Genomic DNA, 116,145 nt, shown 5'->3' with positions numbered 1-116,145 from the left:
CCGCCCACCCCCGGGAACCCCGCCCTCCTGTCCCCTTTGCGCCGTCCCCGCGGCTCCTGGAATCCTACGGGTCTGCCCTTGTGGGTTCCTGCGGTGCCCCCACTTCTCGAGGCTCCCCGTGGCCAGCTCGGAAGGTGGCTGGCGCGTCCCCAAGTCAGCGCCCGGCGGTTTGACGGGATTGCTGCTGGTGACCGCCATAGCGCCACGTGGTCACTTGTTTGACAAAGGAAACTTTTTTCTGTAATGTGCCTAAAGCAACCGGGCGTCCCAGGACCGAGTAGCCGGCCGCCTTATTCCTCTCCGGTCCCTATCCTTGATGAGCCATTTCGCTTTCTTTGAGCTGTCTCACCACACTGGGCCCAGGTCCTGGCGCCGTGAGCAGGGAGCAGCGAGGAGGCCGAAGGGGTGACCTGTGGGGACTGGACTGGGGTGTTACAAGGAAATTAGTGCCCTCTCCTCCTAAAGAGACAGGAGTAAAATGAAGCACGGGGGAGCTCAAAATGCCGTCCGGCACACCTGTACTGTGTTTTGCCACTGCCCGCGAAGAGGTTGTCCCCAAGTCGCCACGAGGCCTTTGCTTTCTCTGATACCACAAATGAAAAGACAAGATTTATTTTGGAATCTCAGCAATCAGGAGAACTCTCAGCCGCTAGGAAGTTTGTAAACTGAAGACAGGCGCAAGTTTCAGACACAAAAGCCAAATCCCAACCATGGGGTCCAGGGTGGTCATTTTGAAGTGTGCTCCAGAACACTAAAATTATACGGAGCCCCTATCCGCTTTACCATCTGGCTGATTTGAACAAGATTGTGACAGGTCTCAGATGAGAATAAGTGTTTGTTCTTAAAAAAACAACTGCATTTCAGCTGTTACTTTGCCTGTCTTGGCATCCAAGCAACACTTGGAGAATCCTGAACACAATAGTAGAACTAACTCACAAAGTTCTGTTTGACATGTGAAATGGCCTTATCTTCCTGCCCAGAGAGCCTAAGAAAATATTTTTGGAATGTCATGAATGTGACAAGCTCCGCAGTAAAACATATTGCTATCACAACAATGTGATCAGCCTGGTATCCTGGAGCAGTGGGAAAAGCTACCCGAGTAGCCTGGATTACCGTATGTAAAGGACTATGCTTGAGCCACTAGGTTGAGAGGAGTTTGGGGTATGATTATTCTCTATTTAAGTTGCTAGGTAGGCCCAGTACACTAACCTGAGTCCTACTGACTTCGACCCCCCAATCCTTGTTAGTTACGTGGGTGATATTTAACATGTATTCTTGAAACCTAACTAACATCTTCAAGCTAGCTTCAAAATTCACATAGGAGAGGTTCTGTGCTATTAGAAACTTGTTCCCATGTGGTTTTCAAAGCAGGTGCCAAAAACAAGTGTTGCTTTCAAAAAATCACATCCTGATTGTTTCAGATCAAATATCATTTATTGCCAGAGGAGTCAGTGTGTAAATATGGTATGAAATAACTCAGGGACAGCAGCCAAGTATGTAAATGCCATGATCTGGATAAGGGGTAACTAAGAGAAAACGACCTCCAGATTATAAGAAGAAACTCAGGAATTAAATGTCTCTGACAAATGACTTGGCTGAAATTGGGGGTGGGGGAGGGGAGATTTGTATATTCACGCTCTCCTGGGAACAAATAAAAATAGACAAGTTTGAAATATGTAATAAGGTAAATAGTGGGATGGTTCTTGTGCTAAGCATTGTAAACAATATAAATGGAGCCACTTTAAAACCCAGTTGGAGTTCACATCCCAGATGAACTGCCTGTACATCTTACTCCTCCAACCTTTGGGATGTTAAAACTGGACAGCATAACCTTTGGACTGGGCCCGAAGAAGCACTGTACCCCAAACAACTGTTTGCAAGGGTAACAAGAAAGCAGATATGACAACTGCACTGGAAAGCAAGAACATTCTTTAGAATTAGCATCACTGTGTTGGCTCATCTGCACCAATAGAAATGCTTTCCTTCTGTGGATGTCACTGTCCCCCTCCCCTTCTCATAAACACCTCTTGCCTTCACTTAATTGGAACACTATTTGAGGTTCTGCCGGAATCAGTACTTCCTGAACAGATATTCTTTTAGATCTCAAATAAATGCTTGTTACCTCTCAAGGTGGCCTTTTATTTTTAGGTTAACAGCATCGTCCTAAGCAAGAATTTGGATGGAGGCAGCCAAATTCTTGGATTTAGCCAGTGAACTCTGTTCACAAAATGAAGAGACTAACTAGCACGTGATCCCTGACTCTGAAATGTTTCAAAACCTTGCAGTGGTCCAAGAAGCCTTCCCTTATTCACCAACATTTCACTGAGGTCTTTGCTACCATGAAGAGAAGAGAAAAGGGTGTGAGACAGAATACAGGGTTGTTCTTACTCCACCTGTTGGTGCTGGGCGATTGGTGTTCCATGAAAGGTCAGCTCTCCGGGACCTGAAAGTGGCATTCATTCCTGAAAAGCTTTTCTGAGAAGTTAAGGAGACACAGCAACAAGTGCTTTAAGTAAGGATGAAAGTGTCCCTGGTGTCTGGAAGTGGGGCATTCTGCCTTTGCAAGTGCCATTTCCATTATTTTTCTCAGACGTGTCCTCGAGTTCCCAGCAGAATGCAAACTCCACAATAGGGAGAACCTTATCTGTCTTGTCTACTCTTGGGAACAAGAATGACTGATTCAGAGTAAGGGTTCAATGACTATTTTTCTAATGAATTATGAATGAATAAATGAATGATATTATAGAGTTTGCATTATTATCGCCTCTTTACAATAAGGAAACTGAGGCATCACAGGAAAAAACTCACTTGCGATTATCCCCCACTGCCTCTAATAGCCTGAGATGGAATCGAGATTCACAAAACAGGTTTCTTCACCTTTTGTTAAATCTCTCCCATTAATTTTTGTGTCTAACGTTAATTACTGGTATTAATAAGAAACTGAGTTTATGGCTATAATTTATTAAAGCTCCCAAGTTACTCTTTGGTGAAACAGTGCTTATTTTTTCCATATAATATTTAACGACCCAAGACAATGACCCAGACGTCCCTTACACTTCTGCTGCCCTGGAACCCCTCTCTCTGGGTCAGCCCCATTTTTGAAAACCTACTGAGAGAGACACAAACAGCAAGGCCATCCCCATGGTTGAAGGGTGCCCTGGACACTTCTGGAGACCTGTATTTGTTGTTTACCTACATGCAAAGTCTCTTGGTGTTTATGAATGGCTATTTCAGGACTCCTCTTAATTGAAGACAGGGCAGGGCTCTTTCCTGTCTCCTGCTGCCCATCCCAAAGTGCCTACGACACAGCTGAATGTCAAATAGACTTAGTACAAATGTCTGCTGAATGCACTTGTTGTCCCAGTTGGTGAGCCCCCTCCCCATGGAGATACCTTTGAGGTGATGGAAAACCTAGGACAGGCATTCCAGTCCGCTTCTCAGAGCCGGTAACCAGCTCAAACACTTTGCAAGCTGGTTGCTGGAAGTTCTGGGGAAATTCCAGGCACTGTGGCAAACGGATGACAGTTTCGGGAAGGCAGTTGTTTGGTGACATGGCAGGGCAGTCTGCTGGTGGATAAGCCTGCCTTGGCCGCTCTGCTAGGAGGTAGGCGGCCCCAAAGACCATGACTCATCTCCAGGTCTATTACTGGTTATTCCAGGTGCTGCCTTGACCGGTGTCTGCTCTGCCCCCAACACCACACCCAGACAGGACGTGTGATGGAAGGCAGCTGGTCCACGGTGAGATTGGAGGGCAGTGTTCACTGACCAAGGCAAACACAAGGTGATTTTACAAATCTACTGTTGGCAGAAAATGTACTTTGAATATTTTGAGAGGTTGGGTCACTTTTCCAATTGTAGGGAGAGCTTTGCTTGAGACAACCATGGTCTGTCACCAAGTCCGGGCAGGTGTGGGGCACTCCCTGTGCCCACAGGTACAGAATCACCTTCTCTGCACAAAGCCACGTGACCCACCTGAGGCTCAAAACTGGGCCCTTCTCTCCACTGACCTCATACTTTATGGAGCAAAGATAACCAGCTTAGCCGCTCTGTGAAAAATGCTAAAAGGCCTCTTGGAAACAACAAAAATCGTCTAGCTGCCTGAAGTTTTACATTTAGAAAAGCCTCAGATTTTTAGTCCTCTGTAAAAATATGAACAACTCCAGAAGCGGTTGTTCATTTCCCCCCTCACCTGAAATTCCTACCCACTGTAGAAACCCCACCCGGTGAGGAGAAGTCCTCAAAGTCACATGTACCTGAAAGGAGGTAGGTAGGTCGGCCCAAACGGGACAGACCGCCTCCTTTTCAGCTTGATCTCAGACTCTGGTGGCCTGGGAAGACAGTGCCAGCGTTTGGGGCATTCTTCATGTGTGTTACGGATGCCACATTGTGTCCCCCCAAATCCATGTGGTGAAGCCCTACTCCCCAGTGTGACAGACTATGGGAGGTGATGGATCATAAAGGTGGAGCCCCCATGATGGAGTAGAACCCTGATGAAAAGACAGGAGACAGCCTCTGTGAGGACACCGGAGAAGGTGGCCGCCTGCAAACCAGGAAGTGGCCTTCTTCAGACGTGGATCTATCAGCACCTCCATCTTGGACTTTCCAGTTTCCAAACAAACAACAATGTTTGTTGTTTCAGCCCCAGTCTGTGGTATTATTGTTATAGCAACCTAAACAGTACAGAAATGGCTTCAGATTCATATAAAATCTATGGTTTAATAAGAGTGTATAAATGTATTTAGAGAGAGAATGAGGGATGTAAAAATGTCCAGTGGGGCAGAGGGCATGAAAGTATGCGGCAATGATTTACTGATTGAGATATAAGGGAATTCTCGCATCTAAACTGTCTGTTCTCGACTTCTAAACGCTCCCAGATGTGGAATGCGGCCTCTTCCCTCTTCTCTTCTCTGCAGGCTACTCAGACGTTTGTTACACGGGCTCCTGGCTTGTGAATGTCACCCCATGAGATCTGTGGTGGTCACCCGGCTCCCTCGGGGCGTTTAGGGGGTACACTGGAATCTGTTCCTTCACCTCTGTCATTCTCCAAGCTCAGGACGCGGGTAAACCATGAAGCTCTAAAGCCTGACTTTCGGGAGTCACAATATTTTTCACTCTACTGTTACTGCTTGGATTTAATCTATGTTCTTGAATGGTTTTAACCTGAAATACCATCAAAATACCAATATGCTAAGAAGGATGCCAACAAGTATGCAAAAATGAAAACAGTCGTCTGTCAAGTGTCTGGAATTGAGTTTTACTTTTCAATTTCCTTGAAAATATCGTTTGTGTAATAGATACATTAAAATTATCTAGTGCTGTGAGCCATTCACATTTCCCAACAGAGAGTGAGAAGCTCCCAAACACTGCAAATATGCCACGTGTGTGCTGGTGTCAGTGACCTTGACACCTGTCGACCTCAAGCCAGTCCTTCCAAACTGCCCTGCACACCCCTGCCAGCCTCCTCTTCCTCCACAAGCCCTCCATGCTTGTGTCTCCCGTTCTGTTACCACGTTAGGCCTCAGCTCTCTCTGGCCTTCTCTGGCTTTCCACCCTCCCTCCCAGTCCGTCCCCAAAGCCTGGGACAGGCATGAGCTGTATGTCCTTCTGTCGGTTTGGTTAGAAGGGCTTTCGCCCTTCTTCCTCACGTCCACCTATCCAAATTCCACTGATTCTTATAAGTTGGGTTTAAATGCCGTCCTGCTGACCTTCACTGCATCCCCTCTCCTTTAAACTGTGGTGGCTGCAGCAGAAACCACACTGCTGCATAAGGACAATAGTCAAGGGGGGTCCAAACACAGCTGAGCAACTGCAAGGCGGCCACACTGCTTACACAGCGGCTGCACGCCCACCTGCGGGCAGAGAGTCACCAAGGGAGAGAGTGTCCCCACCTGCCTTGCTCTGTCCCTTCTCCCTGCTGGTGTAGCACCCACAGGCTGTCACCCTCCACAAAGCCAGTGTGGACTCCCTATGGCGCCTTTCTTGGGCTAAAACCCCATACATGGACAGCTGATTAAGCTGTTTTGAAAACATCATACAATGGAGACCCGCGGGGTCAAGAAAGCTACATTTCAGAAATATTAGTTCTGTTCCTATATCCACAGCCAATAGCTAGGTGGAACCAACTATACTGAGCAATCTCTACCCTCTCCTGTAAACCAGAGTCAGAAAAAGCAGCAGCCAAGCCGTCTGTGTCCGTGTTCATAATTGGAAAGATGCTCGTGGACCGGAAGCATTAATGTTAAAATGTCCTCACTGCTCCAGGCAACATACAGATTCCATGCAACACCTATTAAAATACCAACGGCATTCTTTTCAGAAGCAGAACAACGAATTCTAAACTTTATATGGAACCACAAGAGACCCAGATAGCCAAAGAAATCTTGAGAAAGAACAAAGTGGACAGGATCACACTCCCTGATGTCACAGGCCCTCCGTGGCTTATCTGGGGGCACATCTGAGGTCTCGGGGGGCCGAGCCCAGGGTGACAGATGCTTGCTGTGGTCGTGGGAGCCTGATGTGGGGAAGGCTGAGGAGGGGTGTAAGGATTATTCTAGGAGAGCCAGGCATTTGCAACTTGTGAGGGACCAAAGGTACCCCTCTGTCTCCAGGTAACAAAGCTTCTTTGCTTGACCAAACTTTAGTCAGGCTCCTAAAAGTTCTCACAGGCCCATCTGTGTACTTCCTTGTAAAATCCAATTTTAGCAAGAACCCTGCTAAGTCATTTTAACCAGAACCCCCTACCCTCAATATCTGATCACCTTGATATCTGACTGGGTTCCTCAGTCCCCACCATCCCCCAGGTGACATTTCACCACTCAGGCCTGTCTTCAGCAAGAATTCTGTTCAATCTGCTTAGCCAGACCCTCCCTTATCCTGATGTTTTCTCTTAGTAATTTTCCATCTGCTGTCCCCCACCCTGTCCTTGCCTGTAAATTCCCACTGCCCAGGCTGTGTTCAGAACTGAGCCCTTTGCTATACTGAGGTGTCTCCCCCCACTCCACTGCAATAGTCTTAAATAAAATCTGTTTTCACCACTTTCCTGCCCAGCTCTGTTTTTTCTTGGACACAGCTCAGGACCCTTCTAGGCATCCCGAAAAGCCCAGGCGCTGCGTGGGCACTGTGGTCCTTTATCATTCAAATGTGTGTGGACCATGTCCTACCTGTTACCTCTGGTCTCTTACAAATGGACTGAATTCCTCTCCATTCCATTATTTGCTTCGCTCCATTTTCTCACCACTTCCAGATTCTTGTCACCCTGTCCCGCCCTCTGCCCCTACAAGCCAAGGCCTCCCTCCACACCACTGGCTGTTACACTCTTAAGGGCTGAGCCTCGGGGCTCCCTCTGGGCCTCGCCCTCCCATGTCCTCTGCTGATTGAGAGACAGAAGTACCCTGAGGGAAAGGCCTGCTGTCCTGGGTCTTGTCCTGCTCTGCTCCCCATTCCTTCTCTGTCTTCTCCCCCGAGGCCAAGCCCGGTCTTCTCTCACCTTCCCTGCTTCGGCATCACCTACAGCACCCACTGCCCCCCACGGCTGGCATCGCCCAATGTGTCCCTGAGGGCTCCGAGGAATATCATGCTGTCATGAGAGTCTGCATGGCCCCCAAGCTTCCAGGTGATAGTGACACAGAGCACCGGGGAACCACATTTTAGTGGCAAAGGTCTAAAGAGCAGAGCACCAGGCAGACACCGAGATTCTCTCCCAAATAAAGTAAGGAGCATCTGGGCTTTCCTTGCAGAGTGAGAGGGTCTAGAAGAGGGAGACAGGGGACCCTAGAAGATGCGGGGGGGGGGGAGGTGGTGAGAGTAGCCACGAGGATTCCCAACCTCAATTTGAAGATATTTGTGCTGTGCGGTTGTGTGGTTGTGTGCTTTCCCTCCAGTTCAAGAAAACATGTTACATATACAGCCAGCTACCCTAACACTCGTGGGGCCAGAGCAGGAGCGCTGGTAGAGGGTCATATGCCATATGATTATACAGATAAAAGTTATAAATTAGAGTCACAAACTCTTAAAAAATTATATACCACAGCTTCCCAACTTGAAAAATGCACCTGCACAAAGACCTAGAAGACCAGGTTTGAATGTAAAACTTTCAGAATCCGTGGAGTTCCACCTGAATTGGTGGCTCAGGGTGGTGAAGCCCAGGTACCTTCTCTGCCCACCCAGCTCTGGTTGGCACTGCAAGGGCCTCGTGTGCAGGCACGTGGACACCCCAGCCCATCCACCTGGGCCACGTCAGCAAAATCTGTGTTTAATTATAGATTAATTAATTGAATTATAGATACTTAGCAAAAAATGTTTAAAAAACTTAAAGCGGAGAGGCAGTGTGGGTGATATTATACAAGGTCGGACAAGTTAGTTTGCGAACTCATCTTAGAAAAAGTGCCACATACCTCATTGCTGAATATCACTATGGTCACCTTCAAAGTCCTCCCCTTGGGAAGCTATGCACTGAAGTCAGCACCTAGTCCACCCTTCAAAGCAATTTTGGAACTCTTTTTCTGGAATGGCCATCAGAGCCGTCCTCGTATTACCCTTGATGTCCTGAATGTCATCAAAATGTCTTCCTTTCAATATTTCCTTTATCTTTGGGTGAAAAAAGAGGTCATTGGGGGCCAGATCAGGTGAATCAGGAGGGTGTTCCAATATAATTATTTGTCTACTGGCTAAAAACTCCCTCACAGACAGTGCCGTGTGAGCTGGTACATTGTCGTGATGCAAGAGCCATGAATTGTTGGTGAAAAGTTCAGGTTGTCTGTTTCACAAAGCCTTTTTAGAACTTCCAAATAGTAAATTTGGTTAACTGTCCAGTTGGTACAAATTCATAATGAATAATCCCTCTGATATCAAAAAAGATTAGCAACAGCATTGCAACAAGTTCTCGAACTTAATTGTCAGACCTCATACGCCATCTTTTCTATAAGCACATGTCTGGACAAGCAGGAAAGAGGAAGAGATGAATCTGCTGTGCTATCCGTTAGACTTGAAGAGTGGAAGATTATGCCACCCCAAAATATGCATAAGGATTATTTTCAGCTGAAGGCAATTGAGAAGAAACAGATATAAGAAAAATTCCCTGCCATCCTCCTCTATTTGCCTAAAAGCAGGACATAAATTTACAAACGTGTTCCTCCTCCCCTCCCTGCCAAGGAAGACAAAGGCTAATCTCCTGGGACAACTCTAGACCCTATCAAGGAGAAGACAGCAACTTAAATCTGTACAACAATCTTACTCTTGTTTACTGAGCTTTTCCTGGTGACCACCCAGGACTCTCCTCCCCCACACCTTTCTTTCTTTTGTCTTTAGCTGAAGGTGATATTCAAGCCAGAGTTCTAAGCCACCTCAGAGAATTACTCACTTTTCCCTGGGTATCTCTCAATATACATGAGGTATATATGTTAATAAACTTCTGTTTGTTTTTCTCCTGTTAATCTTTTATTGCAGTGAGTGGGTCTCAGCCAAGAACTCAGAAGGGTAGAGGAAAAATTAGTTTTCCTCCCCTATGGTTCTAATTCTTTCTTGTTTGCCTTTCATGGATGAAGTATTTAAAAATACATTCCCCCCACCCCCCACACCTCCACAAGTGGCTTCTAAATGCAAGCTAACTACATTACATATAGTGCTGGGCAGGAGAAAGAACAATGTATTCCCATACTGGAAGAAAAAAATATGTTTTGTTATTGGATTTTTGTAGGGATCGTTTGTCAAACTTCAGTATAGTGTCTTCCTAAGGGACTTAAAAAAAATTGAGGTGTAAGGGACTTTTAAGGGTAATCTGGACTATGCTCAATATTTACCTTGTATGTAGCCCTTTAGAATTGGCAGATTTTTAGAAACTATACCTGAATAAGATAATGCAGAAGAGTGACCGGACACTTGGAAGACCAGTTAGGAAGCTGTTGTTCCTATAACAGGATGGGGGTGGAGGGATAAGTAGGATGGTTGCAATAGGACTGGGAAGGCACAGCTTTCAGAAATCACAAAGAAATACTTGATAGAATTGGAAATGGGCTCAACATGAAGGACAAAGAAAAGGAAGAGGTAACAGTCAGTAAGTTTTAAGCTTGTGTAACTTGGAGAATGACGAGACAAAGGGCAGAAATGAGGGCTCAGGGGCAAGAACTAGTGGATGGGGAAGGATTTTGAAGAGTTTGGTTGCACACAAGTTGAGCTTAGGAGCTCACGCAGGTACGAAGTGTTGGTCGGCAACTGGAAATGCATGGCTAGAGTTGGCAGGGAGGTCAGGGCTAGAAGTTGAATAGAAATTGAATTGAATAGAAGTTGAATAGAAATTGAATTGAACCATAAGAAGAGACATGGTCAGTGAAGAGCAGTAGGGACAAGACAAGGCCTAGGGCAGAACTGTAGAACGCACTCCCTGTGAAGGATTCAGCTGAGGCCTGCAAGGGCGGGGGCTGCAGAGAGTGAGTCAGGGACGCGGAGGACGACCTGCCCTCTTCCAGCCATGATCTTTCTAAACCAATTTAATCAAGTCGTCCCCATGCTTTAAAACCTACCTTCAGAGAATGAAGTCCCAATTTCTTAGTACAACTGTAGGACTCGACGCCTTCAGCTCCACATGACCTTTCCAGCCTCACCTATAGCCACCCCGAGCCATGCACTTTCACGTCTCTGATTATTTTCCCCCCGTTTGGCCTCTGCTGAGAAGGTTTTCTGTCCTACTTGGTGAGTTCCTGTTTGTCCTCCACGGTCCAGCACACTCATCACCTCCTCTGAGTAGCCATCTCCCAGAGATCCGCTTCAGGCAGAAATAATTAGGTCCTTTTGGTTTTCCCACAGCACTTTTTACGCTGTTCTTTCATCGTCATTTTGTATTGTTCTTTATGTCTTCTTTCTGAATCATGCCCGAGATCAAGCAACCCAGACTCGGGAAGCAAGGGAAGACACGCAGCTAGAAAGCCGATGCCAGGGCAATGCTGTGGTTGTGGGCAGAGTGAGGAGCTGTCACACCGGAAGCTGAGGTAGAACGGAGGGGCCAACTGACGGTGGTGCCGGGAGACAGTCTAGAGCCGGTAGACCTGGGATCAAGTGATGGAAGTTGGGCTCTGAGTCACAGGGATGTAGCTGGGGGGAAAGGCTACTTAGAGCCCTCCCGGACCTTCCAGAGGCTCTCCCTCATGGTGTCGGTGACTCACTGGTCTCTCCTCAGATTTGATGACATTCTTTTCTAACTCATCTTGATGCATTTCCTGACTTTCCCAGATTTGATCACATCTCCAAGACTCCTAGTAAAACCTGTATGCAAACCCCTTACAGAATGTTCCCATCAATGGTTCTATTCTCTTTTTGAACATTCAGGTGCTAGTTAAGTAAAGGGAGAAAGTGCTCTACCCCGACCTTTCCATCAGTGCTTCTCAACCGAGAAATTCCCTCTGGATGTTACTCTCTCCTCCGCTAACTCACTTCATTATAAAGAAAAACCAGTTGCTTATGTGGAATGATGTGACTGTCATTGTCCCTCAAGTATCTTTCTGACTTGTCTACATTTTTCTAGTAATCACACTTATTACTAGAATAGTTATTCCTAAATTGCATGAAATGTTTAAATTATGCACTGAATACTAAAGAGTTCAGACCAGGACCTTTAAAAGAAGCATTTAAATAGAACATTACAAAATTTTAGAGCAGTTATTTTCCCAAACTATTTCCAAAAAGAGCCACTTAATTCTTTTTAGGTAAACTTTATTGCATTTATTTATTATTTTAGAAATTATAAAATATCTGACTCAGAATATATGAGGTTCTTATTTTCCATCTCAGGTAATTTTATTAAATTGTCAATTAATTTTAAAAATTAACTTTGATCATAAAAGTAATAAATGTCCACATAAAAATATTTAGAAAAATAGAGAAAACACACCCACACAATATAACTATGTGAACATTCATTTTATACACTGGTCTTCTCTCTATGCATATGTATACATACTAAAAATAATAGTAAAATAATTTCATTATATAATAAAATTATTATTATACAATAAAAAAATAAATGTTACTTTGTAACTTGTCCCTTTCACTCAACAATATTATGAACATTTTTCTAATTTTGTTAAATATTCTAAACATGATTTTAACGGTCATACAGTATTCCAAAATAAGGGAATACATAATTAGTTCAAGTAAACCTACGTGTTGGGACTTTTATAAATGGCAGAAGAAAGGTCCTTAGGAAAACTCACTTTTCTTGGAACCATACCTCCCTCTCCCCCAGTGGGTATGCTGGGTCTGGGACCTGTGACTCCGTCTCCCTGACAACAGGGCAGCGCCAATCAGTGAGCTCCACTCAGGACCCTGAAGCTGGGAGGAGCCGCAGGGCAGACAATCTCTGGGCAGCAGCAATTGAAAGGAGAGAGAAAATCCTAGTCTTTCAAAATGTGATTGTGAGGGAGAGAACCCAAACCTCCTGGTTTCTCTATGACCACCCCCTCACTTCTGGTTCTTTCCTGAGGCCTGGCTACAGGAAGCAAGAGGACGGGCCTGTGCCTTTGTCGGAAAATGTCTCCTTTTGCCTGTTAGCTGGAATAGGTTTCTGGTTCTTGCCACCCAAGACTTCTACATAATGATAAAAGAGTAACCGTTTTTAAGGAATTCAATTCACATTACAAGGCTTTCCTCCAGAAAAGTCACACCTACGTGGTAAGTCCCTTGAATTTTGGTACAGAGGCTCTTTACCGGATATAGATCTTTCCAGGAAGCCAGTTTGCATTTAATATTAAGAGCTATCGAAGGAAATGAGGCACATCCATTTGCAAGGCATCAACGGAACCTTACTTGCGTTTATAGGGGACACGCTGTAATCAGGGCCCGCGCGCGTAGGCAGAGGACTCAGAGTACAAGTGGAATTTTCCTCTTGAGAAGCTGAGGCTAGGAAAATTTTTCCGACTAATTTAAAACAGAGAACTAACTGTTCCTGTAAATTGCAGTAACCCAAGCCCATTTGCCAAGAGGCAGAAAACTCGGGGGTCTGTTGCTGTTCCCTAAGCTCATTTCAGCACTAAATGTTAAACCCTCACTTTCTGGTACGGGTCTCTCCAGACAAGCACCGCACACAATGAAGCTGAGGTGAATGTCTCACCCACAGTATGGACGACAGATGTTATTACTCCACTGTTCCCCACTCCTCAGGCTCAGACCTTCCATGACTTGCTCATTTGTTAACTTGCCCTGTGGCTTCTCATGATTTCTAACTGGCTGTTGGTTTAGTAGCTGGACACTCTGACTTTACGCCCAGGCAAAGAAAAGAAAGATGAGGGCAGAACCTCTTGTGCCTAATATGGGTCTGACTGGGCCACAAAACTCAGGCTGCTTTCCTCACATTCTTTTAAAAGGAGAAGTTCCTTTTTTTTCCCCCTAATTTTTCAATTATAGACAACATTCAACATCATTAGTTAGCACAGTGGTCAGACATTTTTATGACCCATGCAGTGGTCCCCCCATAAGTCCAGCGTTCACTTCTACTTTTAGATGTTTAATACCAAGTATTCTGTATTTTACTTGCATAATTTTCGTTGCTCATTCCTATTTCCCTTTGATACTTGCTCATTTCTTCCAGAATATCTCTTTAAATGAATATTTACTTTAAAATTAAACAGATTCTGGTTCCGGTTAAGATGACACAGTAGGTAAACGCTGTGCTTATCTTCTCTCACAACCACATCAAAATTACAACTAAACTACAAAACAACCATCACCAAGAATCACCTAAAATCTTGCTGAACTGAAGCCCTATACCTAAGAATGCAGAAGAAGCCACCTCGAGACTGGTAGGAGGGCACAGACACAGAATGGGCTAGTCCCACACCCACGTGTGACCATTAAAAATCGGGAGGGATATCTTGGCTTTGGAGGAGTGAGAGGTCTGGCCCCTCCCCAGCCCAGGGTTCTTGTGCCGGGGAGAGAAGCCCCCATAATTTCTGGTTGTGAAAACCAGCAGAGATTGTGACTGAATGAGATGGAGAACGGCTGGAGTCTCAAGTGCTCCTCTTAAAAGGATCATCCAAGGAGTTACCCACCAACAGCATCACTAGCTCTCAGCTCCAGCACTGGGGAAGCAGCTGGAGAGGCAGCAGGAACATACAGGGGGTAACTTAGTTGTCAGGATGAGGGCTAGAGGGGCAGCTTTCTCCTAAACAGAGGAGCTGGTGGAAGCCGTTGCTTCTTTGCTGAGCCCTCCCTCTTCCCCGTGTGCAGATGCAGGCTGCAGACATACCTGAGTCCCTATCCAGCAGACTAATGCCAATCATTCCCCACACCCTGGTGATTCGAGACTACACCCTGCCCAACTTTCGGTCACACCCAAGTCATTTCCAGTGGCTTTTTCATACAAACCACCTGCCTTTGCTCATGCTGCAGACTTTCCTAGGGTCTCTCAAAGGTTCACGGAACCCAGACAAGGAGCACCTGGCTTGAGCGTGTCCTCTACCTCTGGCTGAGCAGTCCTAAGCCCGGCATTAGTGGCAACTGCCTTGGTTCGCAGCTTGGCTTCCCAAGGCACTTCCAAACATGGCATAGGAGGCTGCCATCTGTGAATTTCTTTGTGGCTCCTGCTGGGTGGCCCCAGGTGGGGCACAGGCTTCATCCGAACTTGACCTGCAGTGGATCCCCTTCAAGGTGGTCCTGGGACTGGCGCCCCCAGTGGCCAGCTTTGAAATGAGCTGGAGCATCACCCAGCCACCTCCAAGAATGACACACCCAAAGGGCAGATTGGGCAGGCACCAGAGTCCTGCTGAGGCAGATCCTGCTCTGTAGAGTCAGCTCCTGCACCACAGCTCCTCTACTATAGTCACAGGTAGTCCTCATACCCAATGAGACCAAGGTCAATCCCTTCCAATGATGTGCAAATAGCAACCAAGGCTCAAGTACAAGAGGAGGGCACATACAACCCACACAAGGGACACACCTGGAGTGCATGGCTCAAGTGACCAAGAAAACTGCACCACTGGACCCCACATCACACCTACTACATAAGGTTACCCTACCAAGAGCAGAAGACATAACAGCCCTAACAAATATATAGAACAAATACAGAGAGGCAGCCAAAATGGGGAGACAAAGAAACATGTCCCAAATAAAAGAACAGAACAAAGCTCCAGAAAAAGAACTAAACAAAATGCAGACAAGCAATCTACCAGGGGCAGAGTTCCAAACACTGGTTATAAGGATGCGCGATGGTCTCAGGGAGAACTTCAACAAAGAGCTAGGAAACATAAAAATGGAGATAGAAAACATAAAACAGAACCAGTCAGAAATAAAGAATACAATAACAGAAATTCAGACTACATTAGAGGGAATAAACAGTAGATTAGATGAAGCAGAGGATCAAACCACCAATGTAGAAGATAAGGTAGCAGAAAACACCCAGTCAGAACAGCAAAAAGAAAAAAGAATCAAAAAAATTAACAGAGCTTAAAGGACCTCTGGGACAACTTCAAATGTACCATCATTCGCATTATAGGGGTACCAGAAGAAGAAAGAGAGCAAGAAATTGAAAACCTGTCTGAAGAAATAATGACAGAATAATTCCCTAACCTGGCAAAGGAAATAGACATATAAGCCCAGGAAGTGCAGAGTACCAAACAAGATGAACCCAAAGAGGTCAATACCAAGACATAATTAAAATGCCAAAGGTTAAAGACAAAGAGAGAATCTTAAATGTAGCAAGAGAAAAGCAGTTAGTTACCTACAAGGGAGCCCCCATAAGACTATCAGCTGATTTCTCAACAGAAACTTTGCAGGCCAGAAGGGATTGGCACAAAATATTCATCGTGATTAAAAGCCAGGACCTACAACCAAGATTACTCTACCCAGCAAAGCTATCATTTAGAATCGAAGGAAAGATAAAGAGCTTCCCAGACAAGAAATAGCTAAAGGAGTTCATCCCACCAAACCAGTTCTACAAGGAATCTTTAAGGGACTTCTTTAAGACCAAAACAAAAAAATATCAAAAATGTAAATAATAAAATGGCAATAACTACATACCTATCAACAATTACTATTAGTGTGAATGGATTAAATGCTCCAATCAAAAGATAGGGGGGCTCAACGGATAAGATAACAAGACTCTTACATACGCTGCCTACAAGAGGCGTTCAGATGGAAAGACACACAGACTGAAAGGAAAGGGATAGAAAAAGATATTTCATGAAAATGGAAACAAACAAGCAAACAAAAAGCTGGAGAAGCAATACTTACATCAGACAAAATAGGCTTTAAAACAAAGACTATAACAAGACAAAGAGTAATCCCACTTCTGGGTATTTATCTGAACAGACCCAAAATGCTACTTCAAGGGGATTTGTGCACCCATATATTCATTGCAGCATTGTTTACACAAGCCAAGATGTGGAGGCAACCTTGTTGTCCCTGAATGGATGAATGGATAAAGAGGAGGTGGTATATATATATACAATGAATATTACTCAGCTGTAAACAAGAAGGTAATCTTGCCATCTCTGACAACATGGATGGACCTAGAGGGTATTGTGCTGTGTAGTAAGTCAGACAGCAAAAGGCAAATGTCATATGATTTCACTTATAAGGGGAATCTAAAGAACAAAATAAACAAACAAATGAAACAGAAACAAACTCATAGAACATTTTGATGGTCGCCAGATGGAAGGGAGGTTGGGGAGGTGAAAAAGAGAAGGGATTAAGAAGTACAAATTTGTTGGTACAACAGCACCTTGAGCTGAGCTGCCATTGAGCTCCCGGATGGCTCAGTTGGGTGGAGCGTGGGCTCTCAACCACAACGTTGCCAGTTCCACTCCTTAACTCCCGCAAGGGATGGTGGGCTGCACACCCTGCAACTAACAACAGCAACTGGACCTGGAGCTGAACTGCACCCTCCACAGCTAGGATTGAAACGGACAACAAGTTGACTTGTCCAATAAAGTCCTGTTCCCCTCCCCCAATAAGCTCTTGGGGGGAAAAATTGCTGTTACACAGCAGTCATGGGGATGTAGAGTATAGCATAAGGAATATAGTCAGTAATGTTGTAATTACTATGTATGGTGTCAGATGGGTACTAGATCTATCGGGGTAATAAATGGGAGGGGTGTTGGTGGCAGTGTGAAAAAGGTGAAGGGATTAAGAAATACAAATTGGTAGTAACAAAATAGTCATGGAGATGTAAAGTATAGGGAATATAATCAATAACATGGTAATAACTGTGTATAGTGCCAGGTGCTATTAGTCGGGGGATCACTTCCTATATTATGTAAATGTCTAACATCTATGCTATACACTTGAAACTAATATAAATGATATTGAATGTCAACTGTAATTGAAAATTTTAAAAAGGGGGAAAAGATCAATAAGACCTGTGATAACGTGCGACGGTGTCAGATGGTTACTGGACTCACCATGGTGATCACTCGTTAGCATAGGGAACATAACCAGTAATGTGGTAATAACGCTGAATAGTGCCAGGTGGGTCCTGTTGAATACCTATGATGTACACCTGAAACTAATTATAATATTGTATGTTAGCTATATTTTAATAAAAATCCTTTAAAAAAGCAAAAACGATTAATTAAACAAATTATTTACAGAAAAATAAAGTTCCTCTGCAGCTCATTAGCCCCTCAGGTATCTGCCAACTGACACCTGGCAAGAAACCACCCCCATTTTACAAACAGGGAAGCTCTCTGTCGTCCAAAATTAGCAAGTTGGTGGGTGCCTTTTCCCCAGGCCTTAAAACTAGCTTATTTATAATGGTCCACCATCAAATTAATGAAAGCAAATAAATTGATGCTAGAAGTTTCCATCAGGGCGTGGCCAGCATCGTTTGTCTGAACTGGAGAGAAGAGGCATCTCGGTGAACCTCAGTGCCAAGCCTTTTCCCAGGAAGCACTTCAGATGTCAGTGGCACCTCTCAGCCCCTCACAGCTCTCCTCTCACTTCATCCTAATTATTGACTTCTTCCGGAGACAGCTGTCAAAGCTGGTGAGATATCGCGTCTGGAACAGACTGTCTAGGTTCACCTCCCAGCTTCCCCCACTGCTGGCTGTGTGACCTTAGAGAAGTTCCTTATGTTTTCTCCTCCTCCATTTTCCTGTAGGTGCTATTTTATTTCCCACTTGACGTGTCTCACCCAAGAACGGAACGAGATAATACAAGTAAGTGCTTGGCACAGTACTTGGCAAATAGCAACTGCTCACGGCTCCTCTATTATCATTATTATTCACTTGTCTACATCCTGAACTAGCCTATGAGTGGGCAGACTGTCTTTCCTGTTTTTGTTTCCCAGCATTTACTAGCTCAGAGCCTGGCACTTATGATGGGTTCTCCATAAACAAATGTTGGTTGAATGGATGGCACTTGACATTCTGGTGTTCCTGTGTGACACAGGCACGTCCCACTCTCTTCCCTTGGCTACATACACCTGAGACACCGACTCCAGAACTGACCTTGGGAATGAGGTGGCCAATTTCATTGTCAGAAAGCCATCCTGGGTGTTTCTCCCACGTCAGCAATCATCTGTGTGATGATGAATTTCTCAGTTGGATTCTGTAGTTAATAAAAGTAAGGGGTACATTTTAATATGCCAAAGTCAGCAGTTCTCAGGTTCATGGCACTGAATCCCACATGGGTGTTCATCATCCAGGGGTCTTCCTCAGTTTCCCCAGGCAGAGCCACCCGTGCCCCCTTCCCCATTCCCATCTATAACAGCCTGTATTATGATGGCCTAACTGGTGTTCTCTCCTTCAGGACAGGGTTACTGTCTTATTCCGCTGTGTCTCCCGAACACTGCTTGGCCTCTAGGAGTTGCTGGTATCAAAAGATGGCTGGCTATATATATATATATATTATTGAGCATAATTTCTAGAGGTAAACTTTCCCGCCTAGGTTACAAGAAGGATGGCCATATACCCGGGTTTGCTCAGGAAAGTCTCAATTTATGCCTGCTGTCTCCCTGTAATTATTAAAAGTGCCCCTTTTCATTCAGAGATGTTTTGGTTTAGATGACAGTTCACATGGTGCTCCTGATTATAAGTGGCCTTTTGTTTGGTGAGTGTGAAAATTAATTGATATTCCTGTTTGGCCCACGTGGCATTGTCACTGCAGACCCAGCCAGCCATCTTTTGATACCAGCAACTATATATATATATATTCTATTCTATATATATATTCTATATTCTATATATATATATTCTATGTTCTATATATATATTCTATATTCTATATATATTCTATGTTCTATATATATTCTATATATATATTCTATATATATTATATATTCTATATATTCTATATATTATATATTCTATATATATATTCTATATATATATTCTAAATAAACATATGAATTGAAACCACTAAGAAGAGATTTGCTGAACAAAACAACCACAGTCTATGAAAATGTATTAGCCAAGTTGGGGATCCATCATTAGCCCAGAATTGCCCATCCCCTTTTCATTGTTGCTGCAAGGTTATCACGTGAGGACTGGTGGGTCTAAGTGGTCACCTGACCTAAGCTGGCCCAATCAGAGTCCTTTCCCAGAGGTCCTGGGACTAAACCTGAGAGTGGCGGCCTGTCTTTGGGTGTCAGATGCAGAACTTAGTGCTGTGCTAATCTTGTACCCATCAAGTTGGGAGCGCGGGCATGCAGACAGCAAGAAGAGCAGAAGTGAGAGCCAGAGATGCCCCTTCCAGCCCAGCCCTAATCCCAGGGCCAGGAGCAAGAGTACAAAAGGATGCCCACATATCATACTCGGATGTCCAAATATTCAGAAGTTACGAATCTGTTGTCGAGCAGAATATATTCTATCCTATCTTAATACTGTTCAACACAAAAAGTGGATAAATGTGGGTCAGGCTACAGGTTTTATACACTCCATAGTTGGCAACACACCAATGGTAACTGAATGTAATCATCGTCACACACGTCTGGTCTTCCCATAGGCTCTGAAGTCTGCCTGAATAGTAAAAACATACAGGACTCAATTTTATGGAACTAATGATAATTCCATAAAACTATCCTTCTTGCCTTCATTTCAGCAAAATCACTAATGTTATATTCAGGATTCTCACTTAATTTGTGCTCTAGTAATGATCCAAAGGATTGAAAAATAAGATGCAATTGCAGTCAACATATGCAAACTTTGAATTATATTTTCACAAAATATAAAGTAAATGTAAAAATGTTCTAAATTACTTGCTTTTAAAAATTTTTTTCTTCTAAAATACTCAACATTGTCTAATAAAATCAAAGGCAATATACAAATTATAATTTATAAATATTTAAAATCAGTTGTTGGAAGTATCACTGTGTGAGGTGTGTAAATGTCTCATCATGATGTTGTTTTGTACACATCAAACTAATAAAAAGTTCAAAAATAATTTACAATCAAACTTCTTTAAGCTGAATTTTTCAGTTTTAAAATATAATTAAATTTTAAATATAAAAACTATTTGCAACTCCAGCATTCAATGTCCACCGAGTTGCCAGTGTAAAGAACTGTTGTCCTGCTCCACACAGGTTGTGCCTGGATCTCTCTTCAGAGTTACCAGATGCAGCTGTTCCTACGCCACTCCAGTTCATGGAACCTCTGGACTAGGACACAACGCACGTAAAAGAACACCTGGCACCACCGGGCAAAGACACCTCCCTATGTAAGAATCCATTGCACTCATACTATGTGAAGGTGAGAATTTGACAAGATACTTTTTCTCTGGTGTCTTTTTAATTTCTCTGTTATCATTTGGATTGCTCAAATTTTCTTTTAGGAGAAATGAGCTGTAATCTCACTCCTTCCTGGTCTCACGATGTGTCACAGGATGTTAGGAAGCTTGGGACAACTCGGGAAGAACCGGTCTGAGCTCCCCAGGTGAGCTGGGGCTGTGCGACCCTGCACACGTGTTCCATATGTTAGGGTGTTGGATACACTGACCCAAGGGCAGAACAGGAGGGAGATACAGAAGGGAACTCAGAGCGGTCAAGCAGCACCGGGATAGATGAAGACTGTTTTCATGAAAATGTTTCTGATACCGAATGAATTACAAAAGTCATGATTTTTTACTCATAAGTGAAGGCACTTACGATACAGGTGTTCATAGACAGTACATTTTTAAAATTACGAACATAATATCATTAAGATAGAAGAATTTTTGAAAAAAAAGTGTTTAGAGGTATAAAGTCTAGAATAAGCCTGAGATAATATATCGTATCTCTTATTGGATTAATCCAAATCAGAAATCACTTATTGCTGACACAAAACTAAAGGAGTAGATAGTATATTGGATAATAACCAGACTTTGTAATATAATGGAAAAAAAAGAGAAAAACAGTTCTAAGAAAGAATGGACCAATATTAACAAATGATGCTTGATGGAGATAAAAAGGTCAAGGGTAAAGTTTTATCAGACCTCGTCACAGCTACGGAAGACTTAGGGTACAGGGTTTTAGTTGACTTCGGTCTTAAAGAACTACTGTAGTCTTTGTTATAGTGACATAAAGTTTGATACATATTTATGTATACATATATACATATATTTCTACAAACTTCTGGGTGCTGGTAATGTTCTCTCATCATCTAGATGCTGGTTATAAAGGTGCTTTGGCTTGAGACAATTTATCAACGTGTACATTTGTATGTTTTTTGTATGTATGTTCATTAAAGCAATTTTTAAAGAGGATAGTTCCTTTACACTCTGCACCGGCCAGATCACATCTGGACTATGATTTTTATGCATGAATGTTTCATTTCAAGAAGAATGACGAGGAGGGGGCTATTAGGCCTGAACAAAGGACGGCCTGCGGGGGCAGTTGTCAGGAGTTTGTGTGCGCTAGGATCAATGACGGCCCTCCTTACTGAGGCCATCACAGTCCTGTCAGCCCACCTGTGTGACCTTGGGAATCGACTCATCTCTTTAGGTCCCGGTTTCTTCTATTACACATTGTAGGAGCTCGCCTGGATGATGTAAGAAGACTTTATGTTCTAAAGTGCTATAAGCATTGAAAGTCATGTATATAAAACATGCTCAAGTGTACATTTTAATAGCAGTAACTGGTGCCCCCACTCACATTATTCTCTGGTGTTGTGTGTAGTTTTACTTTAAACCTTCATGAAAAGGGATGGATAGTTAACACATGTATTTACACACAGCAGAAGTTGCTATATTCACCTCAGAAATTATTTCTACACCAAAGTGGTAATTTTAGGAGTTTGCATGTAAAATTTTGTCTAGACCCACTCATTCAATGATTTATTGATTCTGAATCTATCTGGACAGAGACGTAATTTTTAAAATTCTGATCCTAATACGTGACAATTCTTAGTTGAGGTTATAAGTTTTGACAAATTTGTTCGTTCTTAAGTCATCTCTCGAGTTGCGTTAAGTAAGAAGCCCATGTTTTACAGTCCCTGACAGGCGAGTGCCGGGACCCTCCAGTGCCATGGCCACGTTTCTGCCTGGCACACGGCCGGAGCGGTCAGTCTGCTTTCCCACGGGGTCCGTGTGTGCAGCTGACCTAGCAGCGAGGCAGTGGGAGCCACTTACGCGTAGAGGCCCCGGGCACTGGCGCCCGTGTCCGGCCGCCCAACAGCGCGCTCCGCACCGAGAGCTTCCTTCTGCCTGGGCAGCACCAGGGTGGCGCTGGGAGCTGTGCCCGGAGGGGGAGTCTCCTCTCCGTCCGGGTTACCCAGAGGTATCACGAGTGCTTACCTCCGGGGCTCCTGACAGCATTAAACGAGCGGAGAGTGGACACCACTTGGGAAAACGCCAGCCCTAAGTCCTCAGAAGGAATGCGCTCCACAGGGGCCCCTCCCCCCGGCCCCTCCCCCCCGGGCCCCTCCCCCCCCCAGGGCCGCCTCCGGTTACGGTCCCGGGAAAGGTGCAGCACGACTCGCAGACAAGGCCCAGGCGCAGCCTCCGCGGTGACCGGCCAGCGGCCTGGGAAGAGGCGACAGAACGGGCGGTGTCTGACTTGTGTCCGCCGCCGCCGGCTCCAGCCGAAGGAGAAGGGGGGTAAGTACGGAGGTCTCGTACCGTGGCTCGTGCAAACAGACTGCCCGCCAACCTACCGCTGTGAAGCCCCCAGGAAGCAACTGCCCCCAGAGCCGCTCGCAGGCGTGCGCCCTCTCCCGGAGGGGTGAAGCCACCTCCTCGTCACACGCCCGGTACCCGGCACTCCGTGAATTGGACGTTACCAGCAGGCCACTGACTTCTGATTCGCAAACTTCCCTCCCAGCGTCTGGTGCGAGAAGTTGCTCAGGACTTCACAACAGACCTGCGCTGTCCGAGTGCAGCTGTTGGTGCTTTGCAGGAGGCAAGTGAGGCCTATCTGGTTGGCCTGTTTGAAGATACCAACCTGTGTGCTCTCCATGCCCAACGTGTAACAACTATGCCAAAAGACATCCAGCTAGCACGCCGCACACGTGGAGAACGTGCTCAGGAATCCACTACGATGGGAAACATTTCATTCTTTAAAAAAAAAAAATTTCTCTTCTTCCTGGTATTGGTAGTTCTGAATGTTAGTTATTTTTTTTCCCATGGGTCAAAAGGTACCTAAGTATATGATTACAAGTGGAAAAATAGGGGACAGAAATCAGGTATTGGCAATTTTTCCATTTTCATTTGTGTGTGAATTTTTAATATAAATGCGGGGACAAAGCATGAATGCAAGTCAAAAGTTTCAGTGAACAAGTTTCAGCAGTTCAACTTTATAACAATTATAAATAAAAACCTGTTAAATTTTTCTGGACAATGCCAGCATTTGGATTTTTTTAAAACAAGTAAATTTCTTATTGATGGCAACTAAATGGTGTTTGTAGCATTTTTATCATACAGTAGGTTCCATCCACTTGCTATACCTTTCTGACTTGTCCTACATGCAAGTACATGTTTTTAATGTTGTCTGTCTTCTGTGCTATTCCTGTAAGTTTGCTATTAAAATACATTAAACTTAAAAAGAAAAAGAAGAAGAACAGGTGGTGTCTCGCTGTTGCCCCGCGTCCCCACCAGGCTGACCCTCAGGAGGGCCGACCAGCGTGGCTCAGGGAATCGGGCTGTGTCCCCTGGGAGGCAAAGGGGGCCTGTCTGAAACTTGGAAATGTCCGAATCACCTGGAACTGGCACAGGTGAAATGATCTATTACCAGTAGAAATTGGAGCTTGTGAACTAAACTGTATTCAGAGAAATATTATTAGTTTCATATATGTTCGCATACCCAACTTTTGTGGACTGTTAGAACTGACCAAATTTGGACTTGCAAACTGTAGAACTAAAGTGATTTTTATATTCATGGGAACACAGGTTGAAGGAAAAAGGACTACCCCAGTTCTAATCAAAACTAAAATGTTATTCAGGGATGTCCTTGGTTTCACGTCAGGGGGAAAACCCGCAGGGCAGCGAGGTAGATTTTCATGATATCCTAGTTTGATGTTTCGCAGGTGTGGTTCCTAGACTACCTGTGTGTGAATCACCTGGGTACTGGTGAAAATGTGGACCCCAGGTCTAGCCCCAGAGCCCTGCAATCTGTAATAGGGGGAAACTTCTCAAGCTGCTCCTGGAGATTTTCCTTTCTCTCCCATTTGTCTCCCTGTGCTGCCACCAAACTGTGATTTTTACGCGAAACCCCTCAAAACCTAGCCTCTTACTTTAAAAGCACAGGCTCCCACTCTAATTTCTGTCGGACACTGAAGCATGGAGGGGACTGTCTCTGTCTACAGGGCAGACACAGAGCATTTCCATCATGGCAGAAAGTACTATTCTCCACTTCTCCTTCAGATGAGATGAGAGCCCGAGCCACATCTGGGTAGCTGTTTTGGAGCCCGTGTCAGGGCCCAGAATGGCATATGTCCAAAGGGCAAATCCCACCTGATCGAACTACCACCAAGCCTTGCAGATAATCAGTAAGGTCCATCGTTATTACACCCCCACCAGCAGACACCTTGAGGTGTGCTGCGCTACTCATACAAGACACAGACAAGAACTAAGAGAGAGCGGTAAACAGTTTTACCTCTTTAACAAGAATCAAAGAAAAATGAAACCGATTTGTAAATGGCAATAGTTTAATGAACCAATTTTACTCACGGACATTTACCCTGTCTGAAAAAAAAAATCAGTAATTTTCTGAATGTTCTTATACCTGAAAGTGAATAATTCACAAAATAAAAACATACATAATCCAGTGTCAAAAACTGGTGATTTAGAGAAATCACCGTTTATTTGTTCCAACAAAAAGAAAAAAAACAACCTCGGTTTGACAATTCAGCCAATACTGTCTGTGTCATTCAGCAGTGTCCCTGGCTGTGGGCTCTGTGGCACGCTGATGGCTCATGAGTCTTTCATAGTTCAAATAAAGTGGACAACCACACACGAAGACAAGACATTCTCTCACAATGTGCATAAAAATAAAGTCTTTGAAAATACACAGATCTTTAAAGGAATGAAAACACTCCTGTTTTGTTGTTGGTTTTGTTCCTTTTAATTACTAATTTTTGGTTTTTTAAGTAAACTTTTTTTGCGTAAGGAGCTGTATGATGTTGTAAGTGGAAACCAACAGGCCATTGGCAAAAACATACACTTTCTCTCCCTGACATTATAGCTTGTTTTCCCCTAAAACCCTCTTTCATGATTTCTGTTATGGTTCAGAAAGTAAAGAAAATGATTTCAAGTATTCAATTCCTATCAAAAATTGGTATCAAAAGTAATAAAGGACCTAATTTCTTTGTAATTCCATGTTTTAAAAAATAACTTAAGAAGCAAGAGGTCCGGCCCTTTACTTGTGTAAATACCACAGCGTAACTAGAGTTTCTTAAGACAGCGTGGAGAGGACTCAGTGTTTAGCACCTCGATCATCGATCTTAACGTCGGGAACGTCTCGGATACTGACGGAAGCGTTTTATAAGAAGGTGAAATACTGAAAAGGAAAACACAAAGAAGGCATGTGAATAGCAGCACAATTTTATAAAACAAGGGCAAAACTTATATTGTATTTATTCCTATTATAATGCTCACTTTGGAATAGCCTGTATAGATACCTAACGTCAGACAATTATAAAAGCAAGGAGGAGGTGGGAACAGAACAGATCCTTCTAAGCAATGGACTGGGGTATCAGCAGGCTCATCTGATGTGCTGTTTAGAAGTAAAACCAGAGTCTTTGGGGGAAAAAATTAAACTCTGATTTACACATGACTGTTAGGCGTCCATGTCCCACTGGTGTGCATGCCAGTCTTGGAATCAGAAGACGCAGGTTTTGGGTCCTGCCTCACTCTTTAGTAGCTTCAGTCACCTCTCTAGGCTCCACTCATCTTGTCTGTAGCAACTGACGGCGTCACCATGCGTGTGGAATGGGGTAACACACGTCAAAGTATGCTGTGAAACGGTGACGGCACAAGGTCCGGTGTTGTTATTCTTTCCTTAGAGGACTGTTGAAAGATTAACACTCTAAAATCATGTTAAAAAACAGAAGCAAGATCTCTGACCTTATGTTTGTGTTACTAAAACGTGTGTAAAGTAGTAAACCTAAAAGAGGAATACACTGGACAAAGTTTCCACTATAAAGCTAATGGTATAGTTACAGATTGAATAAGAGTCTACTACAGACATGAATTTCTCCAATTTTAAACACAGTACAAATTACCCAGCAATTCTGGGAGCTGTTGCTATGTCAAATAGATGTGAAAGGCAAAACTGGTGGTTATAATATAAAAAATAACATGGAGAAGAAACAAGAATTAATAAAGCCAAATAGTGAAATGTGCTTACTCTTTATTAACTATAAAAGTTAATAATGTCTGTGAGCTTAGTTTCATCCCAAATTTACACATTCCTCTGAAGTGCTTCTGGAAACAAGAGCCAGGAAAGACCAGAGTCTGCCAGACTCCTCACCCAGGATCCGTCAGGGGTCATTTCATTTAATGTTTACGGACTCACATGTATTCTCCACCTAAATAAGGACCCAGCACCACTTTCTCAGAACCTAGAGTGTAGTAAAATGCAGCTGAACAAAGTGCTACCACACACAGTAAGTCTGAAATGGGTTTGGCTCCCTCACAGTTTTCTAGTTTACTCCTGCATATTGAACCTAAGAGCTTGGGATAAAGGGCAAATTAGCCAAGAGAAATGACTATCTGATTATATAAATATTAGGTTGGTGTGAAAGTAATCGTGGGTTTTGCAATTATTTTTAACCTTTTAAACTGCAATTACTTTTTCATCAAGCTATATGACATATGCAACTTCCACAAACTAGCTTCTTATTTTTTATTTATTATTCATTTCTATACATACACTCACCCTGTAAAGCATCTTACACAACAATTTTAACTTTGAAAATTTTGATTAAATTTATTGTACAATAGTAACTCAAAGAAATGAGTACACTTCCAGTTTCAAATAGCTCCAAAATTAACAGGAAGTCTCTTTTCTCCCTCTTTAATTGTAATATCCTTGTTGACCCCCATCAAATAGTTACCTTTTCAAGTTCATCCAGCTTTTAGCTATTTTGCTAAAGGCCTCTGAACCAGGGGCTGTCATAGCTTCAAAGTCAACTAACTGTAAAATAAAGAAATTTAGAAATGTGATTAAATAAGAAGGAGAAAAAATCACTCTGAAATCTATTTAACTCATGGATCTTAACCAAAAAACCCCTGATTGGAATTTAAAGAAAACCAACTGTTTTCCCTTTCAGTTCCAACGTACCTTCCCTTTGGGAATTTTTCCTGCTACTTCTTTTCCACTTGCCATCAACGCTCCCAAGATCACCGAGTAAGCTATCACACTATTTAAATAAAGAACAATTACATATTAGTCCATCTACAAACAGTTACCATGTTAGAGCTAACCACGGATTTCCCACCATATAAGGTGAAATTTTATTTCTTTTATGCATTCTTTCCGCATTAAACATAAGAATATTTTCTTTTGCTTTAAAAAGTATTTACTAATTTACTACTAATAAAAATATTTACTGATTTCTAAAAAAAAAAGTGACTAAGAATATTCTTTTTCTCAGGAAAAAAACCGCTTCTTTTAATTAGGACATTTCTTTCCACTTGGTTTTTTGATTCTTGTGAAATGAATTAGGAAATGTTTCTGCTTATGTGTTTCACAACTTCATGAGGCTTGGCGTTAAAATGTATATACAACATACTTTGTAAATACAAACATATTAATCTTATCGCTGACGCACGAAAAACTTTGGCCCCCCAAAAAAAGCAGAACACATGCCCAGAATGCACTAACAGACTGGTCTGAAACCCGATATGTTGTATCAGTTTCCTTCCTGGCACAGAACAGACTCACTCTGGATTCTGACACCTGCATCACACATGTGCGCCCCCATGCACGGTGTCCCAGGACCAAGATAACGAAGACGAGGCCCTGGCCTCTGAGAGGGAGCAGCCTGGTTGGGGAGATGACAGCACACGCTGGCAGACGCCAAAGAGAGTGAGTCATTCTTGGGGTGGCCTGGCAGGGAAGACCTCACAGAGGCCGAGTGCTGTGTCACAGGAAGCACAGGAGGCTGGGAAATGTGCTGGATGGAGGGAAGCACGTGTGGGACACGAAGGTGTGAGGAGAGGGCCCACGGGGGGACCCTCAGAAGTTCCGCAGGGTACAGGTAGGGCTGATAAAGGAGGGAGGTGCCAATCCCATGGTAAACCAGGGCAGGGTAGGGACTGGCACAGTGCATGATGCCGCCGAGCCTGCACTTAGGCCAAGATGCCTACAGAACTGGAGCACAAAGAGGGGAGGGAGGAAAGCCTGGAAACAGGGCCACCAGTTAGAAAGCTTGTGTCAGGAGGTGACTAGGGTCTGAACTAGGCAGTAGCTATGAGTATAAGGAAGACAGAAAAGGGTTTGGAGGCAGAATCAACAGGATTTAGGGACTGAAGAGAAGTAGGGACCAAGGGCCTGAGTCGGAGAGGACTGCAGGTGGACCTTCCATCGCACGTCACACAGGAGCCACCGAGCTGTGAGGATGAGCTGGGGGCCTGCACAGGCCCGCGGAAGGGCTGCACAAAAGGCGGTGTGTGCCGGTCTGGGGCTCACCACAGACTCGGTGCACACAACTAACAGGAATTATGCTGGGATTCCAATATTCATGCTCCTATTTTGTTTCTATGCCTTTTAAATATTATAACAATATTTGCTACCACATTTAGGAGAGTTTTACTTTTAAAGTATTAATCAAAGATGACATTCAAGTACATTATTTTAGCCAAAAAATCTTAAATTCAAATATGTGTTAGACACAGCATATTATCATCAATGGGATTTACTGCACACAATACCGGGTAAAAGGGAATAGAAAGAAAATTCTACAGACACCACCCTTGTTTTAATGACATCTAAAAAACTGATGGTGCATAAGAAGAAAGAATTTTTTTTACAATAATAAAAATAGTATGGAAGGATTGACGATTCAGAAGTATAAAACATTAGGGCTGAAGGTCAATAAATGGCCAGAAATTGGAGAAACAGGGAGAAGAGGGCAGGGTAACAGTCTGGGTGAACATGAAAATTAAAATACAGGGAGCATGATGCCTGCGCACAGTAGGCCTTCAATACATCTTTGTTGGATGAATGACCCCCAAGCCTGTAATAGGCCAGTACACTACATTAGAAATATCTTTCTTAATTCCTCTGATGATGTGCTAGATTAAGGACAGAATTTCTCGGGGGACTTTGAAAAACCAAAACATGGCTTCCTGTCATTGCTTGGGTTACTTTTGTACCCACATCCACAACAGGAAGTATAAGCAAAAAACATGCTTTTCAGTGGAAACACTTTTGAATTATAAGGTATCACTCACCTGGATCCTCGAGAGAGTGGCATTAAATTATAAAAGTAATAAACTAAGGATAAGATTAAGTTACAAACAGCATCAGCCTCCTGGAAAAAAAGAAAGCACGTGCTCATGAACTTCAATCCTAGATTACAAACTACGTTTGTATTAGGTGACAAGACAAATATGAATCATATACATCAGGAAAAGGATTATTTCATTCCTCTCCTACAAGAACCTACTTCTCACATTCTTGAATGTTTTATACGCTTTTCCATCGTGTTTTCTAATGAAAGGGGATGTACACAGTCCAGTTTAGAGGAATATTTTCCCAGCGGTTTTTAAAAGTGCCAACTTTTCTAATAAATATAAAAATCTCAGTCTCCTTTAATGTTACCTGTAATGTCAAAATATATATTGAGATTAAAATAAAACAAAGCACTCATTCATATCGCATATGCTTTCTACAAGCCTCTCTCCCCTGAAAGATTCTGGTAAGCCCTGCTCTGCACTGAGATTTAGGTGAGGAATATGCTCAGATATATGTAAAAGCTAATGTTTACAAATATGTAAGAACTGATTAAATGCAAGAGAAATGAGTTGACTTCCGGGCCACAGGCATCTATTCCAGAATGCAGGAGTGCCCACCACACTCGTGTCTTAGTGGCAGCTGCAGCCACCAAGGTGACATGTTAGATCCTGCCTCCAAGGAGGCCCCTTGAGTCGGGTGCGCAATGGAGGGCAAGGGTCACGGACCGGGGAAGGCTGCAAAGTGCAGCACAGGCCATTTTCAATTCAGACCAAATTTTCCATTTAAATCACGACAAAGCCCAAACTTAGGATAATACTGGGCTGCCAGAAAAACGTATAAACATTTTATGAGATGTTATCCATGTGTTACTTTTCGAAGCTGAATTGAATTACAATGTGTAGTATGATGTCTGCTCAAAAGATGGCGTTAATCAAATGAACGCTAGTGTCACCAGGCGACAGGCAGGATAGTAAAAGAAAATGGCGGAAAAGCAGTCGTCATTCGAGGGGAGCAAGACCATTTTGAACTGGTGTGTGAAATTTGAGAACGTTGTAGAAGTACAACAATGGAGGTGTGAGTGTACAGCACATCCTCCAGCCTAACAACTGCACACATTCGTGACTGGCAGCACTTCGGGAAGAAATTGAAATGGCACGCGCAGTGATATAAGTGGACACTGGTCAACGTTGCGCAACAGTAGTTCACCATAATCAGAAGTGTCTGGATGATGATGGGAATCACTTTGAGCATCTCTTGTAATTGCAGAAGTCAAATGTGACTTGCATTCATCTTTTGTTATCGGTATATATTGAGTATTACAATTAAAAAAATTATTTTTATACATTTTCAGATTTCTACCCATTTTTTAAAAATTTTATTGGGGAATATTGGGGGACCGTGTGTTTCTCTAGGACCCATCACCTCCAAGTCGTTGCCCTTCAATCTAGTGGTGGAGGGCGCAGCTCAGCTCCAAGTCCAGTTGCTGTTTTCAATCTTTAGTTGGAGGGGTCACAGCCCACTATCCCCTGTGGGAATTGAACTGGCAACCTTGTTGTTGAGAGCTGGTGCTCTAACCACCTGAGCCATCCGGCTGCCCCTCTGAAGTTCAGCAGCAGCTCGTTGTCTTCAATTTCATTGTGGAAGGCGCAGTTCACTGGCCAATGTGGGAATCAAACCAGCAACTCTGTCGTTCAGAGCTCACGCTCTAACCAACTGAGCCATTAGGCCGCCTCGAATGTTACAATTTTAATACAGTTTTATCCTTCCTTAAAATGTGTATACATTTTTTTGGCACCCTCTGTATATCGTAAATAATAAATTTATCATTTCCCCTCCTCCATGACTGTAGTTACTAAATATAGAAATTGTTTCTATAAGAGTATTAAAAAAAGAAATATTTACAGGTCACTTAAAGCTGATTTAAGCATAAAGGGTATAATTTCAATGAAAGGGCAAAGGCTTTGCAAGTTTACAAAGGAAACACAGAAAGCACGGATAAGATGGAAACAAAAAAAGCTTACCCCAAATTCCGATGACAGGATGAGGATTTTCCCTTTCGCTGTTAGATCTTTGTACAGTGCGTCTATTTCAGCGTGATATAACTGCGTTCTTTCTTCTGTGGTTTGAGTTTCCACAGAAAATAATATGTTGCCAATCCTAAAATTACAAGAATGTGCGTCAAAGGCATGTGTTATACAATTCAAAGAGCCAAACACAGAAAGGGAAAAGTGAAGCAAAGAGCTGCTGATGGGGCAGAGGACATGCCTGAGGACAGATGCCACGTTTCTGACCACAGACAGACGAAGCGTGGCTCACAAGGATGCAATTTCTTCACAAAATAGGACATTTGCTTAGTCTAAGGACATGTACTCATTATGTGAGCTTAAGTGAAGACAGGCGGAAACCACACATAGAAAAGAATGCATTTAAATGGCCGGTCAGTATCTGATCAGACAGCCACACTGTTGTGATCGGAGATCAGGAGAGAACTAAATGCAGAAAGAAAGTTCAGGAACTCTGTTTTTGTTTTACGCGTTTGCTGCCTGCTGAGCTCCATGCGAGGCTCTGTGGAGGATATAAATTCGAGCTAACAGGTATTGTACAGTGCCAGCAGCCAAAATGCTGAGCAGTCTTAGGCCCTGTAAAGAACACAGCACAGCTGCTTTATTGAGGAAGGAGGTGGAAACGAGGCCACAAATAGCTGAGACTATCTCAGGGCCGGAACACAGTTCATCGTGGTTCACAAGGAGGTCAGCTCTAAGTTGGAAGACATGGAAAAAAACAAGAAAAGCTGGAAGAAAGGGTCTGAACTTGGGTTGTGGACATCAGGATGGAATGACAGGCTCAGAGATAGGAGGTGGGAGGTAAGCTCAGGGAACAAGCAGGCCATGCTCCGAGAGCAAACGTTCAGCGAGAGCAGGCACCATTGTTCAAGCCCACATTCTGGAAGGCCTCGAGTGCTTGGCAGGGGCGCTGGTTTTGGTATCCACAGGCAATGGCAGGTGTGGACTGGAGTGATTTTTGGAGCCAGGGGAGTGCCCAGTGGAGTGAGCCCGGGGAGGGCACCAGAAGACGGGCAGCGGACACCCAGCCTGAGTCTACATGAGGGGTTAGAGGCCCAGACAAGAGGGCAAGGCATGGGGTAAAACAGACAGCGGAGGAAAAGCCTTCCCCACAACGAACTCCAAGAACTCTGAAGATGATTTTCCACAAACCACATTAGACCTTACACTTCATGTCCAGAAAGGTGCTCAATTTAGTACCGCCAGAATAGGTATCTATGGTGTAATACTCCAAATGACACGCCGAAAACAGTAACGGGCAAAGCTACACACGGGGCCATCATCATTTTCACTCCCAGACCTAGTGACAGCCCGGGTGGCGGACCCCCGGCAGCAGCGCAGGCACGGACCCCAGCCCGCCCGGGTCTGCAGCCGCACGCAGGAAGCTTACGTACTTGTCTCCTGTGATCGTGATCGTGAACCCGTCATATTCCTTCCCTTGATCTTTGAGGCTCGGGACTTTGGTATTCACAGTGAACCCATCCTTCGTTTTAGTATTAAACTGCTTTCAGGGAAAAAGAAAATTCACGTTACCGGTGTGTAAGTCACCGTGAACCCCCAAAGGCTACTCTGAGTGCTGACTCCAAATTCCATGCCTTTAGGAAGGGTCACATTAGTCCCTAATGAAGACACCGACAATTAGTGACAGAGGACACCGCTGCCTGCCATTACACTCCGCGTGGCGCCTAAGGGAGGCTAGCAGAGAGCCTGGGCACGTGGCTCACAAGCTCCCTTCACCAGCCAGGGGCACTGCTGGCCTCCATGAGCTCTCTCCAGGGTTCTTCTGCTGTTATCTCATGGGCAGCAACCGGGGTTCTTAGCAAAAGAGTTGTCCCCAATACCCTATAACTCAGAAAAGCACCTTGTATTCATGCGTGCTCCTTCAAAGCGGAGTCCGATTTTTCTAAAAAGTACTCAGAATTATACAACTACTGGAGAATTTCACACACACATGCACACACGCGTGCATGTACTCTCCAACTCTGCAGAACACAGAGAAGGAGGCTACGGGAATTACAGAGCCAAGAATGACCCTCAGAGGTGACGAGCATGAAGGCAGTTTCGGATGTCAGCTTTCTGTTTAAAACATTTTTGACAAAACCAAAATGCCAATAAACAGGTTTTGCCACTACTCCAGGGAAAGCTCCCCCAGATTCAGTTATGCAGTGTTGCCAACTCTTTTTAGGATTGACAGACTCGAATGAGAGAAGCAACCACCAAACAAGGCGGTCGTGCTTCCCACGAGATGCTGGGGTCGTCTGAGCCCAGCAGGTGCCCACTGAGGTCCGGGGGGCGATGGGGTGACTGCACCGGCACTGGACAGCACAGGCGGACAGAGCCAGCAGTGGGAACTGGAAGGGAGGTAGCTTCCAGGAAGAAAGGACTTCTAGAGGAAGCAGTGTGTGAACTTACTTCAGCCAATTATCGGTTAACGCTCATGGTCAACCTCACAGAGGAAACCCGCCTGGCGAGGTCCGGACAGTTAGCGAGAGGACAGAGTAGGGATACAAGGCCAGGCCTTCCTGAGCTCCAGTCCACACTGTTTGCTAATAAGCTGACTCAAGGGGAGCTGAGGGAGATTTTAACTTGGTTTTTCACTAGAAGTATATTGTATATTTCGGTGGACGCTGTCATGGCACCATGTTTCACTGAGCACTTTAAACACAAGGTTCTTTTTTATATACTTCTATGTGTGCCTTCAAAAATACTAATTTATTCCTAATTGTGGGGACAGTGAGGCGTACAGTGCTGCAGTGGGGGTCACTTGCAGACAGCACAGCCAGGCAGCGACTCCACACAGGGAGGCGGGCAGCGGGCGGGCAATGCTCCCGCTCAGCTGCACCGAATGACTGTGGTCCATTATGCTTTTCTTTTTAAACAAAGACATACATATAATATTAAAATCTCCCTACGCTGATTTTGTATCCTGCTCAATACAGTAAATTCAAATGCCTAAAATACCCACAGGAAAGCTACAGATTAAACACTAGACAGCAGCTCTCCCTGGTGCCACTGTGCCCCCTGCGGGGCATCTGGGGAATTTATGGGAGAGTCTGGTGGCCGCAGGGATTAGGAAGGTGGGGGCCAAGACTCCTGGACACTGCACAGTGTAGGGCAGTCACACATTATGCGTGACTTCCCATGCCACTGGGCTTTCATGCAGGCGAAGAATCTGTTTATAACTTAATAATTGCCTGGAACCAGATTTTTACACTTATACAGTAAATATTTGTTACATAGTTTTAATGTACACTGAACTTTCCGGGAATGCAAAAAGCATGTACATTGAGGAAAGTGTGTTATACACTGTTTGGAACTTTACTAAGCGTGGTTTACCATTCCAGAAAGCCACGTCACCAATGACATAGTGGTCCATCATACCCATGACACCAGGTAACACAGGGCCGGGCTGCACTTGCAGCTGTCACATTGACCATGATTTCAACAAGGTGCAAGCACTGGCTGGCTCTCAGGGCGCCTCACAGAGATGAGACTGAATGGTGACCAATGCTGCTATTAACAACAAAGTACGTTGTAGAACTCCTTTCACGGCACTGTGTTGACTTCTTAAAGTTTTCTGAGTAGGTGGGATATATTCTCTAGGAATTTCTTAGTGCAGTAAAGGGAGCATCGGAACACGTTTACTGAGTTACTATGGTGAGCTTGAGGAGACTGAGAGCCATTTGTCAGTTCACCAGACCCTCGCAATGACCCCCCGGAAGTGGGTCTGCAGAATCACTCAGCAGACGGGAGCCGGGGCCACAGCCCCCGAGGCAGGTGTGGACCCTGGTGTTCACAACATTCCTGCTTATTCCTCAGAAAGGGGTAAGCACTGGGCAGTCAGACAAGTTTCTTAAATTTTATTTGCTATAAATCAATCTTATCTACTATAGCTACAAGAACTACATATTCAGGTTTTATATCAAAGTTCAAACTGTTAATTGAAAAAATCAAATCTACCTGCTATTGGCATATTTTTGGGTAGTTATATATTCCTAGGTAGAAAAAAGCCTCATCAAATTATAAATTCTTAATGGATTATACTTTTAAACAATGTAATTCTGTCCCGAAGTGTCTATTTCCTTAAAGCCAAACGTTTCTGACATTAACATTGCCACACTCACTTTTCCTTTCACCACCATTTGCCTGGTACACTTTCCCCTGCAACTTCTTAAATGCCATTCTGTTAGGTCTCCTGTAAGCAGAATACAGCTGGACTTTGAAAGACAACATGAGAGCCTCGGTCTTTCAATAAGGGGATCGATTATTACTGTCATACTGAGACTTGTTATTGCCATTAATACATTTCCTACGGACGTTATTTTTACCCCTCCTCTTTTTGTAAGTGCTTATTTGAACTTTGTTTTCTTTATTCCATTTTCCTACCTTCTTGGGGTTTAGCAGATTATACATCCCATCTCTATTCTTTAATTTTTAACATAGATATTTAAACTTGTATTTTTCTGTCAATATCGGGGGGGGGGTCAGTCAGTGATTACATTCGCTCACTGAAAAAAAAAACCAATACCTTAGTAACGTTTTTACTTCTGTTCTCTACTTTCATCAACATCTGATATTGACATTATCTGATATTTTAATTTCAGACAACATTTATATATTTTTTTAACATTATAGATTAACAGTTCATTTCCTTGGCTTATTTGTTCACCACTATTTCTAATATCTTGTGTTTTCTTTTCTGGGTTCATTTTATGAAAGTATTTATGTCCTTGAATCATTCTGACAAAGAGGATCTAGGCTTGATGAAATGTCTGAATAATTGTGTGTTTAAAACAGTTTTCATTTCACCCTCACACCTGAACATTGGTACGGTTGGTGAAAATGAATTTCCCTTCACTGTCTTCTAGAATCCACTGTTGCCGGGTGGAAGTCAAGCATCAGTAAGATTCTCCTTTCTCAGGATTTAACTTTTTTTTCCTTTTCTGGAAGCTTTAAGATGTTCTCTTTATATTCTCTCTCTCTCTCTCTACTAAAATACACACAACATAAAGTTTTCCATTTTCTCTCTCTCTCTACTAAAATACACACAACATAAAGTTTTCCATTTTAACCACTATAACATTAAGTACATTTGTATTATTGTGCAACCATCACCACCATCCATCCACAGAACTTTTTCGTCATACCAGATAGAGACTCCATACCCATTCTCCCCTTTCCGAGCCCCTGGCACCTACCCTTCTACTTTCTGTCTCTATGAATTTGACTACACTAGGTACCTCATGTAAGTGGAATTATACAGTATTTGTCCTTTTGTGAGTGGCCTTTGTGACTGGCTTATTTCACTTAGCATGTCTTCAACGTTCATCCATGTTGTAGCCTATGTCAGAATTTCTTAACGTTTTAAGGCTGAATGATATTCCAATGCACAGATGGGCCACATTTTGCCTATTTATTCTTCCATCAATGGACATCTAGGTCGCCTCCGTCTCTTGGCTACTGTGATTAATACTGCTGTGAACATGGGTGTACAAACATGTCCCGAGTCCCTGCTTTCAATCCTTTTGGATATATACCTAGAAGAGGAATTACTGGATCATGGGGCAATTCTATGCGTAATTTTCTTTTTTTTAAAAAAAAACTCTCTTTAACCTCAAAGTCCCCAAATTTTATCAGAATGTGTCTAGGTATCAGTATTTGAACATTCATCCTGCTAAACATTCAGTAGGCCCTCCACTCATCTTTCCATCTCTCTATAGCCTTGCCTTCTATTTTTTGTTTTGTCAGTGAATTCCTCTTCTTTATCTTCTTCCTAAACTTCTATCAGGCAGGTCCATTCTTCATCTTCTCTTGTAGTTTATATTTCTTTGTCCTTTTATACTCCATTCTGGGAGAATTCATTAGTTTGAACTTCCAGCTCATATATTTAATATTCAGCTGTCTTCAATCTGCTAGTCCAGCTGAGATTTCTTTTTTTTAATTATGAGAGTTCTGATTATTTCTTTTCTATTGCTTCTATCTATCTATGTTATACTGGCTCAAATTTCTCAGGAAATTAAATTCTGTACTTTTTTAAGTACACATAAGTAACATTTATTTAGGGCAAATGAATAACATTTACTGAGAACTTTTTTATGGCTATTTTATTCTACTTGACTTTTTAATGGCTTTCTGGTGACAACTGAGTTTTCTTTTTTAAGATCTGAGGAAGCTTTTGTGTTGTTTGTTTTTAAATTATGTACTTTTTATTGAAGTAAATTTATATGTGATGAACTGCACAGGTGGAGTTGATGTGTATACGCCCATGTGTCCACCAAGATAGTGTGTATATACATCATTCTGGAACACTCCCCCTGCCCCTTTCAGGTAAAGCCCACTCCTCATGAGTGGTCACTGCTCCGACATCCTGTGGATGTCAAGGCCCCTTATAAATAGAATCACACTCTGTTGTGTCTGGCCTCCTTTGCTCAGCATAATGTCTCTGGGGTTCACCCCTGTTGCTGTGGGAGGCAGTCTTCCTCTTCCTTTCTATGACTGAGTAGAGCTCCATTGCTGGCCTCCCCTAGAAACAATGACAGACCTTTGTGAAAGCCCCTGATCTGGAAGACAGCCTCTGGACTGTGAGGTGACTTCTCTGTGAGTGTGGGCACCTACTCTGACTCCATCTCACCATGCAAAGAAAGGGGCAGGGTGCTAGAAAGCCCCATCTGGGTCCTTCCTGGGCCTCATGATGACACTGAGGATGCTGCACAGGCTTGTTCTCTGCCCAACATCCTTCTACGTAAGCCTATTGTTAGGTTAAAGACAACGTGTCTTGTGAGTTGATTACTAATCTGAATGTGAGACCTGTGACTTCAGTCATAGAATTTTTTTATTCTTTTTATAGTTTCCCTATCTCTGCTGAGATTCTCCATCATTGTGTTCATGCTTTCTTCCAAGTTCTCGAACATGTTTATGAAGCAGAAAAGCTTTAGAAGAGCTAATTCCAACTTCTGGATCATCTCAGCATCTGTTTCTGTTAACTGCTTTTGTTTTTCTTGGTTATGAGTCACATTTTCCTGCTTCTTCACTTATCTAATAATTAAGGAATCTAGATTACATTGCCTTCCTTTAAAGGGTATTGAACTTTGTTTTAGCAGGCAGTCAAATCACTAGCAGAGCCATTTAATCCTTTTAGGCTTGGTTTTATTTCTTGGTAGGGTGACCTATTTAGAAATTGCTCTAGGATATGGACCTTACTCTGGTGTGCTCTTACACCTCCAGTGTGCCCTTTCTGGGGTCTTAACTAAATGCCCAAAGGGCTCACAGGATGCCTCCATCCTGGCGAGGCCAGAACTCCAGCGTCAATCCGTGCTGTGAAACCTCTGACAGCTCTCGTCAGCTCATCCCCACAGCAGACACTGCTTGGGGAGCCTCAGTCTCACTGCATGTGCACAGCCAGCTCTCAGTCATGAGTGGCCTCTGGGCACTGCCCACTCCGATTCCAGACAAACACACACTCCTGAGCTCAGCAATACTCTGCATGGCTCCACATACCTCTTCAGAGCTCTAGTAAATAATCCCAGGCAGAAAGCCGGCGTAAGCGTGGCTCGCCTCATGTTTCCCTTCTCTCGAGAACGTCTCAAGTCTTGTCCAAACCCTGAAAATAGCTGCCTTATATTTTGTCCGGTTTTATTACTGTCATGAGGCGGAAGGGCAGTCAAGTACCAGACACTCTGTTTGGCCAGAAACACGTTTCAACTGTATGCATTTTTAAGTTTTCTTGTTTCCTATATCCACTGCGTCGTTATAGATTTGCTTTTATGTTTGAATCTGATGCCTGTCTTATTTTACTTTGGCTATTACTCAGTGAGTGTATGTTATTGTTTTCAGGTAGCATGCTTTATAAATTTTTAAACATTTATAGCATAATATTAATAAGCATGGCATTTAATAACTAAAACAGTGCTGTAGTTTTATTTATTTCCTAAAAACATGTAGTGCGATTTTGATGATAAATTTACCTTCATAATTGGAAGAAGGTCTTCTACTTTGTGTACCTTTTCCAGAGCTTCTCTAACTTCCAACAATCCTTTAGGATTATTAGCTCTGAGAAAGAGAGAGAAGGAAAGAGAGAGAGAGAGAGAGAGAGAGAGAGAGAGAGAGAGAGAGAGAGAGAGAGAGAGAGAGACTGAAATCAATACAGAAATGTAATAATTATGCCATTTCCTCTAACTTAATTGTCCTTAATTAAGAATATCTCAATATTCAAAATGGTGGGCCACAACTTAAGTTTCTAAATAATGGGATGGTTTAATCCTAATGAGTTTTGGGCTACAGATGAGAATTAGGGAAACAGACAGCAGCCCACCCAGAAGGTCGGTAAGGAAGAGCAGAGCAGGTGGACAGCCAGTGTCTGTGTATAGATGTACGGACCTGGGTTTGGTCCTCAAACCTGACTCTCCTATTTCAACTCTGGAATCAGAAGGAAACGGTGTTTCTTCCTAAATTTGCTCAAACGGAAGGACCCTGCTAGGATTTTATACCAGTTTTACATTTCCTTGATAATAACCATTCAGAATTCATTTTGCTCCAGTGTTCTGTTCACTGTTACCTACACCACGCTGCCTTTCAGGTGAGGGAGGATGGATATTAAAGCTGAAATCCCTCATAAAGAAATTCAAAGACACATCCTGCCTTTTAGAAGAAACAGAATAGAAGAGTCATAATATTGTGTGTAAGACAAAACACACCCACTGAGGCCCATGGATTTTGTGAAGCTGTTAACAAGAAGACTGATAAGTGATTATGAAAAGCTTTATGATTAAAACACAATGTGAAAATTTGATATACTTTGTTTAGCCTGTCAATAAGCTTGGTTTCAAGTTTTATAACTATAACTGACGTGTAAGAGGTGAAATCTATCCATGACTATGGACGGTTAAAGGCTTACCCATGATAAACAAGAATTCTGTCTTTAATAAAATGAAGAATTTTCTCAAAATATTCCAGGTACCTCATGTTAATGACTTGACCCCTGCAAGAAAACAGAAATTAAGAGTCTTCACAAAGGAGCACATTCCGAACAACACCTGATCTCCGAGTTAACTCAAAGGAACAGTAGGAGAACTGAGAATAACAGAGCAAGAAAGTTTGGGAAATTCACTTGTTTGCAACCAATGAATAGAGAACTGTTGTAGCCAGAGTGCTCATTCGGCCCTGGCGCTTATCTGGTGGGAAAGGACCACTCAGCCCCAGAGATGCCACATGGGGACAAAAGGCCTCACACGAGGCACAGCGTTGATGCCACTTTCCTCCTCTGCATGGACCCCTTGGCTTTTTCGGCAGCTACAAGGCCCCTCTCCCGTGGTTCTCCCGACAGCACTCTCTGCTAATCCTCCTTCCTGCTGTCCAGATGACCAGCAGTTTGCATCTCCACTACCCACCCTACACATCATTTTCCTCACGTTCCTAGGCCCACTGTCCCAGCAGGTCACATACAGCCAACACGCTGATGCACACGGACAGCTACTCCCTGGACTACCCCCAACCTCAAGTTCATAACTGTCACACAGGAAACCAGTCCTGCGCACTCGCCCAGCTCCACCCCCAAACACATCCGCCTACTTTTTGTCCCATTGCTACATGGCTTATTGCGACACCCATGAGTGGAGACAGGACAGTTCCCTGTGGCCCCACGCTCTCTCGTGTCTAACCCACCAGCACTCCTCATCTTACCTTCTCAATACCCATCTCGTCCCTCCCTCCAACTCACGCTCACACACCTTTCCAGACCTCGCTATGTATTCACCTCAGTTAGAACACCACTTTCTAACTGCTTCCTTTGCCATCAAGGTCACTGCCCTCTCTAACCGGTTCTGCCACCTGCAGCCAAAGTGGTTATCTGGTCGCGCAAATGTGCTCATGTCACTTCTCTCCTTAGAATCTCTGAGTAGCTCACCAGCATCTTCAGGGAAAAAATGCTTTACCATGGAATAGAAAGTTAGTCATCTTTGGGAACAAAAATGTTATTTGCATTTTGGTCTCTGCCTACCTTTCGAGTCTTGGTTGCTGGTACACCTTAACTGCAAACTAGTCACCAGTCACCAAGAATTAGTTGTCCCTTCCTGACCAAGCCCGACTCCCATGTGGCCATGCCTCACACCTCTCTGCTTTCCACCTTCCCTGACAGCTCAGGCAGCTCCTTTTCCGTGTCCCCCCGGCATGCTGCACACACGGCCACCATAGCCTAACACCACCGAGTCATTCACTGGGCCGTCTTCTGCTCCCCGCTGACAGCTTTCTGAGGCCGGCACTTACTGACTCTTCTTTATCACCACCATGCAGCACACTGACCCTGGCCTTCAACTCCAGCTACTTGAGTCTATCTATAAATGCCACAAATTACTCCAGAAGAAACAGAAATGTACAAGTCACAGGGGAATTTATTTTCTAGAAATTAAAAAAAATAAGTATATAAATGACATTTCCATTAAACTTGAACATCAAAGGTGTATAGAATAATACTGCCTTGATTCAGGTTTCTGGAACTAGAAGCATATTGGATGTGATGTAGCTAACACATTTACAAATCTTATCTAAAATTAAATTCAGTGGGTCCGCTTGAAGCTGATATTCTTTCATATTTGTTCATCATTTATTTAGAGGGTACGTGATGGGAGGGGTACAGAGCAGAGCGCTTCACCCACGTCCCCAACTTGTGGAGCCTCTGGACAAAAGAAAAGTCCTCCAGTCAACCTAGCTCCCACACCCCCGACTCCTTGCCCGCCGCAGGCAGCTTAGGGACCAGACGGTGATGCTGACCCAAACCCCTGGTGTGCTGGGGGGTTGGATGGGGAGCTTTTCTGCCACCACACAGATGTGTCAATTCCTTAGCCAAGCAATGTCATCAGGATATCATGGCAAATGCAACGTTCTCCATCTAATTACTTTCTGTGATGCATCAGGGCCCATGACAGACTGACGTGGCAGGCAGTCCCCCCTCACTTGAGCCTGGAGAAGGAGCAAGGTGGGTGTGTACTTCTCTCTCCTACTGGACCAAGCAGGGCGCTGCAGGTCCAGAGCTAACCCATGTAGGCCTTCGCAGAAAGTCACCAGGGAAGAAGCACTGTGTGGCTCACGCCTCCATGACCTGTCTGTTTAGAATAAACGCCGATGAGAACAGGAAAGACGCACGGAAGGTTCATACCTGATTAAGTTGATGTGGTTGTTAAAACCTCGGCTAAGGCTCCGTGCTGGCATCTGATCTAACCAAAGCACTGGCTGGTCTGGGTCAGCAATCCTATAAAACAGGGCGCATTAAAGATGAACGTCTTACACAACCTAGAAATGTCCAAAGCATTACAAACAAAACCTGTAGGAGTCTTGGCAAAGATGGGAAGAAAGCAACTGCTCAGACCATTACATCTGCAAACAGGAAACATAAACCCACACATTCCACAGATGTCCCAACAGGGTCGAGGAAAAAGTCAGTGCAGGTTTACTAGCAGAGCAGTTTTTTCACGAAAATGAATCAACGCTTCCCCCTCTAAACTGTGGCTGGTCGGCCAGACATATACTTCAACTATAAAGGGACGTACACTGACGTTCACGCATGCTCTTCCAATGAGACTGCTCTTTCTAAAACTTCATGAAAAATGTGTGTGGAAGCATAACCATTAATTCCTTTTTCAAAAGTATTGGTTGGTTGTATTTTAAAGAGTAATGATACCAGATATTCCTGACAAACTTTAAAGAAGAAAACAACTTCTAAGGCCTACTGGTAGTAAATAAAACAGGATGAAAACCCGTGAACTGGAGGCGACTTGCGTTACTTTACAATGACTGGACCTGCAGTTTACTCTCCCTTAAACACAGTTACCGTCTCCACTTCACTGCGAGGTCAAACATGTCCCTCCATTGCATCAGCCGCGTCTTCCCATTCATGCGGACCTTGGCGTTGGTCCACGTACGCTGGACAGCTTGCATGACTTCCAGTGCTGCCAGGCCCATGGCTAGAAGGAGGAAGGATTGAGACACAGAGTCTGTTAGTGCACCTGACACGGGCTGATTTTCACCCAGTTCAGTGATAACGCCACAGTCATTATAGTTGACCCTGAACAATGCGGGGTTAGGGGTGCTGACCCCCGTGCAGTCAGAACTCCAAGTATAAGTTTTGAGTCCCCCCAAAATGAACCACTACTGTGTTTCCCTGATTGACCTAGCTGGACAATCAGCTCTAATGCATCTTTTGGAGCAAAAATTAATATAGACCCGGTCTTATTTTACTATAAGACCCAGTCTTATATAATGTAATGTAATGTAATGTAATAATATAGTATAATATAATATAATGTAATATAATATATATAACATAATATAATATAATAGCGGGTCTTACATTAATTTTTGCTCCAAAAGACGCATTAGAGCTGACTGTCTGGCTAAGTCTTGTTTTCGGGGAAACAGGGTAACAGCCTACTGTTGACCAAAGATCTTACCAGTAACATGAAATCGATTAACACATAGCTTATATGTTATATGTATTATATGCTGTACTCGTACAATAAAGTAAGCTGGGGAAAAGAAAGTATTATTAAGGAAATCATCAGGAAGAGAAAATACATTTACAGTACTGTGTGTATCTATCAACATAGTACATTTGTCATCTGTTTACAAGACAAATCGTCTGTCAGCACCTACATAAATATTGTCGTGTAGACGTTATACGTACTACTAACACTACTGGTAGAAATAAAAAACGAGAAGCTAATGAAAATAAGAAATTCGTATTTATCTACAAGTACAAGGATTCATGTGCTGGTAACGAAGAAGCGACAATGTGGTTGCTTTATGGCAGCCTAGTGTAATCAATATGATTGTGTCACAGTACTAAGAAATCTCCAGAAAATTTCCCAATATATGTATTGAAAAGAGCCCATGTATAAGTGGACCCGCACAGTTCAAACCTGTGTTGTTTAAGGGTCAGCTGCATAAAGAAAGAATACAAGTATTGGTAATTTAACAAGACGGGGGACACATTACAGTCACGATGGCCCCACTGAAATTATAATCTCCCAGAGGAGACACCCCCAAAGTCGTCCCCTCCCAGCTCTGCTGCCTACTGAAGCACCTGGAGGTCCAAACTCTTCTTCCCGCCTCAGCAGGGAGATGGCTCCTTGGGTGAGCCGTCTGGCGTGTGGTAATGACCTCAGACCTACATTCTACATCGACAGCATGACAACAGCACACAAGCAAAGGCTGGAAGCTGTCTTCCCTGCACTTTCAGATGAATGAAGCGATGCATTTGCTATGACCACACCAAGATTCTAAGTAAGCACAATACATGATTTTTTTATAAAAGCACACGGTTTAGCGATCCTTGCCCTTTTGTCAGAAATATTTCCAAAATACCTCTGTGTATTCTCTTGTTTGGCAGGAAACCAGGTGTTTCATATTGCATCAGTGATCCCAATCGATCAGCTACACAAATCAGGTCTTGTACCTCAGGCTTATAACTCTCAAAATTCTGATGTAGCACATCTCTGGAAGAAACACATGGACGTGATAAGGATTTTTGCAACAGACATCAGGTCATCCAGTCTCACCTGAAGCAGTCACTTCCTCCACTGGAAAGCTACTCAAGAAACCTATGGCCACACAATTTTTACTCCAGTGCTTTGCACCCAACCATACACAAATTAAAAGGGTCTTTACGAGAGTGTGTACACAACGACTATCACATGCTTGTTGGTAATACCGACAACTAGTTTGCAGTTCAGAAGGCACGCCGACCATGGCTTGTAAACTCCAGAATACATAACCTGCATGGGTTGCCTTTTTCAACAGCAACCAAACAGATTTTGCACATCTTTTGTAAGATATACTCCTAAGTACTTATTTCTGTTATAATCAGTATTTTTGTTCGTTGCTGGTATATACAAATACAAATGATTCTTGCATATTGGCTATAATCAACCACCTTGATAAACCCAGCATTTCTTGTAATTTGTAGATCTTCTCGTTTTTTGGGGGGTGGGAGATCATGGGATCTGCAAATAATGATAGATGTCTGTCTTCCTTCCTAATCTATGTAACTTTGATTTCTTTGTCCCCCTCTGTGCATTTTCTAGGACTTCTAGTGCACTGCTGAAGAGAAGCAACGATTTTAGGCTCTTTTTGTCTTGCTCATGATTTTAATGTGAATGTATCTAACACTTCATTAGTTAAAAGGATGTTTGCTATAGGTTTCTAATGGTTACCATTTATCAGGCTAAGAAAATACTTTTGTTTTTCTAGTTTGCTAAGTTTTTATCTTTTGTAAAGCATAAATTGTTTTTTTCTAGTTGTTTGTATCTATTGACATAATTATGTGTTTTTTATTCTTTAATCTGTTAACTGGCAATTATACATTTTCTAAAGTTAGATCACCTTTCTATTCCTAGAAACAATCTAATTTGCTTTGACGTTATCTTTCTTCTACAGAGATGACTTGGGTTTACCAATATTTTGTTTAGGATTCTTACATCCACACTTATAAGTGAGAATGGCCTCTAATTTTCTTTTCATGTATAATGCTTGTCTGGTTTTGGTATCATTTTATATTGGCCTCACAAAATGTTTTGGGAATATTACCTACTGTTCTTTTGAAAGTCTGATATGGTACTCCTGTAATATCATTTGGGCTTGGTGATTTTGGTGTGGTGTATTCAGGCTTTTTATTTCTTCTCAAATCGGTTTGGTAAACTGTGATTTTCTAGATATTAGTCCATTTATTCTTTGTTTAAATATGTTTGCATACAAGTTTTTATAGCATTCTTTCCTTAGCATTTTTTTCTTTCCCCCTCCCCTTCTTCCACACCGCCATTCCGGTTCAAGCCGTTGTTTCTCAGTCCAGTTGTGTAGGACACAGCTCCCTGGCAGATGCAGGTATTATAAGCCTTGCGCTCCCCCTGGCCGAGGCAGTTGGTTGCCAGTCATAGGTTGGCCGCTCACAGCAGCTCACAGCAGCTCACAGCAGCTCTCACCGGCTGCCAGCTGCTCACGGCGGCACATGGTAGCCCATGGCAGCACTCAGCAGCCCCTGGCATCTCATGGCAGTCATGGCAGCTCACGCCAACCTCCAGCTGCTCACAGCAGCCCAGCTCCAGGGAGAGCTGTTGTTCACAATCTTAGCTGTAGAAGGCGCAGCTCACTGGCCCATGTGGGAATCGAAGCAGCGACCTCAGTGTTAGGAGCACCGCTCCAACCACTTGAGCCTCTGGCTGTCCCTCCTTAGCATTTTAATACCTGCTGATCTGTGGTAATATCTCTTTATTATTTGTAATAGTTTGAGTTTTTCAGGTTTCTGCATTAAAAAAAAATCAACCTCACCAGAAATTTGTTAGTAAAAAAAACAAAACTTTGATTTTGATAAAACTCTCTGTTGTATAGTTTTCATTAATTTCTCTCTTTAGCTTTATTTCTCCTGCTTTCTTTGTTGTTTTACCTACTTCTTAATTTTTATACTTAACTATTAATTTGCTTTTTTCCCCTAGTAAAACATTTAAGGATATTAATGTTTTTCACAATATTGGTTTCACAGCATTCCACAAGTGTTGGTATGTGGCATTTTTATATTTGTTCATTTTTAAGGTATAGTCAAATATCCATTGTGATTTCATCTTTAATCTGTATTTCAATAAGTATGCTTTTAAATTTCCAAATAATGGGGATTTTTTCCTATATATATTTTTATTCATAATTGGTCAGATATGATACCAGTTATTTGAAATATGCATCATAAGTGGTCAATCTTTATAAATGATCTGAGTATATTTGAAAAGAATATGTATTTTTAAATTATTGGGTACACAACTCTATAGCAGACTGGTAAGTCAAGTTTGTTAATTATATTGTTCAAATAATCTAAGTCTTGACTGGTTTTTTGGTGTTTGATCTATCAAAAATTAGAACCTCTCAGTATGATACTGAATTGGTTGATTTCTCTGTGTATTTCTGTCAATTTTTGAAGTTATTTTATTAGGAATATATAAGTTTAGATTTATATCTTCCTAGTGATTTAAACATTTGGCATTATGTAGTAATAATCTTTATTCCTAGCAATGCTTTTTAACTTTAAATCCACTAAAATTAACACAGCCACAGCAGGACTCTTTGCAGTTAGTGTTTCCCTAGTGTCACTTTTTCCACTCCTTTACTTTCAATCCTTCTGTGTCCTTACACATTTGTCCTTATAATATTGTCCTTATACGTTTAGGTGCCTCTTGTAAAAAGCATATAACTGGATTTGTAAAAAATTCCAATCCGATTGTGTCTGTCTTTTAACTGGCATTTAGTCCTTTATATTTATTGACATTATTGATATATCTGGATTCATTTCAAACTATTCTTATTTTTTTCCTGTTGGTCCCAAATTTTTATGCCTCCCTCCACCCTGTTTTCTGGTTGATTTTGGATTTAATTTTTTGTAGGTTTTTTTTTCCATTTTATTTTTTACTTCTCTAATATGGAAGTTGTACACTCTGTTTCTAACTATTAGTACTTACCCTAGACTTTTTAAATATCTATAAGTAACAATGCCCTAACACAGTATTTAACCCACAGTCACTTACAATACTTTCTTATTATCCCTCAATTTACTTGCTATTTTTGTCCAGTATTTCATTTTATAAGGTCCCAAATGAGATGTTATTTTACATAAACAATGCTTATTTAGATTCACTAATTTACCATGCTTACCAACTTTTTTTTCCTCATTATTACTTCTTGTATCTCAATTCTTACTCCTTGGGTCAACTCTCTTGTTCCTTAACTACATTTAGAAATTCCTTTAGTGAAAGCCAGTTGGTGGTTAATTCAGTTTTTGAATTTCTAAATGCACATTTATTTGATCTTTAATCTTAAAAGACAGTTTTTCTGGGTATAGAATTCTAGGTTGAAAGTTATTTTCTTTCAGCACTTTGAAGATATTACTCCATTATCTTCAAGCTGTCCTTGTTGATGTTGAGAGGTTTATAGTCAGTCCAGTTATTGACCCTAAGTAGGTGACATAACTTTCCTGTTTTTAAGATTTTCCTCCCTATCTTCAGTGTTCTCCAGTTACTTCCAATATGTCTGGATATGCATTTCTTTTCATTTACCCTGATTTTTTAAATATCTGTGGATTTATGTGTTTCCTCACTTCTGGAAAATTCTTAGTCATTATTTCTTCAAAAACTGCCTCCTCCCCATTCTCTCCTGCTGAGATTTCAATTAGACATATGTTAGACCTTCTTACATCTTTCACATCTTCTATCTGTCTTTCATGTTTTCTACTTAACTCCTTGACTCTCTGTGCTACACTCTGGATAATTCCTAATGCTCTCTTTTCCAATTCTGCAATTTTCTCTCAGCTACACCTGTTTAATCTGCTGTTCATTTCAATGATTATATTTTCTATTCCTAAAGCTTCCAATTATTTTTATAATCTGTCTGGTCATTTTTCATAATCTCCTTGTCCATGTTTGTGATTTCTTCATAATTTCTTTAAATGTTTCATTTGGAGTTATTTTAGAATCTATATCCAACAATTCCAATATCTGAAGTCCTTGAGGGTCTAAATCTGTTGTTTGTTGCTTCTGTTGATTCTCACACATGCTTTTTTTTCACATATAGTTTTGATAATCTTGATTTTTTATTCTTATACTAACAATCTTAGTCTGTAGACCTACTTGGGAACCAAAGTGGCACTAGTTTCTTCCTAGAAAGGATCTGCATTTGCTTCTGTTGAGATCCTGGGAATGCCTCCAATATAGGATCCCTTTACCCTTTAAAGTTCAGGAAACTCGTCTTGTGTATGGCGCAAGGCATTCTATTGCAGTAGCTGTTAGATGCACTTACCCCCAGGAAATTTTCTCCCTTTTAAATGTGCTTACCATTCGTCACTCTAATTTGAATCTCCCTTCTTCTTTCTATTTAGAGGAGTGGGGGGTTGCTTTACAGATTTTTCTTAATATTTAAGGCACTACTAGATTCCCAGGAATTAATATCTATTCTAGATCTAACTGGTAATGGGATAGTCTTTTAGCATGCCCATTTTACCATGTTGCAGCAGTAGTTGGTCGGTAATTTAAAACCTCCAAGATGAAATAATTTTTTTTAAAAGTTAACATGGCACAAGAATAATGCATATCAAAGACTGCCAATAAGTACATCAGAAGTTTGAAGGTTGCCCAAAATTAGCAGGAAGATCAGGCTGGAAGGAAAGATGATATCCTCTGATAAGTTTCAAGGTACTTTATAAACTAAAAGAAGTATTTGCAGACATGTCAAATCCAAAAATAAATCCATCAGAAATGTGGATAGAAAGCTTTTTATCAATTAAGAGATATTATGAAGAACTTCATAGTTCAGGCTTGAAAAAGAAAGAAAACCGCAAACCCTCCTTTGAAGCACTTACTTTATGTGGGGCTGCAGCCCCGGCTGCTCTTCATAGTGCTCTATGAGGAAAGGCAGACTTTTGGCCCAGTGGTCCTTAAAGTTTCCAGGTAGGTCCACATCAACGTTATATTCCATCAGGGGAGTGTCAAGGTGTGCATGAAGATACCGAGAATACTCTGCAGACAGAAAGTGACACCTGACACACCCAAATACTGCTAAAGAACCATTTTTTGTAGCTAGCTGCCATACAAATACTTTGTTACAAACTATTATTTATTACAAGAATTCTAAATGGAGATTCCAAATTTCAGTAAGTCACTATTATTATATGACAATTTTACTGACTTGAGTTACCAGGGTGAAACACAAGCCAGTCAATCTGGTCCACCTAGGCTAAATTTTAACCACCTTTCCGTGAACAACACCACCAAATTCTCACTTTTCAATTCCAGAGTACGAGAGTCCAAGTTCTGTGCCAGATTGAGTCTGGCTCTCTCATAGATCCAGAGTCTGGTTATCTGAAAGATCAACTGGCTACATATACAACTTCATCAACTGACTGACCAACTGCTGCTTATCTCTATAAAGCTGTGTAGAAAAATCCCTCAAGATGGAACGTGCCTTCCAAGTCCTCCTAAAGCGAGAAAAAAGGGGAATTGTAATTTAGAGTAAAGAGCTGTGCTGTCCAATAAGTAGCCTTTAACCACCTGGCTTTTGAGGACTTAAACTGTGGCTAGGCTGCCTGAGAAACTGAATTTAAATTTCTTATTTGATTTGAATTAATTGAAACTTAAAAACTGATATTTGATTCAATTATTAGAAAACTTCACTATGTTGGGAACAACTTGCACATATGAATCTACTTTTTCAACTTTAAATTTTATAACATCTAAATTTAGATCAAATATTTCCAATGAAAATTCAGTATCCAAATTGAGATATATTGTAATATACACCAGATTTCAAAGACTTAGTACAAAAAAAGTAAAATATTTAATGAATAGCGCTTTCATATTAGTTATGTATTGAACTAGTATTGTGAATATATGTTGAATTAAATAAAATGTATTATTAAAATTAATTCCACCTGTTTGTTTTTACTTTTTTACCATGGCTACTAGAAATTTAGAATCACTTACGTGGCTTGCAATTTTTTTTCAGTTGGCTAATGACAACAAAAGAAAGAGAAGAAACTGAAGTAAAGACTTGGGCTTTATATGAAAAAAAATATGTTTATGTGCAGCTGTGAAAAGGTGAGTAAGACTATGACCATATTGTAATAAAAGGATAATCAGTACTGTGCTTTCCTTCTTATCCCAATTTAATTTCTCCAAACTAGGTGAGAATTGTGATAGAAGGGAATGACAGAGCAAAGAAACCATGTTTCCATTTAGCAGTGAAAACCTAATAAAAGGTTACCTCCCTGTCATTCTGAATCTCTGGATGGGATACAATAAGACATGAATACCCACATTTAGTTCAAACTACATTTTCTTATTTAAGTAAAATTTTTTTAACTTTAGAAAGAAAATATGTACTTTGTTTCCCCAAAAATAAGACCTGGCCGGACCATCAGCTCTAATGCGTCTTTTGGAGCAAAAATTAATATAAGATTCGGTCTTATTTTAATATAAGACTGGGTCTATAATATAATAATATAATATATATAATATAATATATTCTGGATCTTATATTAATTTTTGCTCCATAGATGCATTAGAGCTGAAGGTCTGGGTGCGTCTTATTTTCAGGGAAACACAGTAGGAAGAGGAGAGAAGCACTGCCCAGGTATTTAGCAGACATGAACTCCACCTAGACCAGATGCCACCACCAGCAAGGGGTGGCTGTGCGCAAGTCACTGAGCTTCTGTGACATAGGGACATAGGAGAGACAAGTAACAGGATTTGTATAGCTTCGAGCATTAAATTTCAATGAGTCTGCAGTTTTCTGACTTACCTCGGAGATATTTCACTTTTAGATACTCTGGGCTGGCCTTCTGGCCTGGGAGAGGATCGTTCAGCATAACTTTAGTTTGTGCTTTTATCCCTTCATAAAACTGTCCCATTGCAACATGGCTGAGTCCTTTCATATACTGGCACACTTCGTTATATGGCTCTAGCTGCAGACACCGCTGAGGCATTGAAGGAGAAAATGCCGTATTAGCATCAACACAGTTCAAGAAAATGTTCAAGTGCTTTATTCCTCAGTCCGGGACTAGAGAGGTTTTCCTCCAGGTTAAATCCCACCCGACACATGCTCTGTGACTTAGTCTGCAGGACAAGGCAGTGGTGCTTCTTTCTTTCGGATGCCACCCCGCCCCATTCATTGCACTGACTTGGCTGAAGAATCACCCGAGAAGTGACTCACCTTGAAGTTCTTCAGGGCTTCCTGTAAGCTGCCGTGGTGATAGAGCATCATCCCGCGCAGCTGGAGCGTCTGCACGTGGTTCTGGTTGAGCAGCAGGGCCTTCTGAAAGCTCTCGGTGGCTGCCTCAAAATTGCCCAGTTCCCTAGGGAATTTAACAACGGTCTGAACATGGCTCAGGCACGTCAGCAAACACACAGCAGGTTACCCTTCGAATTAAGGTCTGGTCTGCAACAAGCCGCCTCGATGTGGGCGGGCCCTTGTTAATGTTACCACTTTACAGCTCTGTGGCCTTGGACACATCACATCTCGTGGACTTTTTCTAAATCTTACCTGACTATAGGATAACCACGGAGTTCTGGAAATTCTTTGGGGAAAATTAATTTATCGCTTATTCAAATCCCTTTCCCTAATTCATGATGAGCTCCAACCCCTAAAACACTGTGTATACATTTTAGTATTTGGATAGAAACATATGTTTCTCCTATGGAGAAAAAGGTATGTAGGTTATAATCAGAGAGAGAGTTAGCAATTCTGAATCAAATTTATAGGCTTAAAATTGTATATTTTTCTGTCACTGAAGTTACTTGAAGTCTAGTATATTGTTATATCATTTAAAATTCTGAATAAAGAAGAGTATTTTAGAAATGTGATCTCTTCAGAGTGGAAATGGTTATTACTGACCAACCTTCTTTAATATATTAAAATTTTTACAAATAATAGAAGTACCTTCCAAATATCCCATACATCCATTTTCTATAAATAATGAATACTTTAAAAAAATGTAACACCTGCTTACATTTACACAGCACTTCATTACTTACTGGGCGCTTTCAAATCTGTTTTTTAACTTATGTCCCCAACAACTCTGTGGGGCACGAAGGATAAATATCATCCCTTAAACCTCAAACGACTCCAAACACACTTGCTCCGGGTCAGGATAAGAGAGCTTCTACAAGTAGCACAGCACATAAGTAAGTTCTTGAATTTAATCTTTCCTGAATGAGGTACCTAACAGAATTTTGAAGGGGATTTCCATTAGCGTCTTTCTGTTCTAACTTTTATGGTACTTTTGCATAAGTAAGAGTGTATAATGTTTTTCAGAGCCAAAGTCAGAATCGCTCTCCTGGTCATGGCAGTGCGTGGAGCCAGAAGCCAGGGCCCAGCACACGTTTCATTCCTGACAGATGCATCGTGACTGCAACGTCTCCAAGCCTCTGTTATTCTAGGAATCCTCAAACAGATCACAGTGATGTGGGTACCAGCTTTAGTTGTGGCCTAAAACACAGCAGCATCTAGGTTAACGCAATAGCTTTAATGCCACTGTTCAAAACGATAGCCCATGAAGAACTAACGTTTTCTAGACCGATACATACACCCCAGAGTGGTTTTAAGATATAATAACATGCATCATGCTACCCTCTGACACATGGTTCCTTCTACATTCCAGAGAAGAGCTCAACAAGTGTGTAAAATGCCTGTGCAATTCAGAATGACAGTTTCTCCTGGTTAAAAAATGTGTCACTATTATTTGAGGCTATCTTGTTTCCCCACTCCACACTCTCCCTCATACCCAGCTGTTGTTACTTTACTTACCTGTAGGCCTGCCCCAAACTCTTATATGCATCAATAAAATCAACTTTCTGCTTCAAAGCTTCTTTGAAGGATTCGATAGCTTCCTGTAAAAAGTGTACAGAAAATGATTTCATTTGCATAACTGTTAAAATTCAGTTTCACTTAAATCACTAAAGCACTTAAAACATATTATACATTGTCTCTCAGTGATTTTTTTTTAATAGGAGGACTTTTAGAAAAAGGAGATAGAAAGTACAATAAACTTTGAGTCAGGAGGATTTAATTTCAGTAGTAAACAAACTCATGAACAAAACTAGGAACAACAGCAGAGCCTTGAGCCTCTCCCTTTCAAAATGGGAAATAGCTTCTCACTGTCTGTTTCAGTCTAATGATAGCACCTGCATATTAGTATCATTTCCTTAATTAATAAAAGCCCCGTGGAACAAAAGTAAGCCTGACAGCTGTGTGAAATAACTCAAAATGACCATAACTATTAATAGCAGCGTTGAAACTATACCAACAAAAGAGAGAGAAAAGCAAGCCCAATGTGAAATTGCTTGTAAAATAAGTAAAAAGGCTCCTAGATTGGCTATCAGAAGTATTCCTATGATCTATCAGGAGAAAGAAACAGTAAAACAAAATAAGACAGACACCTCACAGTTGGGGCATTTGAGGCCTAGCGTCTGTCAGCACAAGCCCAGTGCTGCGGCTAAGGCCACCGGGCACTCTGCTTTGGGGACGAGCCCCTAGGAAACACAGTGCGCCTGGCTGCTGTGGCCTCTCCTTGTGAAAATGGTTAATAAAATGTACCGATTTCTTTCAGAACAAACACCCTGGCCTTAAGCTGGTCTCGAATGTATTTTTTATTACAATTAGATTATTTACTGTTATAAAAAATTATGAAGATATTTCACACATTTCCCAAAGAAAAGATGTATCTTAACAGCAATAAAGTATCATGAGAGACATTAAAACTTCTGTGATAATCATGTCGTACCTGATTAGATAACTCATAGCAGAAAACTACTAAAGATATCACATGCCTTGCACATGGTAGGCACTCAATAAATATTTAATGATTTGGTAGGCACGCAAAATTGGTTGGCAAAAGCGATAACAATCCTAAGTCTTTTCAAAAAGTCATTCATTCTCTGCTTCTTGTTTCTCTGGGTGGCAGGGTGGTGGGTGAGACGGCAGCAGGGCAAGAGAGGCTGGCTTTTTAAAATGCTTCAAAGGCAACAATGGGACAACAAACTGTGAAGGAAACCAACTGAATATCTACTGTTTGTTAGAAAGATGAGAACAGACAAATTTTAATATTTCAGAAATGTTAAAGACCACTGTTAATTAGGCTTCCTGTTGTGACATAGTCTTGATTTCTTAAAAAATTTACAACTATATTTTTAATTCAACAAACATGTATTGAGCGCCTACTATGTGCCTAGGCAGGGTGAGGAACAGGGGACACAAAGATGAGCAGGTCATTATCTCTGTCCTCTAGGAACTCAGTCTAGTTAGAAAGCTATATAGCCAGGTTATTAGAACACAAACTAAGAACTACAGTGGAGACATGACTCAAAGTCTTGGGAATAAAGGGAAAGAAACAGCTAACTAAACCTGGGGACACCAGGACAGGCTTCAGAGAGGAAGTGACGACTGAACTGGGTCTTGGAGAAGGAGAAGGAACTGGGTAAAGAGAGAGGGCCTCTTGCACAGAGGAAGTGGTATGGCCAGTGGCACGGGGCTCAGGATCGGTGGGCAACGTGGGCGGCAGGTGTGCGGGGTGCACGGTGGGAGTGGTGGAGAGGGAAAAGATGGGGGGGCTCGCCAGTGCGTCAGCTGGGACCTGAGAGGGAAGGGCGCCTGCCACGCTCTGCAGTCCGGCCGTCCCCTCAGGCTACGAGGCCTGGGGGCTGTGGGTAGGTGTGCGACTCCACTACATGTCCTCTAGAGGGTTCTGCTGGCAACAACAGAGAAGGCACTGGAGGGGGGGAGAATGGGGCCCAAGGAGGAGCAGTGTCCAGACAAGAGATAATGAAAGCTCACGTGGAGACAGTGTCTCGGGAGAGAAAGGGTCCGATTCAGGAGACATCTGGAAAGGCAGACTGAGACAGAACCTGGTGGCTGTTTGGGGGAGAGGGGGATGGGGGGAGGTCGGGGGGCTTTGGAGTTGAGGAGCCTGGGTGGGGGCGAGAGTGCGAACCAACAGAAGGAAGGACAGTAGGAAGGACGGCGACCAGGTGGGGGGGCGGGGGGGGGGGCAGGGGTCATGAGTGCGGCCGGGCGCGGTAGTCTGGTGTGTCTGTGGACGCCTAGCGGAGATGCCTGGGGACACCTGCTGCCCACGGCACTTACAGCACGCTCGGATGCACAGCTCTTCAGTCTGATTTCTCTTCAGCTTTTAAGAGGCTTTGGTTTCAGGGTTCCTGTCTAATCACTGCACAGCTCTCTACCTCATTCTGCCAAAGAGGGGACATAGCAGAATCAAGATTTTAAGCCATTGGGAACATAGAAACTACGTTTGAATGAATCAATCTCTAAGCATAAGAACTGGCTCTGAATTCGTTTGTGTAGCGAATGCCCTCACCACCACTTCCAAGTCTCCATCTTCCTTACTGGTTTTGGGGCGCCCAGCACCCACCCAGGCTGTTCACTGGAACTAGAACAGTCTCAGGCAACTCTCACAATAAAGGTGATGAAAACGTACTCGGAATGCATCATTTCTGAAATATCCTTGCAACACAGATAAAACAGAGAATTCAATAGAAAAGGGCTTGCTGGTTTTTTCCCCCTAGGAATATCCAAGATGTCTGATATGTCTACTGAATTGGGCAGCTGTGAAATTTGTCATGTAATATTGCCTAATATATTTCTAATGTATATCGTAAAGCGAATAAGCCATTACCCATTTAATTAATTTCTAAATTGCGGTTGACCTGGAGAGACCCCTTCAGGACATAAAGACAGCTCAGACTCATCGGTCCATTTAATACCTCGTGTCTAGTTAACAAGAGAAACAGAGATAGAGCTAAACTACGTTGATGAATTTAAGTAAGGCATTTCACCGCTGTCTCAGTTTTCCAATCTGTGTAACTGGGACACCCTCTGCTCCTTCTATATACTTCATGGGGATGCCGTTGGGACGAATGAGACAATACGTACACACTCTGACCTCCTCGGACAGCAGATCTATAAAAATGCAAAGAAAAAGTTCCCATCTATTATACACATTGAATGCTGTGCTTATGAGCATGGTGAAAGGAGAAAGGATCACATAATTTTGGTAAGCTTGGCTTACTGTGAGGGGCTTCTGACGCTGGGGAATGAAAGCACCATTTCTAGAATCTCATCATATGGATTTGGAATAAACCAAAATGAATTTTAGTCCTTGTCCAATTTGTAGTTAGTGTCTCTATTGTAGCTCTTTTCTGAAAAGTTCTCATTTTGAAAAAAACACAGACAGCCCTGACCACATGCCTAAACCTGGCTTTATAGTTACAAGTACAATCATGTGTTTGCATTTGTTTGCTTAAAAAAATACTTTTAACCTCAATACTAATAGTCGGTATTTTTTTGTATTCAGATCTTTTCCCCTCCATAAGATAGACATTTGAGGGAAATACTCTGAACACAGAACTGTGGCCTTGAATTTTTTAATAGATGGCGACTGGGAGAGGATGAGAAGAGTGCAGGGCAGGGGCAGAATTCCTGGAGGCCCGTCTGGCAGCTGCTCCCAGTGCATTCTGAACAGCCACCTGTGGCTGTGACTCAGCCCGAAGGGACGGACCTGGTCACGACTGCCTTCCACACACTTGCGAAAAAGGTACAAGGTGTATGGAGTAAAGTCTACAAGCTTATTTTTGGTTTGATTTTTAATGGATGGGAGTTAAGTTTTTCAGAGTCTATAAAATGTAGATTAAATTTTCACATGTAAAATAATCCATAATAATTAATACCTGATTCATGTTTATACCTTATAAAGTACTTCTCATACGTTATTTTATTTTATCCTCACAATCGCTTCAAGAGGCAGAGAGTAGAATCGTCTCTACTTGACAGATGCGGAAGGAGAGGCTGGAAGAGTTTAGGTAACTTGCCCAGGTAGTTAATAGGACTCAGAGCGAGACCTCCGCGTCCAAATGCAAAGCTTTCTTCCTGAAATCCGTTCATTCCACTAATGCTTAGTGAGCAGCTACTATGTGACAGGCTGTGTCCGTCACACTGAGGTTTACATGTGGCCTTTTTAAAGGTACCCCACCCGTGTGTGTGTGTGAGTGTGTGTGTGTGTGTGTGTGTGTGTGAACCCTCAGGGCTCTTTCCAACAATAAAATGCTGTTCTCTCTTCCAGTGCACCCTCCCCTGCCACATGCTACGGAAATTCGCCACAGCTTGCAACCTTCCCTGCGAAGCTCTCCTGACGTCTGAGTCAGAAGGATGTGTTTTCCACCTGTCTAGACTGGCCGTGTTGGGCTCGCAGGCCTGCAGGCCTTCAGTTGGGCAGTTCTGATGCATCCTGCCCTAGGAGCACTGACTGTGTGTGGGCCAGGCCTCGGGCACGGAGGGCCAAGGTGAGGGACCCAGAGCTCTGCTCTCAGCCCTGGCTCCGGCCTGCCCACTCCTGGCAGAACATAAGAATGCTGCACAGCGTTCTCACCATGTGCTCAGAGACTGCAGAACCCAGGGCAGGAAGAAGGGACAGCCTGGAGGTGACACTTCTCCTACATGTGGAGTCAGCTAAGATCACGCCTTCCCATGTCCCTCACTGCCCCCCACAGCAGTCCTCAGGGGACAATGTGTGATGGATGCACCTCAGAGATGGCCCCCACCTGCTTCCACTGCCTCCGGAGGAGCCCAGGGCATCTCATGACCTCTGACCTGGGGTGCCAGCCAAGCCTCCTCGTCAGTCCCTCTGTCCCTAATCTCCTTGGCCACTGTCATGTCAGAGCCCACTTCCTAAATGACAGATTTGGTCTGAACCATATATTTCTCCCCAGATCTAGATTTTAGAGCTCCCTGGGCCTACAAATTAAAGTGAAATGCTCAGCATTGTGCTGTAGGCATGTTAGACCCTCCCCTCCACCACCGACCCAGCCCGTCTCTCTCACCCTCACGCCGACTTCCTGTCCCACCCACGGGCTGTATGTCCACGTCTGTCATCACCCATGCTTTCCTCTCTGCCTGCAGTGCCTTTCTTCCCCAACCTAATCCCACTCTGCCTGCAAGGCCCAGGACGAAGTCCACCTGTTCTGTGGAACTTTCTCTAACTCCGTAGTTTAAATGAATCTTTCTTATCTCTGTTTCTAAAGCACTTTGTTTCTTTTTCTTTGTTTAGTACATAGCTTATGTTACTTTCGTTAGTGTATTTACCATAGGATAAATTATATGTGGAAAAAATTGTATCTTTTGTAAGTGTAAAGCATTATTTCTCCCTCTTACTAACATTTTATCCTCTCCCCTTGTGGACTCTCCTCCAAGTACTTCCCAATTGTAGGAGCTCAATAAACACGTTGATTCAAACTACCTTCTGAAATAAACTAATTAGATATACTAGATATCACTTTAAAACACAACGAACTAAATTCTACTAAATTCTTCCCACCCGCAAAATAAAAACAGAATCATTCTACAGTACACATACTGCACAACACTTTCACCTTCAAAAGTCCTCTGTGAAAGAAAGTTAAACCTTTGTATAGCATAGCTATAGGCTGGTTTTTGTTCAGCTCTAAGGACTGCTGAAAGTCTTCATGGGCTGTTGCATAGTCCTACAAAAAGGAGAGTGGAAAAAAAATAAAGTAGTATTCATTAGATATTTGGACATTTCCTATTTTTGATTGGTAAGAAAAAAATCCCAATTCATTCTGTGCCCTTTTTGGCTTTAAAGGAAACATTTCATGACCATAAATATAAGTTGAATGCTTATACTGTTTGTTGAAATAGTTGATTTTCTTAGGAAATTGATGGGACAAATTCACAAAGGTTTAATTTAAGCATACTGTTTCAATTATAAAAAGAATACCATTTTAAATGCTATTAAAGTCATAATCTGTTAGAGAAACTTTAAAAATTATTTTCTGGTACTAACATTATACTGAATACTTCTAAAATAATCATGCATAGATCAACCCTAAAATGTATTATGCTGAGATTTTTAAAATAATTTTCTTGTGCACTAGAAAACTGTTATGAAAATTACTATAAATCCAAAAATAATTGTGGCAATCATAAATATCACTATGCCGATAAGAGATAATCTTCTCAGATTTGGGTCCCTTACAGAAGCTACATATAGTCTCGGAAGCCGTATCAGTTCAGGTGATGGTTCTTGGGTTGTGGTACCCGAAAGAACATAAATTGTACCTCTAAGTTCAACAATCACATTAATAACAGGCATATCTGCTTCCCTATGCTGACATCTCCAGGAAAGGCTGAAGCAATACCTGTGAGCCAAATTTCTTGTTTCTCTCTCTTTCTTTCTTCCCCCTAGTCCAGAATTAGTTATTGCCAACAAAAAAATGTGTTCTTGCTACTTATTATTTCTGTATGGCTTCACCTTCAGCTAAAGAAAATGCTCTTATAACTGTCTTGTATCACAAACATATTACTACACAGCCCCAAACCCAAATCTACAGTAGCTTTCTGAAGTAGAAGGGAAACCGAAATCTTTATCATCACAAAAGGAAATGTTTCAAGGCAAAAGTTACTCACCTCTGATATGAAGTACAGGGTCCCCCGGTGTCTGTACAGCCGTGCTGAGGGCTGAAGTTGGATAGCTTTAGTGAGGTCATTCACTGCTTCATTAATTCGTCCCAGAGGGGACAGAATCTATAAACCCAAAAATGTAATTAGGGAAGAACACTTCCAATTATCAACCTTAAACCTGCCAATGTTTTTGACTTTTCAATTATACTTCAACATTCTCCACTCTCAGTGTGACCCTCTCAGCAGACTAGACCCCACGTACTAAGCAGTGAGGTTCAAGATGAGGGACCACTAGTCCATCCAGCCATGGGAGGCTGATGAAGTACATGACTGCAGCAATTGCCTTGTGATTGTTTCACGTTCTGGGTTATCACACATGTGGCTTTTCCTGAAATGTGACCTTTTGTTTCTCAACCTATAATTTCTCTTTCAGATCAAAATTTGGCATGTCAAAATCAGTCTTAAAAAAAACCTTTGAACAATTAAAATAGAGAAACTGTTCAACACAGATAGTGTCCTCCATGACCTTCAGCTATGTCCTCTGAGGTAGTAAGTGCTAAATGACAATTTCTAAGATTCCAGATGTTTTGTAAGCCCTGTGTGCTAACAAGTCTTAACTCTTCAGTCATGATCTGCAAAGTAGGCGAAAAAACATCTGTAAGCCTGCTTGGAGAGCTCTTTTGATCCAGCATCAGTTATGTTCAGGCAACATGACAATATAGAAGACAGTTCAGAATACAAAGGCATACCAAAAAGACATAAGGAAATCCAACATGGGTATCAGCATTCATGCAACCAAGCTCAAGCATTTTATCCTGAACAAATGTCCTTAAGTCAGGGTTTATTTTGTTCTTATGACATAGATCTTTTTTTTGTCAAGTTTTACTACCTGGTTCCTACTCTGCAGGAACTTAAAACCAGCAAGAGAGAATTCAGCAGGCACATCACCAGTAGCAAGAATGGTACAGAAAGAGGAAAGAAACGAAAGGATGCCTGAGAATTCAAAAGCATAGTGGTTGGGGTTATGTTTTGGAAGGAAAAACATCCCCACCTAGTTTATTAACCGCTAGGTACGTAACTGAATTATGACAGCCCAGCACAGTCATCAATACACAGAAAAATGACCTGAGTAACTAAGAATGTGTAATTATGTTCATTAAATATAGACTATTTCGGAAAGTATGAAAGTGAAAGATTTCTCATAGAATAATTTCTGACATATATAAATGGTATGCTATAATTTAGCTGGAAAAATCACTATGTAGGGGCATTATTGCCCAATAACGTTGGAAAAGGGGAATATTACTATGTATTTTTAAGATAAATGAAAATTACTTTTCTAATTACCAATATCATTTTGGATACACAATAAGCTTTTTATTAGACATACAAAATTTTAAAATCTGCCTACTAAGTCATTTTTCTAAGAAAACTTAGAAATTAAATTCATGCTTTATCATAACATTTTAACATAACATCAGAATAACAGAGAGAAAAAGCCTCGCCCCACCCCCTCGCCCCGCAGATGATGGCAAATTAGCCACCAAATGCTCTCATGAAGCGCCAGCCAGGCTCCTCTGCAGTAATGAGTTACCGTCCGACACAGACCAGAGGTCATGAATTGTAATACTATGAATTGAGGAAGAATTTTATTGAGAAAGCCAAATCCCCAATAAAACATAAAATTCACTTTCAGAAACTGAACTATATAATTTGAGACCCTATAATTTTAATAACAAAACATCACAAATAGTTTTAAATTACTAAAACACTTAATGTTTCCTTTGCTTGCTAAGTTTTCTCTCCCAAAAGAGGAAAAAGAAGTAATTTTTCCCCTTTAGTTCAACTATGAAATCCCACCAGATCAGATGGTGAAAAGTTAAGTTTTATTCAGGTTAAACACATTAACATAAACTCTAAAGCGTTTAACATGGCTAAATGTGTAGTAAAATAAATACAGCAGGAAACCTGGATAGCTTACTATTATTTTATGAAAATAGTAATGTTTTCCTTTAAAAACATTAAAAGGAGTGCCTTTGCACACATTCTTTTCTCTGATCTGAACACCCTTCCGAACGACCTTGTCCCCCCGGACGGACGTGGGATCTGATGGGCTCTCCTGTCACCTACTCAGTGAGGCCTCTGCGGACACCGCAACACCCTGGCCAAGCACGCTGGGAACTCGGGCAGACCACGCCTTTCCGGCAGGCCACGCCTTCCCGGCAGACCACGCCTTTCCGGCAGGCCACGCCTTTCCGGCAGGCCACGCCTTTCCGGCAGGCCACGCCTTTCCGGCAGACCACGCCTTTCCGGCAGGCCACGCCTTTCCGGCAGGCCACGCCTTTCCTGGAGAAGCACCTCCTCTTAGTGTCTCCTCTCACAAGAATTACCTAGAATCCGTGGAATTCTCACCAGTTATTGATCTGTCTCCAGCTCAAGTTAGAAGTTTCTTCAAGGTCTGGTTATAGTCAGCCTTACCTGATCTGTGTCTCTATGCAGATGGGTATGTTTTATGAATATTTTATATAAACACACACGTACACACACACACACACATACACACACACACACACACACACACACCTACTTCTAAAGGCTATTCATTTCGTTTTGACCACACTGTCATATTAAGTCTTGCTAAAGTATGTATATATACAAAAAATGTCATGTGTGATATATTTTTCAATGAACACTGATAGTACACATCATAATACATATTCTAATGCTAAGTATTAGTATTATATGTTAAATCAGAAGTATCAGTTGGCCCATAGTTTTCTAGTAATTTCAACCATTTTTAAAAGCATTAAGTACTGAGGAAGAAAATACAATAGGTATAAGGGAGCTTTAAAATTTACAAGTAATAACAGGGAAAAAAGTCTGAGATTCAACTAATCCAATAAGGACAGAGGGAGAAAGAAAACCGCACTCACTTCTGCTCGCTGCTCAAACACCTCTGGACGGTCTGGTTCCAGGGAAATTACTCGGCTCAGTTCAAACAGAGCGAGCTCAGCATTCTTAATGTCCTTGAAAAGGCATTAGCTTAGTATGAGATCCACTGTTACTCAGAACCGGCTTGAATAGATTTTCTGAAATAACTCATAATTTAGTAACGATATAACTACTTATTTAGCAATAAATATGAATTTAGCTTCTGACGACAGGTCTGCCAAGTTAAATAAGTTACGTTACCCTTGTTTAACTCACTCAACTCTCCCAACCCAGCACCAGCATGCTGGGCCTGACTACCTATAGCTCGCTCCACAGAGGGCAGGATAGTTTCTACATTTACCCGATTTAAACTCTGAATCAACGAATTGCAAGGGATGAGAATGTGGATACCAGCATGCAAAATGACGCTGACTGGCGGCAACATGGGTACAGGAGGGGCCAAGTCAGTGTCAGTCAAAGCCCTGAGCCCACACACCTCCACTATAAAAAGTCTACGTAAGTTCTCTTTAAAATTTGCAAGTTATTTTTACATTAAAATATGAGCATATTATTTTTATATTAAAAATGCATTAAAGATACAAGCAAATTTCATGTCAAGATATAAAATTAAAACAGATGAGAGTTAGGAAGACGTTGCTTATCTTTGGCTTCCACTAGGGCAATTTGGTCATTTATTGATGCCCTGCTACCTTCCTAAGCACCCCCACCATTCCCAAACCTGAGTTCATTCTCAGTCGTCTATGTCTCAGAAGTATACAAATATTACATAAAATTTCTCCAATAGGCCAGCACCCAATTAGTACAATTTTTTTAATTGGCAAAGATACAAAAGTGATGTTCCTCCCTTAATATACAATAAGACAACAGAAAAAGTTTATGTAGAATGTTCTAGACTGAAAATGTGGAGATCTGAATCTTAGACCATTTCCTTATTTACTATATAATCTTAGGAAAGACTTTATTTTTATACCATGGTGCCTCTGTTGAGCAAAACAGACTTCTTATAACCCTCTTCCTGCATTCCTCAGAGAAAAAAGGGGAATAAGACTCCAGAGATACACCTATCTGGGGGAAGTATAATATATGATAACAAATAAAAATAAATTTTACAAAAAAACCTTTGTTCTTCTATTCACCCTTGAAGCATCGTGAACGGAACTCAAACTCTGAGTCCCGCTGGATAACTGGTGCCTTGTCTCCACTTCTACTAAGGAACGTTTCTTAGGGACTCAGTCAGGGTCTCATGCTTTTCTTGATCTATGTCCAGTTCATCATGAGGTAAAGTTTAGGCTGGCAAAGGCTGTCCTTGTGGACCAGAAAGCATGGCCAAACTGACTTCAGAAGCCCTGGGTACAGCTTCCCAGGCCCTGCTTCCTGGCCATTTGATCCTGTGAAAACCCTCTATGGACCTTTGCTCATTTGTGAAGTGGAACGACACACTGCGTGTTCCATCGGAGCTGAACGGACAGTGAGTAGTTCCATCAGACCTCGTCTGCGTCAGGTCAGGTAGGCACTACGGCAAGCGTCACTATTCCATACTCACATGAAGGCCCTTCTTTCCATAGGCTATCCCTCGGCCATAAATTGCACTAACCAGATCAGGCTCCTCCTAGTCAGACCAAAACAGAAACACGTCAAAAACTATAAACAAAAACAAAATAAAAATCAGTTTCTGCTTAAAGCATGTTAATGCCATAAGTGACAGCTCTACTTTATGCTACCACACTCGTAAGTCCATATTCAGTCCCCAACCAGGAAAGTCTGTGATCTTAAAGCTCATTTGCATGAGACATGCAGTAAGAGTTTTGCATTAAAAATACATATATACTAAAATAGGGAGAACCATACTGATCTCTTCCTAGTTTGTTTCACACAGTCATCTCATTTAAAATGTAATCCCCTGGACAACTCTATGACTGGCAGCACCAGCAAGCATGTCTTACAGAGACAGTAGAGGCTCAGAGAAGTAAACAGATATAAGCAAAGGACTGGGTGGTAACGTCTCTTCCTACTTTGTCTCCTTTCATACACTCATGACATAATCTGAGCAGGAAAGGACCCCTCAGTGCCAGCACATTGAAAAATGAAGACACAAGTCGGCTCCACAGTCTGCCGGGGGGTAACACAGTCCTTATACTAATGGGTCAGAATAAAAACCAGACCCTTTCTGCAACCTCCTCTCCGCTGGACCAGACACAAAACCTTCAGGACCAAGGGCAGTGCCTGCTGCCCCCGCCAGGCCCTGCACCCAGGTCAGAGGTCTGAGCTGCCCCACTCACTGAGTGAAACGCCTCCCGACTCCACTTAGCCTCTGCAGTTTTGACCTCATCTCTGGATCCTTCCCTGAACATCGAGGAAAGGAGTAAACAGCCTCTGGCTACAAGGCCCTGGGTGAAACTCTTGACATGGCTAAAGAATTTGTCAGAACTGTACCAGAGGAGGCATCTTATAGGCTAATCTATGATTCAGTTCAAATCTGAGAGAGGGTGTTTGCCAGTATTGGGAAAAAAAGACACATCAACTTTAAGGATGAGCAAGTGGGAGAAGATGCCATGCATGGGGGGGAAAAAAGCTACTTTAAACTGAAGGAGGTACATCAAGTGACCACTTGCTCCCTCACTGCCAGCTAGCAGACTGGCCTCACAGTGTGTGGAAAATTGGGGAAATTCAAGTAAACAATTACAGGTTTCTAGCTTCTCTTCGAAAATCCAACGAAGATAGACCCACGTTTTGGTATTCTCACATGACAAGAAATAAAGAAATAACTAGCACTAAGTCCTGGCTGCCTCTTCAGATGAAGGGTGTGTATTCGTTAGTTTACCACAAGCCCATCCACCACATATCAACGTACTTTGCTCATTTAGGTCAGCTCCCTGGCTCCCCTGTAGTTCTATATTTGTGATTTATAACTTATATGTAACTGGCATGCTATTTGCTAAGTGGAAAAAAAAGTGTAAGTGCAGAACTCCGAAGGAATGGCACCTACAAGTAACACGGATATATGATCGTGTAGGGCAGTGTGCACAGAAGAAAGCTCTCCAAATACTAACAGTTTCAAGGAATATAGAAAACAGAAAATTTTATTACAAATAAAAAATTTTATTGGTCAAAAATTTTATTGGTCTTATAAATTTAGAAAATGAAGAAAATCACAAAAAGAAAGGAGAGGGCACCCTCTCATCCTGCCACTCAGAGGTTAACACTTGAAACATTTAATATCCTTCCTGCTAAAAGGAAGGCAGGAGAGGGACGCAGGTATAGGCGGAGAGGGGGAGCAGGAAAAACAGTCACCCACTGAGGAATGCAAGTCAGGCTGTTTTCCTGTTTTCCATAGCAACAACCCTGGCCAGAAGATGGGACACTGAACAGAACAGCACCTCGGCCAGGCTGGGCAGGGTGCAGAGAGCCCACACAGCTTATCCCAGGACGACATTCTCCAGGCAGAGGAATACCCACTCTCAGATTTATAACATCTCAAAAGATACTATCCAAGAAGCTTTTATCCTGAAACCGAGAAAAGTGTTATGTCAGGTGATCATTACGTGAATCAGGAAAAGGTGTATTTAAATAGCTAGTCCACTGACATGACTGTCATCTCCACACATCCAGCCACTCCAGTCACCCCCATCTCCCCAACCAACGTATCTACACATGAAGTCCTGGCAGTTTCACCTCCTGGTAAATCTGGTGCCTGTCCTTCCCCAGGCATCGCACTACCCTACTGCCACCTTCCTCTCTCACGTAGGCCACTGCAGCAGTTGTCACATTTTCCTGTGTCTTTCCATCTCAACTCCAGACTCACACTAAGGTCACCTGTCGAACACTAAAGTCTGTCACTCCTCTGGCTGAAATTGTTCACTGGCTCCCCAATATCTACAACAGAGACATTCAAACGCATTTCTGCTCTAACCTATAATAATACTTTTTACATCGCAACCCAGTATACACATACATACATACATAACATACACACATACACACACGTATCAGAAACAAAAGTGCCACTAAGTCATATGTAGCCTTACCAAACATGCTGTAATGTAACATTTTTCTAGTCTAATGTGTTTCATTTTTAAAACAGTGCTAGTTTTGACTCGCCAGTTAATTTCAGGCCCTACTAAAGGGTAGCAACTCGCAATTTGAAAAATAATGAGGTAACATCTAAATGCCTTTGCAAAAACTGCAGATCCTTTTCCTGCCTTCCTGTCCAGCCCTGTCTCGTCCACTCCCCCACTACGGACTGCTACTCTAGACTCAGCACTCTGGACAGTTCCCTACATGCAACACGTCCCCAGAGCTCAGGGCATGTGAAATGCTGCCCTCCCTCCTGAAATGCACACCCACTGCCTCTGTGCCCATGAAAGCTCTTCAGTCTCAGCTCAAACGCTCCAGCTCCTCTGACCCCTCACAACCTCCCCTGGAAAATAAATATGCTCTTTCTCCTTCGTTCCTACTAAATGTCATATGGACGTTAGTCATTCATTCAACAAATATTTACTCATGGCATGCTCTCAGCCATGTCTGGTTCCATGTGCCAAAAATACCACCGTAAGCAAAAACCAACACAGAAGGAGAAAGAGTCTTACTTTCTTGGAGCAGAGCCAAAGAACCAAACTATAATGTAGTTACATCTTCAATAAATGCTAGAGAGTAAATGGTGCTTTCAGAAAACGCATGAAGACCTAGACGAGGTTGGGAAGTGCTTCCTATTGGAAGAGGTACCTGAGACCTACAGGGGCGGGGAATCCCAGAGTGGCTGCTGGGCCAGGCAGAGAGCCAAGTGTGCCAAGGCCCCGAGGGAGACAGGGAACATGGCATGTGTCCCACAATGAGGCTGGAGAGGTAGGTAGAAACCCTCTTAAGGATTTTTACCTTTAACCTAAAAGCAACAGCAAACTATGTGTGTGTTTGAAGTGCACGTATATATATGCTGTGTGTGTGCGCGCACGTGCACAGGGGTACGTGCGTGCGTGTGTGGGGATATTACGGCCCCATCAGTCATTGGCAGATGGTTGGCTCGGCTGTGGTTTGAACAGAACCAGGAGAAGCAGATGGACACAGGAGATCCTTAGGAGGTCTATACATAGAACTGGGTGTGTGGAGTATGTGGACTCATGTGACCCCGGGGGGGCCATTCACTGAGCTGGGCGACTCTGGGATACGACCAGGGGTTCTTTTTAGTTGTGGGAGGTGGCATGTGGACGGATCGAGGGCGCACATGTGGTCGGTTTGATACCTTTGAGTCAAAGATGTCTTTCAGACATCCAAGTGGATATAATTTCATTAGATTAATTCTCTTACTACATCATTATTTTGCATTTGCATGTTTGTCACCCCACTGGAATACCATATCCTCAAGGGTATGTCTTTTCATGTTTGGGTTTGTGACATCTAGCACAGTACCTGGCACATGATAAGTCTTAATACATAGCAGTTATTATTAGCAACAAACGCTGGCCAAATGTGCAGCTAGAAAACCTTAAGGAATAGTAAAGGTTAGCAGATCCAAGTCAGCTCAGCCTGGCCTGTTCTTCCCATGGGGAAGCCAACAGGATGACATGGCTAGTGACAACTGGGTGCAGCCGATGGAAGAAAAAAGCCAGACGTGGGGTTCAGTAAGGCAAAGCCATAAGACAGCTAAACCATGGAGAATGGCTTCCAGTGGGCCCCACCAATCACAGCTGTTACATTTTTATGGCTATAAAAATTTTTGATCCTTTAAAATACAGCCATTCAAAAGTCTGAAATAGTTGAAATATCTAAACACTGGCAACTTCCTGAATTCAGGCATCATTCTTTTGCCTCTTGGGATTTTACATTTTTCAGAAAAATTCTAAAAAGAGTAAATTGAATGGCTCTATTCAATGCATATTCTAGAATTTTTTTTTCAACAGTCTAGTCTAGAATTTTTTTTCCAACAGTATGGAAGGATCTGTAACTACTGTGGTTGTTATCATTGTTACAGGGTTCCTAAATTAAATAATAGCTTTATCAGTTTTTTTATTGATACAGCTTTATTATTTTATCAATCATTGGCTTTAGATGTTAATAGTAAGTCAAAGTTTTTCTTTATGAAATGTCATAACAAATTATTTTTTTTCAAATAAAAACTAGTATTTATTTCTACAGCCTAACTGGGCTCAGAAAATCAATTTTTCAAAGTATTTTTGAATATAAAAGTATAATATTTGTATTTTATAAAGTTTTCAGAATTTTAAATGAATTACATGGAAACTACCATTTCCATCTGCCAATATTACTTACTTTATGCGAATGCAAAGTCATGGCAGAGTAAGATAAGCTCCTTTATTGCACTGACGTCCACTTAGATGTCTCAACTCAAAAACCTGATTTTTTTAAAAGGTATAATTACTAATAAAGGTATAATTTATTATTCTCATTATATTATAGTGACTTAAAATTTTACAAATATTTCTTTTTCCTCCACAAAGCTGGCTTTTTTATTAAAACTCAAAAGTCAGTGAACCAAAGCGAACAGAAAGTCACTCCACAGCAATGCAGTAAGGACTGAGCTTTGCCTAAGTGGCAGACACACATATGTAATTTCATTAAGGATGTTTGAAAAATCACATGCAGAGGAATGTTTAAATGTTGTCTGGTAATGAAAAATAAGACACGACATTCTTTCATGAATTCAGTTCCACCAGAATCAGATCAGAATCAGGTAAGCTCAAGGTCACACAATTAAGCAATTTGCCAACTGCCTCATGAAGACGGCTCAGCACTTATGCTTCCCAGCCCTGCAAGGGGACTAAAGAAGCACAGAAATCAGGAAACGGTTCCACTTTTCAAGAACACTATCATCAACGTGCTGACACGTGTGGAAGTGGCATAAGGGCATCAATGTAGAGATTACTCACTTTCATAAGCCTTTAAAAGCAAGCGTTTTCTAGGAAGACTAACAGATCTATTCAGCTTTGAAACTGTGTTCATATGAAACCCTGATGCTCCAAGAACATTTTTTCCTTTATAGACGCACCAAACAAACCATTTTTGGATAAATATTCAAACGAACACTTTGAAACAACAAAGATTAAGGAACAATCTTATAAGTTTGTTCCATGATTGTGCACCTAAGACAGCAGGAAGGTACAAAAACTTTACATCAAAAGCTCCTTCTGGAATTCAATTAGCCCTCATGCATAGATCCAAACTTCACATTAAACGATCTTATAAAAATGGTGACTCCAATAAAATCGAAGCCCCTGTGGTTCCATTTGTTCTCAGCTTTCTATTAATGGAATCAGATTCCATTCTCTGCCACTTCATACTGGAGTTCACGGGCTGTCCAAGAAAACGCTGTCTGGAGTTAATGAACTCAACCCGAAAAGTTTGTGTGTGAACAGTTGTTACTGCAGATTTGTTAAAGGCCATTTATTGGCTTAAAAATGGAGTTCTGGCACCAGTGAAGGTCCCGCAAGGAACAGGTGGACATCTACAGCATGCGTTGACAATGATTCTCCTGCGATACTTAGTTCAGGCCTGACTTGAACAGCGTCATCCAAGCACGCTGGAAAGAACACTTCACCGCTGTTCTGAATACCAGGCATGACAAGGTAATGTTGGGATAAAAACCAATTTCATTACTCCAAGAAAGACTATCAGTGTATTTGCCAATAAAAAAAAAGGAAGAGCAGTTAGAGAACAGTCGTACTTTTAAAATACAATTTAAGGAGACTGATTTATGCAAGTTCTGATTCACAGTGAGAAAAGGACTTGGAGTCATCTGGAGAAGAAGCAACAACTATTCTTTGCATACTTGCTTCCACCTATTTGTACAGTTTCTTGATGACACCGGCTGTCAAGAACTTGAAGGAAACGAAAAACTCTTAACTAGGAATTGTGTGCATCACCTTCAAACAGAAAGCCCAACACACAAAAAGTTTAGCCTAGAAAAGCAGGATCAAGTTTCTTATTAAAATATTTGAAAAGATTGGCATTTAATGATAAATCTTTGCATTTTGTCTTTATATCACATAAGGACAATGTGATGAATATTCACCAAGCTCTACCCTAACACCTTCATATTTGCTTCTGTTTACTCTAGTGTGCCACGCATACAGGATCTGCGACGTGTGTCATGACATAGAAAAGCTGGGAAGCATCGAAACAAAAGGTAAGAAGAAAGAAACCACCAAGAAAAGCGCCAGCGGGAGAGCCCAAGGCACTCTGGCTCCACGTCAAAATGTATTGAGTGACCACTCAGCTCTTTCTTCTGTGGGCCAGCAGTGTCTGATCTTATCGCTGCCGCTCCCAGCCCCCACTCCTGCCCTGTCAATTGCCTGAATCACCAGAGAAGCACTCCAACCTTATAATCTACACATTCTCAAGGAAAAATTTCCCAGTTGAAAGCAACCCATTGTATCACAGGTTGATGAAAGTGCTATATCAAATTTCAATATATTAATACCTTTTTTTGGCACAAAGAGAGAAACTCTGATCTAATTTCTGAACACAACTGCAAGAGAAATATGTTTTACAACAATAAATGGACAACACGGGACATATTATACAGCTACTACAATCATAAGATTGTAGAGAAATACAGTATAAAATTAAGTGGAAAAGCAATACAAAATAGTACAGATTATACAAAAAAGTAACACAAAATATTTAGATTACAAAACACAAATGCATCCTTTGAAAAGGTCATAAAAAACGAATGATGGAAGAGCAGCAGAATTAGGAAACTTTTTACTATTTAAAGTTTTTTCTTTAACATTGTGATATTGCCTTCAATTACAATAGCAATCATATTTTTCAAAAAGTTGAATGAACTGGTAATACATGTGGAAGCTCGCAGAGTCTTCTGCTGTTGGTCACCATAGCTAATTGTCATTTGCTCCTATGAAGGTATCAAAACCTCCCTTTCAAACCAGGATTAACTGTAAAAGTGCTTGCTTACCTTTTTTAATATTGCAATGCTAAACAGAAAGGTGATTTTAAACACTATTTATAATCTACCCTTTTGTACTTTAAACCCCACCAGAGAACATTGTTCCGTGAAACCTCCCAACACATAGACCCAGCTGCCTGGGTCTGAGGACCTAAGTAAGAAGTAGGACCACCTCAGCAATTTTTGAGAACAAAGACAGAATTATCAACATAACTAAAGCTATGTTTAAAAAAAGAAAACGAAACACAGGAAAAATTTCCAATTAACAGTTCGAAATGAAGATAAGCTATGACACACAGGCCAGAGGGGCGGTGAGCTGCTAAACTTACTGAGCACTTACTACACGCCAGGCGCTGGGTACGACGGACTTTGGAGGATGTTTCATCTAAACATCACAAGGATGCTTTTGGAGCTAGTTATTATCACCCCATAAGCCAGGAGGAAGCAGCGGAGTGGATTAGAACTCAGGCAGCTCTAATCCTAAAGCCTGTGTTTCCTTCACTGGACAGACACACCATCGACAAAGGCCAAGTAGCTACAAAAATCCAGTTAAATAACGACAGCAGATATAAGGCCAACAATGTTAGGCTGCAGTCAGGGTCTCCTCGGCAACTCTCACCCATGGAGATAAGCATTTTATATTAACCAGATTTTAATGCAGCTATCAATCGATAAAGGCCCAATACTTCCACTGAAGAGTCTCATAATTATACTTCAAGGCGAAAAACAAATCCATGAGTGGAACTTCAGTTAACCATGGAAATTAATGTCTGCGTAAAAAGTAAACATCTGGAATGCCGAGAATTTCCAGGGCCCATATCTCGGGAGATATCGTGGTAGAGAGGAAAGTAAACTGAAGCTAATAATTGTCTTTTGTGAGCTTGCATTTGAACCTCACGTCTGCCACCTGATGATGGGGAGACTATAAGCAAATCGCTTGAGCTCCTTAGATCTCATTTCCTCGTTTACAGTAATACTGCAAAGATAAACGAGGGTGTGTTACAAGGCCTGCACCAAGAAAGTGCTCAGTCAGGGCTGATTTACTCTACTTTCTTATAGAATCTTTATAAAGATATTTTATTGCAGCACTTAAGTTATGCATAAGTTCATATTTTTGTCATGACTATAAACTTGAGGTTACATGATTAAGGAGAAAATTTACCTGCAGCATTGTTGAAAAATGTCTTATTGCTTCATCATAGAGTCCACTGCCAATCAGCACATAAGCGATGGCTAGGAAGCAAAATACAAAAATGTTAAAGGAAAGAATAAAGGGTCTCGGATTAGAATCAATAACTAAATTCTTACTGAATCTTAAAAGGCAGCTCCAAGGACTAGAAGCAGTTAAAGAAAACCTAGAAGTTAATAAGACGTAATTAAATTCTTCTACCACTCTGCACTTGCTAATCAGTCTTCTAGTTCTATGTAGATTTAAATTATTAAAGCCATCTATAAAACATCTGCCTAGAAGAAGTAATTATCTTTTTCTAAGCCCATCACTCTCATCAGTACTAAATAACCTTTATGATGTTTCCATCTATGTATCAAGAGCTAGTAATAAGCCTGAATAATATCCACATAACATGGCAACGTGATTTTACTGTAAAGTTATGACAAATACCCAAATAGCATCACAAATCTCGATTCCTGGGGGTGCTGAATTTACTGCCAATTACCTAGTGAGAACAAAAACAGAGGCTCAAATTAATATATATTAATATAATGCTTAACTGTAGATAATTCACACCACTGCAACTCATTGGTAGTCTTTTTTCTACCTCTTGTATTAAAAATATAGTCAAAATACTACTCAAAATATACACTAAAGGTGAATGAATAGTTCTTGATCCAATCATTGAGGTAAGTGGTATTTTGAAATTAGAGACCTGGCAATCTCTTCAAACATGACAATATTTTGACTAAACTTTTTCATCTATTCAAAAGAACAATCAATTTTAATCTTCCAGATTACACTTCCATCTATATTTGCCCAACTCCCTAAATGCCCTAATATACCTGATAAAACATATTCTTCATTCAATATAATACTAGTTTGATCACATTGCTTTGTAAACAAGCTGCACTGCAACGCTCTAACTCTAGGATCTAATGGATGTTCAAGAAGATGGGCAACTAACACTTTTACTGTCATTGAGAGCTTAAATTTCCTGACAGTTAAAAGTAGCAATAAAATTAAGTGCAGTAGAAACATTAAATGCAGAAAGAGATTTAGTATCTTTATAACCAACCTGAGAAAAGTAAAGTTCAAAAACACTGAGCATCATAATAATACAAGCACTTTTGGGGGGGAATTCTTCAAAATAAAAAGAGGGTTATTTTTATCCTTATTTCTTTGAAAAGATATATCAAGATCAAACTCATATTCAGAACAATAAGAATAGATACTATTCAGATAGTTGTATCAAACAACGAGAAAATCAGAGACGTCTTTGGTGGGGGCGAAACGTATTAGTAGTAAAAACAGCAAACAATAACCAGTGAGTGTATTGTATTTTACACGTGCCAGGCACTATCGTAAGCATTTCTCCATAGGAATTCATTTACTCCTTAACTGCAGTGAGGAAGGTACGCTTATTACCCCCATGTGCAGGCACGGAAATGAAGCACAGAGCAGTTACACAGCTGTGCAAAGACAACATGCAGTGAGTCCTCTGCCTGCTGCCGGGCTTCAGTCCCCACCCTCCCCCAGCGGGCTGCCCTGAGATACAGGGAGGCTGAGCCACAACTGCTGTGGAAGGGGCCGAACCCCTCGATGATTACATACACAGGCACTGAAACATAAACTTGTACGGTTCTGAACACAGGAAGGTGATGATATCCTGGAAAGCCCAGGTCTGGGCTGGGATTCTGGCTCTGCCACTCACTGGCCGTGTGATCACGGGACCTCAGCACTTCTCATTACTCTCTGTGTCTTGCTTCACAAGCCTGTAGAAATGTTCTTAGATTCCTTGCAGAGCTAAACTTTTTGCATTTCCTATCTATCTTCCCATAATCAGTAAATATCTGTTGGATGAACAATGAATAAGTGACCCACAAAAACAAGTCCAGTTTTAGGGGATAGATATTGTACTTAGCAACATGTTCAAACTGTTGTCCACGGCTAGGTGTTCAGTTCCACTCAAATAAAACCAAATGCAGTTCTCAAACCTTTCCATCTAAAAGTAAACATGTTTGGAGAAAAACCCAAAAGTATCCATTAAAAAGAATAATCTAAATCTTGCACAAATATAAATAACTGTTAGGAACTACAATTTGTTGTGGAGTCCAAAGACAAAGAAAACAACGGGCATGGCTGGAATTCTCACAGAAACCCTTACTAACCAGCAATTCCACATCTCCTGGCACTGTTTTTTTTTCCCAAGAACACAAATACTGTGGTCCAAAGGCCCTAAGGCAGGCAGCTTGTGCTACCCCAGGCTCTGCAAGGGTTATTCCTGCAACACAGAACGAGCCATTACTTATTCTCAAATAAATGAATACGAGGCTGAACAGAATCTAAGGACTTCAGAAAAGACCAAATCTGTTTTAACAGGCAGTTAATTCTCAAAGCCTGCTCAAAGAATATCACCAAAAAGTCATTAATACTTTCAAAATACTCAGCTCTCAATTATCCACACTAACAGAGAAAAAGCACCAATTCCAGAAGCGCTCACTCTTAATATAAAATGCATATGGCCACAGAAAGGATAAAATGATTACATGTAAATCAGACAGAAATGCTTTCCTGCATGTGCTTGGCTACCCGGCCCCAAACGGAAGCATGTGCCCACATGAAGTCTGTCCAGCTGCACTGTTCAGTCCTGTATTCATTTTCGTTTCCACCCCTTCAAGTGTGAACTGACCAAGAAAGGAGGAGACGTACCCAAAGCATGTCAGGCATGGACGGCGGAACCAGCCTGTTTTAAAACATGCCAGGAACAAGCCAAACTGCACGACACATTTGCAGATCTGGACGAATTCAACTTTTCTACAGCCACGTTCTTAGACCCCACCGTAACCGATTATCCACAGGAGTAAAAGTAACCTAAATCTAGCTATTTTATTACATAGCAAATTAAAGGGTGCTTCTTTTCGGCTTCCACTTCTATATTGCTCATCGTTGATGACAGCACACAAATAACCTTTTAGTGAGTAACAGCTCATAAGAACTCATTACCGAATTACTCATGTCCATAGAAACACACAGATGAAACAGTCCTTCCTGAACTTTCCATCCATACCTTTGATCTGTGACATACATATAATCCACGGGCCCTCACTGTAGCCAAGCTGGTCTCTGCGCTCTCTCTACCTCACAGTCCTGCCAACCCACTCTGCGTCTAATCATAATTCAAGACAAATACTGCAGGGATGTCCCCTGGCTCCAGTCTCACCTAACTCTTCATTTGTGCTGTCATTTTCAGTAGCAAACGGGAATCTCTTCTGTTCAGCAATGGACTTGGCCTGGCTCTGAAATAAAACAAGACAAACATATATTTTTGCTTATCACAAATGAAGAGAAAACATAATGATAACCTGTAATTTGAAAAACTAAAGTTACATTTGATTTCTACGGAAGCAAGAAAATATTCACTTGAAGTTACATCAAGGACATATTCAAGGGCAGTGCTTGTGTGTAACTGACTTGCTTCCTCTCCCTGTCACTCAGGGTTCCCTTCCCAAGAACATATCTTTTTACCTCCACAGGGATTAATCTGGCCGGCAGCTTCAAAGCCTTCCACATTGTCACGGACAACTTAATGACCTCACTTATGTTGCAAAGATCACAGTCACTTCTTCAATGTGGCTTGCTAACAGAATACTGCTTTTTAAATCTTTTTTTTAATTGTTCAGATATTTTAAAATTAAATTTTTCATTGTGAAATAATTATCGATTTGCTTTTTAAATCTTAAAAATATTTTAGAAATATTTGCTATAAGTTGTATGGACATGACACCATAAAAGGACCAACAAAATCTGGCCAAGAAACAAGACAGTCTGTCGAGTAAAGCACAGCAAGGGTAACACGAGCATCTGTAAAATGCAGCAGATTCGCTCATGAAGAAACCATGCAGACACACACGCACATCTGGCAGGAGAGCTAAGACTGCAGTGGGAATAGGGAAACATAATCCATACACGTTAGCTTAGTAGCTGGAATGACTTCACAGGCAGGCTTGTCCACCGTACAAAATCACGGCTCCACCGTGTTTTGGAGACAAGTCGTGTCAGGTAAAGGAACAGCTGCTACTTCCCAGAAGGCTAGGCTGCCGACGCCGAGCTGTGATACACTGAGCCTGCAGGATCCACATTAACACAGGACCTGCACACCAGATTCACCCAAGATGGAATTAACACTCGTACACACACAGAGACATAGGAAAGCTAAGATAGTCTGGCACTGTTGGCAAAACTACAGGATTAGAACTTCATTGAATTCCTCTTGTTTTAAATCCATATCCCAGATGCCTATAGGCAGAGACAACAGCCAGGTAATTTCACGTGGGACACTCTTCTTAGTGTATGTGCTGCCGAAGCGAGCACAACGGGCACTGTTCTGATGGGTCTGCTACTTAGCCATCAGCCAGGGAGCACCATTGGATACTCATGATGCACACGGAGTGGTATGTGCTTTGCCTATAAGACAGCTCAAGAATAAGCTACCTCTGGTTAAAACACAGGTAAAAACATACAGGTCAGAGGGCATGCCAGCTCAAGAGTCACAGTTCTCACTTCACTTCAGGACTCTGGGCGGCATGTGAGAATTCTACTGTTGGAAGGTTTGACACTACTTCCTCCGGGGACACCTGGCTAACCAGGCAAAAGCTCAACCCGCTCCCTCGTTTTGCTCTCTGGCTGGGAGCTTCCACACACCGGAACCTCGTAAGGCTCCTTCAGAAGCGGCACATTTGACAACACGTGACAGCTCCATAGCACTGTGTGATCAGACATGAGTCCTTCCTCTTTGTCAGCTGACTGAAGACAAGGACACAGATGCAAAAGGATCTTCTGCTTCATAAATTCCTCACAGCCAGGACAAGGAGTTTATAAATAATTCTTTTAATACTTAAAAAGTCTTATTATTTCATCCAGTACTCAGTGAGAGGCTACCATTTTCTAAGGCTTTGTGCAGAAAGATACAGGAAGAGAAGAGACGTGAAATCCCATTAAAAGCAGAAATCATGTACCAGGCACCATCAAGAGCATACTGGAGAATGTATCTAGTTTAAAACTGTTTTGATTACATTAGAAATAAAACATTTTGACCTTGGGTAAAAGCCAGAAGTCACAAGGTACCAGATCCAGTGACTAAGGTGGAGGAGGGCACACTGTAATGGTTTTATTTGACACAGATTGCCATATATATCAGAAGCGATATGTGACACGGAGTGTTGTCATGATGGAGGATGAATTAGACACTCATGAAAGAGGACTTCCAGAACTGCTTCAGAAAGTGGCAAGAACAATGAGATAAGTGTGTTCAAAACAAGAGGGTGGAGTATTTTGAGAGGGATTAATGGCAATGTGTCTTTTACTGTAATAAATTTTATTTAAATATTCACCATATTTTTTGATCACTCCTCGTATACCATACTTTCAAGTACACAAGGCTTCTAGAAATAAGACTCCCCTACGATCCTCCTTTATCCCTTAGAATTTAAACATGAAATGTTCCGGGGCCCAGAATGATCTACCATCCAATTCATAAGTCACAATAATTCAATGTGACCAAGTACCAGATGACCTGTGTTTATCATGCACGTAGAACCGCGGGGCTTGACTCCCAGGTGATAAACAGAGGTGACCTCCACCTTTTGGAACTAGTATCACCTTCCCAGCACAGAAGGTCACACACAGAAGGCATGGACAGCAGATGCGTACCACGATCTTCTCGGTGTTGAGGGAAAGCAGAGAGTCACAGGGTGGAGATCCTCTGGGCTCGCAGTCCGAGTCATGGAAGTTCAAGAAGGAGGACTCTGAAAAGCAAACATGCCTTGTTATTCTCCTCACCTTCAACTGATGGCTCTTATGTGCTTAAGTATGCATTGGAATGTTAAGAATCCACAAAATCAAAATAAGGACAAAAGGGCATCTCATCTCCCACCTTTACAACTGTGCAATGTTTTAGTTTCCTGTATTGTGTACACCCATGAGCGACTGTCCTCACAACCATTCTGGAAACAGTCAAAGCAGTTAGACTTCCCGGATAGAGAAATGAGGTTAAGGTAGATTGCAACTTATCTAAAGGCAACAGGGCAAAAATAATACTAGTCTAACACTAGTCTCACAGCACACATGGAATTGGTTTAGTTGGTAAGATCCTTTCATTAGACTCCTCCTATCTGCAGCATTTACCACAGGTTAAAAGAAAATCCCAAAGGGACAGCAAAGCCAACCCAGGGGGACCTAATGTTAAAAGGTAAGGGCGGTGGGGGGAGGGAGATGAGGGTAAGGGGGATCAAATATATGGTGATGGAAGGAGAACTGACTCTGGGTGGTGAACACACAATGGGATTTATAGATGATGTAATACAAAATTGTACACCTGAAATCTATGTAATTTTACTAACAATTGTCACCCCAATAAATTTTTAAAAAAAGGTATGCACTAAGGGCCTACAATCCGTAATATATAAATAACTCCAAAAATTCAACAAGAAAAAGACAAGCCAATTAAAAAATGGGCAAAGGACTTGAGCAGGCAATTTTCCAAAGGAAATATAAAAACAACCACTGTGAGAAAGCAGAGTGTGAAAAAAATCAGAGTGTGAAAAAAAAAGCCACTGTGTACATGAAAAGAAGTTCTACATCACTACTAACCAGGGATTGCAAACCAAACCACTTCGTACTCAGTCGGATTGCTGTAACTTTTTTGGAAATGGAAAATCACGAGAGTTGGCAAGGAGGTACAGAAATTGGAACTCTTGTGTGTTGCTGGTGGGAATGTAAAATGGTGTGAACACTGGAAAACAGTTTGGCAGTTTCTTGAAAAGTTCGACACAGAATTACTATATGATCCCACCATTCCATTCTTAGGGATACACCCCCAAAGAACTGAAAACGGGGACGCGAACAACAGCGTGACCATGTGGTCACAGCAGCACTGACGATGGAGGCAAATGGAGGAACCCAAATGTCCATCAACAGATATACATAAATTGTAGTACACACATTGGAATATTGTTCAGCCTTAAGAGAGAACGAAGCAGACACCTCCAAACAAAAAGTGAAAGAAGTCAGACACAAAGGTCACACGTTGTCCAATCCGACGTATAGGAAATGTCCAGAACGGGCAAATCCAGAAACAGAATGCTCCCTGGTGTTTGAAGGAGAAAATACGGAGGAAGTGCTTAATAGGCATGGGGGTCTACTTTGGGGTGATAGGAACGTTTAGGGTGATTGTACAATATTGAATGTAATGAATTGTTCACTTAAAAAGTTAATTTTCTATTATGTGAATTTTGCCTCAATAAATTATTCTAAAAGATTCACTCTAATTCAGCAGTCATTAAACGGCAAGAAATTACGCTCAAGGAACCACGTGAACCAACTGAGCTAAATTCTCACGTGCATATGTTGTTAAGGAACAACAGGAATCAGGACATGACCTATCATGGGAGCCCTGAGGGGTGAGCGGTTACGGAAGCTGGAATGTTAAATGTCACAAGGCAGAAGCAGGGTTTGAACGAATGGATGGGCTGACTGGCCTACAAGAGGGAACGGCTACTCCACGTTACAAAGGCAAGACAAGGCAGAGGGACAGTGAGTGGCAACCCCAGCTGGAGGATGGTGCTGAAAAGAAAAAGTGTGGCTGGAAGGTGAGAAGTCAGACTGGGAAAGTCCTGGACTCAAGAGAAAGGCTGAGACCGACAGGAAGGAAGAAACAGTAATGGAAGTCAGCAGATCTGTAGTCAAAGGATAATGACTTGATGAAAGACATTTTGGAAGTACATCAATTTATAACCTGCTTCTCTGACCTTTTACAAAAGCTAATGTTGGAGAACCTATCACATGTTAAGCACTGCATACACCCTGCCTAATTCTAGTCCAGCAATCCTACTTTGTGGAATTCATTTGTTTCAATAAATACCTATATAATTTTAAATGGCTGTACAGCATTCCCCTGCATGGAACTTACCCCCATTCCAACCAATGGGTAATTGGGATGGCCTTTCTTTTTTCCTTACGATATGTGTTTCAGTAAGCATCCTTGACCAATATTTTTGCAAATTTACCAACTTAGGCAATTAAACTAAACTCTAACAGATATAATTGCGGAGGCTAATGTATAAACCATATTTAAGACCTGTTATATATGCTGCTCCATTTCCCTCCCAGTATGTACTGACGATTCCATTCCCACCAGCAATGTCCGAGACTGTCTATTTCCCGCCACTCAAAGGACCGCTGCTCTTATTTTTCCCAATCTGAAAATAGTACTAATAAAACTTGTGGTTTATTGGCCATTTGCATCTCTTCTTTTGTAAATTGCTTATATCCTTTACTTATTTTTAAGTCATCTGAATCTATTTTGGCAGAAGAGAGAGAGAATTTCTAATTATTTTCCAAATGGTTTGCTGGTTATTCCAGCACCACTTATTAAATTATCAATTTGAATGCCACCTTCACAACACATTATAGGCACTGGGGACTTTATGGATTTTTTTTAAAAAGGAATCTTTGAGATTTACATTTATTCATCTTCTGAAAAGCTCTGACAGATGACTGTCCAATCTCTACATGGACACTTACTTCTAAAAGATTATAGTAATAATTCATGTTCATTGTAGAAAATCAGAAAAATCACAAAATATAAATAAAAGCCATTTAGGATACGATGTTGCTTTGAGAACCATTGTGAAAATTTTGGTGTCTACTTCCGAGTGACAATTCTGAAATCAGAGAGACGTTCTGAATTCCTTCTCTCTGCCACTACTTACTAGCTCTCGGCCACTGATTTAGCCTTCTCAATCTTAAGTTTATTTGTAAAACAGGGTCAAGAAGAGCATCTACTTCACAGGAGTGGTTGTGAGATTTAAATAAGGAAACATAAGTAAAGTAAGTGGTACTGTTTCTGGCACAAATAAGGTGCTCAAAACGTGTTTGCTACTTTTATCATTAGATTGTACCGCACTGAATTGTTTTGTATCGTGCTCTTTCAGCTTAACAACTTAATGCAACACTTTCCCACATCGTTAATCCTGCTACAGTAGTTAAACTTGGTGACATTATATGTAACTTTTGATGTATTATAAATAAAATTTCACTTCTCTACAATAATTATGCATGTTGTTGTTTCTAGAGTTTCTAATCACAGTGATGTTTGTTCTGACTTTGGTGTCACACAGTTTCGATTATTGTAGTCTTACAATAAACACATACATCTCAATGTAAAGCAAAACCTCATCAATTTTCTTCTCAAAAACTTCTTGTACATTTGGATAAACGTTTTTCCTTCAGATAAACTTCAGTCACGTTGTTAAGATTCCTAAAGATAAAAATCCCCCTGTGACTTTTGTTGGAAATGTATTAAAATTGTAGATTAAAGAGGGCAGGAATACTTGACTTCTTTATAAAATTTAATTACTTATTCAAGTCTTTCATTAACCCACGCAGAATTTACACACTCCGGTTAGTTGTGATTTTTAACAACCGGTGATCATGCCTGAATACACTCTGCGGAGAATCTACTACGTCCCAGGCACTGGCCTACCCTCAATGTTTGTTGAAACCGGAAATGGCCCATCCTTGTATAGAGAGTATGGCTCAGTGGGGAAACCAACAGGAACCAGTCACACACACATGCAAAATCACAGCCACCTCTGAGCATCGAGGGGAGAAGTGCCCTGCTTGGTGAAGCTTCTGGGCCTGAAAAACAGCATCCACTAATCATGACCATGTTTGCACACCCTTCCAATCCCCATTTTAAAGACAAGGAAAATGAGGCGGACAGACTAAGGAATTTGCCAAAGCCTCACTCACTCCAGCCAAGCAGTGAGGTGGATTTGGGCCCAGGCCGTCTGGCTCTGGAGCCTGTGCCACCAACGAGTCACGAACGAGTGAGTGGAAATCTGCAGGAAGGTCCGTGGAGGCTGACAGGGAGTGGTGCAGGCTGAAGAACAGAGCCCTGTAAATCTTTGTCTTAACTGGCTAGTTCGTCTTAACTGGCTCAATGAGCTCTGTAGCAGCTGTCAATGTCTCCATTTATTCAGTGAATAACTGTATCGCCAAATGGAATCATATCCAGGTCTTTTTAATATTTATACTCATTTAGCATCTTACTGTACTGGATCAAACCTCCAAAAAGGTGCTCGATGATACTAGTGATAAAAGGCACTCAGGCTTACTCCTGACATTCATATTTCCTTTAATGACCTGGGATTTCCACAGCTTCGGATGATAACCTTTTCATTTAACATTTACAAACCCCCAGGGGGTTCATTTAACATTTACAAACCCCCAGGGGTCGCCTTTGTTTTACAAAAATTTCAAATCAGGAAAGCTGGCTTTATCAAATGCTGGGGGTGTTTCTTTAAGATAATCACATGATTTTTCTCCTTTGACTTACTAAGGTGATTAATTCCATTTTTTTAGAAGTTGAACCATTTTTATGGTTCTAGAATAAGCTAATTGATCAAGGCAGATTATTCTTTTAGTTGTTTGCTGGCTTCAGTATTTTACTTAGGATTTTTGTAACTATGTTCTAGCTTCTTTCCCCCCAGCTGTATTAGATGATGGCATCAGTGTTTCTCACGGGTTTGGGAAGGTGTGCCATAGAGACATAGCTTAGTACAGTAGTAATTAGCGCTGTCTGGAACAGAAAGTTAAATCTGTTCTTCAACATACAAATATTTAACTCACTATGGTTTCAGTTATTTTACAACAACAACCCAACAAACTCTATTTAAATGGTGTAATTTCCATGGAATTAGGAAAAGCCTGTTTTCTTCCTTGCTTAGGTCATACAAGTAAAATTTAATGGTGCAGAAATATTCTCAAAGCACATTACAACATCTCATCTTTTTCTGCTACATCATCTTCCTGGACATTTCTTTATTGCTTCCTATTTTTAACCTTGTTAGCAGAGATTTCTAATTTTGTCTTCCTTGTAATGGCCTCCATTGCACACATCCCGTCAAATGATGTACATTTGCTCTGCTCACGCGACAGCCTTCCCAGGTTTGTCTGTTTAATCTTCTGCAAGAACCAATTCTTGGATCTCTGTATCAATTCTATTGTTGCTCTGTTTCTAATTCATTTATTCTGGGTTGGTTCTGTATAATCCTTCTGATTTCCTTTACTTCCTCTTCATGTTTCTCTAGTATCCAGTCCATGTATCATCTATTCCCTTTCTTATTTAATACTAAGAAGCCACAGAAGGCTTACACAGGAGGAAAGAGCACAGACAGCTGTGTGAGAAGGACAGGGAGTCCTGGTGGGAGGCCGTGGCCAATTAAAAAGTGGGAAACGTCCAAACGAAGGCAGAGGCCACTCGGTTGAAACGGATGTTCACAGCCTAAAAAGATACATGAAGTAAAAAAGACAGGGCTTTGAGAAAAACAAGGCCTGGGAAGAGGGAAAAGGTACCGGTACCTGGTTTGTGCAGCTAGGAGACAACTGGTGCCATTAACTGAAACGGAAGTTTAAGAGGAAGAACGGTTTCAGAGGGAAGAGCTACCTTTGGGATTCAGTCAAGAGCTTGTGAGGTGCTGCACTGGAAGCAGTCTTGCACAGAGCTGGGACTTTCCAGACGGAGACGAGGGCCGCCCATATGAGCCTGTAACCGTTATCTCACGGGGATGACTAAGCAGGGAATGTTGGTACGGTGTCTGAGAAAGCTCAGGAATCTGAAGTTTAATGGAAGGAAAGAGCTGACCTGGTGGGGACAAGATATTTAAGAGGCAGAGGGAGAATCAACTTGGTCATTTACCTTTTCCTAAAGAACTAGCCAACTCTTTGAATTGTTCTACATCTTTGCCATAAGTTACGAAGTTATCACGATTTTCATTTTTCATTATACTCCTTTATCCCTAAAGTCAAATATTTGTTTCTTCTTTTTTCTTGATTAGTCTTACTAGCTCATTGTCTAAACATTACTAGTAGTTTCAGAGAATTAACTCTTATGTTTAAATCTACTCTTTCCCTGACTTCCAAGTTAATTAATTAGTTTGGAGGCAAAGTAATCGAGTTGTTCCGAGCCAGGCTGTGGGGACACAAAGACTTGGATCAGAAGCATAACCGGCTATTTGACTTTGGGCAAGTCCTCATATTGCCTGGCCTCGGTTTCCTCACGTCACATTAACTACCAGCACATACCCTCATCGGGCGAGTGTGAGGGACAGACGTAAGGCCTGCAGTTCACAGAAACGATGGTTGAGGGTTACACATCTAGGCTAAAACTGCTGGGTTTTTCCTGTTAATTTCTTCCTCCTTCTTTCCTTAAGTTGACTTTGGTCTCCACAGTACTACAGCTTGCTACTAGGTTGGTGCAAGAGTAATTGCAGTTTTGCAATTATTTTTAACCTTTCAAACTGCAATTACTTTTGCACCAACATAATAAATGCTTTCACAAACATGATTTCTCTCAGTCCTCCATCCTTGGAACTAGGTGGAACATACCTTACTTAGGCTCACTGTACACATGTGGAAATCAGCTCAGTGTTAATGGACATCTCAAAGTCACAAAGAAACAAAGAGCCGAGACTTGCCACATCTGTGCTCTAGGTCACTGCATCAATCGAGGTCCATGGGACACTTGCCACCACTCCCTCTGCCAATGCTGGGTCCTCGCAGGAAGCGGTTTAGGCACAGCAAGGCCATCACACTTCCCTCTCCTCTAAACCTCACACAGCTGACTGGAAGAAGGGCTGTTGGGTGGAGATATAGGGGAGCAAAATTTGCCACCCCAAATGAGTCTCTTTGGCATGAGGATTATTTTAGGCTAATTATTTTTGAGAAACAGAAGACTGAGGAAGTTTTTCTTTACCTCTCCCTTTACTGCCTCAAAGAATTTAGATGGAGGGCCTATAAAAGGAAGGGAGCTATCACCAGAGATTGCTACAAAGAGTGAACTGAGGGAGAAACTTAGCCAAGGTGTGCTGGTTCAGTCCTGTGTCCCTTTGTCACTGCATGGCATGACAAACATTTGCTCTTCCCATCTCCCTGTCAACTGTCTCCTTCTGCTTTGAAGTCCCAGACCTCTGCTCCTTTCTCCTCACTCATGATGGCACATAAGTCTCCACTGCCTGACGGCCTGTGGGCTTTATATTCTTATGGAACCCCCTTACATATGAAAACTTGGTTTTTCTCCTGTGAATCTGTCTCATGTCAGTTTAACTTAGACCAACCAGAAGAACCTAGAAGGGTAGAGGAGAACGTTTTCCTCCCTGACACAGCTGACTAGGTAGGTTCAAGAGAGAACTGGAGGCATGGAGACAGCACACATAAACATCTGGAGGAATTCTGCAGAAACAGGAAGCAGAGAGATGAGGCCCTGTCTTTATTACTTGTTTTTTCAAGGGTGGGGGGCACTGTTACAACCATTTGTATGCTGATGGGAGACGAGAGGGGGCACATCCCGCCACAAGGAGAGAGAAGTGAAGGCAGAAGCTGAGGCAAGCTGAGGCTGAGGTGGTGGGGGAGCACTTCTGGTTGCTTCTTTCTCAATCAGATAAGAGGAGGGCATTCCCTTCTAGTGATTAGAGAAGGTGGCATTGGAAGTAGCATGTATTCGTCACAAATCCATGTCTGCAAGGGAAAACTGAACGAAAGCTTGCAAATAGCAAACCCATGGCCAATCCCCGAAGGAAAATGTTTTATAAGGAATTCAACAGCTGCTGGGCTGCGGTCATCACGTGACCACCTCGTGCTCATTGTAACAGACAGTGTGCCCAGTTCACCTGAGAACAAGGATGACCGAGCTGTTCCCAGAGACAGGCCAGAACTCGGAAGCCAGGTGCCGGGTAGTTACTGACAATTCTAGTCCTAGGTGGAGGATAATGTGGGAAGAGCAGACAGCATCCGTAGAGAGGCTCCCTGAAGGCCAAGCAGCCACCATCAACCTGCAGTGCCTTTTGCTTTCACCAATTTCTGTGTTTGTAAGACAACCACTATTTAAGACACTGTACGTTATATTGTCCCATGGGCCCAGTGGGGAATTTCTTTTAGAATGCAATAACAGGAAAGTAGTAACAGGAAAAATTCTCCCCTGAAGAAGTATATACTTCCTTTATTCTAATAAAATATTATTCATCGGCTCTGGGAATATGTAAGTTACCATAAAACAATCGGAAATTAGAGGCTGCCTACTGAGAATTAGATTATAAAATCAATGTATCATTGATCCATTAGAAGAAGGATCTGTAAAGCCACTTGAAAGAGACAGAATGGCTTTTTAACGAAGTATGAATGTAATCTGACCAAAGCTGTATTAACCTACATAAAAGTATTAACACATGTAAAGAATGTAAAAAAACACACGAAAGGAGTTGGTCAGTGGCACAGATGGAAAAGAGGTGAGGAAGCAAGTTAAGTGGCTTAACCGAACGGGATGGAGGGTGCCGTGGCCAAAAGCTGGGCAGCCTGCCGACCCACGGAGGCCGCTCACCTAGCCTGGGGTCAGACGCGGGACTGAAGACGTGTCAGGTGCTCCGAGCGGCGTATACCTTTAAAAGCTGAAGACTTTCTCATAAACCCACCCGTACTGTCAAATGTCAGCTCTCCTGGGACAGCTGAAGCAGCTGGGCAGTGATGAGACCACATCAGTGACCAGGGAACACAGAGTCACTCCAAAAACCCCAAACAGGCAGGAATAGTCCCAAGGGACACCAACTGGTCTTTGATGAGGGAGATGGTGGCCCATGTGACTGACGCCGGCTTCCTGAGTGTCTGAAGAACGCCAGACCCCACGCACACAGAGGCAGTCCACTGTGCTGGGTCCTGAATCAGACAAAGCCATACCAAGCGCTTCCCAAAGAAGCCAGGGAAACAGGCAAGAAGACGTTCTTAGCAAGCTTAAGAACAGATGCCACATTGATTTAGGGTGCCTTCCGCTGACACAAGTTGTTCAGTTTGTGAAAATCCATGGAGCTATATACTTGTAATATGTAGATTTTTCTGCACATATGTCCTATTTCAATAAAAAGAAAAAAGATGACAGAAGGAAAACGTGGGAAAACATTAACCCACAGTGAAAAGTACTAAAGCCCTGCTATGGTTCTTCCATAAGTGCTGTATACATTCTATCTGCAAGAAAACGAGACCAAACAAAAAGGTAAGATGACCTCTTTAAAACATCACATTGTGAAAAGGGTTAGCTTTAAATGTCAGTCAGTCAGCCGAGTATTAAGTACAATGAAGTCAAGCCGTGTCTACACGCCATAGCAGACTTCCTGAAAAGCTTTTGTACAGAAAGTGCCCTGCCACTTCCTGTATCATGGTCCACGTAGGGTAGATTCTAAAACCCAGGCTCTCATCCAGAGGGGAGAGAAAATGGACTCTCATCACCAGGAGCTGAACACGAATATGAGCGCATGGACCTTAGGAGAGGTAGCTGTGGTTCTTAACAATAGATCCACACGGAAGAGCCACGGGGTGGGCAAATACCCTGGGCTAGCACCTACTCGGGCTCAGGCCAGGGGGCACAACTTCTCAACAGGGACTTCCTGAAAGAGGCAGACCGCTCCCGGAGACTGCCACAGCGGCCAGGGCGGGCAGGAGAACGACGTAGGAGGCCATCCGTGACTCCGAGCCTGGTCTCTGCTGGCCACTCTACACTGGCTCATGTGCTCATGCGTGCCTGAAAGAAGGTGGGAAGAGAGGTGCCACAAAACTGTATGTGATGACAATCAGAAAATCAGGGCCACGGCACAAAAGGATTGAGCAAATAGAGCAACAGAAAGAGTAAGCGCTCTTGGCCATGACTGAGCATAAAATGTGGTTCATTTCCTCGTGGCCAGAACAGAAAAGGAAACAGCTCTCATTATAAAAATTTCCCTCTCCTGATTCCTTCTCACCTGAGGCCCAGCAACGATGTCAGTGCAGTGAGCAGGGAGACCGAGTTCACATGTTTAAACAGCTGATTCCTCAACGAAGAACATACCACGTACAATCTTGACGTTTTACTGGCTTGGTCAGAAACAGAGCCAGGCTGAGAGCTACTTCCTCATTTTTTTTTTGGCAGTTAAGTCCCAAATGAGACAGATATTAATGCTCTTTTCTCCACAAAGAACTAAGGGAAAATAAACTCAACTCTGGGATTATTCGTTTCAACAAACTAAAGAAAATGACTTCAGGTTGTAAATTACTCACTGCACTTGACTGAGGCATTAAGCACAGTCACCAGTTAGAAGACGGTGGTTATTTGAAAACCACCATTAAGACATCAAGTACAAGACTACCTTACTTAGGAACAGACAAAAAAGTCTCAAGAAGGTAATAAAAAGAAAAAAAAATCACATAAATTCATTGTTCTTGTTAATATTACATTTTCAAAGGAGAAACAAGTTTCACTAGAAATGCATGTTTGAACTCCTAAAATATGTCTTAGACGATCTTAAAAACAAAGATGTGTTGAATACAGATGAATGCCACGTTTGAATAAAGTGTAGTTAAACTTGGCAGGAAGAGCAGAGAGAGAACCCGCATTCTTAAATCAGTGGACAGTCACAACTTATTTACACTTTATCACTCTGTAATGTCAGTGTCGCATTCAGATATCGCGAAGGTCTCTCCAAACCTCTCTAGCCAGGTCCCTGCTCGTGTCACCTGACCAGGGGCCCTCGCTGGCCACCTCCCACAGTAGCCTCCCCACACCCCTACTGTACGTCACCGCCCTCCCCAACCGGAGCACAGGCTCCCCTCCAGGACCTCAGCAGCTGTGCTGTGTGCCCAGGGTCCCGGACACGTGCGTAGCGTCTACTAGGCACACAAGTCGCTTTTCAGAGAAAGAACAGATCCATTCTGGCTCTAGGCGTCAAAACGTTAGGTTCAGTGAAGCGTCCTGGCACATATGTAAATACGAAATTCTAGAAGTAGTTTAAGAATATACCCTTCACCAAACATGCTTACGGGTATAGGACCTCGTCATTGATAGTAAGATATTACACTACTATGCACATATTACTGAGGAGATAAGGCACGGTCGCTTGGGCGGCCTGGTTCAAACCCTCACTCGACTGCTTCCAGTGTGAACTCTCCTACCTTCTCTGTCGCGGTTTCACAGCAGAGAAGATGGCGATGAAAAACAGTGCCTACTTCAGTGTCAGGGGGATTACGTAAGTATGTGCAGAGTGTTTACAAGTTTAAAACTGAGTGTAAGAACTGGGGGGAATCTTCTGTTCATTATTTCTTCCCACAATTCCAAACTAAAAACAGTGCAGAGGTCACAAGAAAAATTTATTTTTATTTGAAAAATATGTACATTCGTTTTCATTTTTTAAAAGAGTAAAAAGTTCTTTTCACCACAGGAAAACAGAGACAGTCAGAAGTTTGTGCTTATACATGCTTTTCAAATAAAAAGTGAAAATGTGCTGGAAGAGACCGAGTAGAAGGGGCCTGGGGACAGTAAAGGTCAGGCTAAGACTGTAGCACCAGGGATCATCCATGCTTGTCATCTCTGCAGCTCGACCTGCAGAGGGGTAGGGGGCCGGCCCACTGACATCCGGCTGCTCCCTGGGCCTGGGTTCCACAGGATGGTGGTCTACACTGCGCGGTCAGCCACTGCCAGTGCGCTATTCAGAGCCAGGGCTCCCACCAGCCCGTGTCTGGCCCTACAATCACTGGGGTTCCGTCTTAAGAGAATGTATATACAGCTCACCAGCAGGTGTGCAGATTTTGACCCAAGCTGCCATCATCTCATCCATTTGAATCTGAAAGCTGTGGGAAGGCTTCTGAAAAGTGGCTAAGCTGCTGCGTCTGCCCTCTCTACAGGGACTAGCCTGATAAGGACAGGTCTGGGGCTGGATCGGCCGGCAAGTGACGATGACATGATTAATAGTTGGTAAGACCAGGTCAGTCTGATTCTGAAGAACTAATTGGTTCTGGACCCTGGCACTTATCCAGACCCTTATGGTGATCACGTGGGGGCTCTGGACACAGAGTACGAGCCCCTCCGGCTGAGCATGGTTAGTGGTAAATCTGTCCTTCTCAGGTCAGAGAGGAGCTGGGGCAGGTTTCGGAGGGTCCAGCTTCCTCCTACTTGTCTAGGATAAAGGAGGGAGAATGAGAGACATTCTCAGAGTCTCTACCACAGTCACATGCTGTGGCCAGTAAAGCTACAGGGAACAGCCAGATGTGAAATGAGCCACCTAGATCAAAAATACCTGTTGGTTTCCTAGTGTAAGTGGATTTCTGTCTTCCATTGCCTAGAATATGGGTCTCCTTTCGCCAGTGAGCATCACATGACTACATGTGAGAGGAGAGAGGAAATGAAGATTTACACAACACGTACTGGTAAGTACTACAGGTGTGTTTTCCTACTACTACCACTTAGTGTGTAAGACAAAGCTTTACCTGGAGCCTAACCCCCTGGCTTCCTCCCTGCACAGCTGTGGGACGTCAGGAAAGTGAGGATGTCACTGTGCCTCTGTTTCCTCATCTGAGCGAAGGGGGGGCCATCCAACGCGGCAGTTTCTGGTGTTCTGAGAGACTTAGAGGCTAAGTGCCCTCAAGCTCTCACCACAGCACCGGGCAGACAGCAAGCACTCCAGACACGTTAGCTGTTTCTCATTTTCCTCACAGCACTCGTGTGAAGAAAATAAAACCCTGTAATCAGGTAATCGTGTCTTCTATTCACCGAGGAGGCAATTTTGCAAAGACAGGCAATTAACTTGCTGGGAGCCACAGAAGGTGACAGAGCGAAGAGCCATTCTTTTGCACGATGCAATGCTGGCCCTGTTATTGCCGCTGTTCCCAGCCAAGGCCTGCCGTACAATGGGACACACCGCTCAGCGAGTGGGACTTCCTCAGGGAAGCCAGATTGCGCTAAGAGGCAATCAGAGTGTGCTAATCTTGGCTTCTCATCTCAACCCAAAAAATACGTGTCTTCCCAGCTACAGGGTGCCAAAGAACACGGCTGTCAGGCCAGGAAAGTCACCTCATACAAGCGGAGCTGGGTGGGCCCAGACCTTCCGAAAGCAAGTAAGGCAACTCACGCCGCGGAAGAGGAAAAGGAAAGAAGAAGAGGGGCCGGCAGGGTGGAAAGACCCAGGGCAGACGTCCGAATAAAACTCGCACGCGCGTGTTTTGCCCCGGAGCATCTGCCGTCACTTACGGACCAGGCCAACAGCGCCCGCGTCCATGCACGAGCCGGGCTCGTCCCCACGCGCGCACGGCGGACACCGGCCCGGGCCCTGTACCTGGGCGACACCGGGCAGGTCACCGGTCAATCGTTACCAATTGTCACGACTGCAAGCGAGCTGGCAACGAGCAGATCCAACGGGCTTGCTCTTTGTTCTTCTTTCTTCCGGCGACTGCAGGTGACACATCAGCCGGCAGTCAGGGAACCTGGCGTCCAGGCCCACGCGGGGCCCGCGCCTCCCACGTCCGTCGCGCCCTCCCCGCGCCCACGGCACGCGCGGGTCGGGAGCGGGACGGGCTGCCCGCGCCGCCGGACTGTCCTCGTGCAGCCTTTCACCAGCGGCGAGGCCCGGAGCACGCGGGCAGCTCTGGCCTCCGCCACCTCCCTCCCCGAGGCGGCGCCGGCACGCGGGCGCGGGGGAGCGGCGCCTGCCAGGCCGGCCAGCCGGGCGCACACGCCACCCCGCGGCGCACAGGCCGGCTGCCCGCACGCCGGCCCCGGGCGCGCAGCCCCCGCGGCGACCCGGACGCCCGCCCGCTGCCGCCCACTCACCGCCGCACTCAGCCGAGTACTGGTCCCCCCAGTCCCCAGACTGCGGGCTGCAGCCGCCGCCCGCCGGGGCCTCCTGCTGCTGCCGGTGCTGCAGCTCCTGCTTCAGCAGGGACAGCGGCGCATAGTGCTCGCCGGCCAGGACGGCCGGCCGCGGCCCGGCGTACAGGACCCCCAGCAGCAGCAGCACCAGGACGCGCCCCGCGGCGCTCGCGGCGGCCACAGCGCCTCCCCAGCAGCAGCAGCAACAGCAGCAGCAGCAGCAGCAGCAGCAGCGGGCAGGTGCCATCTTCCCTCAAGGCGCATGTGCGGCGGCCCCCGCCGCGCGCAGCGGCCGCCCAGCCCTCACCCGCGGCGGGCAGGTGGGCCGTGGAAAGGGGGCGGGAGGGGGGTGGCATTGCCTGCTAGGAGTTGTAGTCCCGGCTGGGCCGGCCTTGGGGCTCCTTTCTGGTGCCAGGACTACAAATCCCAGCAGGCATCGCGCGGCGCAGGCTTTCCGGTTCGGCGTCTGACGTCTTCCCCGTCACTGGATCGGAAGTTCTGGGCCCCAGTGGCGTGGAAATGGGCACTGGTGGGCGTGGTGGGCTACGGCCCCGCAGTGGGACTTCGGAAGGGGAGACGGCGGGCAAGGGGAGCACGGAGGGGCTGACGGCGACCCCTGCTGCCACCAATGCCTTGGCGTCCTGCCAGTACAGGTGCATCGAGTGCAACCAGGAGGCCAAGGAGTTGTACCGAGACTATAAGCACGGCGTGCTGAAGATAACGATCTGCGTGAGTTGTCGGTGGGGGTGTCCTTGGAAAGACAGTGGCGCGGCGACATTTGGGGACCGTGAGACACAATGGAATCTGTAGCAGCTTTGGGTTCACCCAAAGCTATTTCATTCTTAGGTGTTCTCCCCTTGATAGATGAGTGTTACCGTCCTTACACCCCGTAGCCCGTGCTAAATTCTCCTGAAATACTTGTTTTTCGGGTTTCATCCATTGTGGTTGTGGTATGGTGTACAAAGCACTGTGCTAGACGTTGGAATATGAAAACCGAAAGAGGAAGTGAAAATTCTGTTTTCAAGGTGTTCGGTCTATTTATAGGCAACGATCTTATGTTTGAAAAGTAACAAATTTGGAGGTTCTTGGGGGGGCACTAGCAAAGGACCTGTCACGTGACAGGCAGTCAATACATTATCCCATTTCTGATCAGATGATTTTCTCATAAATTAGAAAAACATGACCTGTAGGAATACACAAGGGAGTAGACAAAGTGTGAACATGTACCTTTTTAATCTGTTGTCAAGTGGTACAGTCACTCTGGTGCATGCACCGTCCATTTCTGTTCCTTTCTCAAAGGGTTTCCCTCACGTGGCAACATGTCAACCCTGGTTAAATCCAACATGTTGCCTGATCTGTGCCTACACCCCTACAACTATACTGTACGTACTGTATGTTGCTGGGGAAACGTACCTTTAATTCATAACCACTAACCTCATGTGGGCCCTTGATGCCATCTGGCCATCACCTTATGTTTCACTAGCCATTCACATTCCAATGGTTCGGAACAATCATCACATTCTTTCTCTGTCCTCAAGATTCCCATACGTCCTCTCCTGCTTTGCTAAGAAAACAGAGACCTTCCACAAGCATTGCAACAAGCTTCCACAAGCTTTCCATGTCCTTGGCATAAACCCAGGAGTACTAGCGTTCATTATCCACGTGCTCCATCTTCCCTTCGGTCACTGAGGCGCAACTGTTGGCATAGCTGTCTAAAGGCACTGCCTCCCCCTGTGCACTGGATGCCGTCCTCTTCCATTTACTTAAGGACATCCCTGCAATACCCTTCTGCTCTCTGCTGGGTCACTCCCACCAACATAAACACCACTATTTCTTCCATTAAAAAAAAAATTCTGGACCCTACTTCTTCCTTTAGCTCATGCTGTTTTTCCCTTCCCTTTGACAGCAGAAATCCTTTAAGAGATGTTTGTACTTACATGTGTTTATTTCTTCTCTTAGTTTCTCTTGAATCTACTTCAGGCTTTCTTTCCACCCACCATTTCACTAGAAACTGTTCTTGTTAAGATCACCACTGGCTTCCACTTGGCTAATCCATTCTCAGTTACCTACCAGCAGGATTTGACCTCATTACGTCCTCTTCCTGGAAATGCTGTGAGCACTTGCCAGGACACCATGTCTTGTAGTTTTCTCCTTGGCTAACTGGCTATTTCCTCTCACCTTTTCTGATTCTGCCTACCCTCCCTTACGTTCTAATCCTAAGGCGCGGTTCTTGGGCCTCTGTCTACACACTCATCTTTAGAGAGCCCATTCTGACTCATGGCCTCAGAGTCTATCTAAATTTTGACAGTTCCCAAATTGTGGTCGAATTCCACCTCAACCCCTCCCTTGGACTCCAGGCTCAAACATCCAGCTGCCTACTGGACTTCTCCACCTGGATTTCAGTAGTCATCTCAAACTTGCACAGTTAATGGAAATTCTACCACTTTGGTTCCTAAGACCAAAAAACCTTGGAGTCATGCTTGAGTTTCCTCTTTCTCTCACATTCCTTATTTAGTTGCTTAGCAAATCCTGTTAGCTCTACGTTCAAATTACATTCCAGTTCCACTACCTCTACTGCTACCATGACGGTCCACGTCACCACCATGTCTCACCTGCACTGTTAGCATAACTCTAAACTGACTCCATACGTCACCCTTGCACCTCTTCAGTCTCTTCACACGGCAGCCAGACTGATGCTTTGAAAATGTAACTTTCAAATAGATGACACCATTCCTTGGTCAAATCTTGCAGTGTTTCCATTGCACTAGAGTTCGGGTCGGAATCCTCGCTCTGACTTAAGAAGGCATTCCACCAGCTCTTGCTACTTTCTCCATCCCTCATCCCACTGCAGTCCCACTGGCCACCTGGGACTTCTTAAACCTGCCGAGTTCCTTCTGCAGGGCCTTTGCACTCTGCCTGCAACACTTTTCTCTCCGCTGTCTCCCGGGCTGATTCCCTCGCCTCCTTCAAGTGTTTCTTTTTTTAACATCTCAGAGAGGCCTACTCTGACCACCCTATTAAGTTGTGATCCCTCTCCCAAGGCTGGTACACCTTATCACCCTTCGCTGCTCTGTCTTTCTCCATAGCACCTACCATTTTCTGATGTTCTATATATTTGACTTACGTATCTCCTCCCACTGGAATGTAAGCTACACAAGGACAAAGATGTATATGTTATTCAGTAATGTAGCTGGGTCACCCACGACGGTGCCTGACACATAGTAGGTACTCAATAAATATTTGTTGAATGCATGAACCATTTCTAGCTTTTTAGAGGATCATATCCTTGGCAATTCTCGTACGAGGGAGAGAACAGTAAGTTATTATATATGTGGTTTAAATGACTTTTGGACTGGTCCAGTGAAATGATCCCTCTGAAAGATGGCATCCACATAATAGTGAATACAGTCTTTTGTCCAAAGAAAAGCTAGTATCTGTCTATGCACTTTAGTTAGTAATCTTTAATAATGTAAAATAATCCTTTTTTTCTCAATTATCGGGAGTAAGCTAACAACAAAATCCCTTTCCTAGTTTTCAGCTTCTCTATACCTTTATTTATGGAAAGACAAAATAATTATTGGATAGCGGTTTAGGTAACCAGCTACGCCCTCTCCCGCTGCCCCTGTCACACATTGCACTCTGTCACCCAGGAGACAGCTTTTAGCATTATATTTGGAATGTTGAATGGTCATACAGTGCATTGTGGATTCATTACCATATACAGTCATTTCCTAATGAGATAGAGTGTGTAATGTCCTCCGTTTTATCACGCTAATGCATATTAATAGGCAAAACAGCATAATCCGGGAAAGATCATTTAGTTGATCCTAGACTCAAAAGTTATACCACAAAATAATGTTTTAAAGGCTCTCCAAGTCCTGAGATTAAAAAGTAAAAAGTTTGAGATATCAGGCTATTTGTTGTGAAAAAATATCCAACGTTTCTAAGTGGCCTTACAGCCAGTAGCTCACACGGACTTTGGTCTCGTCCCTCTGTGCGTGGAGTCAGCCTGATCTCCTCCCTGTGCTTTTCATCCTAACCTCCCTCCCTGTGCTCTTCTTGTCTTACTGTTGCCGGTCCTCCCAGCTTGCCTTTCTGTTTCCCTCATTTTCCTCCATCCACGTCTCTTGCTTTTAGCCCCTCCTTCTGTTTCAGCATTTCACAGTTTATTATAATTATGCTTGAAGATATAGTGCTTTTAATATCCTGTAGTGCCTGGCATATTTTAAGTGCTCAGATGTTTGATAAATTTATTATGATAACAAAACAAAACAAGACTCCTTTGAGATTCTCATAAGTGTCAGGTCCATTCAACTACAGTATCCAACTTCCAGCCCTAGATGTTGGGTTCAAAGAAGAGTAAGATACGGCCTAGCCTGGAGCTTAAATTCTAGTGGGTTCCACTTTTAAGATAAATGTTTGCTTAATATGGAGCTAAAATTAAACAGTTGAGAATGAAAGGGGCAGGGGGTCGTCCTAGACGTGATGGGAAGGAGGAAGCCTCAAGAATATTCTGAAGAAATTGGCCAGTGCACCCTCTGAAAGAGCTGTGATTGGCTAGGGAGTCAGAGAACACAGCAGCGTAGTAAGTTGTAGCATGTGGAGATACCGGTGGTGGAAGCGTTTGAGTCCCCAGGATGGGCTGGGTCCCTGTGCTGTAGCAATTACAGGACAAGTTTATCTTTCAGCACACTGCCTGTCAAGTAGTAAATGATGTGGAATGAAACGATTTTGCCAATGTAAAAAGAAAAAAAGTATCTACTAAATTTCGCTATCTCTCAATAGAATGTTTTACTGCATTTGTTTTTGGTGTGTATGGGTTTACTCCTCACATTCAAGGGGAAGCATTCAGGGAAAGGTAAATAATAGAGGCAGAAGAAGGAAAAATTAGGCCTAAACTACTGGGGAGGGAACGAGCCGACTTGAATGAACTCTCAATGTTTATGAAATCCTCAGAATGCTAAGAAGGGGAGATGGATACAGCACAGAGCGTATCACATGGTACCAGAAGCTGCTGCTTCCGTTTGGGTTCATGTCCCCCTGGGCTCATGCCATGGTAGCACCGACAGTGGCATGTTTATTTGCCTCCCCTTGTAAAAGGTGAGGTCCTTGAGGAAAGATACGTAGGTCTCAAGGTGAATATCGTACTCCTTGGAAGCGCCTGATCCATAGAAATGGCCAAGTAAAGAGAGCTGTCATTAGGAATGTACCAGCCACTCCAAAACGTTTGTCAGACAAGCGAGGGCTGTGCTCCTGCTGCTGGCTTCTGCCTACCTCCTTAAAATTCCAGATCCTATCTTACACTTGTGATGCTGTCTGAAGATGGGATTTGGAGAACTTTTAAAGGACAGAGAGGTGACCAGCCCGCAGTTTCATTTTAAAATGAAGTAGCAAGTAGCATTCATTTCTGGTCTTCCACTCTTGTTCCTATGAAGAGAAGAGGTATTCTCCATATGGGGAACTCAGCAATGGGATCTAGAAAACAGCTCTTGTCATGAACGTAGAATTTCCGATTCTGTGGCTTCTGTTTAGACACACTGGCTTATTCTTTGCTCAGCAAAAAGGCTGCAGAATTATGAACCTCTTCTGCCTCAGTTTTATTATTAGGTGGGTTTCAATTTGAGACACTGGCACATATCCTTTCATTGGTTCACTTGATGACTGGACAAGCACAGTCATTTCTTGGAATGATGTGAGTGAGGTGGGGAAACTCCATAAAGTGGAAGTGAATCTGAGCTTTCCTTCTATTTGGGGTGCAGGGGTAGTGCTCTTGGGTGCACTTCTTGTTTCTTCTGCACTTCGATGTAATTAACGGCTGTCCTAGAATGTTCGCATATCCATCATTTCTATCGCTTTCATCCTCTCCCAGTTTCAAAAGGGTGTTGTGTTTGAATTGTAGCCACTAGTTTACACAGTGATGCAACTTTGTAACTAACAGTTTCAAGTGTCCCTTTTTTAAAGAGCTTGCTCTTTCTTGTACACCTACATTTTACCTGTTCTAATAGTGTTGGGATTTGATAACATTGTAATCACTTGTGTCCAAAATATATATAAAAAAAACACATTTCATAGGAATTGCTGAGAGCCCAGGGAGGCTTGGTTTGGGTAACCTAAAACCACTGCACAAGCCAGCTCCTTACACACAGCCCGCATTCTCCAGTGTCTTTACTGGAACAGAGAAGGACCACTTTCTTTCCATATTCTCAATGTTTGGGAGAAAAAAACAGGCCTCTCTTGGTATCTGCCATCCCTGAATTGTTGGCACTGCCGTATTCATTACTGCTTGGAACTCTCAGAAGCTCTGGGTACAGGGTTCCTTTTCTGAACCATTTTCTTTAGATCATGCTTCAAGGACACAAAGTTGGAGGCCATCTAGCCAACAGACAACAATTTATCAATGAAAGTACACTAGAAATTTATTTTATGACAATTCCTTCAAATTAGACTTTTCTGGAATACTTTTCTGCCTAAAATCAGATTTTAAATCAAATATGTTTTTAGATTTAAATATGATATTAAAAGATTAATGTTTCTAGCCTAGAAGATTATAGTTAGTCATTTCTAAAATCAGGTCTTAAATAGGTGAACAGTCTGTATCTGAATGGGAGTTTATTTAAATAAATGCTGATATGGCCTTATTACTATACAAGTCTAAAATAGACACTGCTGTTTTGAAATCCTGTAAGATTTCACAATGTATAAATTTGCTTGTTCTAATATTATCTTTCATTATTTCAGAAATCTTGCCAGAAACCTGTAGACAAATATGTCGAGTATGATCCCGTTATAATTTTGATTAATGCTATTTTATGCAAAGCCCAGGCCTACAGGCATATTCTTTTCAATACTGAAATAAACGTAAGTTGTGATAATGTTTTTATTTTCTAATTTTGCTTGATGATGTATTTGCATTTTAAAAGAATAATTTCTATTCACAGATTAATGGTAATAAAATAATAAAAGTTAAAAAAAAGAAAAAAGAAAAAAAAAGAATAATTTCTAATTTTACTTGATGTTTTTGCATTTTAAAATAATAATTTTGAACAGAATTAAAGAACACTATTTTTAAAAAATTCTAATGAAGGTGGTTCTTTTATCTTGACAATATATGAAAGTTGCTAGAAATAGCAGGGATTATTTTTTTTTCAAGTGTACAGTGTTTAGTGACTATTTAAGAATGTGGTCACTGGTAGGAAACTAACAAACCATAATCTGGATCGCCGCCTTTTAGAAGGTTACCTTTTGAAACAGACATCAATTATTTTTAATAGAATAAAAGTTAAATATATCCAGGTAGGGAGAGAATTACACCCGAAAGAAGCAAACATTAGAAGAAAACTATTGAAAAAGAAATTCATTGCATTTTATCCTTTGCTCTTGAGGGAATGCCTGAGATGAATGGCATTGAACTTAATCAGAAAAGTCCTAACTTGTAAAAGTGGGATTTTCAGAATACACACTTGGCATATTGGATTTTGAACTCTTTAATAATTCGGCTCAGGTTGACAGAAAATACAGGACACCCAATTAAATTAAATCAAGTAAACAACAAATAACTGTTTTTAGTATATGTCCCAAATATTACATGGATTCTACATATACAAAAAAATTATTTGTTGTTTAGCTGAAACTCGTATTTAACTGAGTGTCCTGTATTTTTACTTGCTAAATCTGGCAACCCTAAGTTTGAGCTAATACAGACAGTAACCATGCAATTTATTTATCCCTGTGCCCACCCCCACCCCCAAGTTAAGAACCAGGGCAGTTTTTAAATTACTAGAGCATTGATTCTCAAACTTTGCCTGGGAAAGAGGGAGGGGCGGTGGTTAATCCTTTCACATCAAAGCCTCAACCAAAACCAATTAAATCAGACTCGATGGGGATGGGATCCTGGCATCAGTATTTCCGAAAAGTCCCCAGGGGGTTCACCCGCAGCCAGGAGCCCCATTGTGCAGCTGGAGGAGCTCAGAAGCCCACACTGAGACCCATCCCTGGACTGCGCTGGCTTTGTAGTTCCCACGTTGTATCGATAAAGTTCAACCCGTAGGAGAAATGGTAGAAAAAAGCCAGTTATTGGTGACTGGTATTTTCTGTTTTGCCAAAATTTCAGACTCTAGATTTTCCAGCTGATTTGCACCTGTTACTTGCTATCTTTCAATGTATTAATTTATAACTCGTCCAGCCTAGGGGCATTTTTTAAAAAATTCCTGTTCAGTCTAATAGTTTCTTATCATGCAATCGTCAGATGAAATTGTTCTCTTGTTGCTACTTCCACCTATCCACGAGTCACATAAATTCTGGGCTTGATGCTGTGTACGGCACAAACTACATCCCTCGTGTGTCTGGGCCTGTTGGTCTTAAGGAGGATTGCGTAGTCTTCACCTAACTGAGTGGCGCTCTCTCTCTGGCCACCAGCTGCATGGAAAGCTCTGCATGTTTTGTTTGCTTTGTGAAGCATACCTGAGATGGTGGCAGCTCCAAGACTCAAGCCAGAACCCCGACCCTGACGATGTCATCCGATACGCTAAGGAGTGGGATTTCTACAGACTGTTTGCAATTGCTTCTCTAGGTAGGAACAAGCCATGCTTTCTGTTCTGAGCTAACCCATATTTACTCTTGTGGTTAAAATTAAGGCATGTGGCCTTGATGGTTGGTAAAAGGAGCTAGTTTGTACAGGAGTTGAGCCTAAGTTTTCAGCTCTACCACTAACCTGCTAGGAGAGTTTGTCTAAATTAGCCGCTTTGTTATTTTTTCATTTGTTACCACTGGTATGGTACCATCAGATTAGAGGGTCTTTATCCATCTGATGGATGGTATCAGATTAGAGAGTTTCATAAAATATTTTGAGACATTGTATTGTTGGTAAAATTCTTAAATGGGATTTCTAATTATCCAATCAGAAGATGACTGAGGTCCCATCTTTATTCAAACAGATTATAATTGCCAGGCATTAGCCAGTGTATTGTGCTAATGGCCTCGTACCTACGCAGTGTATTTAACAGTACTGTTTATCTGACTGTGTGCTGGGACACTGGCTACTTCCCCAGATTCCTTAAGTTCAGGAATTGTTTTTCTTCCGTATTTGAATTTTTGACTTAGGTCAGAATTGTGTTGAATTAATTTCTGTGACTTGTATTACTTACTGGTTTTCATGCTTCTCTGCTTCTAAAATTATTTGATTATAACGGAACATTATTCTAGTAGTATTAAGTCTCCAGTCCGCTCCAGTGTCATATTTCTGCCCTATGTGTCCTCTTTTGTCCCCTTCTCTATCTGACCCCACTCCTTTGATCCTCTCATCCCCATCCTGTGGTTTTAAAATTCATGTATATGCTGAGAATTTCCAAATGTACAGAATAATATTAAAAATATCTTTGAACACATCCCCTAAGCCAAGAACTAGAACCTAATATAATTTTAAACTATAAAGCAAAGCCTTTTAAAATTTCTGAAGATAAACTGCTTTATGTCCATAATTTAAAAAAGAAACAAAGCAGGCTTGTTCTCAAATCATCTGGAATTCCTATAGGACCTACTCTACAGTAGTATAGTGATATTTTGATACTCAATCAGAAATTTCTGTTGTTACTTTTTTGTGTGTCTTAATCTAATCCATAATTAGGTTACAAACCCCTAAAACAGCTTATAAAATGTTCTCACATAAATACAGCATTTTATAATTCAAACACTGCTTTTATGGTATCATCAACTGACTTGTCACAGCCATCCTCGTTGGTGGGTAGATTGGGAGCTCTGCCCTGTCTGCACTAGGAAGGGCTAGTGACTTCTCAGGAGCCGCACGGTGAGTGAGTGTCAGCTCTAGGCCAGAAAGGTCTCTGGGTTCCCATCCCATGTGTTCCCCACTGCGGCCTGCACAGAGTGGTTGGGTGGGTGTCAGCTCCTACTGAACCCCCCTGATGGGTGCAGACCCTTGGGCGGGGGCTGCCTGACACCTGTCACGTGTAGGCTGCAGAGCCCAGGGTTGGTGAGTTTCCCAGCCCTCCCACGTTCCGGGTAGGAGGCTCGAGGTTATCGCTGCCCGCGCTAGAAGCCCTTCTCTAGCGTCTTGCATGGTGGTGCCGCTTTTTGAGTTTCTGCAATTTTACTATTTCTTTGTCTAAACCTCAGGCTATAAGAGCTTCCGGTGAGAGCAGATGCTTGCTTTTGACAAGCCCTTCAGTCATTTTGAAGGAGGACAGCATATGTCCCTTGAAGAATATATCAAATTCCATGTAGACTAACCATTCTAAATTATGGATTCTACTCTCCTCTATTTGGAACCTCTTTAGTTTGACTATATTCAGTTATTAAGTTGGTGCAAAAGTAATGGCGGTTTAAAAGGTTAATAATTGCAAAAACTGCCATTACTTTTGCACCAACCTACTATAAAACATTTTCTGAAAAATCCAGATGTTTCTCCTATAATGTGATATGTGTGTTCCAGAAAATAACGGATTCTGCAGAAACCTAAATAACACAGCTTATGGGACAGGCCACTCCAAACACATACAGCTGGGTAGTCAGAGGACTAACCACTTAATACAAATAACAACGCGGTGAAAAGAAATGTCCCATTGCTAATTAGTGGGAACAGGACCGCACTGTGTCTGTTCTGACCGTGGACACCAGTGGAACCAATGCCTCTACTCTTCTGTGAATGACTCCCTGGGACGATGAGGCATTGCATTCAGTTTGTTAAAGTTGGAAAAGGAAGTTTTTGATTTAGGTATTCAAAACCCTGTAGATAATTGGCACTCAATAAATAGTGGAAGAATGAACAAAGGAAAACGTCTTCCCGTGTAGCCCTCAGGCTGGGCCCCATCTTCCAGACTGAACAGTCTCTGTTCTGTGTTCTCTACGTGGAGATCTCCAGCACCAAAGACGTTTAAATAGAATCTTACTTCCAAGAAGGAACTTCAGAAAACGGATGATGACAGTTCTGGTGGAGTTACCTTTTCTTTGGTGGATGATGAAATACTTCATGAAAGAATTGTTGAAATATTTCTGACGTCATATCAGCAAGATTTGCCACAAAAGGCAAGAGTTTATTAAATAGAGAGAGAAAGAGTGGGAAAAAAGAAAATTTGGTCTTGATAAAGAGTCTCTTGATAAAGTCAGCTGATGAGCTGTATTTTGGGATTGCGGTTTATTTGCTTGCAGGGGATACAGTTGGGATAAGGACATTCATATTTTTATCCTCTGTTTCCTCCTCAGAACAAGCTGCCTTTTTTATTGGCATTTTTACTTTCCTGTGGGTAGAGCGACCCATCGCAGAAGAAAAGCACCCCGACTTGGTTTTGCTGCTGAAAGCCTTGTTATTGTCGAGCTATGGGAAACTCTTGCTGATCCCGGCTGTCATTTGGGAGCATGACTACACAGTGTTGTGCCTGCGGCTCATTAAAGTGTTTGTCCTCACGTCCAATTTTCAGGCAATCAGAGGTACTTTGTGTTTGATTCTGTCTTCTCAGCCTTCAAGCAGGCAAAAGCTTACAGCTTTATTTCTAGATAACCTGTTAAACACTGGAAATCTTCACAGAACAATGATAAGGCCTGCCATTGCTCTCATGCCTTACAGGTAGCATGCATTCAGTTTTGTTCAGTGTAACCACACGGCCCTATTTAGTTTTCCAAACGCTTTCATATGCATTATCTTTATCCTGAGGGGATCGCAGGGCAGCCATTCTTACCTCCACTTGTGAATGAATGGTCCGCATTTCTGTGGTCTGGCAGTGGTCAAGCCAGGACCCTTCCTACTACTGTATGAAGGAAGGGAGAAGCCACCCGGTGTGTCTTCATTTCCCCGCACGTCATGACAAGTGCTATTTTAAATGAGCTGTTTAGTTGCCTGATACTTTTTATCATGATGCTTATCATTTTGTCAACTGTAAAGCCAAGAATGTCAATTTTTTCTGTTATTCTTTTTTATTTTCCCTTTTAATGTTAATGGAAATCTGTGTCTTGACTTCAAGAATATTTTTGTTACAAGCAGATACTTTGGTTCTCTCCAAAGTGGAAAAGTGGGAGAAAGTAACAGCATAGATTAATAGGAAAAAATAGAGATTTTCTAAAACAGCTTCACAAAACAGTTCCATTCATACTGCCCCATAATTTACATATCATTTAATGATTATAGTATAACGTAACTGAACTCTTAGGAACTTACCATTTGCCTCTTCTGTAGTGACCCTGAACGCCAGCCGGAAGCTCTCCTTTCTGGCCATCTTGAGTGGCTTACTGCTGGAAAGCACCGTGGTCTATCTCCTCCAGAGGATGGAATGGGATGTTGGGAGTGACTGTGCCATCTATACGTCTCAAGACTTCTGAGGAGGTACAGGAGTGTTCCTGCGTTCAGACAGGTCTCCTTCTCCAGTTAGACAGAGGCCGCTGACCATAATTAGGGCCCTTACATACCCATCAGTGCCCAGACCCAGTGCCCAGAGCCTACTGCCCAGCACCTAGTGCCCAGCGCCTATTGCCCAGCACCCAGTGCCCAGTACCCAGAACCTAGTGCCCTGTACCCAGCACCCAGTGCCTACTGCCCAGCAACCAGTGCTCAGCGCCTACTGCCCAGCACCCAGTGCCCAGTACCCAGAGCCTAGTGCCCGGCATCCAGCATCCAATACCTGCCTAGCCCCTATTACCCAGCACCTAGTACCTAGTGTTCTGTACCCAGCACCCAGTGCCTACTGCCCAGTGCCCAGTGCCCAGCACCTAGCCCCCAGCATCTACTGCCCAGCACCCAGCACCTAGTGTTCAGCACCTAGTACCTAGTGCCCGGCGCCTAGTCCAATGCTCAGCACCCAAAGCCTGGTGCCCAGTACCCAGCCTAGTGCCCAAACCACAGCATTTGTCCTGGATCTTCCGAGACTGTCCACATACTGTGCCCCACTTCCACAAGTGCTTCTACTTGTCATGATTTCTGGTAAAGAAAATAAGGTCACCTGTCTTTAACAAACCACCTGTCATTTGCAAACCATTATCCTCCTTTGTTATTTCACGTTTTATACTTGTCCATGTCTTATATTAAAATTCCTCATGTTCATTTATGCCTGACAGACTGGGTAGTGCGGTGCCAAGAGAGACCATGCCTGATCTGTGTCTTCCATTGTACAGGGCCTACCCTAATGAGTAGCTGTTGATTTGATTTCAGCAGAACGAGCCATTCTAATTACTTCTTTTATTATCCACAGTTTTATTCTTTACTGTTTGTGGCATGACCAGTTGCATCTGTAAAAGAGAAGACAAAAAATACAAACCAGCTCCTCGTTCCTGTTGCGTAAAATGAAGCAGATTTGGATATACTTCCTGAAAAAGAAATCAATGGTTATGGCATTTGAAACCAGCCCTGTGACACCACAGACCCCTCCCCCACACACAGGAAACACTAAATCACAATGCAGATCGCACAGACACACACACACACACACACACACACACACACACGAGGGGTGTTGCTACAGGGACCCATGTCTCAAAAAGTGAAGGTTTATACATTATAGACTACTTCAGCTAAGCATTTAAATTAAAAGAGGAACATAAATTCATGATTCACACGTAATAAAAGATCTATGTTTCATTCCTTGGAATGTTTGTATCTTCCCTAATTTAAATGTCAAAGGCTTTAAATAATGTATTTAAAATAATATTTTGTGTTGTTACAACAGAAACAATTTTAATAAAATCAGAATAAACTGAGCTTTTGTAAATTTTCAATTTAGTATCTTCCCCTGTAATTAAATTACTCTTTAAAATTAGCTGACCCAGAAATAACTAAAAACACCAGAATTGTACACTTTATAGGGGTAATTATATCTCAATAAGGCTTTTATTAAATAAATAGATAAGCATTACCTTTCCCTTTTTCTCCCTTTTTCATTCATTTATTCTCTCATTGTTTATTCATTCAACAGATAACTACTGAGCACCTACTATGTGTCAGATACTATGGGTACAGTAGTGAAAAGAAATGGCCTCTTAAAGCTTCCGGAGTAGTGATGGATTTAGAAATATCAGTACAGCGTGATAAGTGCTGTAAAGGGGGCAGTAGGGGGACTAGGGAAATACAGAGCAGGAACACATATTCCAGTCCTAGAAGTTGAGAAGGTCTTCCAAGAAGAGGGGGAAAGGAAAGGAACTTTCCAGTATCCCTGCTAGAGAATGACAACACATGCAAAGTCCTAGAGGGCAGAGGGTATGTAACGTGTGGGCAGGAACTGAGAGTGTACAGCACAACTAGGTGGGGCGTGGGCAGTGGGAGTTTTACAAATGACACAAGGAAGTCATGTCAAGGTTGGATTATGAAGGGCCTCATGATTGTAATTTATCCCGAGCACAATGAACCAGCATACTCGTAAATCCTTAAAAAGAGGAGAACAAATCCAATTAGGACATCACAGAACAGCCGCAGGATGGCGGATGTTGACCACCAGATGGAGCCTATCAATGCTGAGGGAGGGAGAAAACAAGGTTCAAAGGCAGCCAACCAAAAGGAAAGGGTCAGTTAAAAAACAGGTATTAAAAGAAAATGACAAAAATGTAACACACTGATCATAACTTTCAAATCTTTGATCTATTAACCCAGATAAGTGAAGACGCACATCACCCACTTAGAAATTCATACTCAACACATCCCTAGTCTTTCTTGATCATCATAAATGTATTTGTTGACTTTTTTTAAATCAAGTTTTAGATACCTCCGCCCTTGGTGGCAGTGAGGTGTCGTGGGAGGTGGTCAGCTCATGGGTGAAGGATATGCCGAATAACAGAGGAGACCTGTCTGACCCATCTTTGATCTTAGACTCCATTCAGGGTATTAGTAACCCCATCACTGCCTGGAGGGAGAACAGACAGGGCCAGGCTCCAGGATAAGGCCTAGGGCTGGCCAGCAGGCACACGTGGAGAGTGACTGTGCCCCCTGCCCAGCCCAGGCTCTGCATCTTCTCTGTGCTGTCCGTGGCCCTACAGTCCCAACAGTATTCATGAAGAATTTCAAGGATACAAAAAAGTTGAAAGAACTGTACAGTGGAAACATATCCACCACCTAAATTTTCTAATTGTTCAATTTTGTCCTGACCTCGTTTTGAAGTTTCAGTGTAATCCTGAGGCAGCAGAATTGCACTGGGAAGTTATAAGGTGCTTAGGATGATGTCTGCTCTCCGAGCCACCCCTGTCCCCCTACATCGAGATGTGTGACAACAGCGGGATTTATATGAAAATCTACTTAATAAAAATTAAGTCACCGTTAGATATCCCCATTTTGATTAAAAAGCACATACACTCTGCCATCCTACAAAACCCGCCTCATAGTCAGTCACGGGTCACTAATCGTCACACAGTGACCACTGACAGCCCACCACCGGCTGTTCAGTTTTCAACACAGCCAAGAACCAGAAGCACTCAACATGTGGGAGCACAGTATAGACTAATAAGGCACAAGAGGAACAGACAAGGGGTCTTTTGTAAAAGATTTTCTATCAGAGTGTTTGAAGCCCTTTGAGCTAAATTGGGAGGAAAGCATCATGGTGTGTATATGCGCCAAAGAAAGAGTACTTTCAGATATTTACAAGAAGACAAAAATGAATAAAAAATTAAAAAGATACTTTAAAAATCATAGTCTTGTATGAAGAAATTGAAGCTTAGAATGGTTAAAGGATTTGCTACAGGTCACACAAGTGTATAGTGACAGAACTGGGACTTAAACCTTGGCCTCTACTCCTAGTCTAATTAGGGATCCCTGGGTCTCTCTTCCTTTGTTAAGAAAAGAATAATTTACTGTTCTTCAAAGAAGGTTAGAAATAAAGCACAAGAGAGTTTTAAATAAATAGGGGACTCAAATGACCAGAAGCAGATTTAAATATTAGTCCTTTGTGAAGAAGTGAAGAAGCTATGGAAGAAAAGTAACAATTTATTATATTCTTTCCTCAGTGGGACAGCTGTGATCCTTAAAAGTTGTGTTGTATTCTCTGACATCTAACACATCTAACCCTAACCTTTGATTATAAAATCGGGAACTTTCTTAACTGTTCTTTACCCAAGACTGAATTTAAAATGTTCTCTGGGTCCTATTGAGACAACAGAGGAAAAGCATTACAAAAGCAAGAGCCTCAGTACCCAGACCGAATTCTATTTATTTATTCCTACTTGACAGCATTTATATACACGCTCCCCGGTGCCAGGCACTATTCTAAGTGCTCTATAACTATTAACCCGTTTAATCCTCCTAAGAATCCTGGAAGATGCCTGTTGACTCAAGTTGACGCCAAGAGCCCATCGGGAAATGGATCCTGAGTGCTGTATGTCGGGAGGGTTAGCACCTGGTAGTCGGCCAGCAGACTGCATGATGATGTCCCATCGTGACACAGCTGAACAGCGAAGGGAGGAAGAACACACAGGTGTGTGCAAATCTGTACCAGAGTCCTACGGAGGCCGTAACAAATTGCAAACGGTGGTTTAAAACAACACATCTATTCTCTCCCAGTTCTGGAGGCAGGCAGTCCACAGTTAGTCTCCCTGGGCCCAGGTGAAGGTGTGGGCAGGGCCACACTCCCTCCGGAGGCCGGAGGAGAGAATCCAGTCTTCACCTCTTCCAGCTTTGGTGGCTGCTGCCATTCCTTGGCTTGTAGCCACATCGATCTCTGTTCCATATTCACAGCACCTCCTCGGTGGGTGTCGAGTCTACCTCAGCCCCTCTTATTAAGACATTTGTGATGGCATTTAGGACCCACTTGGATAATGCGGGATACTCTGGTGATCTCAAGATCCTTGACTTAATCACATCTGTAAAGATCTTTTTTCCAAATAAGGTAATAGTTATACATTCCAGCAACCATATCTTTGGCCCAGATATCTTGGGGGGAGGTAGCATTTTTCAACCGACCACAAAATCACCTCGCTAACAGCAGCCCCCCCCCCCCCAACACACACACACACACACACACACACAAATACACACCCTTCCAAACTGGAGCAGGACTGTCCTGTGAAGTCACAGGGAGGCAGAGTTCAGGGCTGCAGAGTGCTCTCTGAAGGGCACCTTGCCACAGCCAGCTGCTGTTGGAGCTGGTGACGCTGGTGGAGCAGACCTCCATGGACGTGCGTGATGGAGGACGCCTTGCACTGGCTGGTTGGGGATTCCAGGAAGCCTTCAGATTCCCTTGCAACATCCAAAGCCTGCCATTGTGACTCTTCCCACATTTTCCAGAAGTCACCTCGCTGGGACACATCTGGCAGGGAGACACTGAGGCAAACACCTATTCTAGTGCTGAGCAGTTGCTGTCCATCTATGGCCTTAATTTGAACTCAGGGTCAGAATGTGCCATGTTCTGCGAGCACATGGCTGAGTTTTCCTCACAGCAGGCACCTCATGTGCTGATTTCACACTTGTCTTCGTCATGGCTGCCCTGTCCAGGCATTCCCTTTGTGCTGGTTCCTAAACCCACTTTTAAAAAGAACTGCATCTTACTGTGTTGTGTGAATTTTTACAAAGCAGCCTTAAATCATTTTTGGAACAAAGGTAGTATATAAATCACACCAGCCCACTTAAAATAAATAACTGTGTGATCAGGCCCTGTCTGTACTCCCATGGGTGGGCTTCCTTCCGTTCTTTCTTCGGTAGCACGGGAGATAAATTCGACTTCCAGGTCTTTGGTTGGTCCTCCTCCGATGTGAGGCCCCAGCCCAGGGGAAATGCTCCAGTGGGTGCCTGAATCTCTGTGGGCTAATGATCAATGAGGCAGCCACTAGGGTATGTCCGATAGAAGACTGTGGGGAGGATGCCCAGCCCATGCCTACAGGGCATTGAGATGCACTTGTCTCCCCCAGTATTTCTGCCAGAAAGGCTGGTGGGGGTCAGGCAAACAGAGGACCAGTGTTCTGAGGGGATGTTGCTGGCAGATGGTGACGAGTACCTGCAGGCTGGGTCTAGGGAGGGGTGCCTCCTCGCTCTCCCAACTCACCTCCATCTGCTCGGAGGCATCTATGCTTAGACACACACCAGACAGGTGGCACTATTACCAGCCTGCCCTTCAGCCTCAGAGCCCATGGCTTTCCCACCTGTGCGGGCTTTCTCATCTCTAACAAAGCATGTTCTCCAGGCCATGTTAAACGGTCTCTCTCCTCCTGAGCCTCATGCTGGCTTCTTAACATCCTGATGGCAGGAGAAAAGAGAATGAAGGGTCAGGTTCTAAGTTTCACTTTCCTCCTGAGCCTCATGCTGGCTTCTTAACATCCTGATGGCAGGAGAAAAGAGAATGAAGGGTCAGGTTCTAAGTTTGTCTAAGTTCCACAACAAAGCTGAGTGAACTCCTAACTTCTATGAGGCTGTGCCCTCGTAGAATTGGGACGTGGTCTCAGGTCGAAGGGTGACTGTGGCTTTAACTATGTTTATTTCTAATTCCAGTGCTCCTCCTACCAAAATCGGCGACCCCAGTAACAGTGGTGTCTGTATTCCTGGGGCCCTGTTCCCATTCATCACTTCCTTTCATTAGAGCTTCTCCATCTTGGAGATAGAATGGGACGAGGGGGCCTGGGAGCTTCTGCCTGAGGCTGGCAGTGCATGATTATCCTCTTGGCATCTCCCATCCTGTCTTCTCCCAGGGGTCTGCCTTTCTAGGCTATAAATCTTCCTGTCTCATGCTTTTCTTTTGCTAATATTGCTTTGTGAGTGTACTTAATAAAGGTTTTACTCAATATTCTGTAGATGCTAAGCTTACTTGTGCAAGTTCTTTAGGGGGTCAGGAGAACCACACAGGAAACGGGGTATCTAGGGACCTGTCCCCAGTTGGCCAGAGAAATGAGGTAGAAAGGTCACATACTCCCATCAAAGGCACCAAGTGGGCCATTGACACTTTCTCCAAAACCCACACTAGGTGGGCAGGAGGCTCACACATCCCATAGCATTTTCACCCATGCAATTATAATGCTGCAGGTGTCAGCTGTCCTTCAGGTGTACGCTCCAATGTTATCATCTGATATAAGTTTTACCACCTCCATACAGAGTGGGCTCAGATACAAACTTCTGAACCAAAAAGACGTGCTTGGGCTTTACCAGCAGTCAAGGTTCTTCAGCCAGAAAGATGAAACTGAATAGCCAACACATCTATAGTGAAGGGCCGTTGGTGGCTGTCACCCATACACTTGGCACATGTTTACAATACAGGCTCCGAAAGTAATTAGGACTATGCATGTAGAAGTCAGACCAAGATCCAGTAGGAAATACTGCACAGTAAACCACTAAATCATAAAGCACTGTGCTGTCGGATTAAGGGGCTGCACCAGACAATGTCCTTGGGTGTCACGTTACCCCAACACCCGCTTGTGCCTTAAACGCAGATAAAGCACAAACCGCATGAGAACTCCAGTGCTGCTGTCATTCAGCTGTGACCTTCGGCAAATCATTGAACATGTGTTTTAATTATAGAAATAAAAATGTTTTATGAAACCGCACACCGTACATAACAGATTCTGGAGACTTTGTTTATGCCTTTCCACTTGCCTTCTCTTTTCCTCGTGAAGAACTTATTCTCACGTCAGACCAGCTCAGATGTCATCTCTGCCAACACCCCGAGTGTTTGCTGAGTCTCCTTCGAGGCCTCAGTGGCCCATGGCACCTTCCCAATCACAATACTTAACCTCGTTTGTTAGGCTGTTTGGGGAACTGTCACATCCGCCAGACTCTTCCTGCAATTCATCTTGTGTTCTCTGTGCTTGGCTCAGCATGACCCAGAAAAGTGCTAAATGAATGTTAGCTGAGTGAACGACATCACCCTCAGTTACAGATAAATGAACGCGAGGAGTCAGGTTGGTTAACTGACTATTAGAAAGCTAAAGGGGCTTTTCTTTAATTACCATGCAGGTTGCCTGACAGAGTTAAGCATGATTTCTTCAGCCTTTCTGCTTGCCGAGCACTCTGCTGGCCACTGAGGAGGGAGACAGTCCCAGTCTGAACCTAAAGGTAATGACTGATGCCGCATAACAACAAGGACACCAGTTGAATTTATTTTCATCTGTGGAACCTTTGTAAGGAGTGTATTTTAAAAAACATTTTATGGTTTGGTAAATTTTAATATTCTTTGCCAAGCTCTATTTACAACAGTACACTATGCTTGCAGTAAGAGAAAGTTTGGGGTGATTTACATATACTTCAAATGGCGTATTAAAAACTGCAGTGGTTTATGATAGGTGCCACTTCTTTGTCGGAGTGAGGCATGTAGGGTGAGGCCCTCCTTGCCTTCACTTCTGACTCTGTCAGACTTTCCAGCAGGAAGGACACGAGAGCCCAGAAACCAAAGGGTATGAATCATCACGATTCCAAAGAGCCACGACGCAAACCCAGGGGGACCATGCACTGTGAACTGAGGGCTCCCCCAACCTGAGCCAGCGCAAGCTCCGTACCCGGAGATTGTTAGCCCCTTCGAAGACGACGGGGTCTCCTGGCCATTGCCAGGGGCCAGCGGCCGGGGTGCTGGCGGCGGGGAAGGCCAGGAAGTTCTTCAGTGCTTCCAGGACACGCTGCAGCGCTGGCGCTGGGCTGACATAAAGCTGTGCTTGCTGAACTCGGTGCAAAAGACTCATCGGCGGCATCTTCTCAAGACGCAGGGCCTGACTTGGTAGGTTAGTTGGGGCATGGAACTGTGCATCTCTAATGTTTCTGGTGACCTGCTCCATGGACCACATTTTGAATGCTGGATCTCAATTAGATCTGCATTAGAATCACCCGTTGGACTTCTATAACCATGCCCGGGCCCCACTCCTTCCTAAGCAAATCAGGATGAGTATTGGGCAGTCCTGAGCCAAGCTGCACATTTTTCTAAAAAAACCCCAAGTGGTGCTAATGTGATCAGGGTTGAGACAGCTCACCTAAGGTTCAACTCATAGTTAAGCAGGGGCCCAGCCTTGAAGGAGCAGGTTCCTGCAGATTGGGTGACCAGACTTTACTGGTCTTACACTTTCAATTTTCTTGTCCCCACTGAACAGTATATCACACGATGAAGGCAACTTACTGCTACGTCTCATTTAACAACTACTTTCAAAACAGGAAATAAGCAGGAGTGCTCTTCCTTCTAGGCACCGCACCTCAATTTCTGGCACAAAGTCAGATAGACAACAGGCTGCCAACAGGTGGCTCATGAAGGTGAGGTTTACTTCCCCTCTCTCTGACCCCAAAGAGGTGCTAATAAGAAGAGGAGCTAGGGGTCTGGAGTGTTCACTGTAAATGGTCGTCTACTGTGGCTACAACACTTCCCAAAAAAGCCAATAGAGGAAAAAAGCTTCTTTTACATTCTTCGGGATGAGAAAACAAATTGGGCTTCTAGTCAAGAAGGCAGAATAGGTAAATGCTGTGCTCACGCCTCCTCCCATGACCACATCAAAATTACAACTAAACTACAGAACAACTGTCACTGAGAACCACCTGAAATCTAGCTAAACAGAAGTCCTACCACTAAGGACATACAGAAGCCATGTTGAGACTGGCAGGAGGGGCAGAGCCAGAGTGGGCTGGTCCCACACCCACATGTGACAGTTAAGCAACAGAAGGGATATCTCAGCTGTGGAGAATCCCCTAAGGAGCGAGGGGTCCCAGGCCCACACCAGGCTCCTCGGCCCAGGGTTTCAGTGATGGGGAGAGAAGTCCCCATAAGTTCTGGTTGTGAAAACCAGTTGAGATTGTGGCTGAGAGAGAAGTAGGGCAGCGGGAGTCCCAGGTGCTCCTTCTAAAGGGTGCATGCACAAACTTACTCACTGACACTCACTCTGAGCTCCAGCGCTGGGGAAGCAGCTCGAAAGGCACCAGGGACATACAGGGAGGAACTGAGTTGTCTGGCTGCAGGACAAGGGCTGGAGGGGCAGCTCTGTCTGGGCAGGCTCCATTTTGTTCCTTTTTTGAGCCCTCCACCTCACCCCTCCCCACTCCCAGCGTGCAGACATGAGAGGCCACCATATCTGAGTCTCCATCAACCTGGCTAACACCGTTTGCCCCTCCCTGGTGATTCTCTGAGATGCTGCCCTACCCAACTTGTGGGTCCACCCAAGCCACTCCCAGTGGCTTTTACATCCAAATGGCCTGTCTTGGCTCATGCTGCAGACTTTCCTAAAATATCTCAAAGGTCCACAAAACCCAAACAAACAGCATCAGGCCTCAGCATGTACCTCTTGCAGGGCATTGGCATCAGCTGGCCTTAGTTTGCAGTTCTCCCAGCCACCTCCAAGCCCAGCACAAGTGGCAGCCACTTGCAGATCACTCTGTAGCTCATTCCAAGTGGTCCCAGGTAGGACACAGACAGTGACTGATCTTGCCCTGCAATGGAGCCCCTCCCAAGAAGCCCCAGAACCAATACACCCAGTGACCAGCTTCAGACCACACCAGAGCACCACCCAACCACCTCCACAAACAACACACCCAAAAGGCAGACTTCACAGGCACCAGAGCCCTGCTAAAGTGAATCCTGCTCCATAGGGTCAGCCCCTGCACAACAGCTCCTCAACTGTAGTCACAGCCAGTCCTCACAACCAATAATTTTGAGGGTCAATCCC

The 116,145-nt window shown here is 43.0% G+C and overlaps 2 protein-coding genes across 6 annotated transcripts; one reads left to right on the top strand and one right to left on the bottom strand.

Moving 5' to 3' along the window:
* Positions 1 to 25,017: 25,017 nt before the first annotated feature.
* On the bottom strand, positions 25,018 to 93,933 carry TTC13 (tetratricopeptide repeat domain 13). Of its 5 annotated transcripts, none has more exons than XM_081038845.1 (23): positions 93,577 to 93,918; positions 79,608 to 79,702; positions 77,119 to 77,194; positions 73,887 to 73,957; positions 65,351 to 65,416; positions 63,789 to 63,881; positions 60,862 to 60,978; positions 59,808 to 59,918; positions 54,175 to 54,257; positions 52,582 to 52,723; positions 52,171 to 52,345; positions 50,234 to 50,390; positions 45,208 to 45,338; positions 43,676 to 43,808; positions 43,004 to 43,096; positions 40,748 to 40,831; positions 39,819 to 39,903; positions 33,249 to 33,358; positions 31,813 to 31,948; positions 29,788 to 29,867; positions 27,674 to 27,752; positions 27,447 to 27,526; positions 25,018 to 25,888 (listed from the first exon to the last, which is right to left on the bottom strand). In XM_081038845.1, exons 1-23 carry the CDS (start codon positions 93,860 to 93,862, stop codon positions 25,774 to 25,776), a joined length of 2,598 nt encoding a protein of 865 aa, XP_080894971.1. In that variant the 5' UTR covers positions 93,863 to 93,918; the 3' UTR covers positions 25,018 to 25,773. The 5 variants fall into 5 exon arrangements, with proteins under 5 accessions (XP_080894971.1, XP_080894972.1, XP_080894973.1 ...); XM_081038846.1 differs by having other exon boundaries at positions 33,249 to 33,355; positions 93,577 to 93,872; XM_081038847.1 differs by lacking the exon at positions 65,351 to 65,416 and having other exon boundaries at positions 93,577 to 93,872.
* Positions 93,934 to 94,077: 144 nt separating this feature from the next.
* ARV1 (ARV1 homolog, fatty acid homeostasis modulator) lies at positions 94,078 to 107,471 on the top strand. Its single transcript, XM_081039240.1, has 6 exons — positions 94,078 to 94,344; positions 100,354 to 100,473; positions 102,031 to 102,184; positions 104,830 to 105,054; positions 105,797 to 105,943; positions 106,806 to 107,471. Exons 1-5 carry the CDS (start codon positions 94,135 to 94,137, stop codon positions 105,937 to 105,939), a joined length of 852 nt encoding a protein of 283 aa, XP_080895366.1. The 5' UTR covers positions 94,078 to 94,134; the 3' UTR covers positions 105,940 to 105,943; positions 106,806 to 107,471.
* Positions 107,472 to 116,145: the final 8,674 nt, after the last annotated feature.

This window comes from Rhinolophus hipposideros (assembly GCF_964194185.1).
Source record: "Rhinolophus hipposideros genome assembly, chromosome: 26".
NCBI classification, from domain to species: Eukaryota; Metazoa; Chordata; class Mammalia; order Chiroptera; family Rhinolophidae; genus Rhinolophus; species Rhinolophus hipposideros.
Note: the sequence above shows the minus strand (reverse complement) of the source record. Positions and strands in the feature narration are given on the sequence as shown.

Bases quoted from the DNA above. Each gene is read 5' to 3' on its own strand.
- ARV1 (XM_081039240.1), top strand. From the start codon at position 94,135: ATGGGCACTGGTGGGCGTGGTGGGCTACGGCCCCGCAGTGGGACTTCG. The intron at 102,185-104,829 runs GTAGGAACAAGC...TTTCCTCCTCAG, and splicing joins GTTTGCAATTGCTTCTCTAG to AACAAGCTGCCTTTTTTATT. The intron at 105,055-105,796 runs GTACTTTGTGTT...CCTCTTCTGTAG, and splicing joins CAATTTTCAGGCAATCAGAG to TGACCCTGAACGCCAGCCGG.
- TTC13 (XM_081038845.1), bottom strand. From the start codon at position 93,862: ATGGCACCTGCCCGCTGCTGCTGCTGCTGCTGCTGCTGCTGTTGCTGC. The intron at 50,391-52,170 runs GTAAGTCAGAAA...TTCTGTCTGCAG, and splicing joins AAAAGTGAAATATCTCCGAG to AGTATTCTCGGTATCTTCAT. The intron at 27,753-29,787 runs GTGAGTGATACC...TTATTTAAATAG, and splicing joins CCACTCTCTCGAGGATCCAG to TGTGATAGCTTACTCGGTGA.